The sequence below is a fragment of the Protopterus annectens genome, chromosome 8.part0 (genome assembly GCF_019279795.1).
Source record: "Protopterus annectens isolate FY-2018-M chromosome 8.part0, PAN1.0, whole genome shotgun sequence".
Classification (NCBI taxonomy): Eukaryota; Metazoa; Chordata; order Ceratodontiformes; family Protopteridae; genus Protopterus; species Protopterus annectens.
The window spans coordinates 1,366,692,298-1,366,836,476 of record NC_056741.1 but is presented as its reverse complement, the minus strand read 5'-3'; the positions used below and the strand labels follow the sequence as shown (position 1 = coordinate 1,366,836,476).

Sequence of the window (144,179 nt, the reverse complement as noted above, 5' to 3'; positions counted from 1 at the left end):
ATCTAAAGATATTAAATCTATTATATATAATAATTATAATACCTGTTTTCTTAATATACAAAATCTTTTAATACCTGGAATAATATGTTTTTACTATGGAGGAGAGACTTACAATTATTAAAATGATAATATTCCCCAAGATTTTATACTTAATACAATCAATAATACTTCCACCTACAAAAATAATTATCAAGAAACTGAACACACTAATGTTAAATTTCTTATGGGCACCTAATAGACCTAGGATTGCATTAAAGAAACATACTAATAGCTGGTCTCAAGGGGGTATTTCTTTTCCAGACTTTAATTTATATACTATCTCTTCTATTGTAAAAGTTATTACTTTATTAATAGATCAGTCATATGTCACAAAATGGAAAGATTATTGGGAGCTAATTAGTATACACTTCATGAAAATATCCTTAACACATAAAAATATGATTGCAAATAACTCCATGTTATGGTTACTAAAGGAATTTTGTACTTCACCTATTACACCTAAACATATGGTTTGTTACCCATTAAATATTATTATTAGTTTTCGTAACTTTATATTCATGCACCCTAAGTATAGGGAATGTAATTTTATTGTATTTCCTATAATGTATACTCAGGGTATGCTTTTGTCATCTACTTCTGAAGGAACTCATTTAGCTATAGATAATGATTTAAAGTACTGGTATCAGTTGATATCTGATAATAAAGTTAAAAATCTAGATTTCTTAAAACAAGAATTTGATCTAAGAGAAACTTGCTGGTTAGAGGTTCAGACCTTTAGACAACATCTCATTAATAAAATAGATTTAATGTCTATAACTGTTTAAGAATTTATTCCAACACTGATTGATTGCTTGATATTAAATTTACAACATAAAGTTTCTGATAAAGGTAAACTTTCATACATACATAAAGTTATCAGACAAGAAACTTTTTACAGTGTAGATTCATACTGGAATTATTTCACTTCTATTAATGGGGACCCACCAAATCAACAAGATAAACAATATATATTGGAATCTGCTTATAGAACTACGTCTTCCATTGTCTGGAGACTTTATACATGGAAATTTTTACATAGATCTTTTTATACACCTTTGATGATGAATAAAATAAATAATAAAGATAATCTATGTAAGAGATGTAATGTAGAAATTAATGCTGACTGGGCTCATATGTTTTATGACTGTATAAAATTGAAAGAATACTGGAAGTCAATTAATGAATTTTTGCAGGCTCTTTTTACAGATAATTTCATTATTTCTAAATCTCTTATATTATTCAACACACCTGTACCTCAAAGTGTTAAAAAGGTTAAGCTTCCCTTGTTATGGTCCATTCTAGCAGTGGCTAGGAAAATAATAACTAGAAATTGGATTTCAGATACACCTCCTTCGTTCAATAAAATTAAAAATGTTATGAATATAGTGTGCCATATGGAAATAAACACAATTAGGACTAGAACAAATAGAAAAACATCTTATTTTATTGTATGGGATAATTTACAAAATTTGTTAAAAAAATTTTAATTTCAATAGCATGGTATTTTAGTTTAATTAATTGATCTGATTGTAGTGGATATCTTTGTAAATACTTTAGTTGTTTTGTTGAATATTATAATAATACCTATTTTTAATTACTTGTATAAAATTGTTATGATATTTCTCTTATATGTTAAAACAATAAACCTGTTTTGAAAAAAAAAAGAGGTCATGCTCCTCTAAAAAACATATTGTATTGAAAGTTTAGCTTTTGTCATTTCTTCTGAACTTCATCAGACCTTATTAAAGTCAGCTAACAACTTCCTTGTATTTAAAATATGAAGGCCATGTGATAAAATCATTAAAGAGACACTATAATATACAAATATAAAACATATAATTTGAACATATAAAACTTGAATTACCCACCATACGTACATAAAGAAAATACTAAACCATGCTATTAGTAATTTATAAAAAATGTAATCATAATTTTGCTGCTGTTTTATATTTGCATATTGTAATGTCTCCTTAAACATTTCCCACCTAAGGCTATGTGAGCCCTCACTGTTTTCTTGGTTTCAAATTCGGGTTTATTTTACTGCTTATTGACTAAACTTTTTACAAAACCAAAATGTATACAATATAGCAACATTATTATGACAATTACAAATGGAAATTATGATATACATTTCTGTTAGGTAATTATCTCCAAGAAACAATGCTACAACAATAGTAGCTAAAATATTATATAAAACAATATTGGAACACTATAATGTTACAAAGCTATCACTGTCAAAATAAAAATAGTTTCATGACAGAAGCAGAGACAACAATGTTCATTTAGAACTAACACAAATTTTAAATGATAAGATAACAAAGCCATTAACTCAATTACACTCTGAGGGTTTCAAAAATGACCATTTTGTCCTTCTCCTCTTACAGTCTTACTGTTTTCTGTACAGATAAGAGGCAAGTTATTCTAATTCACTTACAAAGTTAACAGAGCAGGTTTTGCACAAATATGCATTTTTGAACATTTGAAAAGCAAAAACTATGGAATTCTAATAAATGGCATTACTGGATGATTATAACCTGTGTTTATATATCAGAAAATGAAAACACAAGTGAAGGTCCGGCAGTTAGTGCAGAGGATTAAGACTCTAGATCCAAACACAAGTACAAAAGGAATAAATTCGAACACAAATCCACACACTTCACCAGTAACTTATTTATTGTAAACGATCTGGTACCTCAGCCTTTCGCCTTCAATGGATCACAATAAATGTATGTTTTCACAAGCATATATATACACACATATTTAATATTAATTAGCACAAGCACCTGACAATTAATTAATCAATTAGTAACTAACCATAAATTTAAAGTGACATTTTATAAGACTCTAGACTCTTAGTGATCTGCTTCCTGTAGTCAGGGTTACAGGGTTTGATTCTTTCTACCCCCCTTTTGCCTACTGTGTATCTTTGATTAAGTTGCTTAACCAGACAGTGATCCTAAGTTGCCCTTTACCTTGTTCATAACACAGAAAAATAAAAAGATATGGATACATATGAACCCCGGGCCTCTACTGAAAATGGATATATATCCAGTTAGACCTAGCCTGGTCAACAAATGTAAAATAAATAAATAAATGTGCAATTTCTGAATAATAAGAGCAGAGTCAGACTATGGTCAAATGGGGTCGTAGATGGAGTAATGGAGCAGCTCCCCTCCCCCTTGAAGCCATATCGATATCCCATTACTTGGCTGTCTTTCCCCAGTTACCATAAAATATCACTGAAGCCTGCCAGTGTGCAAACCATTTTCTTCTTTAATTGTATTAAAAAATTTACAGTAAAAACACTGAAAGGCATTTGGTAAACAAAGTAAAGCACTCATATTTGAAACAGATAGAATGAACAACAGTAAACTTCTTTTCCAGTGAAACTCACATTTATTGAAAATGCATCTGGCAATACAACAGACGTGTAGGGATTCATAGTTAAATTGTACACAGTGAAGCACTAATTAGGGACTTTCTGAAGGGTGCGAGAATTCAAAATACAAAAGTGTAATTGATTTACTGACAGCTTGAACAGGCTACTGGAGACAAGTATCTCTTTTCAGAAACAGCCCAGGAGTACTGTCTGGTGAAATGACTTCAAGAAGTGCATTTAAACTCACTACTGTGAGAACCATACAGTGCATTCCATTGCACACCCCATGCCCACCCATCCTCTTAGCTCAAGAATCAGAGACAAAGACCCAACAATCAGGTACAAATTTTAAATCTTTCTCTTATATACATAGGAAGTTACACTAGCAAGCATTTTCTGTAGGACACAAAGTCTGAAACTCACACGCCTGGCTTTTATTCTCTGTAATCCATAACAATTTGCCAGAAAGCAAAAAAAAAATGTACAAGGAAAAGAACAAAATAATCTCAATTTCTTTACACAAGAATTCTGAACAAAGCCAAAAATAACTGTGGGTCCCAAAAGGGTGAAATTTTAAATATTATTTTTTTTATCTGTTTGTCACCCCCTACCCCACCCCCCACCCCCCCCACACACACACACACACTAACACCTGTTTCTGCAGTGGCAGCTTAAATTGTAGTAAAAGACATCAACATATACATCATGCTTAGTCATCTTTCTGATGCTTAAAATACTGACTGTTCCCAAATGGCTTGGAACCTTTCAGGCTACATGCACCCCACTTTCTCCTCTGTGTATTGCATAATGTAAGAAATGTGCTTGCAGAAAGAATTAACCATGCTTGCACTCAGCCAGGGGCGAGTCTGATTTAGTATTCAAGGGACTGGGGCACTCATGGAGGGTTCACACTCTTAGAGGTGGAGCATGTGCCTACACCCCTGCAAACAATGACAGTCCCAAGTTAATGAACAAAATTACTAGAGTTTAGGTATTAAGACTGCTTTAACAAGGTTCATCCTAGAAAAAGTTAAGTGGGAAGTAGTTAACATTACATAGGCAGCCCAACAATTTGCTAGTCTTTTTAAATGGGAATGTGGTGTGATCTTCAGATTTGATTTTAATTCTGTATCATAAAGTATTCCATGTATTTTACATAATTCACATTCTTAAGAACAGACCTTTATAGAGTTATGATTTGTTTCTTTCTTGGTGCAGAGAACTCCCATTCATTTACTTTTAGATGAACTCTACTAGAGACAAAAATTGGTTAACTGGATTTCAGGAACACTGAAGCTTGATTGTAATCTGGGTTATGCTTCTTTGATAAAAGTCAGTAAGACACAACCAGGCTGAATCTTCTGCCTAGTGCACTAGCTGTAAGCCCACACAGAGGCCATATTTATCTGACAAACAAGAACAACATTAAAGAAAGTGCTAACTTCTGGCCTTGAGATACTTCTGTAGCTTGGAGATATATAATTGCCCCCAAAATGGGAAGTTGGTTATAGAATCACTAACGGAGTCACCAGAAATGAAACCAGCTTTAATACTATAGAGTAGGAGCTGACAAGCTAGCCTAAAATGTATTCTTTCCTTGAAAACTAATTTTGCCTAATGAGTAACCAGATAATTTCCAACAAACTTTAGAGATTGATCAGGTCATGCAAAACAGCATTAAAATCATTGTCCCATTTTATGGCAGCATCACTTACCAATGTAATAATATATGTTGGTAGCTTTGAAACACAGAACTGATCATCTAGATGTTTCATATTGTTAAGGTTTTGCTACATTCACCTGTAACTTGACTGCAGCTGACTCATGATCCACTAATAAAGCTACTGAAAAGGGTCAAGACAGCAGAGGTAAGTGCATCTTTGATCATAATGGCAGAACTTCCAAATCCTTTTTGAATTGTGTCATCTCTGTATATGAAGTAGCCTGGCTATATACCTTCAGAGTCAGAAATGTGGCTTTTCAATCACATCTACTAAATACTAATTATATCCAACAGGTATAAATTACTTAATGTATGGATTTGTTCCAGCTTATTTTATACAATGATAACATTAAAATGACAGATTAAGCCCTTGGTGAAGCACTACTGAGGAAAATAAGGGACAGTCAAAATACTGTTAGGCTTATCAGGGCCAGGCTTATGGTAAATGTCACGCCTATGAAGCACCATTAGAAAGTGCATTTGACTAGCATTTATATATACAAGCAAGTCAAGAAATGGCTAAGAGATGGTATGATGTTCTCTGGAAGTAGTACTTCTGAGTGACTTAATGCAAATGATCCGTGGGCTCTAAGAGAGAGTTACGATTTTTGTAATATTAATCAGGAGATGATCTGTGGGCTCTAAGAGAGAGTTATGATGTTTGTAATATTAATCAGGAGATGATCCGTGAGCTCTAAGAGAGAGTTATGATGTTTGTAATATTAATCAGGAGATGATCCGTGGGCTCTAAGAGAGAGTTACGATGTTTGTAATATTAATCAGGAGATGATCCGTGGGCTCTAAGAGAGAGTTACGATGTTTGTAATATTAATCAGGAGATGATCCGTGGGCTTTAAGAGAGAGTTACGATGCTTGTAATATTAATTGGGAGATGATCCGTGGGCTCTAAGAGAGAGTTACGATGTTTGTAATATTAATCAGGAGATGATCCGTGGGCTCTAAGAGAGAGTTAAGATGTTTGTAATATTAATCAGGAGATGATCCCTGGGCTCTAAGAGAGTGTTATGATGTTTGTAATATTAATCAGGAGATGATCCGCGGGCTCTAAGAGAGAGTTATGATGTTTGTAATATTAATCAGGAGATGATACGTGGGCTCTAAGAGAGAGTTATGATGTTTGTAATATTAATCAGGAGATGATCCATGGGCTCTAAGAGAGAGTTACGATGTTTGTAATATTAATCAGGAGATGATCCGTGGGCTCTAAGAGAGAGTTACAATGTTTGTAATATTAATCAGGAGATGATCCGTGGGCTCTAAGAGAGAGTTACAATGTTTGTAATATTAATCAGGAGATGATCCGTGGGCTCTAAGAGAGAGTTATGATGTTTGTAATATTAATCAGGAGATGATCCGTGGGCTCTAAGAGAGAGTTACGATGTTTGTAATATTAATCAGGAGATGATCCGTGGGCTTTAAGAGAGAGTTACGATGTTTGTAATATTAATCGGGAGATGATCCGTGGGCTCTAAGAGAGAGTTACGATGTTTGTAATATTAATCAGGAGATGATCCGTGGGCTCTAAGAGAGAGTTAAGATGTTTGTAATATTAATCAGGAGATGATCCCTGGGCTCTAAGAGAGTTATGATGTTTGTAATATTAATCAGGAGATGATCCGTGGGCTCTAAGAGAGAGTTATGATGTTTGTAATATTAATCAGGAGATGATCCGTGGGCTCTAAGAGAGAGTTATGATGTTTGTAATATTAATCAGGAGATGATCCATGGGCTCTAAGAGAGAGTTACGATGTTTGTAATATTAATCAGGAGATGATACGTGGGCTCTAAGAGAGAGTTATGATGTTTGTAATATTAATCAAGAGATGATCAGTGGGCTCTAAGAGAGAGTTATGATGTTTGTAATATTAATCGGGAGATGATCCGTGGGCTTTAAGAGAGAGTTACGATGTTTGTAATATTAATCGGGAGATGATCCGTGGGCTCTAAGAGAGAGTTACGATGTTTGTAATATTAATCGGGAGATGATCCGTGGGCTCTAAGAGAGTTACGATGTTTGTAATATTAATCAGGAGATGATCCGTGGGCTCTAAGAGAGAGTTATGATGTTTGTAATATTAATCAGGAGATGATCCGTGGGCTCTAAGAGAGAGTTATGATGTTTGTAATATTAATCAGGAGATGATCCGTGGGCTCTAAGAGAGAGTTACGATGTTTGTAATATTAATCAGGAGATGATCCGTGGGCTCTAAGAGAGAGTTACGATGTTTGTAATATTAATCAGGAGATGATCCTTGGGCTCTAAGAGAGAGTTACGATGTTTGTAATATTAATCAGGAGATGATCCGTGGGCTCTAAGAGAGAGTTACGATGTTTGTAATATTAATCAGGAGATGATCCTTGGGCTCTAAGAGAGAGTTACGATGTTTGTAATATTAATCAGGAGATGATCCTTGGGCTCTAAGAGAGAGTTACGATGTTTGTAATATTAATCAGGAGATGATCCGTGGGCTCTAAGAGAGAGTTACGATGTTTGTAATATTAATCAAGAGATGATCCGTGGGCTCTAAGAGAGAGTTACGATGTTTGTAATATTAATCAGGAGATGATCCGTGGGCTCTAAGAGAGTTAAGATGTTTGTAATATTAATCAGGAGATGATCCGTGAGCTCTAAGAGAGAGTTATGATGTTTGTAATATTAATCAGGAGATGATCCGTGGGCTCTAAGAGAGTTATGATGTTTGTAATATTAATCAGGAGATGATCCTGGGCTCTAAGAGAGAGTTATGATGTTTGTAATATTAATCAGGAGATGATCCATGGGCTCTAAGAGAGAGTTACGATGTTTGTAATATTAATCAGGAGATGATCCATGGGCTCTAAGAGAGTTACGATGTTTGTAATATTAATCAGGAGATGATCCGTGGGCTCTAAGAGAGAGTTATGATGTTTGTAATATTAATCAAGAGATGATCAGTGGGCTCTAAGAGAGAGTTATGATGTTTGTAATATTAATCGGGAGATGATCCGTGGGCTCTAAGAGAGAGTTATGATGTTTGTAATATTAATCAGGAGATGATCCGTGGGCTCTAAGAGAGAGTTACGATGTTTGTAATATTAATCAGGAGATGATCCGTGGGCTCTAAGAGAGAGTTATGATGTTTGTAATATTAATCAGGAGATGATCCGTGGGCTCTAAGAGAGAGTTATGATGTTTGTAATATTAATCAGGAGATGATCCGTGGGCTCTAAGAGAGTTACGATGTTTGTAATATTAATCAGGAGATGATCCGTGGGCTCTAAGAGAGTTACGATGTTTGTAATATTAATCAGGAGATGATCCGTGGGCTCTAAGAGAGAGTTACGATGTTTGTAATATTAATCAGGAGATGATCCGTGGGCTCTAAGAGAGTTACGATGTTTGTAATATTAATCAGGAGATGATCCGTGGGCTCTAAGAGAGAGTTATGATGTTTGTAATATTAATCAGGAGATGATCCGTGGGCTCTAAGAGAGAGTTATGATGTTTGTAATATTAATCAGAGATGATCCGTGGGCTCTAAGAGAGAGTTATGATGTTTGTAATATTAATCAGGAGATGATCCGTGGGCTCTAAGAGAGAGTTATGATGTTTGTAATATTAATCAGGAGATGATCCGTGGGCTCTAAGAGAGAGTTATGATGTTTGTAATATTAATCAGGAGATGATCTGTGGGCTCTAAGAGAGAGTTACGATGTTTGTAATATTAATCAGGAGATGATCTGGGCTCTAAGAGAGTTATGATGTTTGTAATATTAATCAGGAGATGATCCGTGGGCTCTAAGAGAGAGTTACGATGTTTGTAATATTAATCAGGAGATGATCCGTGGGCTCTAAGAGAGAGTTACGATGTTTGTAATATTAATCAGGAGATGATCCGTGGGCTCTAAGAGAGAGTTACGATGTTTGTAATATTAATCAGGAGATGATCCGTGGGCTCTAAGAGAGAGTTACGATGTTTGTAATATTAATCAGGAGATGATCCGTGGGCTCTAAGAGAGAGTTATGATGTTTGTAATATTAATCAGGAGATGATCCGTGGGCTCTAAGAGAGAGTTACGATGTTTGTAATATTAATCAGGAGATGATCCGTGGGCTCTAAGAGAGAGTTATGATGTTTGTAATATTAATCAGGAGATGATCCTTGGGCTCTAAGAGAGAGTTACGATGTTTGTAATATTAATCAGGAGATGATCCGTGGGCTCTAAGAGAGAGTTACAATGTTTGTAATATTAATCAGGAGATGATCCGTGGGCTCTAAGAGAGAGTTACGATGTTTGTAATATTAATCAGGAGATGATCCGTGGGCTCTAAGAGAGAGTTACGATGTTTGTAATATTAATCAGGAGATGATCCGTGGGCTCTAAGAGAGAGTTACGATGTTTGTAATATTAATCAGGAGATGATCTGTGGGCTTTAAGAGAGAGTTACGATGCTTGTAATATTAATCGGGAGATGATCCGTGGGCTCTAAGAGAGAGTTACGATGTTTGTAATATTAATCAGGAGATGATCCGTGGGCTCTAAGAGAGAGTTAAGATGTTTGTAATATTAATCAGGAGATGATCCCTGGGCTCTAAGAGAGAGTTATGATGTTTGTAATATTAATCAGGAGATGATCCGCGGGCTCTAAGAGAGAGTTATGATGTTTGTAATATTAATCAGGAGATGATCCATGGGCTCTAAGAGAGTTATGATATTTGTAATATTAATCAGGAGATGATCCATGGGCTCTAAGAGAGAGTTACGATGTTTGTAATATTAATCAGGAGATGATACGTGGGCTCTAAGAGAGAGTTATGATGTTTGTAATATTAATCGGGAGATGATCCGTGGGCTCTAAGAGAGAGTTACGATGTTTGTAATATTAATCAGGAGATGTTCCGTAGGCTCTAAGAGAGAGTTATGATGTTTGTAATATTAATCAGGAGATGATCCGTGGGCTCTAAGAGAGTTACGATGTTTGTAATATTAATCAGGAGATGATCCGTAGGCTCTAAGAGAGAGTTATGATGTTTGTAATATTAATCAGGAGATGATCCGTGGGCTCTAAGAGAGAGTTACGATGTTTGTAATATTAATCAGGAGATGATCCGTGGGCTCTAAGAGAGAGTTATGATGTTTGTAATATTAATCAGGAGATTATCCATGGGATCTAAGAGAGAGTTACGATGTTTGTAATATTAATCAGGAGATGATCCATGGGCTCTAAGAGAGAGTTACGATGTTTGTAATATTAATCAGGAGATGATCCTTGGGCTCTAAGAGAGAGTTACGATGTTTGTAATATTAATCAGGAGATGATCCTTGGGCTCTAAGAGAGAGTTACGATGTTTGTAATATTAATCAGGAGATGATCCGTGGGCTCTAAGAGAGAGTTACGATGTTTGTAATATTAATCAAGAGATGATCCGTGGGCTCTAAGAGAGAGTTACGATGTTTGTAATATTAATCAGGAGATGATCCGTGGGCTCTAAGAGAGAGTTAAGATGTTTGTAATATTAATCAGGAGATGATCCCTGGGCTCTAAGAGAGAGTTATGATGTTTGTAATATTAATCAGGAGATGATCCGCGGGCTCTAAGAGAGAGTTATGATGTTTGTAATATTAATCAGGAGATGATACGTGGGCTCTAAGAGAGAGTTATGATGTTTGTAATATTAATCAGGAGATGATCCATGGGCTCTAAGAGAGAGTTACGATGTTTGTAATATTAATCAGGAGATGATCCATGGGCTCTAAGAGAGGGTTACGATGTTTGTAATATTAATCAGGAGATGATACGTGGGCTCTAAGAGAGAGTTATGATGTTTGTAATATTAATCAAGAGATGATCAGTGGGCTCTAAGAGAGAGTTATGATGTTTGTAATATTAATCGGGAGATGATCCGTGGGCTTTAAGAGAGAGTTACGATGTTTGTAATATTAATCGGGAGATGATCCGTGGGCTCTAAGAGAGAGTTACGATGTTTGTAATATTAATCAGGAGATGATCCGTGGGCTCTAAGAGAGAGTTACGATGTTTGTAATATTAATCAGGAGATGATCCGTAGGCTCTAAGAGAGAGTTATGATGTTTGTAATATTAATCAGGAGATGATCAGTGGGCTCTAAGAGAGAGTTACGATGTTTGTAATATTAATCAGGAGATGATCCGTGGGCTCTAAGAGAGAGTTACGATGTTTGTAATATTAATCAGGAGATGATCCTTGGGCTCTAAGAGAGAGTTACGATGTTTGTAATATTAATCAGGAGATGATCCGTGGGCTCTAAGAGAGAGTTACGATGTTTGTAATATTAATCAGGAGATGATCCTTGGGCTCTAAGAGAGAGTTACGATGTTTGTAATATTAATCAGGAGATGATCCTTGGGCTCTAAGAGAGAGTTACGATGTTTGTAATATTAATCAGGAGATGATCCGTGGGCTCTAAGAGAGAGTTACGATGTTTGTAATATTAATCAAGAGATGATCCGTGGGCTCTAAGAGAGAGTTACGATGTTTGTAATATTAATCAGGAGATGATCCGTGGGCTCTAAGAGAGAGTTATGATGTTTGTAATATTAATCAGGAGATGATCCGTGGGCTCTAAGAGAGAGTTATGATGTTTGTAATATTAATCAGGAGATGATCCGTGGGCTCTAATAAGAGAGTTATGATGTTTGTAATATTAATCAGGAGATGATCCGTGGGCTCTAAGAGAGAGTTATGATGTTTGTAATATTAATCAGGAGATGATCCGTGGGCTCTAATGAGAGAGTTATGATGTTTGTAATATTACTCAGGAGATGATCTGTGGGCTCTAAGAGAGAGTTACGATGTTTGTAATTTTAATCAGGAGATGATCCTTGGGCTCTAAGAGAGAGTTATGATGCTTGTAATATTAATCAGGAGATGATCCGTGGGCTTTAAGAGAGAGTTACGATGTTTGTAATATTAATCAGGAGATGATCCGTGGGCTTTAAGAGAGAGTTACGATGTTTGTAATATTAATCAGGAGATGATCCATGGGCTCTAAGAGAGAGTTATGATGTTTGTAATATTAATCAGGAGATTATCCATGGGATCTAAGAGAGAGTTATGATGTTTGTAATAGTAAAAAGGAGATTATCCATGGGCTCTAAGAGAGAGAGTTACGATGTTTATAATATTAATCAGGAGATGATCCATGGGCTCTAAGAGAGAGTTACGATGTTTGTAATATTAATCAGGAGATGATCCATGGGCTCTAAGAGAGAGTTACAATGTTTATAATATTAATCAGGAGACTCAGTACAGAGACAGAGGACTTGGACGTGTGATAAGGAACTTTAAATGAAATCCTTCCATTACTGTGATAAAATGATTCTATGCATACCAAAGCATCAGTGTCTAATAACTGGTTGAGGCTATTATGCTTAGTATATTTTATTGATATAGTCACATTTTGGGAGCATATCATTTCTAACAAGCGTCTTAACTCTAGGGATGCTCTTCACCTTAGCCATCATGGATCTGGTTCTGTTACCTGCAATTTACAGGAAACTGTTAAGACCTTTTAGACAATCCAAAGCAAATCATAAACCCAAACTTGGAAGTCCTAGATCTTATAGTTTTGAGTGCATATTTCTGTAATACCAGGAAGGGAAGAATTAAAAGCTCTTATTACCGTAAGTGATTATATGATTGCTGTGATTGCAGAAGTCTGGGATAGTGCATCTTTAGTCATGCAACAATACATAAAACACATTTGTTTACACGTAGGTCATCAAGGTGGTAAGCTGTCAGTCCCTTATGGTGATATTAAAAAGCAAACTTAAAAATTACAAACTAATAACTCAGAAATGGCTGAAGTGGAAATAGGCAGTGTACATGTTTTTTGTAAACTTTATTTAGTTGCATATTATTACAGTCCTTCAATTACTGTATACTAGAATTTTGAATTTTTATCCAGGTAAGTGATATTTTGGAAAAAAATGAAAAGACCAATGGTTAGACCACAGCTGAAGATAAAAATGGAATAATCCACGTCAGGAAATAAATCACTTGCAGCTTCACAGTGGTGCCCTTTATAAAACCAAAAGTTGTAACTGAGATGTAGTAGTCAAGGTAGGAAACGGTTCACTTGCAGTTTCAAACCACTTTATTAAACAAGAGTAAGCGCTTTCGCGATCTAAGTCAGCTGATCGCTTCTTCAGACTCATAAAAACAGTTAAAACATTGGTATTTAAAATATGGTTCAACCAATGAAAACACATATAGAACTATGACATAGACTATTTAAAATTGCATACATCAGTACATTAATTTGCCTTATATTCTGCATAAGATGAAATAAAATATACATATAACAGACACATTTTATGTAATAATCCATATTACTTAATGTTTTAGTGGTCTGGATTTTAAAAAAGGTTTCAAGGAAACAGCATTGTTCAATCCAGGAGACCTATCTGCCTGAAGTAGTAAAATCCATCTTTGTTCTTCTTCCTCTACCTTATTCCTTATATAACCTCCCCTCTTACTTTTATTTATTATTTCTAAAAGCATGAAATTAAAAATATGTTTCCTATCTTCTTCTTCCACATGTTTTGCTAAAGCACTTGTGTCTTTTTTATTTCTTATATCTCTAAGGTGTTCAAGGATACGTTCCTTTAGACACCTATTGGTTTTGCCTATATAAAAGGCATGACAGACAGTGCAGAAGCTGAAATAAACCAAATTTTGTGTTCTGCAGTCAGCATAAAAATCTATATCAATTATAAATCCTAGTGTAGGATGTTTATATGTAGATTTATTATATAAATAGTCGCATGCTGTACAATTTCTGCAAGGAAAAGTCCCCTGCCTAACAGATAGGATCATTCTTTCATTGTTTCTGGATTTATAACAGAGTTGCCTTTTTAAGGACCTCTTATTTCTAAAAGAAAAGCTGGGTCTATCTTCTAACAATTCTCTCAAGTCAGGATCCGACAATAAAACATTCCAATTCTTCTCAAAAATATTACAGAACCTTCTGATGTCACTTGAATAAGTTATAGGGAATCTAAATTTAAAATCATGGCCTTCCTTGCTTTTAACATCTTTTATAGTATTTGAGAAGAGCGGTTTACATCTCCCATCCCTATTTTCAATGATATATTTAGAGCTTTCATTTATGTCTTTCTTACTATAACCTCTGTTTAAGAAGTCTTTCTCTAATATAGTCATTGTCTTCACAAAGCCTTCATCTGTATTATGTAAGCAGCTTTTTCTCATATATTGTCCTTTCACTACATTTTTATGTACAAATGTTGGATGCATACTAGTCTTATGTAAGATACTATTTCTCCATGTAGATTTATCTATACATCCCTGTTGTAAGTTCATCTAACGCTGTCTTCTTAACCAAAACATCTAGGAACTCAATAGAGTCCCTGGAATGTTGACTAGTGAATCTTAAAAATTCAGTGGTGCTATGTAAGTACTCCACCATCTCTTGCAACTCTTCACTAGTACCATCCCATAACAGGAAGACATCATCTACAAAACATATATACCATACAATTTTGCCAGCATATTTATTGCTAGCACTTAATACATGATCTTTTTCCCATGCAGCCAATGCTAAGTTGGCGTAGCTGTTAGCCCAAGCTGTGCCCATTGCTACACCGACTTTCTGTAGATAAAACTTGTCATTGAATATAAAGACATTATTTTCTAGGACAATATCAAGCAACTCACATATCAAATTAATCTTAGTGCTTTGAAAAACTTGTTTCAAGGTCAGAATATCACGTATTTTCTCAATATCCCATTTATTCTGTATCACTGTGAACAGTGAAGTGACATCCATTGTCACAAACATATAATTTCTATTAATATTCCTGGTCTTATTATATAACAGTCACAGAAATGCCTTTGTATCCCTTAGTATAGTCTCACATGATTTCAGGACTATTTGTAAATTTTGTTCAATATAAATTGAGATGGCTTCTGTGGCCCATCCTTTACTGGATACAATAGGTCTCATAGGGGGCTGTGTGATGTCTTTGTGAATTTCCGGTAGACCATAAATAATGGGTATAGTTGGATGTTCTATCTGAAAGTAGTCAAACAATTCCTCTGATACATAATTAGTAATCAATAAGTCAAAAATATATACAGATATCCTGTCAATTATACCTTGTACTTGTCTCTCATTTAGTTCAACATAGGTTCCTGTATCATTCAAAAGTTCCATCATTTTCTTATAATAAAAAACCTTATCCATTACTACTACACTGCCCCCTTGTCAGTGGGTCTAATTTCAATGCTGTGAGAGTCCTTTAATTCTGACAGTGCTTCAGTTTCTGATTTACTCAAGTTATAAAATCTAGGTGGAAGATTTTTAGCATGCATCTCTCTAATTTCATGCTCACACACATTAGTGAAAGTTTCAACTGTGGGATGTATCTTGGGTACAAAGGCACTAGGTTGTTTAAACATATTATCAAATACTTTTCTTTTAAACATGGTTTTAAGTGTTAGGTTACGAGAAAATAACTTCAGCTCTTTTAATAAATCAGTTAATACTGTTTTCTGTGCTGGAATAAAGTTCAGGCCTCTATTTAACAACGAGGCTTGTGCATCAGCTAAAGAAAAGCTAGATATATTAATTACCAAGTTTTACCAAGTTTTTTGTTGGTTTTTGCTCCTGGTGTTCATATATGCAGGAGTAACTCATTCTCTCTGCTGTAATTTTTTAACAGGAGAATATCAGGTGTAGCTTATATTCAAAAGACAGAATTCAATGCTTTTATCCCACTGCTGCTGATAGTTTTTTTGTAAATTAATCAGGGTAGTAACTTACATATATGGTGGAATGGTTTATTTGAAGTGAAAATTGTTTTACACTCCTTTGCACGATCTACCAGCCATTGTCTAACACAATGTCTCTTCTTTATGGATGTTGTTATTTATGGTACACCTTACACAACCACAGTTTTGCACCACTGTATTTATGCGAATATTCAGGACCAATACATTATTTTTTTTCCTTATATTTTCCTATAGGGAGATGTGATTTGAATATTCTTTCAGCCACCTTTTCTCTCTCCTAATTAGCTATAGTAATTTTGGTAGTTTGAAAATAAAGCCATGATCCTTTCTTATTTATTCCCCAAGGAAAAGGTAAAATTAGATGTCCTTTCTTTATGATATTGTTTGTTTTGGCCAGTCTATCATTCTCAGCTTTATAGTAGCTGCTGGTTCATTTCCATTTTTCCTCTGCTACTGGTAACTGTGGAACCTCCTAAAAGCTCTCCAGTTCTTCTTGGTTGACAGTTCTTTCTGTCAGGGGTCTGCAACCTGTGCCACTGGAGCCGCATGTGACTCTTCCACCCCTCTGCAGTGGCTCCCTGTAGTTTTGGAAAATAATGGCCACTCTACAGCACAACACACACACACACACACACACACACTCACTGAGAGTGATCGAGTGATAGAGGTTAAATATTACTTTGATAAACTTAGAAACTTGCTAGAATAACATGATTTCTGTTACCATGCATTCCACACACACTGAGAGCAATCAAGCAATCCCCTAGCAGCAACAGCATCTCCTATAAAGTTTCCATACCTCTCCTACCTCTCAAAGTCCTACCACAAGAAATCTGGACAGAGCCACAAATAAAGGACAGAACAAAAATAAGGACAGACTTTAAATATTGTTCTTATAAACACACAGACAGTTACCTCTCAACTATGCAGATTTTCGGAGAATGTCCTGACGTTTGCCTCATATTTTTGATCTGTTTCTTATAAAATTGTGTTTTTTGGCCAATCATTAAGGGCTGAAGTCAGAAAAAATAGACAGACATTTGAGTTTCACACTTCATACCCTTTAGAACATTCATGCTAATGTAAAATCTGTTATTCTTTCAACTTTCTAAGTTTGTAAGAGCAGTATTTAAAAAAGTGTCCCTATATTTGGGCCTTTGTGCCCATTATTTATAGCTTTGTCCAGATTTCTTGTTCTAAAACTAAGACAAGAGATGTGACACACCAAACACACACACACGCACTGACAGCGACTTTGCAATCCCAATAAAGGAACAAAAATAGGGACAGATTTTAAATATTGCTCTTACAAACTTAGTTCTTTTATATTTAGTATAATAACTATATAAAACTTTATACACTGTGTTATCTTCATTTTATGGGTCAAGTAGATTTTGTGGCTCCCGATGAATTTTATTTGGTGAAATAGGAGCCAAAAATGACTCTTTTGATAGTGAAGGTTGCAGACTCCTGTGTTAGGTAAATATACTGTGCTGAGCATATCCTTGCCTGGTATATATTTTCACACCACTAGATCATGCATCTGTAGATTAGGCATACATTTTGTATAATTTTAGATGTGTGTTCGAACACTTTCTGAATATGTTTTGCAAGGGTCTATAATCATTCACATTCATCACTATTATTAACAGTCCTTTCTCAAGCTAAGCATATTTCTTTTGAGCATTTGTAAATGCTCTTACTTTATGGATAAGTAATCTATTATCCTTTATAATCACAGTACCATACCATACCATTGCAAATGGCATCCAGTTGCAACACAAATGCATTATGTATTTCATAATATGTCAGTGTAGGTGCTGTTAATAGATTCTTTATCATTAAAAGCTGCTGTCCTGTTAATGGCACCATTCCAGTGCTATGTGTTTTATCAGCTTCTTTGTAAGATACATAGTTATCTTAGATGCATCAGGTATAAGCTTTGCAAGATGCTACATCATTCCCAAGATGCCAATAAATACCCTTCTGCATTCCTTTTTTAAGATTTACACTATGGCTCTTTTTCTGAGTCTTGCTTAAATCCTGCTAACATTAAAATGTGACCCTTATGTTTCAGACTTGTCACTCTTGTTCTTCACTTGATCTTATTAATTTAAAATGATGCTGTCTTAGTTCAATAGGTGTTTCAGCATCTTATCTTGTTCATTTTGAGTATAGGCCGTACTAACAGATCATTAATGATGTTCACAGCACATTCTAAGGCTTTTATTATTTAGGCACCTGCTGTTTCACATTGTGGTGCAGATACCAAACAGTAACCTCAATAATCTACATCTTCCTGAAAACATAATAAATCTGCAGAACTTGGAATTTTCTTAGTCTTCTGTTATATACATGAATCCCTGCTTGCATCTAATACAGCAAACAGCTAAGCATTTAGCAAAGTTGAGATCACTTCTTTAACTGGAATCAATAGGTAATGCTATATTTTAATCACTTTATTCAGTTCTTCCAGATCAATACAAATGTAACTTTTGTCTTGCTTCACAACAGTGGTCATACTATTCATCCAATCTTTAGCTCTGTCTGTCTCTTTAACTTGCACATTCTGGTCATTTCAGTTCAGTTCAAATCTTGTTCAGTTCTGCTGTTGAAAGCTACTCACATTTTCTTTAGAGTATGCTTTACTGGAAAAGCATCTGGACATGTGTGAATATAATATCCTCCTGAAAAGCTACCTAAGCTCGTAAATAAATCAGCATCAATATGCAAGATGTTTTTGCTATGCCTCTGTGCATTAAGATGTCTCTGCATCTGTGCATCTGTTCTACAGATTGATATGAACAAAATACTGAATTTTTGTTTTCCTCAGCCATTATGCATCTCTGTTTATTGATCTTCTTTGTACTTAAAGGTTATTTCAAATGGTCTCCAACAAACTCTAATAAACAAGATATATTTCAAATGTGGCTGTTGTTGAACCATTGAGAAGCGTAGATCAAGAAAATGGTAACCTTTATGATACCTTCATGTGTTTTACTCTGCTAAAATTAAAATCTATGGATACACTAAGGTGAATTTTCAGGGTCTTAGAAAATGCCCCACTGAAGCAGACTTGTATTCTACAGTAGAAGATCTGTGGACTCGTGTAATTGTTAGGACACTTTTAAAACATTTGTATCAAATTTTTAGAGAATTTTATTAAATGTAAATTTAGTACAAAGTCTTAAAGGCTTCCATGGTAGAGTAAATCTATGTCATTGGTTAAACAGGAAGAGACATACGTACAGATTATATAAAGCATTTTGCACATCTGTTAAGAAACAGAGTATAAATAATATATATTGATGACTTAAAGAATATACAAATTACAGAAAATCAACATATGAGTTTTGTTATCCGCTCAGAATGACAATATGAAGAGATATTATAGATGCATTAATGTATTGACAAAAGGAACAAGTCTGTTTGGCCCTATAGTGTATAACACTCGAGGCAACTTGATTACACCCAAACCTGAGCCAGTCATTATTTTTCCAGTATAGTTTGCAAATCTACAATATCTAGAGAGTCTTTTAACTTTGTACATATGTCACTTATCCTACTTTTAGCCCTGATTTGGTTAATAAAATATTAAGAAGAGTTCATAAGCAAAATTCCATGGGTCCCAACAGCAGTCACAGTTTTCTGATTTGTTCTGTGAAGGATTGCTTGATTGAATGCATAGTTACTCTGTCTGATTCTTTCCTTGTGACATGGAGAAATATGATACACTATACCCTTTCGAGCATCTTGGCAATTTTGCTCACAGCGAAGAGCAAACTGAATTTCTGGATCCATACCTTTGAGTTTTCAGTTCAATTACCTTCCAGTAATAGAGTTCTTGGTATTGTAGACAGACCTTCAAAAGAATGAAATACTCTGCCTGTGAAAGATTAAATGTTGGCTTATTGAAAAATAAACACATTTTGAATTGCTTACTATATTTATGTCCACAGAAAGATAAATACTTGAAAACAAATACACTTGCAAACTTCCAACATTTTTTACACCATTAATATTTGGAGAAGCTGTCAGTATGCTTAGTGAAGACACAGATGACTGGCCTCCTGAAGTCTTTACAGTGATCAGAATAGGAATGACAAGTGTGCACAGTAGGATTTAACTTTACTTGCTGGTGGTATGTAGCAGGATATGCCACAAGACAAGGTAATACTGAAGCATATCTAGTATGCTGTAAGAGCGGCAGCTGATACGTACAAGGAGGGACAGCAGGAACATGCTTTAAATTTGTTATATATCAAGCTGCAAAATCAGGAGAAAGGAAAACAAGCTGCATAAATAGACAAGGACTACTCCACTGTGCAATGTAGACTATTGCCACCTGTTAGCAATAGAATAATGACATGGGGTTATCAAGTACACGTGGCATTGGTCAAGAAGAAGAAGAGGAACGATAACTGAATGCAGAGATTGAAATTTGAGTGTTATCAAAACCAAGCTCGGTCATTTGTTTAAGCCATGTTGGAAACAGTGAACTTAAAACTTGTCATGCTAACAACACAATTGATCTGAAAAGAAAGTACATCAATCAGGAGTGTTATATTTAAGAATAAAAAAACAAGTAGTAATGGAATTATGTAGAAGTGTTTAATAAATACTGATTCTGGCATCAGCACAAATAAATAAGGGTGAAAAATACTGTAATAGAACTAAACTACAGCCTACCAGTAATATAAATGTTCTGATGTGAAATTCTACATTACCTGCTCTGACACACCTCCTGCTAAATTAAAGGAAACAGATAAAGCAGTTTGGAGGTGGGCCAAATATCAACTTCAGATATACAGTCAAAGCAGAATATTAAAAGCAAACAAATAATTGTTTGAAAACTCTGCAAACATGTACCAGCTAGCAGGCATGATATAAGGATTCTTGGATCAAGAACACCAAATAAAAGATTTATTGTAATAACTGAAGGTTAAATGTTAGTACTGTGAATGATATGGGAAAGTGCCTAAAGGTCTACCACTAATGACACATCCAGGCACACCCTGTTTCTGACAATGCCAAATATGGAAAGAGAAAGAGAAATCAGTGTGTAACTAGAAACAAACTAGTAAACTGTGAATATTTTTTCTTCCCCTCTCTTTACCTGTCTGTTTATAGTAATGCCTGATTTGGGGCAGTGCTTTTGTAAAACAATGGTTATATGTGGACTTGCTATTGTCTGCTAAAGCTTCGACTATGGAAATTATAGCGCACAGAAGCCAGTTGCTTTTTATTTGTTTTCATCCTTTTTACAACATAAGATATTGAAATGTCATATGCTTGTCATGTGGATTATTTCCTGCATAATGTCATATATTATTATATTTCTAGTAAAAACTGGTAATTTTTGCAAATGATCACATAGTAAGGGTTGAAGGTTGAAAATTATCCATTAATTAATTGAACCACCATGACTAGGAAACAGATTTTTTTTATCATAAAGCACATCCCACCCATGATCCCTTGAAGCAGTACCTTTCCTAATTTTCTCTGCAGCAGCATCCCACCCACACTCCCCTGAAATGGCATTCCATCAACGTTTGCCTGAACTGGCATTTTGTCAACAACTCCCCCAAACACTCACAGTCCACTCAGGAACCCCATTCACAATCCCATGAAATGTCATCCTGCCCATGTTCTCCTGAAACAGCATCCCACTGACAATTCCATGAAGCAGGATTCCACCCACAGTCACACAGTCATCTGAAGTTGTATCCCACACACAATCTCCTGAAGCACTAGCCCACCTAGTTCTCTGAAACAGCACCCCCCCCCCACATTCCTATGAAGCAACATTCCACCCCCAATCCCCTTAAGCTGCATCCCACCTACATTCCTCTTAAAGGAAAACTCTGCCTTCTCCTACATTTTAACTCAGCTCAACTCCTAGGTTGCTTGTCTCTCTACAATATGGTTCCACTATTGTTAGGTATCAGCAACCTGCTTGTACTTTATAAAACTTTAATTTCCTTGCCTTGGAATCAAAGGAAGGGAAAAAACTTCTCACATAATATGCAGGGGAATTTGTCTACACCTGCATGACATACCACAGACACAGAGGAATCTGCAGTTTACCCTGTCAGGTACTGCTGACAATCTTATATGTGTAATTAGTCCTGCTGATGTCAGGAGTACAGCAGCTGCTGTAAACACAGAGAAGTGTGAAACTGTTGTCCACTGAGTTTATTGCGGGAGGAAGAGAACTTACACTGATTCACAGCTGCTTCCAATGTAGCCATGTCTTTCTTAGCAAAGCAGAACAATTAAATCAATCAATGGTTCAAAGGCAGTTGTCATGTCTTTTGACAAATTTACATAAGCAGCATCACAGTACTAAAATGCTAAACTTTAAACTTTAAATGTTTGTTGCTTATACTATTTTACATTTTATGATAACTTAAATTATTTTCAAAGATGTCTGTGACATTTAGAGAAAAGTCAGAAAATATTTTTATTGTAATTCTTGTAAAGTATCAACACACTTACTGAAGTGTTGGAGAGGGGACTGTCAATTCATCTTGGACTACAAAAAGATACTTTGAATGAAGGCCTGTAATTTAGTTACTTTTTTGGTTGCATGTGGATAACTCCTTAGTACACTGTAAAACAAGCTCTGAGACACACACAAATGAAGCCCATTCAAGAAATAAAAGAAGGTGTTCTGTCACAGAAGGTATATAAGATGACAGTGACTAACACTAATGCCATTATATGTCAATGGCATGGAAATACACCGCTACTTCCTTTATGGCTAACATGACTCATATAAAGCAGACAAATCAATTTTGGAAAAGAGAAAGGCTTGAAGAAAAACAAGATCACATTGATATGTGAAGCCCCATTGGCAGTCATTTTGCAAAACACATATTAAAATTCTATAATAGGCAGTCAGAGTAACAAAGTGAAAAAAATAGATTTTTTTAGTTCAAACATGGAGTTTTCCTTTAAGCACTATTCCACTCACATTCTCCTAAAACAGCACCCAACCCACAACCTTTGAAACAACATCCTATATCCCCTGAAACAGCTTCTCAAAGCATCTCATTCCCATTCTGAAGCAGTGTCCCCCCATCAACTGAAGTGGAATCATATCCACAATCTCCTGAAACAGCATCCCACCAACCCATGTTCATCTGTTGCAGCCAGCACTTTACTCACAATTTAATTAAACAGCATTTCAAATGCAATCACAGTCCTCAGAAGAAGCATGCCATCTTCACACTCCTCTGAATTGGCATCCCATGTTCATTTCTCTGAAGCAGAATCTCAGCCACATTTTCCTAAAGCAACATCAACTCATAATCCCCATAAGCAATATCCTACCCACAATCCCCCTGAAACAGCATTAAACTCACTTTCTGTTGAAGCAACATACTACCAACTGTTCCCTACAGCAGTATCCCACCCATATTATCCTGAAGAAATGACCATCCACAATCCCCTGAAATAGGTATCCTACTCAAAGTCCTCTTATTGGTAAGATTTCACATACATAGTGGACTCTTCCACTCCCTTTAACTTCCATAATATTTTTCTGTAGTACTTATTTAAAGCACTCCAGAAATTACCTGAATATGATTTCTCATGTTCACAGGGACTTCATCTCATGCATTTTTGTTTATATACATTATATACATTATACAGTTTTTCCCTTCTAATAGCAACTTTCTGAAATAATCACCTTTTATTATATAATGTTTTGGAAATTTTCTCCCTGGACCTCTCCTGAAAATGGGCGTCTACCCAGTCGGACTTTGCTGGTAATCAAATGTCAATAAATAAATACATAATAAAGGTATAACTGTATAACTACAACTTGTTTCAATTATTTCAGACAACCAGTATCCCAGCAGTAGCTGGAGAGATTTGCTCTCTGGATGCTTTTCCCACCCTGGTGCCCCCTTAAACCAAGCTTTGGGAGCAGCTCTTCTCTGAGACTAAGAAACAAAAAATAATTTCACATTATCTTTCATTCATTTAAGCAGTCATAGCTGCTGAAATTATTGAAAAATAATATGTAAGTAAGTACTACAACTGAATAATGTCACATTGACAATACACCCCCTAAGAGTTGATCCAGTTGTTCAGGATTTGGGAACTTATATGGATAGTGATCTAACTTTTTATCAGCATGTGCCTGTTTTCATGAATAATGGTATTTCATTTCAGCATTGCCTAATTGCACCCCTTAACAGCTTGCACCCAGAGCAGCTACCCCCTTTACCCTACCCTACTTCCAGATCTGACCACTATGATTTATCACAGCATAGATAAAGGTAAACTAGATAGTGTCTGGCTTGTAAACCTGACTTCCAGGCAGCAATCAATGTTGTCAGTCAGTGTATCCTTATTGAAAAACTCCATAAATAAGGCTGTAAAACTATGGCTTTCACATGATTCCACACTTAGATAAGAGTCCATCAGAGCTATTGTCAAACCACGTGCTTCCACTTCTCTACTCCATATCAGTGATCTCCAAAGCCCTCTGCTGTCTTATTTTATGTCTTTCTTTTTTATAGTTTTTGTAACAACTCTAACTTAAGTTTCAAGCTCTCATCCTCCACAGATCAGACCAGTCTGTTTCTCATGTATCCAAACAAATCTCTGCTGAATTTCTTACTGCCGGATAATGGCTTATAGCTAAGCAGCTTTAGACAGGCTTCAGTAGAACCAAATGTATGTTTGGGACTAGTGCTTATCCTCACAAACTGTCTCCAAAATGAATGATCATCTTCTACAGTTTCATTTTTATTGAGACAGTATTGACTTAAAATGCTTTATACTCAGGAGCGGCCTTAGGCCAACTGGTGCCCTAGGCAAAGGGGATCCACGGCGCCCCCCCCCACCACACTACTCTGTGCCCCCATCCTGGTCTACCTACACCAAATAAATACTGGAAAAGTGCCCCTGCTAGAACGACACCCTAGGCAGCCACCTAGTTGGCCTATGCCTAAGGCCGGCTATGTTTATACTCTGACTTAATCCCTGCCTTTCTTTCTCAAAACACACAGGTTCCCTAAATCCATGAAGTATTGGTGATCTCTTTAAATTACTGCTAATCCATCACTCACTTATGGAACTTTAATAAATGCAGCATTTGTTTCCTAGTCTCAGTATGCTTTGCCCTTTCTGTCCTCAATCTTTTCAAAATTCAGTTTGGTATCTACTTTTCTGAAGTAAAAGACAATACCAAAGGGCTCTAGATGACTAATTTTGCAGATGACTACAAGCTAGGAGTAATCATTGAATCCCCAAATGACTTAGTCATCCTGCAAGATTGTTTGCCTCAAATAAATAACTGATACCAAAATCATGGACTGAAACTTAATGCCAAAAAATGCATTTTGTATTCTTTGGGAAGAAATATACCCTAGGAAACTACCACATTGACAATAGGCCAATAAGAGTTGACCCAAGTTGTTCAGAATTTGGGAACTAATGTGGATAGTGTTCTAACTTTTGAACAACATGTGTCTATTGTAAGAAAGTCCTTCTATATTGCACAGCTTATGATCAAAGGGGTTGTGTCTAGATCTTAGAATGTCATTGTCCCCCTTTACTCAGCCCTAATTAGGTCAGTCATTGACTATAAATCCCCTATTAGCATGTATTTGTCCAGACGCATGCAACAAATGGAACACCCACTGTGATACCTTACTAAAAGGATACAAAACCTAAAGAACATGTTATACATTGACCAAAATAAAGCCCTGTCACTATACTCAGTATCCTACAGACTGCTTTTAGACATGACTCAGAAACCTGTGTCTGTCATTCAAGGCATCCGCTGACCCATTCTTGATGGATTTACTGCACATCAGCAAGCCAAATGGCATCAGAAATATTCAGTCTAGGGATCTAAACCTCTTCTGCAACATCAACAAAATGTTTTGGAGGGACAGGTATATCTCACAGAAGATACTACTGCTGTGTAACAGACTCCCCATACACATAAACAAAATTCATCTTTGTCCATTTTCAAGGGCAACCTAGATCTAGGGATAGGAGACAGAAATTTACCCCAAAACTGCCCCCTGTATTACTAATAGACAGAGGCAGCTCCTAAATGCTTTATTCCATGCATTGTGTGATGGCCTCTCTTTACCCTTGGCCAGTAATCAAGGAGCCTCCATTCTCAACACTGATACCAGTGACAGACGGTCACTAAAAACAGGAATGGGTTTACACACTATTTTCAAATGTAGCTCTCTGCATTAAACAAAATTTCCCCCAAGAGCACACAGGGAAGATGCTCCAATGTGACTGGAATCTCTGTCTCTCCAGTTCTCAGACAAGACTCACTTTGGAGCACAGTATCCCAGTTCCAAGTAGCTGACACACCTACACCAAGGTATTTGATTTTCACACAGACACACTCCTGGGAAAGGCTGGTACAGATTTACTAGCTGTACTCCTTCTGCCCAGACTATAAGGTAACCTTGCTGCCACCAGTCAACCCTGTCAGGCTCTTACAAGGGTATCCAATCATACTGAATAAAATCAATACTAACATAAATGGTATAGTGCAACCAATGCAGCCAGGCTTTTGAGAGGGGCCAAGGCATCACTAAATTAAGCACAAATACTCTCAAGATTTTAAATGTATTCTCTAAAACATCAGTCACAATGAAAGGTATAAAAATATTTAATAATAAATAATAAAATGAAAAACATGAGAATACTAAATATCTAAGAACAATAAACATCAGAGTTTCAATCACAAGAGAAAAAAGTAACACAGAAGGACAGATTCAAATGGATGCAGGAAAACACTGCTAAACTAATCTCACTGTATTTTCTGACTGTCTAAAGAATAACTGTTCCCTAGCTAACTTAATACAGCAAGGCAAGATTAGATGCTGATATGCTTACTTCCACGAGGCAAGGTGATGAGCTTCAAACAGACTGAACCAAACAACTACCAGCTGTGATAACTGTCATATATATTCTATATATCAATTTAAAAAACAAACAAACTGCTGTGTGAGTTCCATCCTCTCAGTGCTGGTTATAGAATGACATCACATTTGTTTGATCACCTGACTCTGGTACAGTAAACATTCAGACTTTTGCTCAGAACTGTTGCAGTATCTGAAAGCTACAGAACAATTTCAAAAACCTCTACTCTTCCCTTCCAGAATTCTTTGTTTAAACATAAACATTTAATCAGTTATTGATACTTTTATAACACAAGCATCTGTACAAGTCAGTGTAATAGTCAAATGACACAAAATTATTTACAAAACTCCAGCTAACTATACTGGCATATGTTAAACATGCACTGCCTAGTCTCTCTGGCATAGATGGCAACACCTTATATCGTCACATCTCTCCTCCCTTGAAAACTCAAGCTAGTTTTTCAAGTGACCCTGGAAAAATGTTGCTTGACAAAAATCTGGGAACACATTAACATATACCTTGTCTTGAGAGTCCATCTGCATTGGCATTGCTATAATCTGGACTGGCTAACACAGGGGGTCCTCCCAAAGCCCCTTTAAGCTTTTGGGATACCTGCTCACAGACTGGAATCCACACTACCTTATTTGGCCTGTTTTTCATTGTCAGGTCTGTGAGGGGAGCAGCTATTGTATTATAATTAGGAACAAACTTTGTATAGTACTCTGCTGTCCCCAAAAATTGATAACAGGGGCAGGCCGTACCTGAATAGCTTCCACTTTGGCAGGTTTTGGCCTAATCTTACCATTCCTCACTCTATGTCCCAGATAAGAGACCTTTGCCATACCCACCTGACACTTTCCAGTCTTAATGGTCAACCCTGCCTTTTGCAGTCTGCCCAGGCCCTCCCTGACATACTGAGGCTTCATTATGTTAACATAGTACAATTTGTGCCCCTGCCTCCTGCCTAGCAGGATTACCATGTAATTAACAATACTGACCTTCCTTACCACTTTGAAGTGTTCCTCCCAAGCTGCCTGAAGCATATTGTGTCTGACAGGAATTAGAACCATAACCTGCTGTCCCACAGCATATCTCGGGCTTGAGCATTCCTGTCATACCAGACCTTTTTCTGCTGTTCAGCTCCTGCCAGATCTTCTTGGGCCAAACCCATGAGCTCCCTAAGCCTTGTCCTGAGGTTTAGGACATATGCCACAACATACTCTTTGTGGAATTCACTCTCACCCTCCCACTCATCACAAATCACATCTAATGGCCTCCTCGTCCTATGGCCATACAGCAACTCAAAAGGTGAAAAAGCTGTGGATTCCTGGGTTACCTCTCTGTATGCAAACACCAGATGGGACAAATATTTGTTGCACTCTCTCTTAAACTGGTCTGCAAATGCTCATTGCATAGTAGTTGGAGTAGAGTTTAACCTCTCCACAAGACCATTAGTCTGGGGATGATAGGAGGTGGACTTTAGGTGGTTCACCCCACAAAGCTTCCACAGACAAGCCATCAGTCTGACATGAAATTGGCACCTCTGAGAGACAGTATTTCTCTTGGGAAACCTACCCTGCTGAAAATGTCTAACAAAGCATTTGCCACCTTCTCTGCCTCATTGGACAACACAGCCACCGCCACAGGTATGTAATAGCATAATCTACAACCATCAAGATATACTTCTTCCCTGTAGAACTTGGGGGTACTCAGAGGCCCCACAATATCCATAGCTACCCTCTGATATGGCTCCTCAATCATAGGCAAAGGTTTCATCGGAGCTTTGACCTTGTCCCCTGTCTTGCCTACCTTTTGGCACTGCTCACAGGTCCTACAGTACCCTGTTGCATCCCTTGCAATCCCAGGCCAATAAAAGTTCTGAATAATACATCTCTTGGTACATTTTATGCCCACATGACCTGCAAAATGAATGTCATGGGCTATGGCTAGAATTGCCAGATGGTAGGCTCTAGGCACTACCAACTGCTGTATTATCTCATCCTCTAGCCCTCCCTCAGGGGTCCACTCTTTATACAGTAGCCCTTTGTTCCAGAATATAGGGTCTCCTTTTCCTTGAGCATCAGGTGTCTCCTTAGCTACCTTCCTCAAGCTTTGTAGGGTAGGATCCGGAAGCTGAATCTGTCTCAACTCTATCTTTGTAACCATTCCCAGTTCCCCTTCCACAGGAAGCCTAGTTTCTTCAGACAGTGGTGCCTCACTGTCAGCTGGGGTACCACCACCACCACTCACATCTGTCCTTGCAATCACCCTGTCCACAGGAACACCTAAAAGCAGCTGTGTCTCACTTTTAGGCTCAGTACTACAGGGTAGCTCCCACCCCAAAATAGCCACATCACCAGCCCTAGATTCAGGTGTGGGGTCTGTCTGGGTCTTTCCCAGGCTACCAGACGTACATGCCTGTCCCAAGAATGACTGCATGTAACTGTATGCACACAAGGTATTGCATTATCAAAATCATTCCCTATCAAAACATCTGCAGGGATATCCTCAAACACAGCTACCTGCTTGCTTCCTTTTTCACTCTCCCAGTCAAGGTGATCCCTTGACAAAGGTATTTGGAATGGGATCCCTCCTAAAGCTCTGATTGGAGTGGACTGCCCAAGCAAGTACTGCTCCTCTTTAACCACTGCAGGCTTCACAATAGTTATGTCAGTGGCTGTGTCTCTCTTAGCAGTGGTCTGTCTTTAATCTACTAAGACAGGATACAAACTCTGGTGATAGCTTGGTACCCCTGTTGTCTATAGACAACTTACTACTGGCATGCTGTTATTCTCACTTGCTGGCTCCCTCACCTTTTGTTCTCCACCTTGCTTCAGTGGACATTTGTATGCTACATGGCCCTCTGGTTACATTTAAAGCATCTGACCCCTGATCCTGGCTGTGTACCCGAACTAGTGTCTCCCCCTGTTACTGGTATACTCTGTTGGGGTGATTTAGGCTTCTCACCATGGGTTCCCTTATATACTTGTGCAGCACTGGGTCTCCCTTTCTTGTGCAGTGATGCCATGCTTGCTAAGTAGAGATCCTCTTTTCCCTCCAGCTCATCTGCAGTGTTACACTCCCAGTCTGCCAATCAGATTCTCATGTCCTCAGGCAAAGTATTAAGGGCTTGTTCCCTCACCAAAAGTTCTTCCAGTCTTTCAAAAATGGTGATCTGACACCCACTCATCCACCTATGAAAATAAGTGTTTAACCCAGCAATATAAACATATACACTTTCATCTGCCTTCCGTCTATGCTCACAAAACTTTTTTCTTTAAGCTTCAGGTGTTAACTTATAACAGTTCAATAAACATTGTTTTACTCTATCATAGTTCAAATAATCAGTATCAGACAATTTAGAAACAGCAGGTACAGCTTTACCATGCAGTAAGGGGGTCAGAAACCATGCCCACAGCTCTTGTTTAACATTACACTGTTTTCATAATCTTTCAAATATATGAATAAAGCTATCAAAGTTATCCATCTCTGCAAATTGTGGAAGAAATTTACTGACCTTTATTCCTTCTGGGGTCTAGTTATTCCCTTCCCTTTTACCTCCATGACACTGGTGAACAGTCAACTTTTCCTTCTCATGTTGTCACTGCTTCTGTTTTTCTTCAGCCTGCAATCACAGCAGTCTCTCATTTTCTTCGATTGCCAAATCACGCAGTCTCTCTTCGGTCTCCAAACATCCAGCCTCCAGTTGAGGCTGCTTCTCCTTTTCTTCAGCCTTCAAAAGTTTGGCCTCCAGTCCATGTGATGCTGCTTCTTCTTTTCCTTCAGCCTCCAAACATCACAATCTCTCTTTGGTCTCCAGTTCAAGTCTCTTTAAACTCTAGATGGATTTTTAATTCCTCCGAGGAAAAGGTAAACTGTCCTGTTTATGAAGCCTGCACATCTCCATCACCAAACTGATTGTCTTCCTCGCCACCAGTCCACACTGCAGCTGTGATTAAAGCTGAAATAATTTCCTCTGTAGTCCAGTTAGCATGCAGCACTCCTTTGGCTTCACACACCTTGGCCAACTGGATCTTTGTCAGCTTACCATAATCCTCTACTGACATCTTTGCCTACTTTCCCTGACTAAACTAAACTAACAAAAATAAAACTGTTGTGAAAATGGAACTCTGAATGTTACCTTGTGGCTTTTGAGGGTACACACACCTTCAGTGACAACTGCTCACAGGCTACTGAAGTCCAATTAATATCTCACTGCTCTGACACCAATATTTTATGCCCTCTATTTATTCAGGGCCAGTAATCAAGGAGCCTCAATCCTCACCACTGACACTGGTGAGAGGCAGTCACTAAAAACAGACATGAGTTTACACAATATTTTCAAATGCAGCTTTCTGCATCAAACACAGTTTCCCCCAAGAGCACACAGGGAACATGTTCCACTGGAACTGAACTCTCTGTCTCTCCAGATCTCAAAAAAGACTCACTTTGGAGCATTGTGTCCCAGTTCAAAGTAGCTGACACACCCAAACTTAGGTATTTGATTTTCATATACGCACGCACACACACACACACACACACTCCTGGGAATGGCTTCTGCCCACACTATAAGGTAACCTCGCTGCCATCAGTCAGTCACTGTCAGACTCTCACAAGGGTATCCAATTATACTGAATAAAATCAATACTAACATCAATGGTAGAGTGTAACATAAGCAGCCAAGCTTTTCAGAGTGGTCAAGGCATCAATAAAATAAGCACAATTACTCTCAAGATTTTAAAAGTATTCTCTAAAAGACTAGCCACAATGAAAGGTATAAACATATTTAATAATAAACAATAAAACAGAAAACATGAGAATGCTAGATATCCAAGTACAATAAATATCAGAGTTTCATCAGGAGAAATAAAAATAACACAGTTGGACAGATTCAAACAGATGCAGAAAATTTGTTCCAAAAGTAATTTCACTGTATTTCCTGACTGTCTAAAGAATAACCGTTCCCTAGATAACTTAATTAATACAGCAAGGCAGGATTAGATGCTGAGATGCTTACTTCCACAAGGCAAGGTGATTAGCTTCTAACAGACTGAACTGAACAACAACTATCAAAAATGATAACTGTTATAGATTTTTTATATATATCAGGCTCCAAAAGAAAAAAATAAATAAATTGCTGTGTGAGTTCCATCCTCTCAGTGCTGGTTATAGAATGACATCACATTTGATCACCTGATTCTGGTACAGTACACACTCAGATCTTTGCTAAGAACTGTTGCAGTATCTGGAAGTTTTAGAACAATTTCAAAAACCTCTACTCTTCCTTTCCAAAATTCTTTGTTTAGCATAAACATCTAATCAGTTATAACACTGTTGATATATTTTTAACACAAGCATCTGTACAAGTCAGTATGATAGTCAAATGACACAAAATTATTTACAAAACTCCAGCTAACTATGCTGGCATATGCATATGTTACACATGCACTGCCCTATTATCTCTGGCATAGATGGCAGCACCTCACTTCGTCACACATGGGTCCCCTCAAATTACCTATGGTATGATCCCAGTATTCTCATTAGGGGTTATATATATTATCTATTATCAACCATGGAATGGGTAAGCCCAATCTAAGACCCAATGGAATAGGTTATTTTGAATACAAAAATGGATAGAGTTAAAATGGCCTGCAAGGGCAGCTAGTTTAGTACTTGCCCACAAACCTATGAAATCAGATGAGAATTACATTGGTTGTTAATAATATGTGTTGGTCTTTAGTCTGCAATTATTGCATGAAAATCATTACACAGCTCTGTCTAATGCTAAGTTCTGCTCATTACATAGATTACATTACACAAATGGTTTCACTGTAAACATCTCTTTCTTAACTTCTACACAATACTTTCTCTCTCTCTGTATCACCCAGCCTATTTGTAAAAATGCTCATTCAACAAAGGAACAATTTCTTTTCTTTTTATTTATAAAATATATCACCGTTGTACATATTCAAATATGCTGAGCTTTTGACTGAATATAGGGTGTGCTCATCTATAGGATCATGCCAGTGTTATGAATTCTAGACCACACAATGGCAGAACCTGAGTTAAGTTATTCTGTAGCAGCAAGCACTAATTGTTGAACAAAACAAAGTGTACCTGATATTAAATTACAGGGCTGATTCCTACTACTGACTGCCTCGGTCTGCTGTTGAAATTAAAAATACGGCTTTATTTGAGGATATATGTGAATATGCACTGTACTGGATTTGTTTGTTAATTCTAACATTACATAAATGAACATTTTTGAGTTATGTCTGAAAGCATTCTTTTCTTGCCCCACCCATTCATTCAATAAGCAAATAAAGTAAATGAATAAATAAAATTCATCACACCTACACCATTGTACTCTATCCTCTAAAGTAATCACCATTATCCCTGTCCCTCCAGTACTGTAATCACCATTGGTTCATACCATTTCTGTTCCACTCATGCAATTCTTCCTTTTCTCATTATCATAGCAGCTTTCAGTAACCATAGTAACAATGTGTCTGCTTCTGCATCACACTTGTGCTTCTACTGTAAGCCTTGCAACCTGCTTATAGTCCTATAAGTTCTGCTACTGCCTCCTATCCTCTGTGTCTTACCCACCACCACCCTTTTTTATTCCTCTGGCAATGAAATCCTTTCTGGATAACCCCCTCCCCCAAGCATTGGGATCCTCCCTGGGACAGCTCTCAGCTACTTTACCCACTTCTACCTTCCCACTTCACAATAAAATCTTTCCTGGCATTCATTTTACCTACCACCTCTGACACTGACAACTAGTCCTTCCTGGCACCCAACTTTTTTACCTCTCCTCTCCCCTGGTGACTAAATCCTTTATGGCATCTACCTTACCAACATCGCTCTTGCCTTCACAATGAAATCCTTCCTGGCATTCACTTTACCTACCTTACCCTTCCACTTGCAACTAGGCAATTACTGACACCCATTCCATTGTACCCATTCCCCCTTCCTTGCCAACAAAATCCTTCCTTACATTCATCTTACCCACCTCTCCTCTTTCCTGGCAAAAGAAAACTTTTTAGTGTAAGTCTTACCTACCTCACCCATCTACTGGTAATTAAATTATTCGTTATTTCTCTTATCTGCCTCTCACTTCAGTCCTTCCTGGCATTCAGTTCATCCTTCCTCAGGCAATGAAATATTTCCAGGCATACTGGTAGCTTTGTTTGTAGGTAACTCTATTTTACACTGGAATCCCACCTACTGCTTACTGTCTGAATAAAAGTAACTAGGAACCAGAAAGTGAAGTCAGATGCCAAAGATGAGCAGGCAATAATTGGTCTGGCATTGGTAGGATGAGGAAAAGGCTGAAGAGAATTGTGCCCTGACAGGGTTGATGAAAGAACAGCCTATCTATATTTAGTATTCTCTGTGTTTTGAATGCTGTTAACCTTAAAAAGCTTATGAAATATTCACATTAGGAAATCTGAAGTTAATTTTACTTCTCATTGTGAAGCTAAAGCAGCTTATTTCTCATACATGTACATTAACAGTTCAGATAATACAGAGCAAGTCTAAAGTACTTGGCTATAGAGCAACATAAAAGTCTCTGGACTCTCAGTTCCATTGGTTTATTTATATTCCTGGAGCCAGGGATCTTGCCATATTTAATAATCCCCATTGGGTATGTGCTGCAATGGGAAATACAATCTGGGTTCTACATCATTTTTTTTGAATAGGTATGTATAGGTTTCATTTTAATATTAGCCAAGTTAAAACAGGTTTTGAAGTTACAAATATTTGTAGTAAGTATAATAATAATCACTTTTTAAGTAATATGCACTGTTTTTTAAACATCCTCAGTGCTATAGGCACTGTTTTTAAGTAGCAGTGGTGCCTTCACCAACCTTAAGATGCAATAGTCACTACTTAAAACAAAATTATAATGTTGGTAAGAGTCAACATGAGAGAATGATATTTCAGAGACACTAGGGTCAGTTAGTAAGGATTTTGCCTAGCTATTTTCCGTGGGTGGAGTATCAGGCATGACCCACTGGGAGGTAGCACAGGGGCACATCCTACATGCTACAGAGTTTATATATCTCAGATGACCCGGGAATGAAGACTGTTATTGGAATGGGAAGTCTGGTCTGCCTTGCAGCTTGCTACCACTATGAACCTCACCAGGGAAAGTAGTACAGGAAATGGAGAGACAGATAGGTGGATGGATGAATGAATATTTGGGACAAACTGTACTAGTTTCATGTAGTGTACTTAGTGATTATTATTAGTTACACTGAATATTTTATAAACAGACTTTCTTAAAAAGTAAATGTGTAAAACAGATACTCTTCTTATTTGGTGCCTTCAGTACTTATTTCAGTAAACATCATGAGGAGGGTTTCAAGCAAGTTATTTATGAAAGTTACAGTCAGTGAGCAATTCAGAACTAGACCAAATAAAGTAATTTCAGAATCTTTTGTGATATCAGAACAAAACCTGACACATACTATCAAGAGTATAAACCACAGCCTGCCTTCAACTATTTCTTGGTATCTAGGAAAGCATCACAGGAGTATTGAGAAGACTGTAAGAAAAGGTGAAGTGACAGGAAGCAGTTACAGTTAAGTATGCCAGGTGGTGTTTACCGTAGGCTAAAGCCTTTCATTCCGTGAAAGATACATAATACTACCCTTTACAGTTCAGAAAAGGGATTTTTATTATAAATACATTTTCCCATAAATCCCTTGTGTAGAATTGTTGTTTCTTTGATTATAGCACGTTTTGTGCAAAAACAGTTATGGTAGATGCTGTGTCATTCTCATTAGTTAATTTCTTCTCCAGTGCTCTACAGTTTTTTTTACCTTGCAATCCACTTCTGAATTGCACCCCTCCAGATTAACAGGTATTAGGCGTTGCTCCTACTGCATATAGGACATTATAGCTACTGAACCTTGGGTGGGAATGTTTACCTTTTCATGAATGTATCGATTGCAATGACACAAGGGGCCCGCTCAATCCTGGGAAGTTTTATGGTCCAGCGTTTGAAGGACCATTATTTCCCCCTTTTGTAAAAGTAGCATTCTTAGCTCGTACCTCATGGAATGTAATTCATGGGCCAGCATTCAGTGCCCTTCACAGAATGTGATTCTTTGGCCAGCATTCAGTGTCCCTCATGCCATTTCCAAACCCATGATGCCATCACAAGCTAAGATACAAATTAATCGGCCAGAAAGGGTTCTATTGCCTTAATTATATAACAACACAGCTTGTTAAGGTGTAACCTCCCAAACAATGTCAGCTGACATCTGGAAATAAAAGATAAAAGTTCTGTATAAAACCATAGAGTTATGGCACTTTAATAGTAGTCATAAGCATAATTTGGAAATAAAGGTTCTCACAATAGCTTTCACTTTTATTTTCACATTTTATTTGCATACCACATGAAAAATAGGAATTATGTCTCTTTAACTTCAGTTCTGTTTGATATCATAGTTCACTTGGTGGCTTCAAGTAATATTGCAAGTTGCAAGCAGATTATAAGAGAAGTGATTGCAGATGGAAACACGCACCTGTCAGCTTACCCCCTCCCCCCAAAAAAAAACAGGGTACAGGAGAGGAAAGTAACTGTTTGTTCATCTGGGATATGTTTTTTTTAATGGAATGGAACAGGAGAGATCCCTGTTAAATGCATGCACCTGTGAAGAGGATATTTGGTAAATGCAAAGAGATTTGAAGAAGCAGGGTTCTGAGAATACTAAGTGGGATATCTTGGAGAGAACTGAGTACTACCAGCAAAGTGTAGCGTAACCTGAAGGGGTGGCATCTCAGAACTGGTTGCATTTAGCTGGGGAATAATGGGACCCCACCACCACCACCTCTATATTTTGGGTTGGGGTAGTCCTTGAAGTTCGACTACTTTTGGTGAACAAAAAGGATTCCATAAAAATACAATAAATCCTTTTTATGTCAGATTTAATTTTAGTCAGCAATATTAGACCATTTTGAAGGCTGCACGCCAGACTGGAAAGTGAGAGAGAGAGAGAGAGAGAGAGAGAGAGAGAGAGAGAGAGAGAGAGAGAGAGAGAGAGAGAGAGAGAGAGAGAGAGAGAGAGAGAGAGAGAGAGAGAGAGAGAGAGAATGGGAATTTACAGTAGAAGTGGAAGAATATGAAAATTAACAATGTAACACAGGGAAAAGAATAAACAGTGCAAACATGCACACTCTGTAACAGATGACAGTGACATGGGAAATAGATAGGATATGGCAGATGTCTAGATGGATGTGTCGTGTAAATGAAGTATGGAAGAAAACTCTTAAATAATAAAGGGCATGAAGAATAGAATGCATGCTGCCAGGCTGAGGGATAGTGGCAGGATATTGGTACCGGGCCACCTAGGGAAATAAAACTGCAAATATTGATGGGCTTCAGGTATTTATGGGCCTGACATAAGAAGGTACTTGCAAATAAGCAGAAATGAAGGAGGAGGGTCTCCAGATTACAAGTAGCTGCAGAGAAACACTGTATAACAAGACTGTGAGTCTAGAGACCCATTTATGTCAGTGAATTGTCTACGGATAACTGAAGCAATTGTGAGGGACACATTAGTCCAGGAAGAAGCACTTTCCTTATTCTTATCTTCTGAAGAGTTTAGGCAGCCCAGTAACTTTACTGTGCATGGTGGTGCTGTGGTAGCGTTGTCGCCTCACAGTAAGATGCTGTCCGGTTCGATTCTCAGTTAGAGTGTTTTCTGCGTGGAGACATGCGTGAATGGGTGTACTTTCATTGAAGGTTGTGCATCAGGGCTGGCAACTTGGCACATAAAAAATCAACTGCCAATCATTACCAGACCGGAGTTCCGCTGTGGCGACCCCTAACCGGGAAAAGCCGAAAGACACAACAACAAGTAACTTTACTGTGTACTCATATTCCTGTGTGATGAGTGATAAGGAAAACCCACACACTAGCTCAAGTGAAGGGAGCAGTAAGACTGCTCCTCTGTGAATATGAAGAACCATGGTGAGTTAAGAGAAAAAAGATGAAACTCTGCTCAGGGCCACCAACCTGTATTGGGTCTGTTCACACCAATACTCACCTTCACAATATCTGGACTAAACTGTCAGGTTTGGGGAAACCCAAAAGGTTCTCCACTGAGGGTAAACTGTGTAGTGCTGCACTGACAGCTGTTAGATCCTAGCAACTAGAGTCAGTCAACAACACAAGGTCAGTGAGGGGTCCGTCATATTTTCATATAATAGTAAAATCACTGGAATAAGGTGCACACACTAATCAATATGGCATTATAGATAAAATAACTACTATTTCTCACTACACATTTATGATTAGCAACACATATGCCTTGTCACTACGATGTATCCCTAATAAACAGGTTATAGCTCTGAAAGCTGATGCAATAAGGGATATGAACTTATAACATTTACAAAGGATGTGTATTTTATAGCTGAATTTTCAAGTATTTTGAAGGGAAGTACACTGTTCCCTGCCCACACAAACGCCCAATAAATGCCTGACTTCTCATTTTGCATATGTCCTTATAGCTTAATGTTATAGCCTGTCCCTCAGAGGTAGAAAGGCTTAGCATGTGTCTGAAAAGGTTATCATGATGCCAGGACATATGGTCAGCCAATCATTATTAATTCATCCACCCTGCAGAGGCTGGCCAGAATATGGTCCAGTATATAGTAACCAAAAACTACCTGAAAACTGTGTGGTCTCTGTGTCAGTTCTGGTCACCAGTTGTAGACAAACAGAGATGTCTGATGGCTTGTCTTGTGTAACCTAGTATCCTGTGAGTGCTGTTTGCACTAAGGCATTATTTCCCTTTATTCCACATTGAATGGTTAAGACAATGAACAGCTTACGTTGGCAATCTGTGTATTGTCAGAGCAGGGTAAGAGTGAACAAATCACATATTGCACCTAAAAAACTCAGAAATAACGTGAATATGAAATAAATAATTAAAGAATGTTAGGTGTCTGGCATAATTAATTCAAAATCAAAGGATAGAAAACTTAACAGGACTCACTGGGGCAGTACCTTAAAACTGGAATAAATTAAGTCCAGCCAAACTGGCCTTCAATAGTAGATTGTAGCAGACTGTCAAAGTAAATGGATAGACACCCAGCATGTTTCTTATAATGTTTATGGAGCCCACAGAAAGTCTGAGCCTTTTTGTTGGGCAGTGTATTATACATGGCCAGCAATGGTAATGTCGTAACAATGTCAGCGATGTGGAGCTGAAAGAAGCAGGCATGAGCGAAGATTTGGATAAAGGGAATCAACCATCACTCTGCATTTACTGCTTCCTAGTACTCTGAACCTTATAGCACTGACCCTGCTAGCAGCAAACCTATCCCATAGCTTTAGTAATACACTATTAGTTGCTAAGAATCAACATAACCTGGGTGTACATGTTTCCAACTGCATCACGTCTGTAGTTTAGGCACAGCAAATACATTAAACACACACACACATACACACACACACACACACACACACGCACACACACGCACACACGCACACACACACACACACACACACGCACACACACGCACACACGCACACACGCACACACACACCACAGTGCAGTGGTGCAGCAGTTTGCTTTGTCATCTCACAGCAAGAGGTTTTCCGGTTTGATTCTCAGCTGGGGTGGATTCTGTATGTTCTCCCTGTGTTCGTGTGGGTTTCCTGCCATGTTCAAAGACATACGTCTGGAAGTTTTCTCACTGGGCCTCCACTGAAAATGGGCTCTGTCTCAGTAGGATTTTCCTGTTAAATAAATAAATGTATTTTTGACAGAATTTCTGAAGTTACTGACTTCAAACTGTAATTAAGACACTACATGTACACTGCTATGTCTGACACTTTCTGATTGGTCATAGCTCTGAGGGTGACTACATATTCCCTCTCCTCCAGCTGACAGCCACACCATGACAGAGCATGTGACACCCACAGCCAACAATACTGGACTTTGGTACTTCATTCTTTTGTCACATTTACTGATCGCTCATGGGTTATAATCTGTCCTCAGAACTTGATCAGAAGTGGCCCTGCAGTGTGATGTCTTTTTACTCTGCCACTGAGTCCATGTTTGGCAATAGCAGAGTTTTGTTATGATTGAAACCAGAACCATATTGAGAAAATACTCATATAAGAAACTGTGAATGCAGAAAAGACAAAGTTTGTCAGTAGCCAAAAACAGTAGCTAGGGAGCCATATTTAAGAAAAAAAAAACTGCCTTTCTGGGAAACAACTACTTGCAATTAATCAAACTAGTTTTTCTCAAAGCAGAAAAAAAGTCATTAAATAAAAACAAGCACTTCACCTGTCCCTCACATTCAAAGGTGCTCTGCTGACTGTGAAGACTGAAGACTTGCTATTTGAGTTATCTGAGTTAGACCCCAATAAAGTGGTGTTTAGGGTTGCAGTTTTCTCCCCATGACAGACTGCTTAGTTAAAAAAAAAACAATTCCTGGAACAAATTAAGCTTGTTATGGCATCATGTGCTATAGTATTTTTTTTATTTCATTTTAAAGAAGAAAAATTATTGTGCTTAAAATGCAACAGGTGTGTAAATTCTACTACTCGACCCACTACCTAGCAGCAAAAGTGGAGTTTTTCATCAGTGCCACATCTTCTAAAGCGTTTGTACTATCCTTTTTTTACCAGGTCTGGAACTTTAAGGTCTGTGTAATATTATTATCACATGAATATTGGCAGTATAAGACACAGAAAGAAATGATCTAATCAGAATAAGCATAAAGGAATCAGTAAATGTAGTGAAACTATCTAAGGAGATAAACATCAGTGCCTGTAACTAACCAAAGGAAAATGTGTTTATGTGTATATAATATATGCTTATACAATTTATACATTCATATCTATCTGTATCTATATCTATATATATGTGTGTGTGTTTGTGTGTGTGTGTCTGTAAATATATATATATATATATCTATATATATAGATAGATATATATGCAGATCACTGTTGCAAAACACATTTCTATTTTAAGCCGGTACAGCCCAGAGACAATGATTTTCAGTTAATTTTACACATCACTGCTTCTAGTTCAACTGAGCTAGCAGGCCTGTATCTGAGTGGGTTTTCAAGAAAAGCAGTAACACAATGAAAGTGTTGCCTCAAGTCCTGCTGTTTGAACCCCTCCCCCACGCACACCTGCATTTGTTAATGACAAATCTGAGAATGAGAGTCATGGGCAAGGAAGGAAATCATCTAAATACTAATGCATAGAATATATTACTAGCATCTATAACAAAGTGTCTTCTTTGTTTTCCTAAATGTTTTCTATGAATAATTTGTGCAAATCAGGGCTTATCATTACCCAGTGCTGATCAGAGGGAGGATGGATTCAAACAGACTGCACCAGTACACCCTGGCTTGTTGGAGAAAAGCAAGTAGTGTGTTTCTAGGAAAAGACTGAGGCCTGTGGATACATGCTTGGTTATTCTGAAGTTAGAAAGCCAGAATAAACTTTTATGACTGGTAAGAGCAGGAACCACAAAGGGATGAACGCTCCTGTGACGCCATTAACAAAGTAGAGCAACAACAAGTTCCAAATCATGCACAGGAGCAAAAACAGCAGAAAAGCCAATGCAGTAGTAACACCAACAAATGTTCCAGTATTCCAAAATGACTTAAACTCAAGCACAAGGCCGAACGGATGATAATTATTTATTGCAAAAGTAAGCGCTTTCACCCTGAGGCTTCATCAGACTTTAAAACCATTAACAAATTTAAACCATTTAAATAGCAAGGAAACTCACATTATAGGGTGTTCACAGTCACATGCTTCAATGATTTCAATCAAACAATTAAAATAAAAACATATACATACTTTAAGCCTTCATTCATTTTATGGCAAAAGCACAACTATAGACATATAAAAACTAAACAAAAATATATAAAATATGTATTATATCTAAAATCATGAATGATGTTGAAACAAAACATATACTAAACTTATTGTATATGTTGCACCACCATTCTCAATTTAGGTTTAGGTAATCTTCTTTTCCGAAGAATGGGTTGTAAATAGACTTTATCATTCAACCCTGGTGGTCTATCCGCTCTGCAGCGGATAATCCAGCGTAGCTCACATTCTTCGGTATAATTGTCTATATCACCCCCTCTGGTGCTAGGTACAATAATCTGCATAACAAAGAATTTAAAATAATGTAGTGCACCTAATTACTTACAATGCTTAGCTAAAGCATTGTGTTCTGTACCAATTCTTATGTGGTACACATGTTCTCTAATGCGTTCCCGTAGTTGTCTATTAGTTTTTCCAGTAGAGAACGCTGTGCACAATGTGCACCTAGCAAGATAGACAACATTAGCACTTCGACAATTAGTCTGAGTGTTAAAATAAAATTCATGTCCAGAGACAGGTTGTCTAAAGACATTGTCAGTATCAATGTACTGACATTGTCTGCATGAGTTAATCGAACTAACAGGATAGTGACATAACCTTTGCTTCAGATTTTTCTTATTTTTATACAAAAACGTAGGTCTTGGACCCACTATATTACTAATATCTTCATTTAATAATAAGGTATCCCAATGTTTCCTAATACATTCTCTGATAACATCCACATCGCTAGTGAAGAACATTGGTATTTTCAGGCCACTCACTCTACTGGGCTGTTTGATGTAAGCATTACTCCCCCAGTCCGAAAAATATGGACATGCCCTTGTGGTCCTTAACTCATTCACCACTAAAACCGCCCTATCCACCTCTTCTTTACTGTAACATCTGTTTGTACACCTATTTCTCAGTTCTAATATCTCTTGTTCGTACCCTTCATCCAATGGATTCAATCTGGATGCTCTCATCATTTGTCCTTTTACTACATTAAAAAAGACGTATCTAGGATGCATACTGTGTCTGTGGAGTAAAGTGTTCCTGTGACACACCTTGCTGTGGACAGAAGTATTCAATAGTCCACTCTCAAGTCGTATAACATTAACATCTAAAAAGGGAATGTTAGATGTAGAGTAACATAGAGTGAAACTGAGAAAGTCAGTTAAGGTGTTCATAACAGACACAAAATTCAAAAGACTACTTTCATCACCTCTCCATATCAAAAAGAGGTCGTCTACAAACCGTCTATAGCAGGGGTGTCCAACCTTTTCAGTTGCAAGGGCCGCATTGAGTCAACAGAAATGGTCTGAGGGCAAATGGCAAGTGAGGACCAAAAACAACGCATCATAAACTAAAGAGCAAAAGACCCCATGTTTATGCGGACTAATACAAAGTCAGCCCACTGGCTGTATTGTAGGTGAATTTGAACAATAAATAAATTAATTAATGCATAATCTTTGCCCTAAAATTCAATATCTCATTCTAATTATTAAAAAAACAGTTAATATTGGATCTGCAGAATAATTTCTGGTAGTAATGAGCCAATAGTATGCCTCATTTTACTGCTTTAATTTAAGGTAGCTCCAGAAAACCTTCATCGGTGCATGTTTTATATAAAAACTCACGTACTGCATACACTTTGTGCAGGCTGCAACTTCATACTAACAGAAAATAATATTAAAATTGCTTTTCCCAAACCTCAGACATTTGAATAATTTGAAGAGATAACATTTTAAAAGCAAATCCAGAACTGTATTGCAAACACTGACCAACGCAATGGAAGACACAGCCGTTCTATCTGCATGCATTCAGTCTCTCAGCGGTGCCAGAGACGGTACCCCAGCTTGCATTCTGTATGCAGGCTACAGGAAGTGGAGGGCTCCTATTCTCCTATTTGTAATACCCCTTGCATGTCAGAAATTCCTTAAATCACTCATCTTCATTTCCTAAAGCAGCATTTCGGACCACCTATGTAACTACGAGGGCAATTTCTGCAGGTAATATTAATGCAGACATTCTCCCTGCAGTTCCTATTGCCCTATGGGCATGGCATCCAAGCCCTTTACAGTAAAACAACCTGCTACTGAAGAAATGCTTTTAAATAAAGCATATACATTTCACCAAAAAGGCAGAAGAGTGGGCTAAAATTTCATACATGCTGTTCTGCACAGAAAGAAGAATCAAAATACAGGAACAAAATATATAAAGTGGTTATGAAATTGGCAACATAGCACACATGGATGTTAAAACATCAGCAGAGTCAAGAAATGTAACTGAATTCACTGTCAGCAAGGATCCTGAACCAAATGTTGGTAGCTTCAAAACTTGACAGTTATGCAAGGCAACACTTCTGAAGAGTGCATTATGGTAATCCAACTACCACACTTCTAAGACACTTTTCCAATTAAATTAAAAAAAAATCTGAAAAATAAATAAAGCCCTCATTGTAACAACAACAAAAAGAAAGGTCCACTTTTTTTGTACTTTGCAATGTCTTGCCATCTTGTGACTACCGCTAAAACATATACCATTATAAAATTTTCACTCCTTGGTTTCATTGCTATTATCAAATGCACTGTAGTTAATCAAAGCGTTACGTGTATTGTACACCTACTGGTCAGTAATTACATATTAAACTCACAAAATTACTTACCTTACCTTTTGCTATGTTGTGTAGTGTAACTGTAGTCAGTGTGTACTCCAAAATAAAATAAATCCTCTCTCCACGATCTCGCTCCTTCCTTCAGCTTTACTAGAACTATAAAAAATGACCGAACAGTGTTTTCACGCATGCGCATACCAGCGGAGCGACGCTGGTATGAAAAAACGAAAGTTGGCGCATGCGCAGAACAGCAAAAGTACGCGGACGTGTAAACACACGGAAAAAAAGTTAAATTAAAATTAAATTTAAGGGTTGCGGGCTGCATGGAAGAGCTCTGAGGGCCGCGGGTTGGACACTCCTGGTCTATAGAAACAACATGCTGTTGGAAGGCTCTAAGTGGAAATAAAAGTTCCTTTTCCCAATCAGCCATCACTATATTGGCATAGCTATTGGCACAAGGAGTGCCCATAGCTATGCCATCTTTCTGAAGGTAGATTTAGTCATCAGACATAAACATGTTATTATGTAACACTGTCTCCAAAAATAATGCCAAAAGATCTATCATGGTATTATCCAAATTGGACTTGGTGTATAAATATCGTTGCACTCTAGCAACTCCTAGGTCATTGGGAATGACCGTAAACAAACTTGTGACATCCAATGTTACTAAAATATAAAAATCATCTTCACCTAAAGTTCTGGTGTAACTATAAAGGTCTAAAAGAAATTGTTTACTGTCTTTTAAAATCACAGGGTTGGCATCCACAACTGGCCTCAGGTGGTACTCTAAATAAATCGAAAATGGTTCAGTGAGCCATCCCTGGCCAGCAACAATAGGGCACAGGGGCTAATTAGAGATGGATGTGTGAACCTTTGGTAAAACTTGGATAACTGGTAGGAGCGGATTATTAACTCTTAGGTATTTAAACAATTCCCAAGTGATATTATGGCTTTTAACCAAATCATCCAAAATGTCATACACCCTAAACACTTTATTAGTTGTTTCTTGTATGTCAATTATAGAATAAAAAACTTCATCTTCTAACATCATCCTCATGCTTTCAAAATAATCATGACGGTCCATCAAAACAATAGGGCCCCCTTTATCAGCCGGTCTAACTATTATTGACCGGTCCTTGCTTAACTCTTGAAGTGCCTTTCTTTGCATGAAAGACAGATTTTGTTTCTTACTCCTGTTTCTAACATTATAATTCCTCCCATAATACTTATGTAGATCATTCTCCACTAATCTGGAGAAGGTGTCTAAAAGAGGATGTAACATGGGAGTAAAAGTGCTAGGTGTACGGAATGTAGCAGAAAACTCATTACCATTTTCATCAACCCCATTACTACCAAACACTAATTTCAATTGTACATTCCGCACATACGTCTTAATGTCCAAAACGACATCAGTTATATCACCACCACTAGTAGGTATAAAGGTTAATCCTTTATTAAGGACCTGTTCTTCATGTTTGCTTAATACTCTTCGAGAAAGATTCACAACTAGTGACCCTCCACTCTTTCCCACATCTTTTTCAGAGTAGGGCCGGAGTATTCTCCCTCTGACCCTTTCCGTTTCTGCCGCCCCCTGTTCACTGATCTCTGTCTCGAATCCCGATTGAAAAGATCTATCGGGAAAGGGCTCTGGGAGTCAACACCACCTATTGGTGTAAATGTTATCAAAGATTTATTACCAGCAGTTTTCCTCCTCACCACAGGCTCATCATTAGGGGCGGTGGGTTGGAGCATGACACTCCTCACCACAGGCTCATCATTAGGGGCGGTGGGTTGGAGCATGACACTCCTCACCACAGGCTCATCATTAGGGGCGGTGGGTTGGAGCATGACACTCCTCACCACAGGCTCATCATTAGGGGTGGTGGGTTGGAGCATGACACTCCTCACCATAGGCTCATCATTAGGGGCGGTGGGTTGGAGCATGACACTCCTCACCATAGGCTCATCATTAGGGGCGGTGGGTTGGAGCATGACACTCCTCACCATAGGCTCATCATTAGAGGTGGTGGGTTGGAGCATGACACTCCTCACCACAGGCTCATCATTAGGGGCAGTGGGTTGGAGCATGACACTCCTCACCACAGGCTCATCATTAGGGACAGTGGGTTGGAGCATGACACTCCTCACCACAGGCTCATCATTAGGGACAGTGGGTTGGAGCATGACACTCCTCACCACAGGCTCATCATTAGGGGCGGTGGGTTGGAGCATGACATTAGTGGGCCCTTGCTCTTGATCAATATCATTAGTCACATTAGCACTTTCTCTATGCATTAAAGAAGTGCCAGCATTACTACTACTACTGTCAACTCTCCAATTATTCTGATTACAATTAACACTTTGTTATTATTTTGATTTGGACACACTCTATCCATATCAACAACATTATTAGAAGTTCGCTCTAAACCTTTAGTCATTGCAACATTAGTACTCTGCCTTATGACTGATGAAACAGTTAAAGGAGTCATTAAAAGGAGGCAACATCCAGATAATTCATAGAAGAGAAGATAAAGAGGCAAAAAGGAATGCTTCAAATGTGTTAGAAAACAGACATAGAGGTTCATAGATTAGTACTAAGCTAACTACCCTTATGAGCCATTTTAACCTTAACCAATTATCCCTTGGGAGATTCAAATCCTGCACATTGTGTTTGTAAGGCAAACACCTTAACCATTAGGCCACGCTCCTAACCCCATTGGCAAGTAAGGCAGAAGTAACAGTGAGAAACCTGGATAATCAATAAGGAATTCAGATACACTGGTAAAGGAACACAGGCATGCCTAAGTTAGCTAGATAGGAGCACGGATTGATTGTTTTACTGACTTCTCTGAGGTCTCGTTTAAACTGAGTGATAATCTTAGTGGTATAATTATCTTTTAATGTTTTCTATGATAACTCATTCATTTTGCATTTTCTAGTTTCCTAGTTTTTCTCTTTTGCCTTTTTTTAGAGTTTTATTGCTTCTGGATTAGTTGAACTGTAGCTGCAGTTCAGTTTCCTAGTTTAGATACAGCATGAAATGGCTATGAGTTTCAACAGAATCAGAATTTTAACTTTTTGGTTGTATGATCATGGATTTATTATATTTATGTAATGGACTGAGTGGGTGCAGGGGAAGGGGTTTGCCTCACTTTGCAAAAAGTAAGCTGTTTTTTTATTTTTTATTGTTCTTGTAGAAACTGCATTTTACCATTGGGTTATGTAGTCCTTGTCATGTTGCTTCATTTTTCACAGGCTTTGACTCTGTAACACAAATCTAGCTAAAGAAATTATATAAGGAGTGTGGAGAGTGTGGAAGAATCGCAGAACAAGGCAGAGGAGCTTTAATAGTACTTTGTGTCTTCACAGTGAGAAAAGGGGAAAAGGTGTTATGTTGGGAGGATAGAAGAAGAAGAAAAAAATCTAGATAGGTAGGCCACAAAAAGCATGAGGCCTTAAGAGGAGATCCTGAATGGAACATATGCTTAGCACCCTACCGTGAAAGGAATGGCTGCTGACTGACTTGCGGTGTGAGTGCATGTTTTACTTTAACTTATGGGGGGGGGGGGGGGGCAGCTGTAACAGGAAACTGTTCCCTATCAGACTTCTCTTTGTTGTGGGAAAAAGTAATGAAGAAGAAGATGAAGATTGTTATTATCATTCAGAAGGGCACTGGATTGTAGCATTAGCAACCAGCAGATATCCTCCTTTTGAAGACCATAACAAAACATCTTGCTTCAACAATGTGCCTTGGAAAAAAGAGCTAGACACCTCTACTGGGCTTCATGTACACAGCTGCAGCCTGCTAGTTACTATTCTGTGCTAAGGAAGGCTACAGGAAGGCTACAGGAAGTTGGAAGATCAGTGGTTTTGAGTGTTATATGTGTGAAACAGAGACTCACTAGTGAAAATGACAGAGCTGATCATGGTCAGAATCAGTTACTAATACCTGTTGAGTGATGAGCAATGTTCCTGGGGCTTGTCCTGCAAATCCTCTCATACTAAAGAGCTGGTTGTGAGTGCACCCATTCACAGAAGACATAACAATAAATTCTGCAATGTGGTAGGGAGAAGGATTAGAGTTTCACCAAAGTCATCTGAACAAGCTGGCTGAATGGTCAACGTAAGGAAAGGATGGGGTTGCCACTAGGAACTGCAAAATACAATGCAAAATCTCCAAAGGAAATCAATCACACAAGGTATGGAAAGCTGGCTAATTTGAAAACCATTGGATATCTGAAGATTTCAGTCCCATCATCTAGTAAATGATAGTAGACAAGGCCAGTCACATTCTAGGAAACCACAATGGGTCAAATGGAATCTAGGGATAATCTCTAAACCTCAAGAAATCTAAACAAAGCCAAAAATATTGGATGAAAAGAGGCTCAAAGCTATGGACAGATTATTCTAAATATTGCTCTTAAAAACACAGAAAGTTGACGAAATAACAAGTTTTGTTTTATCATGCATTTTCTGAAGGATGTGAAGTCTAAAACACAAATGTTTGTCATTATTTAGTGACTTCAGTCCTCAATTACTGCACATTAGCACATCAGATTTACTGCAAATCAGAAAGTCCAATGGCATCAGAAATACTTGGTCTCGGGATCTAAACCTCTTCTGCAACATTAGCAGAATGGTTTGGAGTGACAGGTGTATCTTGCAGGGAATAACGCTGCTGTGGAACAGACTTCCCCTTCACGTAAAACAAAGTTTACTCCTGTCCATATTCAAGAGCAACGTGGATCTATGGATGGGAAGCAGAAAATTTACACCAGGACTCTCCCCTGCACTACTAATAGGCAGAGGCAGCACCTAAATAATTTATCTCATACATGGGTCCCCGCAAATTATTTATAATATAATCCAAGTTGTTCTCATTAGGGGTAATATATAATTATTGACCATATAAACCTATGATTCTAAGTGTTATGAGGAACATACCAAAAATATGAGGCACAAATCTGAACATTCTGTGAAAATCTGAACAGTGGACAGGCATGACCCTAGGGGCACAATGCTGGATCTAGTATGTATGGTCCTCTACCTGAGGCTACATCAAAAGTACTGCACCATCTTTAATGGCCATGTCTCAGAATAACAGCTCTGGAGAGGCAAAAGATAGGATTGCAAAGATGGTGAAATAAATTCAGAAGAAAAGAATCTAATGAAACGGAAATAATAAAAGGATGATCTGGATGTGTCAGATCTTGTAGATCAGTATGTGTGTATTTACCTTTATGAAGCTGTCCAAGGGCTTGCACAAGTGTATAAATACTGAGCACGTGCGAGCCTGACTGCCATTTTGTAGCTAGCTGTTGAGATGTAAGCATGTATGTATGTAAGGTCTGTCTGTTAACTAGTTTGTTCATATTTAATGATGCTGCTATCCATCCTGATGTGTTTCTATGCATTAAAGCATCTAAATGAAATCCCAAGCCTTCTTGTTATATTTGTTAGAGACGAACGAGTGATAGATCTGTTTATGAGAAAACAGGAACCAGGGACATGATCCTTACCTTCAAACTCATGAAGTATTTGTTGTGTAGCTTACTGTAGCACATGAATAAGGTAAAGGAGTGAGAAAGGAGCCAGCCTGAAAGAAAGCAAGATGAAAGTGGCTTTAGAAGTGAGCTCTGGAGGCACTCTTTCTTGCAAAGAGTGGAAGACTAATAAAACATATCCTTCATCCACATGTCATTTGTAAGAACAACTCTGTTTAAGAAAGGCTGGCATCCTGTTCAGCACAATTAATCAACAGATGAAGACGGGAAGGATAGCTTCTGGTAGGGTGGTGGAAGCAACTCTTGAGTCATCCAGACAGCCTCAATAAACTGTATGAAAGTGTATCCACATGTTAAACGTGTCAGTTACTGCACTATAGGTTTGGTTTTCAGTGGTCCCAGCAGTTGAGTTTATCATCTAAAGGTATGATGTGGTCATAAACACTTGTAGATAAAATAAACTGACTTGATGTTCTTCCATATCACCGTTACAGTATTCATAACTGAACTGATCTCCTGCCAAGAATAGCCCAATGTCCAGCTAGAATACCAAAGCCTTTAGTACTTGCAGGCACCGTATGTCATGCGTACGCTCCCAACACAAGGCATAGGGCATACAGGTGATGTATGGATGCACACGCTCAGAACGTCATTATTGCACATCGATTGAAATGCCTTTCTGCTGTGCTGTTACCAAGCAGTGTTTTATATAAGTGCCTGTTGGAGTTTCACCTTATCTTTCTTTTTTATTTAGTGCTGGTTGGGTTCATGTCATCCAGAAAGGGAAAATGTCAGTGTGGGAGGAGGATTCCCCATTCCCCATATAGGCCATCATGAGGGGAGTATCTTTTGTTTGGGTGCTTCTCATAACCATATGCAGTGTTCTGTCTACTAAACATTTGTCCCCGAGACCCTACATGGCCACCTCTTCTCATTTTCTATTTACCTTGAAAACCTAAGTCTTAAGCTTTTGGCTCCAGTTGCTATGGCAGAGTCCTCCCATCCTGAAGGACAACCATTGGCCAAGAAGAAGCCCCAAAAAAAACTTAGGTCTGATATGGGTGCTGTTCAACCTCCCCTGGACATCTACCTCGAGGTTAGTGAAAGCCCAGAGTATCATGCAGTGGTTGCTTCAGATTCCTCTGCTGCAACCTTGTCTGAAGCCAGCATGGATCTGACTTCTCACATGTCCTCAGAGGCTGTACAAACATCTGCTCCAGACACTGAGGGGAAACTTGGCTGATTATATCTGAGGGACTGAGGGGGATTCTGCAGATCTTAGTGAAGGAGGAGATCCCTCCTACACTTATTGAGTGTAGCTAAGAGTCTGATCATCCAAGGGTGTTTCATTTGGATGTCCCACAGAACAATAAACAGGAAACCAAGCATATTTCTGCAGTAGTTAAGGATCTCCAACATGAATGGCAGGATTTTACTTGGGTTGATTAATGCTTTAATGGCTTTAAAGCCTCCTCGGGGGTGTTTGTGCCTGCTTCTCTCTGGTCTTCAACTCCTCTTAAAAGACTCAGGGAACTGGACTCCTCAGATGAGGAGAAGGATTCAGGGGAAGAATACCAGGTTTAATCTTCTCAAATCCCTTCCCCTTGGACTGTAGTTCAGAGGAAAAGGATTCTATTAGTTCAGGTTCCCCTTTAGAGGAACTCTCCTTTGGGGACACTGTTACCCATATGATGGGAATCCTTAACTGGAATTACTCTCAAGTCCCTGATATCCAGAAAAGGTATTATGAGCTCCTCCAGATGGATTCTTCTAAGCCTTCTGCTGTTCCCCAGTTATAGCTGCCCTCCAGTATACCTTTTCAGCAGTTTCTGTGACCCCTGATTCTCGGTCCCCTGCTGCCAAGAAATCTGATGGATTTTACAAGGTGCCCCATGAATGTAAATTTACTTATACATGCCCTTCTGCTGATCTGTCGGTAGTGACTCTCTCTTCTGGCAAGCCATCCAAGCTGTTGCACTCTACCAAGCTGCTTTCTTTGGATAATTGTAGTAGGGCCACCTTTTGATAAGTATAGGAGGGTCACATTTGGATAAGCATAGTAAGGCCATTCACAGGCTAGGCAAAAAGGTTTATACTGGTGCCACTTTATCTTTTCAGACCATTAACTACCAGACTCATATGACCAGGCATGTTTTGGTCCTCTTTTCTCAGTTTTCCCAAGTGGTTTCTGACCTTTCTGACTCTGAGAGAAGGTTTCTGCCCTGTCCTTGTTTGTTTCTCCCTCCTAAGTTGCTTTACACTCTATTTAATGAAGTTATGATGCAGCTGATGCTTCCTTCAGGGCTGCCACATGTGTTCTGTTATGAAGTTTTACTCCTGCCTTTGTCATCAGGCTTGCCTGATGACATTGAGGCTGAACTATTAGATGTTCCTTTGGATAATACAAATCTTTTTGGTGCTGCTGCTGAACTTTTTAAGTCTCTTCAGAATAAGAGTAAAGCCTTGCAGGAGTTGAAACTTATTTTCATTTCTCCTAGCTCTAAGTTTCAGGGGAATTTCCCCTCCAAATCTGCTTTTTTTCACAGGCAGTCTCATCCTCCACCCAAAGGAATAAAGGGTTCTAGACGTGTGCCTCCTGCTAAGTCTACTCAAATCCCTACTTCCCAGAAACCTTCTTTTCAGAATAAGCCGGGTTCCATTTGACAGTTTGCCTCCCCTTTTCCTCAGACAGGTTCCCTTATACCGCCATCTTTTCCTGTCTCTTCCAAATTGGTTAAAGATCACAACAGACTTGTGGGCCCTGCCCATTATGCGCTAGGGATGTTTCATAGTTTGGAAATCCCTTCCTCCCTTTGGGACATCCCACAATCTCATTGTGAACAACTTCCTCTTTTCCCAGAAGTGCTCCATTCTCCTTTGATTTAGGGCACAACTCAAGCTGTGCCTCTTGCTCAGGTAGGGAGGGGGTTTTATTCCAGAGGGCACTTGGAGACCAATTCTGGACATTTCCCAGCTCAACACCTTTCTCAAAATTCCTTCCTTTTGGAGGTTGTCTCTTCAGACTTTATTTCCCCTTCTTCTACTGCAAGCCATTCTGGTCTATCTGGATCTCAAGGATGCCTACCTTCATATCTCCAACCATACCCTTTTTAGGAAATGTTTATGTTTCTCTGTTTTTTTCCTTGCATTTTCAGTTCTCTGATTTGCCCTTTGACCTCTTTACTGCCCCAAAGGAATTTACCAAATGCCTTTCTCCTAGAGTAATAAGGAAAGATCTGAACTCCTCTCTTCCTGCAAAAGGACATCATTACAACATTGTACTTGAAAGACTGTTCTTCTTTTGGCTGTCACTTTGATCAAGAGGATCTGAACTTCAGGCATTCATGGCTGTTTCTCCTTTCTTAGTTTTCCACAGAGACAGGTGTTTCTTCATACAAACCCTTCTTTTATGCCCAAGATAGTAATGAGTTGTCCCTTAATCCTTCCATTAATTTGCCTTCCTTTTTCTCTTTTGCACAGAATGCCAGTGAGAAGGTTCTTCACACCTTGGATTTGCATAGACAGCTCAGATACTTTTTGAATAAAACTAAAGTTATTTGCAAATCTGAACATTTCTTTTTATTTCCTTTCATCCTTTCATTCTAGGTCTTTGGGATTAGCTGTTTCTAAACAAACCATCTCTTCCTGGATTTCTTACGCCATTTATTTTGTTATTCTTTTCATGGTAAATATCTTTCCTCTGCAGTAAGGGCTCACTCTACCAGAGCTGTGACTTCCTCTGGTGCTTTTATCAAGGGATTGGGCACCAATCCCACCCTTGAGGCTGCTACTTGGTGTTCTGTTCATACCTACACTAAGCATTAGAAGTTGGATGTTATTTCCAAGGCTAGAGTTGGCTTTGCCAGGGCTACCCTGCATGGGTTTCTGGATGGCTCTTTGATGCCGTCCTCCTCCTAGGTTCCCTCTTGGCCTTTTATACTCTCCCTCCAGTTCTGAACACTTCAGCAGTGATATAAAAGGATGTAGTACAGCTGTGTAAAATTTTAGCATAACAGTAGATGTCCTACTCTTCACTGTTGCAGTATTCACTCCCTCCCTCCCTCCTGCCCCCTCTGCTCTAGCCTGTTTTTCTCACCCTTCAGCTCTTTTCCCTTTTCTCCTTCTGTATACAGATGTTCTTCCTTGTCTCTAGGAACATTCTGTTCCTCCTGGGGCTTTTTCAGTTCTGAGTGGATGAATCCATATGTCACATTTATACCCTACACCTTGCATGGGAAGTGTATTTGTGACGTACAGCACCTGTAAGTATTAAAGGCTTTGCTATACTGGCCAAACTTTGAGCTATCCTTGGCAGGAAATACCTTCAGTTATGACTACTGTAACCACGAAGAGAAGGACATCTACTGTTATGGCAAGGTTTTACATAACTGTAATTTCTTTATTTTATGGAGTATGGTAGGATAAAAGGGACAACTGCCCCAGGTGTATTCTGTTTTGGGGTGGGATCAGCAGTTGCCGATGGGGTCATGAATGTCAATACCTGTCTTCATTTAAATTAATCAATAATGGAAATTCTGCATGGATGGTAGGTGCAAAGGCTCAAAAGTCAAAGTAATCCACACAAAATTGCCAGCACCCACCGGAATGGATTCATAAAAACAATTGTGGACAATAGATGCTTTAAAGCAGGATGGCACAATATTCTTAACAAGAAGGAGAAAGCATGGATAGTGAGACTGGGTGAATTGTTTCCACCTGGTTTGAATGATTACTTGTGAATTTAATGTAATAATTATGGTAATTGGTTTGTGTTTTGCATATAATGTGGTTCACTGCAGTTAGTAATATATATTGAGAATGAATTCGAAAAACGGCAGCTCTCCACAATACACCGATAAACCAAAAAGGAGAGAATGGCTTGATGGCCGAAACCAGTCTGTTGACTGTGCTTTGACTTAATAAAATTTTTATGAATCCATTCCAGTGGGTGCTGGCGATTTTTTGTAGATTCATTTAAATTAATGCATTTATTGAGGAGTTGCCAGGCAACAAACTGCCCTGGGTGCCAGATCACCCTGTTATAGCTTTGCCATGCAGGAAACCAACTTTTGCAGCATTAAGTTGAAGTTAAGATCCTTCCCACTTTGGTTTCATAGTATAATAATATTGTAATTTTTTATAGGGAGTAATAATAACTTGAGATTTAGACAGTAATCCTAAGCTTGTTTCCATAGTATATATTTCCCCATGCATAAAACAATGTGCCAAAATCCATGCATGTTTAATTTGCTCATTGCTCTCTCGTGACCACATGTGTATGCTACGTGCGCATGACAAACTTAAGTTTACAGCCAGTTGCACACCACTTGATTGCTGCCATAAGCAGCAAATGCCACTGAGAATTTTTTTCATAGATATCCTCTTAATTTGGCACTCCCAATCAGCTTGTCAGGCATTAATATCTCATTTTCTTAATGCTTGCTAATATTTGTAGGCAAAGCAGTTCAAAATATATGGCTAAAACTAGTAAAAAGTAATAGGAAAAACACCAGGCACGGGATTCCCAAGCACTCCAAAAACCACAGCAGTCCACTCAGTGTATTAAAAAGAACAGTCTTTTATTCACATCCAAAACTCCATAAGATTTAGCGCTTTTGTCTGCTGCACCATGGACTTCATCAGAATCAATTAATAAATCTTATGGAGTTTTGGATGTGAACAGAAGACTGTTCATTTTAATACACTGAGCGGACTGCTATGGCTTTTGGAGTGCTTGGGAATCCTGTGCCTGGTGTTTTCCCTATTACTTTTTACTGTTTTTTGCTGGTTGTAAGGGACAACACTGACAGTTTTGGTTTATATGGCTAAAACTGCTGTACCAGTAGTTTTCTGGGAGTCTGCCAGGGATGAGCTTCAAGAACAAATAGATTATTTTGCTTTATTTAATTAATGTATTAACTGATGTGTTCTTTGTTAACCAGGTGGCTGGTTTTTATCAAATGTGACTAGTTCTATACACAGCTTAAAGAATGCTAAAAAACAATGTATTTAATATTAAAGAAAAATCAATGTATACAAAATTACTGTGCAGGTATTCCTCATATTTTACAGCCGATTCATCATAATTATTCATGCACAACACATCAGTAAGTGGTTTAGTTTTATAGGGCTTGTACCTCTGAGAGAAATGAGATGTTCAAGGAATTAAAACCTCTACTTCATGTAAATATCATTTAGTCATTCTCTGATTCCCATTTTATCATATTCAGGTCATGGGAAGCCGAAGTCTACCCTTATACTCGGTGAAAATAAGGCAGAGACCTAATTCTTGACAGGATGCCAGTCCACTACAGGATATTCGAAAGAAGAACATAGGTTATAGTTACAAGTACGAAGTAAGCTTTACAACATGCCTTTTATTTTAGGTACATAGCAGTTTAAAATGGTGCCAGTTAAGTGGTCTCACTGAAAACTGATCCTTGATTGTATCTGTGTTAGTCTAAGATGGAATTTCTCGTTTCTTTCTGTGGGATTTCCTTGCAGTCAAGCTTTCCATTACCATCTTAACGTTGCAGTGAACCATCTTCTTAAAAAACAAAATATTGACAGCACAGACATTTTTCTTGTCCTGTATGTCACTAGTAACTACAAGCTAGAGAGCACTGACTTCAGAAAATAGCAAAATGTATTATTATCTGTGCCCAAGATAAGGAAGTCTTGCTATTTAAGAAAAAGAAACAGCTAAAACCAGAGCAGATTTACACCATGGACACGTCCATACTCATTCCCCTTTTACTCTACAATTAGCAAGGATAATTAAATGTAAAGTAGATTCCCACGCAGCACACCAACTGTTTTGTTTTACACCCTCACCTCACCCTTACCCACGGCCAGCCAGGCAGTTAAGGTTCTACTGACACCTACTCCATAACTTCAGCCAGAAATCATGTCAATGCGCAGGTCAGCTTACGTGGGTGGCATTTAGAACTCTATCTCTGATTCCCATGATGCCTCTCAACCTCTCAGTGCAAGAAATCTGGAAAAAGCCAAAAATAATGAGGGGACAAATGCTCAAAAATGGTGGCAGATTTCAAGTGTTAATCTTATAAACTTAGATTTGCTACAATTACAGATTTTGCATTAATATGTATTTTCTGAATGATTTGCCAGAAAACCACAAATTTTATAAGGAACATACCAAAAATATGATGCAAGAATCTAGACATTCTGCAAAAATCTGGGTATTTAAGAAAACTTGTTACTGATGTAATCTGAATTATAGTACTTATTTACTTCTGCTGCATTGGAATTAGTTGATACTATTATTCAGTGCGGCATTATAATTGCTTCTGTGGTCACAGACTGTATATCATTACAAAAACTCAAGACTTTAATCAAGGAGCAAGTCAAAGAGCTACAGATCAATTCTAATGGCAAATGTGGGTTTGTGAGTATAGACACTAAATATAAAATGCACACGGATTACAAATAGTAGTTTAATTTTTTTTTCAAAATATTCCCCAAGGTTCCCATCCTTGTTTTTATTTTATGGCATCACTGTCTGCTTCCAGGGATAAAGAATATAACACTATTATAAATACAGAGGTACACTATCCACAGTATAATGACATGCTGCAAAAACTCAAATATAGGGGATGAAAATGTAAATATTTCAGGAAAGACTCAGAGAATATAAATGTGGAGTTGTGCATGAAGGAAACAGCAGCAGGGCTATGAAAATAAACTTTTATCTTTAGGAAACAAGAACTAAAAAAGAATACAGTAGCTGAGAATGCATCATCAGAAAATTAACCATAGGTCATTTGTTCAAGATTTTATTCCTCTGAACTGATGGCAAATATCTTATTCTGAGTCCACTATAATGGCTTTACTTTGTATACAGCATTTTATAATTGGACAGAATTAGGAAAGTTCTTTCAATGGATATGTATTTGTGTTCTAATTATTTTTTATTACAGAAGATACGTTTTTCATCTCCCACAGTTTGGCTATCAGCTGCTGTTAGGCCACTCCTTCTCTAACACTTTCACTGGGCTCTCCTTCCTCCTCCAGACATATGCACAGGGCCTGTGAAGAGATCAGGGCACCTAGGGCAGCATTATATTACTGCCAAGGAGTGCTTTTCTATGCCTAACTTCCCTTACTCTTGTATGCACTCATAATGTCTTGGGCCTGATATGCGCTAGGGTGTGCTAGCATATCATCTGATCTCTGTGATGACTTAGGCAATATCCCCACCACCCTAAGGACAACAACCTCCACATTTCCCTGCTAGGGATCAGGACTGAGGCTTATCCGAGTGCATGCCCTCTCCACAAGGATGAGAATGATTATCCGCTCTTGCCATTGCCTCAGATGCCCAAAGCTGGGTTACCTAGGCTTTAGTCAGGGATGCATTTCTCTGTGTTATGCCACTGGCTTCATTACAGAAGTGTCTGTTATAATATCTTCAATATATCTGATATACAGGTAAAAATTAGTCAGCGTATGTGATTTGTTAAGACAGAATAAATCCAAAATGGCTCTTGGTAAGTTATTTATTGCCATACTTCCTACTACACCACTGGTGAAAGGCTAGAAGTGTATCCAGTGTTTGACTGGGAGTCACTGGAAAAAGGAAATATTTAGCATTCCTAGGTAGGTTTGTTTTAGGAAAAGGGATAGGGAGACATTGTGACTGTAACACTTGACTGCCATGCATAATGTGTCACATGGAATGCGATGTCATGGCTCAGGTGCCACACCCATGTATATGGATACAGAGCACAGAAATTACATTTGTGCATATCCATATGCAGGAAATGTGTGAAGAATATGGCAGGCAATATTTAATGAAGTTCTTCCCAAATGAAGGCTTAATCCTTCCTGAAGAGGACAGTTGGATCATTCTAAAAATTTATAAAGCATGCTTTTCAACTGTCATGGAATATGAGGGAATGGTCATTCAGTCCTGGTTTTGTGACACATTGTCCTGGTTGAAAGTTGTTTTATCAGATGATAAGGATACATGTCTTACCCTCCCCTGCCTTTGTTTGACATACTTCATGCAAGCTTACCATCTAAAAAGTAGGAGCACATGGGCATCAGACACCAAAACTTTTACATGTATGAAAGAGTGATGAGACTGTATTGTACATGTGTGTGTGTGTGTGTGTGTGTGTGTGTGTGTGTGTGTGTGTGTGTGTGTGTGTGTGTGTGTGTGTGTGAGAGAGAGAGAGTGAGAGTGCATGTATGTTTGCAGATTTAGAAACAGGTCTATTCAAACTGTGTTGCTGCTGCAGTTTTGCCGTTTTGAGATAGCCTCATAACTCATAAGTAATATTATCTAGATAGTCTATTTGCCTGGAAACTCATTTGGCTTAAGGGTCATATTGTAAATGCACAGAGAGAAAATAGCATATATGACAGTCTTCTGACATGTTCAAGTCATTAGTAAAGTTAGGACTGTAAATGGAAAAAAAGCTGTGACAAGACACTTGCAAAGCTGTTAAAACACGATGCTTTACAGAGAAGGAAGTTACTTCTGCAAAGCAAATATATCTGAAAGTGATATGAATGCATAATTATCACTATGACTCAAGCAGTAAGTGCTTCTTTAAGTCGTACTTTGGTAGGGATTCTTATCTCTCCAAGTTTTCTGGTCTCCTTGGGTTATTTTAGAGAATTTTATTTACTAATATTTCCCCTGCTTCCTACTGACCATTAGACTCTGTCTTGGTCAGTGTAATGGAAGTATTTGTACCCAAACGCTGAACCAAAGCTGACAAACAGAGGGCCAGCACTGCGGCAGCCATCAGTTGTTATTTTTTTCTGCACCCATGTGTATTCTTTCACATTCAAGGATTTGGAGTGCAATTTGTCTTTTCCAATACATGCTACATTTCCATGTTACATGATCAATAGACTCTGTTTCTGCATTGTAGACTAGCACCTCCACATGATCTGAGGTCTCCAGCTCAGACTGAACTGTGGAGATTGTGCTCAGAAGGACATACCCCTGCCCATTCCCCCAAGGAGAGGCAAGGAGATGTAAGCCATATAATTCTTCTTGTCCTCCATGCAGCGCCAACAGGCACACAATGCTGGATCAGAGTCAGGACTTCAGCCTTCTGTGTTGTTACAGCTGCACTTCTATGGATTCTTGGTCAGGCATAAACCCTGAAGGCCATACATTGACCTCAGTTGTGCATTTCATAAAATTAGTGAGCCAACGGCAAAAAGAGAAGCAAAGTGTATGTTCACTTCACAGAACCACAAATCACACTAGCCTGCTCACTAGGTTCTAAATGACAGCCTGAGTATGTACTTTTCCTGTAATGCATGTAATCCAAATACTGAGGTTGTATGCAACTCTGTAAATAAAAAATAAAGCAGCAAAGCCTCTGCACCATCACCACCTTCTTACTTTATTCTTCTCACTCTGAGTTATCAGAAACAGGCACCATCATGCTTGTCTTGTGCTTTATCTGTGGTGCATTGACCTTAGACCACACAAAAGTGACTAATGAGTGAGTATTTGAACATTTATTCTGTAGAACTGTGACAAAGAAAACATCAGCAAATGACACACCAAGTCAGTGTACTCAAGGAACTCTGAATCTAGCTCAAATCTTCTCAGGTGCTCAGATAAGCTGTTTTAGATAATTCCCTGAAACGTGACTAGTCAGATAAAACCCACACAGAGGTAGGGAGAACAGGGATACCCTCCAAAAAAGATTGGGCCGGATTCATTAATGCCTACACTAAACATACACCATTCTGAGTGAATAGACAACACAAGCATAACTCCTACCTTCTTCCTCCTAATATTAGTTTTCTATTGATTTTCTTGCAACCTTAAATAGTGAGGGGAATTAATAAAGGTTACCACAATGTGTAGACTATGTCTAGACTTCATCTAATCTTGTGGTAGGGATGTTCTTGAATACATATCATGTACACTTAGTGCAGGCATTCATGAATCCGGCCTGATAACTGGAAGTAAATACTAAATGCTGAACCTTGCAACTGTAAAACAGAGATCTTAACCACTGAACTCCTAATGTTATAAAGTATCTTTTATTGGAAAATTATTTTACTACATAACTATTCTGTCTTTTTTTTGTAATCTCAGTTTAAGGTGCCTTTCAGAAAATGCAAGTAAAAATACATCTGAAACAGTATAACTAAAATATAAAGGGTGAACACTTTCCAGAAGTGTCCCTTATCCACACACAGTAGTGACTGCTAAGTAAAACAAATTAAAATAAAGTTAACATGCTTATTTTGCAGATTATCAGTACTTGCTGAGATATAAACGGAATATACAGTTTACACAAAATACATGAAGGAACATGTTTAAACATATTTTGACTCAACACATAAACATTTGTTTGGCACTAGGAAGTGTTAAAATGTTGGGCTGCTGATTTTGAGATTTGTGTTTGAATTGCTTTAGAACCAGTTTGCATAAAACAAGACCAATTTAATTTTGCTGCTTAATCTTCTCTGAAAAATGGATTTTTCCAGAACCCTGCTTGAATTTTATAGCCAGCAACAGAACCATAGCTAAGGTGGGGCAAACAGGGAAGCTGCCCCAAGCACAGTGTGTTAGGGGACACAATAGACAGATCCATTTTTTTTTCTAATTTTCTCTGTACACGTAAATGCACATGATATAGAGAGACATTCCAAAGGCATGCAGTAGATTGATTGGACGCTCTAAATTGGCCGTAGGTGAGAGTGTGTGTACGAGTGCGTGGTGCGAATGAATTACCGCAGCAGGGCTAGCCACCCAGCGGTATAAACCTTGGCTCAAGATGATTGTCACTGTGGAAGTGACACCCCGACCCCATGTTAAAAAATGGGAAAAGGGTTTGGATGGATGGATGGATGGATGGAATTAATAGAGCCAGAACTGCCAGATCATAGAAGTGAGTCTTTTTTTTTCTTTTCACTCTCATGTACTACATTGTTTCCTTCTTTTTTGGTCTCACTTAGAGCATGAGAGCATAGGTGCAGGGTGTTAGGTCTGGGCACTCATCCTTTGTACAGGAGGGGAGTCAGATCACAGAATGGACTTTTTTTGAAGAGCTGCTAAGGCATAGATAAGATAAGAATATGGCTGGGAATGCAACAGTTATGGGGAAGACCTTTTGGTATTATCTGCATATCTGATGTTGCTAACATTTCTTCTGGCAAGTTTGATTCCAGTATCTGATTCATCTACCCTAGCATTTCATGTAATATATTCAGCATATAAATGAAATAAGTAGGGTGATAATATACAGCCTTGTCACACTTCCTTCCAGTCTTGAGCCAATCAGTTTTTACACATTCAGTTCTTACTGTTGCTTTTTGTTCTGCGTACAGATTCTATAGATAATCTAATACCCCCGTGTCTCTAAGAACTTTTATTTATTTTTACTCATTTGACATTTGTTGACTGGGCAAGTCCGACTGTGTCAGGAACCCATTTTCAGTGGAGGCCTGGGGTGAAAAGCTCAACAAACTGAAAACATTTGACAATATATAAAGTAAAAACATTTGACAAAGCATAGGTAAAATGGTCATTTCATTTACATTTAGCTACATAGCTTACAAAGTTACAAGATAGCCCATTTGACATAAATGCAGTTAAGTTTAAATTTCAACAGTCATTAGGTAGCCGTGAAATACAGAGAGAAGTAGGTTTGTTCAGTTACATTATCTAATTTGAAATGTTGGTAGGCTAATTGTCACTCGTCTAGTCAGGATGCAATAGACAAGACTTTGTAGGTTCTGTTCAAGCAACTTTATTATGTACAAACACATCAGGACTGAAGCTTAATAACTTCAACTTAGATAAACGTATAAACAAACTAGCTATTACACTCATACATGCTCACTCTCTGGTTGCACTCTCAAAGTGGCACTGAAGCTAGCACTTGCTGACTATTTAGATGCACGTTCAAGTCCTTGAAACGCTTCTTAAAGATACAGCAGACATGGTCTATTCTACAACCTCCCTCTCTGAGAAATAAGTCATGCAATGTTGACGACATTAATTGACATGCAATCATTATAAATAATTCTTTATCATGCAATTATACAGAACTAAATACATATAGACAATTATGTCCAGGCTGCTGTGTATTTCACACTAGGTCTGGAAATACGACCAAATCGTGTGACATAGAAATTATTTATTTATTTATTTATTTACATTTGTTGACCGGGAGTGTCCGACTGGACGTAGGTCCATTTTCAGCGGAGGTCCGGGGAGAAAAGCTCCACAGTTAAAATATACAGACAGTAGTTACATTGGATTTACATAGCGATTAACAATTTGATTAACATACCAATTAATTACAAACATAGTTACAGATGAAGAACATAGTACATCAGTAGACAACTAGAATCTTTATCTGCGAAGTACATAACAGACATTAACAATTGTTACAATAAGAAGTTCCTGTTGTATAATAAGTAATAGGCTTATGAGCATCTGAGCTTGTTATAATCAAGGTAGTTAGTGGGGTGGAAAGAAAGGTAGTGGTTGGATGGAGTGGGTTATATTAGAGTGGGAGTTGCAAGGGCATAGCCATCATGTTTTTAGGTGCGCTTTTAGTAAAGTTTTTAAGTGGGTGCATGATGGTATGGAGGTAATTGTGGGTGGGAGGGAGTTCCATAATTTGGCAATGGCACAAGATAATAGTGCTTCACCAGCAGAGTTATTGGCTTTAGTGATCTGCAAGTGATTTTTGTTGCTGGATCTTAGTGGTCTGGTGGTGCGATTGGGTTGGAGTAGATTCTGGAGGGATGGGACATTTAGTGGATGGTTTACTAGTTTGTGGGAGAGTGAGAGTTGATACCATTGAAGGAGGTGAAGGAGTTAAAGCCAGCCCAGTTCAGCAAGTGAGAGACAGTGGTGACTACAGTAGGATGCCCCTGTGGAGAATTTGATGATTTTGTTGTAGCAGGTCTCTAGCTTGTTTAGATCTCATTGCCTTAGGTTGGTATATATTAGAGAGGCATAAAGTAGGGTGGAGATAAGGTGGGAATTTGCTACTGAAATATTTGCTCTTTTGGTGAGAAGTTGCTTATTTCTGTATAACGCTCCTAGTTTTTTGTGGACGTTTTTTATGGTCATGGATATGTGAATGTCAAATTTTAGTTTATTGTCTATTTCCAGTCCTAGCAATTTGGTGTGTTCTGTTGGGTGTATAGTGGTGTTGTCTTTTGCTGTGATGTTAAAGTGAGAGTTGTTTTGAGTATGTTTGGTGGGTTGGAAGATGGGTAGTTTAGTTTTGTTTGGGTTGAGTATTAATAGGGCATCGGATAACCAAGTTTCAACAGAGGAAAAGGCTTCCTGTGTGACTTTTTGCAGTTTGGGTAGGACTGGGCTGAGCAGATGATGGCTGAGTCATCTGTGTATTGTATGAGTGTGTCATGTTTGGTGGCAGAGGCTAGATTATTGGTGAAAATAGAGAAGAGTAGGGGTCCAAGGATGGATCCTTGGGAAACTCCTATAGAGACAGGTAGTTGGGGAGATGTCATTCTGCCATACAACGGATTGTTGGCGATCAGACAGGTAACTCTGAAACCAGTTGGTAACTGAGAGAAGGATAGGTTATTGAGGACAGAGATGAGTTGTTTGTGTGGGAACATGTAAAATGCTTTAGATAGGTCTAGGAAAGTAGCAGAGGAGAGATAGCCATTGTTTTTATGCTGAAGGATAGTGTTAGTAAAGGAGAGTAAGGCAGTGGTGGTGCTATGGTTTGGTCGGAAACCATGCTGCGTATTGGAAAGGAGGTTGTTAGTAAGGAGGTAGTCTGAGACCTGAGAGTGAATGCAGAGTGGAGAGAGAACAGCTATGGGGCGGTAATTGGTTAGTTCTGTGGAGGGGCCACCTTTGTGGAGTGGAATTATATGTGATACTTTCCATAGTGTGGGAACGTAACTTTCTGACAGAGATCAGTTAATCAAGATGGATACTGGGTAGGCCAAACCATCAGCTGCGATTTGCAGGTATTCACTTGGGAGGTTGTCTGCTGCTAATTTGGTGAGCTTAAGTTTAGTTAAGAGTTTTTTTATGTTGGAGGTAGGTACAGGAGAAAAAGAGAAGGTAGTGGGGAGATTACTAATTGAAGGTGTGGGTTGGAGGGGAGGGGGTTGTGTTGTTTAGATAGGGATAGTATGGTTTGTGTGAAGTGTGTGTTGAATGAGGTAGCAATATTTTCAGAGGAGTGAGGGATGTTAGGAGGAGGGGTACTGACTTTACCTGGGTGAAGGATGGAGTTTATGGAGGACCAGAATTGTTTGGGGCTGTGTTGGGAAGAGTCTAGGGCAAACTGCTAGTATTGCAATTTGTCCTGTTTTTATTAGCTTTTTGACTCTATTGTGTAGTTCTAGGAATGTCTTTCTAGTTGAGGGAGTTTTGGTTTTGCGCCAATGCTCCCAGGCTTTATCCCTGTTTTTCATTTCTGACTTAGTGGTTTTCTGTAGCCATGGGGGGGTTGTGCTTTGGTTCTGGAAAGTCTTATAGGGGCATGGTAATTAAGGATCCTCAGGAAGGCAGTATTAAAAAATTCAACTGCATCATCAAGACTGAGGTACTTTAGAGGATGCCAGTTACATTCTTTGAGGGATGAGATGAAAGTGAGTGGGTTAAAGTTTAGTTTTTTACGTATTTGACGGTAGATGACAGGTTTAGCTTGGTATAATTATTTTTTGAGTAGGAATGTTGGGGAGTGATCACTGAGGCTATCTGATAAGCAGCCTGTTATATATGACTGGGGGCTCTTACTGACTAGTATCCAATCCAGGGTAGTGTGCTTGCTGGAGTTTTTATTTATCCTGGTTGGCGACTGGACTAGTTGGGTGAAGCCATGAAGGTTTACATGATGGGTTGGATGGGTGCCAGAACAGGATTGCCAGTCAATATTGAAATCACCTAAAATTATAGTTTCTTGGGGGAGATGGTGGGTAGACCAGCTGAAGAGGTTTTCTAGTGGAGGGATGTTTTGGCCAGGTGGGAAGTAGCATCAAACTATGTTGATGGTTTTGTTTTGGTTTATTTTGAAGTTGGTATATATTATTTCTTCATTGCCTATTTGTGGAGCTGATGATTTTAAGATCTGGATGTTTAGATGCTGTTTAAATATTATAGCTACACCGCCTCCTTTCTTGTTTAGCCGGTCTACTCTTAGTATGCCGTAACCGATAGGGAGGATTTGCTCACTGGTAATGTGAGGTTTTAGCCAGGTTTCTGTCAGGATGACTATAGCTGGGGAGTACACGTCTATGGTGGCATGGAGTTCATGGACTTTGTTGGATATACTTCTAATATTTAGGCTTAGTAGAAGGAAGTCACTTGGCTTTCTATTGGCTGTGATATGGGAGAAGTTGTGGTTTCTAGTCTGGCTAATTTTGATATGCATGAGGTTATTAGTTTTCTCAGTTTTTGAATGCGTTTGTTTATTAGGGAAACTTTATGATTGTGCTCTGTGGGTAATAGGTATGGTGGGAGGGTTACTATGTTAAGTTGTAGGGATGCTTTATGTTTGAGTAATATAGTTGGTAGAATATGCGGGGGGTGCATAGGGATGGTTCTTGAGTTAGTGGGAGGGGAGCTGAGTGAGGGTGGACATGAGTGGTGGTGTGAGTAGTAGTACAGCGGTAGTGGTTGAGTGGGGGAATGATGGAGCTTTGGTAGGATGTAAGATATGCAAGGAGAGTGTATGCAGTGAGCATAGGTAAGGTATGCTTGTACATGTTAGGTGAGGAGGTGTGATAGTAGTGGGAAGATGGAGGAGGTAGTGTTGGGTTTAGCACCGTGGTTGGCTATTGGAAAGATGAGAGGGGTTTGTGAGTGTAATAAAGGTAGGACCAGGGAGCGAAGCGGGTAGAGACCCTGTTATTTGCTCTTATGAGGGGACTGGAAACAATCAGGTAACAAAGTAAACTGATAAATGAACATATAATAGTGAATATGGAGACTCAGGTATGTACCCTGTATTTCCAAAAACTATCAACCAGTTCAGGCAGTTTTAATAAGTTCTATGGCAGAGCCAAGCATGAGGTGCTCAAAGGGTGGTTGTAGTTTTAAAAATGGTGCCTGCCACAGGTAATATTTATTAACTTTAGGATTGGCTTAGGGTAATAAACAGGGAAGGGGGAGGGGGAGAACAAGGGTGTAAGCAGGCAGTTCTTTTGTACTGCTGCTAATGAGCCAAAGCAAAGACAGGTTTGTGTTTAAGAAACAATCAGAATTGACCAAGGACTGCTCTGAAACTGTAAGTAATTTTTAACTATTTCTCAGGTGGAAAAACAGGATAACCTTGTATCAGTAGGCTACTGTGGTCTCAGTTTAAATTAACAAACACACAGTATTTATCAGTTATGGATACTATTTGCTAACAGAAGGGAATTAGAGGGAAAATGGAAGATGAGTGTGTGTGTGTGTGTGTGGGGGGGGGGGGGGGACTGCTTACAAGCCAAAGCAGAGTGCTCTCCAGGAAAATAAATATTGGCTCAAACAGGTAGACAGTCACATACTCAAAGTTAACTTTAGTTGTTTGCAGACAGTTCAGACCCGGACTGTGCTTTTCTTATAAGAATGATAAAGGTGGTACCGCAGTTGAATACTTAACAGTGGTGTTAGGTTCAAAGTTAACTTTAGCTGTTGGTTAACTTTAGCTGTTGAATTAGAATCAGATTTAGCAGCTGGAACTATCTCTGCTGAATGTTCAACTTTGGAGACATCAGGAACATCATCAGGAATAGAAGTAGAAGTTAAGACACGTTCTGCAACAGGAACATTGTCTGGATTGCTTTGAGATCTAGATTCTGTATCACAGGAACAATGTTGCGATATTGATTCTGATAAAGGAAGAAGATGTCTGCGATTTCTCCTATACTCGACACCCTCAGATTCTACAAAGTAGGATCTCGGCTCAGTACATATGCCTGTTACTTGACCAATCCGGTCAAAACTTTTCACTGTTTGTATCCTCACTGTCTCTCCTTCTTTCAGTAGACAAAGAAATCTGCTCGATTTATCATAGCTGGACTTCTAGAAAGAACACTTTCTGAATAGGTGAGCTCTAATTATCCTGTTATTTTTACCTTTAGACCTCAACAAACTGATAGGCAATGTTGTTCTGGTTTGCCTAGATAGAAGTATTTGCGCAGGCGAGCCAAGTATATTGTCACAGGGTATGTTTCTGAGACTAAGTAAATTCAAAAAGACATTGGTATTTTCACGCTTTGACCTCTCAAGTAATTGCTTTGCACTCTGGACTGCATGTTCAGCTAGACCATTTGACCGTGGATATTCTGGACTGCTAGTAACATGTACAAAGTCCCATTATTTTGCAAATTTCTGAAACAACTGACTAGTAAATCGAGTACCGTTGTCAGAAATAACATTGTGTGGACTACCATGGACTGAGAAATGATGTTTCAACTTAGTAATAACAGCAGTGAATGTTAAGTTAGGTAGTACATCAATCTCAAACCAGTTTGAATAAGAGTCTACCAATACCAAGTAATGCTGATTGTTCCACTCGAATATATCTGTGGCTACTGTTGACCAAGGTAGTTCAGGAACTTGACTTAGCTGAAGTGGTTCTTTTTACAAATGCAGTTTAGTACTATTGCATATTGAACAAGAAGAAAGTACTTTATTAATGTTGTTTGCTAGAAAGGCCCAAATACTAGTCCTCTCTCCCTTCTTTTGGTAGATGCGGAACCTGGGTGACCGCAATGCAAGATCTCGATATATTTATGTTGTAAGGAAGCAGAAACAATTTTAAGACCTTTGAAAATAATGCCATCTTCCATCAACATCTCATCTCTGTAAGGACAATAAGTTTGCACTTCAGGTAATACACTACATTGCTTTGACACCCATCCAGCATTAATGTAGTAGTTGAGCTTTTGCAAAATTGGATCAGTCTTTGTATGATCTCTCAGCTCATTAAGTCTTGTGGTAGAAAAAGTACACACTTCCATGATGTCAAAGTCAAAATTTTCTGTATGAAGCTCTTCCGTTGTATTTCTAGGTGATCTGGATAAGGTATCAGCCAGATAAAGAAGTTTGCCTTTTATATAGACTATTTGAAGTTATACTTTTTCAATTTGAGCATCATTTTTTGCAATCTTGCTGGAGCTGAATGCATAGCCTTCTTTAAAATAGTAACTAGATGTTGGTGATCAGTTTCACTCTGAATAGTTCAACCATAGGCATAATCATGAAACTTTGAACATGCAAATACTATTGCCAAAAGTTCTTTGTCAGTTTGAGCATATTGCATTTCAGTTTGGGTATGTTTTTGTTGCATAGGCTACTGGTCTGCCTTCTTGAAGAATAACTGCATCAAGACCAAATTTTGAAGTATCACAGGAATGGGTTACCGGTTTATTAACATCATAGTATCTTAATGTAGGTGGGGTGGCAAGTTTCTGCTTAAGGTCTTTAAGGAGCAGAGGGCACTGATTCCTGACTGTTTCTGGTTTGAGAGTGAGTGTCTGTGCTTAATGTACCTGTTTGGCCTGGTTGCTATTTGAGACATCTACCAGAGAAAGACTACAAGCCTACAGATCCTTGCATCATCTGGGACAAGACTGTAGATCACCAAATAGGGTGTGGCCTGCTTCTCATCTTGGGATTAGTGCTAACATTTTGCTTCTGATGAGAGAAGAAGCAAATGAGCATTGTACCCCAACAGAGTGAAGCGTAGTGAGACCACCGTTAGTAGTAACTAGGCAGTAGCCATTCATGCGACTCCCCTCTTTTCATCATTCTTGACAAGCTAATTCTTTGTTTTCAGTAAGTACTGCTTGATTTGTTTATAACATCACAATATCTGCCTAGATACTTCATTCTTAAATTTTCTAGGTCTGTGTATGTTTCCTCTCAAGTGTTTGGCAGTGCTCTGTACAGACTCAGACACCTTGAGTGACATTTTTCCTGTAAAAGTACAATTGAAATTTCTCCAATACTTGTTGCACACATGACAACTAGTTTGCAGTGACAAGCACTGTCCACATAGTTGAAAACCAGATACTCCTGACAGTTACTGATATTCTCACTCCAACTGTCTAATCAATAAAAAATGGTCTGTTGCCATGGATATGAACTTTCCTACTGTTTCCGTTACCTGCTTGATGGATATTGGCGTCCTGAGGCAATGTAGAAATTGCCTCATGTTTACTGACAACCAGTTAATTCTCAAACAAACTGATATGGTATGTGAGAGATGTATTTACACAATGTCACAGGAGGCAAAGCTTTCACATAAAAGTACTCCTAATGTCAGTAAGGTTGTCAGTAGTACACATGCTGCACGCATCACGTAAAATTCAAAGTAGACATATAGACCCGCATATGCTGAGGCACTTACATGTAACCTTCCTAAACCACAAATACCTCTTAGATGAAGTACACATAACAAATACCCTCAGCAGCCCCAAACGCGCTCTTTCAAAACAACATCCACATCAACACATAGAGCTATATCTCATGGAGCCTTTACCTTTAAGCCCATAAAGCAAGTCACCACACAATCCAACATTCTAGTCATTGGAGACTCCATCGTGAGACACACTGATGTTCCTCTCACTAGGCTAAGGAGAAAGTTATAGTCAATTGCTTATCAGGGGCTAGGATCTGTCACATTACATGTGCATTCGGGTCACTGGACCACAATTACCAACATGACTCAGTCATAGTCCATGTGGGAGTAAATGACCTGAGACGTACCTCCCTAGACTATATGAAGAGAGACATCAAGGAGCTCTTCGACTATGTGTCTCAGGCTGGTATGAGTCTAGCATTGAGCAGCATTTTACCTTCTCCAAGGATGATGCCACAATACGAACAAACGATGATTGACTTTAATAACTGGCTTAGTTTCTGTTGTCATTCTAAGAGGGTGCAATATCAGCATGTAAGGAGATGATCAACAGACCACACTGCTTTGCTAGGGATGGTCTGCACCTCTCCCCTCTAGGCTTTCGAATATTAGCTAAAATATTGTCTTCCCCCATAGTGCCTTTTTTAGGCAATGCCAAACTGAAAGTACTTCTAACAAAGCAAATCAAAAACAAGAAAATCTAAAGGTGTTACTGCTCAATGCTAGGAGTCTAAACAAAAAACTCAACTCCCTAGAAGCTGTCTTTACCCTAGAGAATGCTGACATCTGTGCAGTCACTGAGACATGGTTTAAAGCCATGGAGAGCACACCAACAGTGCAAGGTTATAATGCCTTCCACACATTTAGACCAGCTACTTCACAGGCAGGGACTAAAGGTGGAGGTGTCTCTATTTACATCAAAAATAAATATACTTCAAGGGTCAACAGGACAATGAACTTGAGCTGTTCCATGTTCAAATCAACATAGGTAAAATCCAATACCACTTCCTTTGCAAGCTATAGGTCCCCCTCTATGACCCAGGAAATCCATACCATGTATTTAAACTTATTAGAAACACTAACCATCCAATCCAATACCATATTCATGGGTGACTTTAATTACCCGCTATTAACTAGGAGTCCTATATGACACCAAATATGCATGCACAGATTCCTGAATTTTTTTAAACATAAACTCCCTGGACCAGATAGTCAATACACCAGCCAGGGGTGCAACCATACTGGATCTAGTCCTCACTAATATTTGAGATTGCTGCACACCCCCTAATGTAATGCTTTCCCTGGTAAGGTCAGACCACAAAATGGTCTCCTTTGAAGTAAAAATAAAACCTGGACCCCAGATAAACCTGGAATATTCAGGAACTATTCTAAGGTTAACCTCCTGCTATTAAGTCAGAACCTGGCAAAATGTCAAGCCCCTAAAAACTCTGAGAACACTTCTGCCTATGCAGACCTGTTCAGAGAAACCCTGTACAAGCATGTTAATAGCTGCATAGAGGCAGCTGTATCCAACAGGAAGAAGTACAGAACTAACTCAAAAAACAAGCCACTCTGGTGGAATCACAAAATCAATCAACTGTATAACAGGAGGAAGAAAATCATGGCAATAATTAGGAGGTGCAGCACCCAGCAGGATAACACCACTCTTATCAAACTAAACAAACATCTCAGAGGACAAATAAAGTCTACCAAAGCCAAGTTTGAGGTAGGTTTGGCCTTCCAGGCCAAGGACAACCACAAAGCATTATTTAGATATGACTGCAACCTCAAAGGCAATACACAAATGTGTGCAGAGTTCATTGTAAATGGAGCCACCTATACTGAGCAAGAAGATATAGAAAACCTCCTGGTTGATAAATTCAGCTCCAAATTTACCCATCTCTCTCCTCAACCTTCTGTCAGGAAATATCATCACATATAACACCCCCTACTATCTTTAGGGAACAGGTCCTTAATGCTCTTTCTAAGACCAAGAACACTGCATCAATGGGCGCAGACAATATCCCAGGATGCCTTCTAAATAGCATGAAACATAACCTATCAGGACCTCTGGAATTAATGTTTAACTGTAGCTTCCAAACAGGCTTCATGCCTCATGAATGGATAAAGGCAACAATCATCCCTCTGCACAAAGGTGGGCCATCTACAGACCCTGGAAACTACAGACACATAAGTCTCACTAGTCTTATATGTAAACCCATGGAAAGAATTATCATGGAGATGATCACTAGAGATATAGTAAACCTCCAGACACTGGACCCAACTCAGTTTGGTTTCATCAAGGGCAGATCATGCCTACTCAACCTGGTGAACTTCTTTGAGAAGGTCACCAAAGCAATGGATGAGGACAAAATCGTTCACACTGCCTACCTTGACCTGGCCAAGGCATTTGACACAATACCCCATTCGGATGTTGTTGACAAACTCAAGAGGTTAGGTAAAAACCCATATGTCACCCAGTGGATAGCCAACTGACTCACAGACAGGACCCAGGAAGTTAGAATTAGGGAGTCCACCTCTACAAAGAGGCCAGTCACACCTGGAGTCCCTCAGGATCAGTCCTCTGACCACTCCTTTTTGACATTTACTTCTCAGAAGTCATGGCCAGTGTAAGTAGTCTCTGGCTGAATAAAATTTGCAGATGATTGCAAATTAGGAGTTGTCATTGAATCTCACAATGACACAAATGTTCTCCAAGAGGGTCTGACACAGACAAACAACTGGTGTCAAAGCCATGGACTAAAACTAAATGCCAAGAAATGCATAATAGTATCCTTTGGGAAGTCATCCATCCCTGATAGCTATCATACTGACAACACACCTCTTAGAGCTGACCCAGTAGTCAGGGACTTAGGGACACACATAGACAGTAATCTAGCCTTTAATAATCATATGTCTACAGTGGTAAGGAAATCATTCTATGTTGCACAACTTGTAAACAAAGGTATGGCATCTAAGTCCAAGGAAGTCACTGTTTGACTGTATTCAGTACTCATCAGACCTATCATAGGTTCATAGGTTCATAGGTAGATACTAGGCTATCGGCCCAAGGGCCTATGTAAGCCTAGCCAACAAGGTTCCCTGGCTTATACCACCCAAGAAAGTACAATACCCCCTTTAGTATATACCTAACCAGGCATATCTAACAATTGGAATGTCCACAGATGTTTCTCACTAAAAGAATACAGGGCATAAGTAATATGCCCTATGCACACCGCCTCAAGACCCTATCCCTGTATTCTGTCTCCTACAGGCTTTTGAGGGGAGATCTATGCCTGGCATACAGGGCATTGTCAGACCCCACTCTGATGGACCTCCTGCATATCTACAAAACAAATGGCACCAGAATTACCCATTCTAAAACTTAAACCTTGCCTATGATATAAATAGGATCTGCTGGAGAGATAGGTATGTATCCCAGAGATTACCCCGTCTATGGAACAAGCTCCCCATCCATGTGAAGCAGAGTTCCTCCCTAATCCAATTCAAGTGCAACTTGGACAATTGGATGGGAAACCAGAAATCCATCCCTGGTTTGGCACCTATGTCTCTAATGGACAGAGGTAACCTGTAAATAGTATATCTCCCAGGCCCATGCTTACACTTACCAAGAGTATGGGAACTTGTCAGAGATTTGGGATGCATAGCTAGTCTTAAAAAGGCTCTTGTGGTCATTAGTCTAGTAAACACCTATGAACCTATAAATGCTTTCTGGTACTGTTCCAACCAAGACCATGTAACATTTTTGCATGTCAGCTCACTCCAAAGTGCTGTCAACTCATTGAAGTCTGCTATAAACTTGCCTAAATAGTTGACCATACCAAGAAAATGCTGTAGAGCTTGAACATTATCTGGTGCTGGCATCACAAGAATGGTTGCTTGTTTGGATGGGACTAGTTGCAGGCCAGTACTGATAAATAAATGACCTGCATATGTAACTTCTGGTAGTCAGAATTTGCACTTCAGAGGATTGAGCTTTAAGTTCACTTCACATGCTCTGTCTGGAACTCTCTTTAGGTTTCTGTCATGTTCTGCTTCACCATTGCCTTCAACCAATAAATTGTCTACTATTAATGCACAAGGATAACCTGAAAAAATTTACTCCATTGCACTCTGAAATACTTCACTTGTAGAATTTATTCCAAATGGCATCCTTAAATCTATATCTGCCAAACAGGGTACTGAAAGTAGTCATTAATGAGGATTTGCGATCAAGCATCACTTGTCAAAAAGAACTTTTTGCATCTAAGACAGAAAAAACAGTGGCATTTAGTATTAGGGCTGCAACTTCTTCGACTGTACACATTGGATGATGTGGTCTCTTTAATGCTTTATTCAAATCTCTTGGGTCAATACATATTCTGATTTCGTCTGAGCCTTTTTTGTGGGCTGCTACCATGGATGACACCTATTCAGTTGGTTCTGTAACTGGGCAAATTCCACCTTGCTGTACCATTTTATCCAACTGAGCTTTAACTCTATCCTGTATAGCCATCGGAACTTTTCTTGCCAGTCTGACCACTGGACTGACCTCTGGGTCTAATTTCATAGAATACACAACTGGAAGTTTGCCCAACTTGTCATCGAACACATCAGCATACTCTGAGAAAATAGGTTCAGTAAAATTGGAACTAGGAGATGTGCTTATATGATGAACTTCTTTGGTAAAAGAAACCAGATTCATTCTCAAACTGTCTGTGAGACCCAGTAATGACTGCACAGGTCTTCAGACTACATAGACTAACAAGCTGTAACAGTTCTTGGCCAGATAAAATGAAAGTACTACTGAGCCTTTGGTTTGAATTTCTTCACTTCCATAAGCAACAAGTTTCGCACAACCAGCCACATTGATTTGTTCATTAGCTCTCACTTTAGCAAAAGTATCTGCTGACATAATATTACACTGTGAACCAGTGTCTCCTTTGAGCTCGGTGATTTACCACTGATCTGGACAGTACAAAACACTTTGTTTTTTGTCAACAAATTCACTGCATCAACCTTTTCACCTATTACTGATACACCATCTATGTAGAAAGTTGTTGTTGTTGTCTTTTGGCTTTTCCCAGTTAGGAAACTCCGGTCTGCTAATGACTGGCAGTAGATTTTGATGAACGCCGAGGTGCCAGCTCGACGTTCAAACTTCAACAAAGGCACGCCCATTTACACATGTCTTTCAAACGCCCACCCAACCGCAGGGAGGACATGCAGACTCCACACAGAAGGCACTCACCGCACTCCAGCCGAGAATTGAATGGGAGAACCTCTTGCTGTGAGACAACAATGCTACCACTGCACCAGCGCGGATGTCATCTACATAGAAAGTAGACTGCTGCAATTCTACTTGATCCGTTTGCTTTTTTGAGTGACCTTTCTTTATAACTGTGGGGTTTACTTGATTTGCAAAACTTTTGAAAATTATTCAATTTTTTATATTTGTGGCATTGCTGACCAAGTGCTAAGCATTTCTCTCTTTTAGACTCATGATTAGCACCACAATTGTGACAGTTAACAATAAAGCTGGATTTGGGTTTTGCTGAGTCACGCTTCTAGTACAGTGAGAATGCTCCTTTCTTAGAACTTGCTGTAAGACTATGGTTTCCCTGGTGAGTCAACAGGAGCAGTGGCTGCTATGTGCTTAGGCCTGCTTTTGCTTGCCACATGTTGCATGCTATCTACATTTGCTTTGGATCCTGCTGAAACCATACTCTTATCACTTGCAAGCATACTTGTGTGCCTTTCTGTAAATTCATGGATCTGACAAATCTCTATAGCTTTGCTCAACGTTAAATCACTGTCACAAAGCAAAATCATCACAGCAGCACTATTAATATCATACACAAGACTGTCCTTTATCAACTCATCTTTAAAGTCACCAAACCAACACATTTTTGCTTTATTCCTCAGCAGGTCAGTTATGTAATCTGCAAAAGTTTCCCATAGTTTCTGATCTCTTGTGTAAAACAAGTGAGTCTCTAATGTAATATTTGTCTGGAGGGTTACACATTTCCCTGAATTTGTGCTTCAAACACTTGGGATCTTCCCTTGATTCAGCCTGTACAACAATATGACAGTTTTCACCGTCTCCTTCATATACTGCCAGTGCATACACAAATTATTGCTCTCTTACAATGGCCTCTGACCCAGCTAGGTTTAGCAAAATGAATGCCCTAGTGCATGCATCTTTGTCAGAATAAATTGCTTGTATAAAAATATCCTACTCTTGCTCAGATATTCTCCAATTCTCTGCAATACACATACCAGTGAAGGGGTTTGTAAATATGCATGAACATACACACATATACATATGCCAGAAATTTATGCCAGTACTTGTAACTATGCCCAGTAGCACAACAAGCCTCTGAAAAACTGAACTTTGTGAAATAAGTCTCTTGGGCACTGTAATACTCTTGAAACCACTGTACTGTAAGAAATCTCCTCTTATCAGTGTAAGAAACATCTCGAAAAACTGTACTGTGTGAATGAACTGGGCAGAAGAAGCTCAGAGTAAGAAGCATTTCAAATAACTGCACTTTGTGAATAAACAGTACACAGCACACTAAAACTTCCCCAAATGGTGGTACTTTGCTAAATAACTCTTTACAGTGCAAGAAACACTCTGTAATGGCAGCACTTTGCGAATAGACACACCCAGCACAAGAAACTTTTCTAAATGGCTGTATTTCAACTGCACTTTACAAAATAGTTGCACTTTGCACACAAACTCTTCTGAATAAATGCACACTAATAAGCGCACGCTGTAAGCACTTTTACATACTTTGAGATGCTTTGAATAACTCTAGTTATGCTCTCAATACAATATGAAATAGTAATTATGCCAAAACATACTACTTTGCCAAAAAAGATGTATTCGCCCTGCTTTATTTACCCTTAATGTGCCATTTTGCCCTTATTATGTTAGTTTTGCTCATTTAATCTCTTTTCACACCCATTGTACTTTTCTTGTGCTTGCTTTACTCTAAACATTCCTGTTTTGCTTTAAACATACACATTTTGTAATTCTGAGGTATTGTCTGACCCTTTATATGTTCATAGGTTCATAGGTGTGTACTAGGCTAATGGCCCTGGAGCCTTTACAAGCCTAGCCCATAGGATTACCCTGGCATCATGCCACCCAGCCTTAGTTTCTAGTGCCTCTGTTGAGTAGAGCCACTGGAGTGATCCCTGGGGAGAATTTTCTATTTCCCATCCACTCATCAAGATTTCTCTTGAAGAGGGCCAGTGAGGCACTCCACTTGACATGTATGGGAAATCTATGCCATAGCATGGGCAGTCTCTGGGTTATGAACCTGTCCCTCCAGCTTGTTCTGTTGATTGTGGTAATTAAGGTGAGGACTCTGGAGTGTGTAGTGAGGAGGGATTGAAATTTCTTTAGATATAGCATTTCTAACAGAGCTAGGTTAGACATGGTTTTGTAAGTCAAGCAGAGATCGCCTCTAAGTAGGCAATATCAGACAGAGAATAGTTGGAATTGTTTGAGTCTGTCCATATAGGTCAAATGTTTAAGGCCTAGGATCCTCTTTGTGAGGTATTTTTGTGGCCTCTCCAGTTGTTGCAGGTGTCTAGTGAGGTAAATGCAAAATGGGGCATTGTACTCGATGACTGGCCTAATGAGGGAAGAGTAGAGGGAGACAATGACCTCTTTCTTCCTGGATGCAAAGCCCTTAGTAATGAGATGTGCCACATAGAAGGACTTTCTGACCACAGTGGCAATATGGTGGTCAAAAGAAAGGTTGCTGTCAAACTGTGTTCCCAGATGTCTTATAACGCCTTCTGTGTTCAGTGGACTACCATCTATGTGATAATTCATGGGAACTGGGTTTTTCCCAAAGGGGATGGCGACACATTTTTTGGCATTGAGCTTAAGGCCATGGTTCTGACACCAGTCATTGGTCTCACTTCTGTAGAATGTCAACATCACTTGGGGAGTTAATCATGGCTCCCATCTTGCAATTGTCTGCGAACTTTGTCAGCCAGAGTCCCTTTGTGTTGGCCTGGACTTCAGAGTAGTAGATAACAAACAGGAGAGGACCCAGGATCAAACCCTGTGCGACTCCTGTCATGACTGGTCGGCAGTCTGACTTGGATTCAGCTACTTTCACACTGTGGGTTCTATCTGTGAGCCAGTTTGCAACCCACCTAGTAATATATGGGTTGATGCCTAGCTTAGTGAGTTTTTCTATGATTCCTGACTGGGGAATGGTATCAAAGGCCTTGGCCAGATCTAGGTAGGCTGTATGAACCACCTTTCCTTCATCCATACCTCTTGTGACTGACTCAAAGAAGTGGATCAGGTTGAGCAGGCATGATCTACCCTTTACAAAACCGGACTGTGTGGGATCCAGCGTTTGAAGATTCCCTATATCCTTGTTTATTAGGTCCACAATGATAGGTTCCATAGCTTTGCATATCAGACTCATCAGGCTAATGGGGTGATAGTTCCCAGGGTCTGTAGTTGCTCCTCCTTTGTGGAGAGGGATGACTGTAGCAGTGCACCATTCGGTAGGGACAAAGCCTGAGGTGAGGCTGTGATTGAACCGGGCACACAGGTGCGGTGCAAGTTCACTCTGTAGTTCATGTAGAACACCGCCAAGGATATTATCAGGTCCCATAGAAGCTGTATTCTTGGCCTGTGACTGTGCTGTTTTAACCTGTGCAGCAGTAATACTGGATGCCTGGCAATCAGCTGGTTTTGTGATTTTGACTTTTGTGGGGGAGAGAGGGGTAAAGTTGGCACTGAATCTGTTAGCCAGTGTATTGGCAATATCTGTTGGCTCAGTATAGGAGGTACCATTGTGTAGTAGCTCCAAGCAAATCTGGGTATTGCCATGGAGATTCTTTACATAACTATAGAAGGCCTTGTGGTTGTCTTTACTATCTGCTGCAATTCTGTTTTCATACCTAGCTTCATTGGATTTGATGAGAGATCTCAACTTTTTGTTGAGGCTGATAAGGGAGTTTTTCTAGTCTTGGGACTTCACCTTATTCTGCATCAGTTTCCTCCTTCTGTTGTAAAGTTTGTTTATGGCAGGGGACCACCAGATTGGCTTCTTTTTTTTTGGAGGAGAGCATCTTGGTTCTATTGGGTATGGCAAGATCCATGCATTTGTGTACGTGTTTGTACAGGGCATTACTGTATGATTTGGCGGACATGCAAATGTTCTCCAATTACATGGGTGCCGTGAAGTTAGCCACCTCTGTTTTTAGGAGCCCAAACTTAGCTTTAGAGAAGTTTTTCATGGTAGTTACCTTTGCGGGGGGTGGGGTGGGAGGGATGTGGATTTCCAAGGTGATTAGTTTGTGGTCAGATCTAACCAGGGATGAGTTGTTTATTGGTATAGAGCAACGGTCGCCCATGTTAGTAATGATTATGTGCTTTTCTGACAATTGTTTTATCAAATATCTTAATTTTAAACATTTTGTTTAATCAATAAACCTTTAGTGCCTCTTGCTTGTTTAATAATGTGGTTTGTGCCCTTGTAATGCTTTGTTTTATCTTTTTCATAAAATAAACTGTTCGTGCAAGTTTTCTTTACCATTGGTTCTTTTCTGTCTCTTTTTCATGCTCATTTCTCTTACCTTCACTTTTACCTCTACACCTCATAGCTCTGAAAATCAATCTCTTGAATCTTGGTTCTGACACCATGTTGCTTGTCTAGTCAGGATACAATAGATAAGACTTTTTGGGTTCTGTTGAAGCAGCTTTATTATGTACAAACACATCTGGAATGAGGTGTAATAACTTTAACTTAGATAAACTTATAAACAAGCTAGCTATTACAACTGAAAACCACGTACACCAACGCACCAAACCAACGGAGCTCAGACCCTGTGAAATAAAAGAATATAACGATACACACCAACAAATACAGGGTCAAATGGCAGGAAGACTCCAAAATTCAAAGAATGTCCAAAGCATAAAATCCTTCGAAACAACTTTTAGTTCCACTCAATAAGGCACAGCAGAGAATACGAACCAGTTCTGATTTATTAAACAAACGTTAGCGCTTTCACCCAAAGGCTTCCTCAGACGTACAAACACATTGGATTACACAGTGATTTAAATAGTAGTTAGCCAAATCCTATTGGATAGCACCAAAACATAATTAAATACTTAAAAAACTCTATGCATGTGTTACGTGTAGTGCAACTTCTGAACAGAATATGTCCTAAAGCACTATGATATAATGAATATAATGAATATGTACTTTAAAATGCACAGTCTAAAACCAGTTGCATGAGAATGAATATGTGCACTAATCTGATATGTATGTATGTTTAAGAGAAAAGTGTGTGTATGAAAAAAATACACAATCTTGAAACTAATTGCATAAGAATAAATATGTGCACTAGTCTGATGTGTATGCATGTTTAATAAAAATGTGTGTATGTGAGGAAAAACACAAAGATCTTCTCTAATAAATCTTCTCAAAAAAATCTTTAAAACTGCTTTCAACATTGCATCAACAATCTATAGGATGTAATAATAAAAAAATATAAAAAAATATAAAAGAATAAAGTATAAATAAATGCGTAAAAGCATATAATGCATATAGGAAACACTATTTAAAACAGACTTAGCAAACATTTTATACATGTGGTTAAATAATAAATATCAACACTAAAAAGTAACAACACTAAAAAATACACCTAATATGGCATAACATACCAAACATTGTATTATTGTGTAGAGTGTGTATCATGTCATTTCTTGAGCCTAAAACATCTCCTTTTTCTCAAGATGGGTCTTATGTTTACTCTCTCATTGAGGCCTGGTGGTCTATCAGCCTTACAACTTATTATCCACCTCATCTCACATTCCAGGGTATAGAGGAGGTGATTTGATTAACTATACCCTGGAATGTGAGATGAGGTGGATAATAAGGTGTAAGGCTGATAGACCACCATTATATTCATTATATCATAGTGCTTTAGGACATATTCTGTTCAGAAGTTGCACTACACGTAACACATGCATAGAGTTTTTTAAGTATTTAATTATGTTTTGGTTCTATCCAATAGGATTTGGCTAACTACTATTTAAATCACTGTGTAATCCAATGTGTTTGTACGTCTGTGGAAGCCTTTGGTGAAAGCGCTAACGTTTGTTTAATAAATCAGAACTGGTTTGTATTCTCTGCTGTGCCTTATTGAGTGGAACTAAAAGTTGTTTCGAAGGATTTTATGCTTTGGACATTCTTTGAAAGCTAGCTATTACACTCATTTATGCTTGCCCTCTGGCTGCACTCTCAAAATGGCACTAAAGCTAGCACATGCTGACTACTTATATGCATGTTCAGTCCTTGAAATGCTTCTTAAAGATACACATGCTCTATTCTACACTAATGATATGCATTATAAAGAAAGTCTAGTTAACAAGGACATTTACAGGGGTGTTTAAGCAACTGCAGGTAGACCTTTGTAAAGTGAAATAAAATAATGTAAAGGTTGGCTTAGATGTATATTAGTAAGTCTAGGAGTTAATTAGAGAAGAGAAAGGGGGAGCTTAAAAGGGGGAGAGGAAGGAAGGGGGAGGAGGAGAGTACAGAAGAGGAAGGAGGAAAGTATTATTTTATTTATTTTACATTTGTTGACCGGGATATTCCGAATGGATACATGTCCATTTTCAGCAGAGGCCCGGGGAGAAAAGCTTGAAGGTAGAACATACAATAAAAATCACAAAATGATTCCAAGTTACAAACAGTTTACAGGCTCCAGTTGAGCAAGCAGGTAATATAATCATACATTTTTAAAACAGTGCTGCCACATTGACTAGGCAATGTAACATGAATACAGACTACAGAGGAGGATCTAGTCGGTTTTTGAACATGGACATAGCCCATGAGTTTTAAATTATAGCTTAAGGCTTTTTTATGAAATGAGTAAGAGAAGGTTCAAGAGTAAGATCAGCAGGAAGAGAGTTCCAAGTTTTGCCAACAGAGTTAGCAAAGAGTCCCCAGTAGAGTTGTTGATTTTGGGTGTTTGAGCCGGTAGTTTATTAGAAGAGGGAAGTGACCTCAGGTTGCTATAAGGGTTGATGATATTTTTAAGTGCAGGCGTATTATCAGGGTGGTTGAGAACTTTACGGGCAATTATGAGCTGGTTGTACTGAAGTAGGCCAGACCATTCTAGCCAACCCAGAAGATTTAGGTTGTGACAGTGGTGGGTCCTATAGGCCGTGCCTGTTGCAAATCCAGTAATATGGCTATAACAGCTGGAGAGTTTGCTAAGAGCGGATTTGTTCAAATTAGTGAGTAGAGGGGAGGCATAGAGAAGAGTGAAGAGCAGACGGGAACAAGCAAGTGCAAATGGAGTAAAGAAAGGTTTGATCTTACAGAGGGAGCCAAGTTTTTTGTTAATGCTTTTGATAGTTTGATTGACATGGATATCAAATTTGAGGGTGTTATCTATTGTGAAGCCTAAGAGTTTGGTTTGCACATCTGGGGAGATAATGGTACCATAATTAGACTGTATGGTAAAGAGTAGTGAGGAAAATTTACAAGTGGGGGAGAAAAGAAGCAACTTTGTTTTGTTACGGTTTAATATCAGCTGATGGTTAGAAAGCCAGTTTTCAACTATACTGAAAGTATTCTCGGTTAATGTCATTAGATCTGTCAGGGAGGTGGCTGAACAAATAGCATTTGGGATGACAGTGGGAAGGTCATTAGTAAAGAGAGAGAAAAGAAGGGTTCCTAGTATAGAGCTCTGGGGTACACCTAGGGTGACGGGTAGATGGGTTGATAGTTTGTCCTGCCATAGGACAGCTTGTTGTCTACCACACAGGTAAGATTGAAACCATTGAAGTGCATGGCTATTTAGTGAGAATGCTTTAAGGGTGTGCATGAGTATTTGGTGGTTGACCATATCAAAGGCCTTGGAGAGATCTAAAAAGAGGGCTGAGGAAAGCCTGTTATTATTTCAGTTATGGTTTATGGTGTTAGAGAAGGATAGGAGGACTGAGGTGGTACTGTGGTGTGGCTTAAAACCATGCTGAGAGTTAGCCAACAGCTTATTCTGGGTAAGATAATGCATCAGTTGTTTATGGACACACTTCTCCATAATTTATCCAATGGTGACAGAATAGCTATGGGTCTAATGTTTGACAGTTCGAAGGAGTTGCCTCCTTTATGGAGTGGTATTACATGAGATATTTTCCGAATGGAGGGGATGGCGGCTTCGGATAAGGTTCTGTTGATTACGATGGAGATGGGGTATTCTATGGCATCTGCTGCTTTTTGCAGATACTCTGGTGTAAGAAGATCAGCTGCTAGAGTAGCTGGTTTTAATTTCTTAATTAGAGATCTGATAAGTGATGTAGAAACAGGCTGAAAGATAAAGGAGATTGGGGTATTAGCTAAAGGAGAGTGGGGTATTAGCTAAAGGAGAGTGGGGTATTGGCTAAAGGAGAGTGGGATATTAGCTAAAGGAGAGTGGGATATTAGCTAAAGGAGAGTGGGGTATTGGCTAAAGGAGAGTGGGGTATTGGCTAAAGGAGAGTGGGGTATTAGCTAAAGGAGAGTGGGGTATTGGCTGTGGCAGAATTTGGGTTGGAGCAGCTGGGTGGCAGTTGGCTGGCTAGGGATTGGATAGTCTCTGGGGATTTATGGTTGGATTTGTGGTTGGAAGCTGATGGGGTAGGAGTGGACGACTGTCCTGGGTGAAGAAGTTTGTTTATTCCTAACCAAGACTTTTGAGGTTTGTTGTGATGTTTTTGTTGAAGATGGTGGTAGAATTTTTTTTTGTCTAGTGTAATAGATTTTTTTGTGTGATTCCTTAGCTGCCGATATCTGAGTTGATCTAGTGGGTCTTTTGTGGCATATGAGCTGCTTAAAACCATGTAGGTTATAATGGGTTGTAGGAGATTCTGAGGAACAGGTGTTCCAATCAATGTTAAAATCTCCAAGCACCATAGTTTCATAGTCATAGGAAGTGGAAGGTGGGATGGGGGGACTAGGTAGTTTGGAACAGAGTTTCTAGGCCTTTTTGGAGCAAGTGCAGATGCTTGTATCTTTGAGGTTTTTTTTAGCATAAGTTTAACATTTTTTGTAGTTTTATTGCTCTGATGTCTCCCAGTAAGGCATTCCAAAGCTTAGCTACTGTGTAAGGATATAGATACTGTCCAGTTTTTTTTTCTTTGGCCTATGTAGGGTTACTAGTTGTTTGTCATCAGATCAGAGCACCCTGGTGGGCAAGTAGGTTTGGAGGAGTGAGTTAAGTGATGGGCAAGTATTGGATTGATATATTATTTTGTGTGCCATATTAAGTTGTTGATGGTCTAGTAGGTGTGGTAGTTTCAGCCAGTTAGATTAAAACATACATTGACTTTTTCCAGTCCAATGGCCATTATTGTGTTTTCCACATTTGGTGGTACATTCCAGACAACACTATAATAGCTTAATTTTGCAGGAATTTTAACACTTCTGCTAGAATTCCATTACTTTGCACAGACTTGTTACCAGCAAGGCTTTCTATGGTCCATTTAACTTTATTCTGCAACATGTCAGGTTCTTAATCATAGAACATAGCATTATATGTGTTGATGATGTTAGTCTCCTTTTGATATAGTTCATCTGTCCTACTGACCTAGCCGACCTTAGGCATAAGGCTAACTAGGCAGCCACCTAAGGCACTGCTCTAGCAAGGGTGCTTTTCCACTAATCTGAATGTTGTAGGCATACCAGGATGGGAGCACCAAGTGTTGTTGGTGGGCCACTGTGGAGACCTTTTGCCTAGGGCACTAGTTGACCAAATACCAACCCACTTCTGATATAGTTCATCTGTATATTCATGCCACTTTCTCTTAATATCTTCTGAAAAATTATATGACGTCTTCTGTTGGTTTCTTGCTGTTACTTGCATTTACATGCAAGCATACCAAAGTATATTTAACTACTTATTGTGATGAACTAGTGTTATTACTGTATTGTACTAAGTGCAATAAATACACTGAGACACTGTTTCAGTTAATACGCTTTCTATTACATTTTCTTTTCAGATCTACAAGCATGCAACACAGATGGTGTCAGCTCTCTATGGCAAATTCCCAAAGCTTGTTTACTATTACACTCATATTTATTTCAAAATGTCTGATATTTTTTTCTCAGAATCTGATGTATAACAGTTCTTTCTTTGTATAACAGTTTTCCTTTGTTCCCTTGTCCTTTGTTCTTTGTAGTTTGATGATCCATGGAAACTCAGTCTTGCATTATCTGAAACGTGGTGTTCTAGCACTATCTAAAACTTGATGTTACAACTCTTTACTTCGTTGATGTCCTTCCAGCTGCCATCTGCACAGTTATTTTTACAGACTCTGTTTCTTAATAACATACTCCTTTACATGGATGCTAATATCTAAGCTATGCCAGCACACTTACTACTACTTATTTTTCAGCATTTTATACTGTTTCTAAATTAACCCTTTATATTTCATATCATTTTTGCAGCTTTTTATTCAAGCTAATAATCATGCTAACAACAGTTTAAATGGAGACAGAATATTATTTTCTTTCAATTCCCCATTATTTTATTATTTTGAGGAATGGACTAAACTTCAGTTAAAGAAAAGACTGCATTTGTTTCTTCAGCATTGCTATTTACAGTATTTACCATGATTTGCTGAGTTATTGCAACTCTTTGTAACCTGCAGCATATAAAAGAATTTTAAGCTGTCATTATTATTATTATTATTACCCCTAAAACTATAAACACAGGATGAATTAACTAATTTAGCAATTTGGTCCCAGATGATGACCATCCTCTGAATATGTCCCACCAGTTATGGCCAGTGTCAGCTTCTGTTTTTGTCTTTTACTATTAACACTGGGATATTTGAAACCACACTTACAAACTCTGGTGCCACTTTAACAAACATTTACACAATATTTTGTTCAATTTACAAATTTAGCTACATTAGTACTAAATTGTAATCTGTCTATTAAATATACTTGTAATGACTTACTAAATAGTAGTATTCCCTTGTGCTTGTAAATGTATAATCTGTGAGATATCTCGTTTTACTAGTTTTCATACCAAGCTCTTTTAAATCTGCATTTGGTATCTTTAAAACTTGGAAATGTAATATTGAAGTACAATGTTGTTTTTTGGTATTGTTGTCCTATCATGGTACAAGTGGATGGTAGTTTTACCATTTGATCTGTATGAAGTACTGGCCTGTTACCCAAAATGGTAAGTATTTTAACCCATGGTCCTTTTCCTTGTATTACTGTGTTGTTTATACAAATAAACAGAGTATTAGTAGAAATTATACCCCTTTCTTCCCCTGTTGAGTTTATTTTTTTTTTGTGTTATTGTCTACACACTGTGACATTTTGTATGATGTCTTTCTTTGTCAGAACTGTTACATTTTTGAGGTAATGTACAGCATCTAATAGAGATAGAGCTATTTACTGACATGTTTGTCAGCCTTTGATTGTTTCTTTACTTTTATGTATGCCTGACCTTGTTTAGCTAACCATGCTGTTATATTTGTGTTAAATGTTATTCTTCCAAAGGTACATGCTATATGCTTTTTACAACTGAAATTGTCTTGTGTGTCTCATTTTGTGTAGCATTTTTTTAACTAAGTTTTATTCGTGAAATATTGTAATTCCCTCTGTTTTGATGTTTAGAATGATGCAAATGAAATGCAGATGTTTGTGTTGAATGCTGCATGCCTTGTCTCGCAGCTGCATTTTTATCTGTAGTACTTGAAGCATGTTCCAGACACCGAAAATTCAGCTTGTCTCAAGCTGTACCAGAATATACGTATGCTAGCAAACAGAAATATATGTATTTAACTAACTATATTATTTCTACATATATTATAGCAACAGATGTGTATATGCATCTAACTAGCAAATAGATGTGCACATGCATTTATACATTTTTAAACATATTTATCACTCTATACATTCCCTCTGTTTTATTTTAATTTCAAAACTGTCTATATTAGTATGTACTTTTTAGTCAAGTTATATTGCTATTAACTAGAAACACACTGGGAAACAAAACCTTTAGCTGTCTTTTAATACAGCACGTTAACAGAGTTTTATATTGTCAACACAATGATGACAATCATTACTATTAGAACTGAATGAATCTGAATATGACTCTACAGTGATGTTCTATACAGCAATTTATTAACAATGCTTGAGAATTTTATTGCAAAGGCATTGCAGTCTTGTTTTTTGAAAAAAAAACATATGTCACAAATGTCAAGCTTTGACTTGTTACTCTATTTACATAAATAAACCATTTACTGTATACTGTACAGAATACACTTGCTTGTACAGATTGTTTTTGCATTTTCATATACATGGCTGTAATGTACATTCAGTCCAGGTTACAAACTTAGCATTAAACTGAAGCCTGCTAATTACATTACTTGAAACATTAACGTGTATTTTTTGGTATTACCACTTTGCACCTTTATTTGAGTTCCTTTTTCAGTACGATTTACACAATTAGTGTAAAATTGGAAGCATGCCCTTCCCCTTGTAGTGTACATCATTTTATTGCAGTATTGTTTGTTTGCATTATGCTGTGAAAATTGAATGTATGCTTGTCCTTTGGCTGTTACCTAAACTGTGACACTTTGGTCTTACACATTTGCTTTTTAATTTGATAATTTTGAAAAACAGAAAATATTTTTATAAAGCTTTTGCTGTTGCCTATACTGTCAAAGTTGTAATAGGAATCACTTTTACTCATTTTGAAAAGATGTTTACTGTTACTACTAACTATTCGTACCCTCCCTTTTTGTAAAGGGATGTAAACGTATCTACAAGCACTGCACCTATGAGGAAAAAAATACAGACAGTTAGAATAAAAAGAATAAATGATTAGCAAAGCAAGGCATCCCAGGGTCAGTTCAGTTTATTTCATTTTGTATCTGGTTTGGTTTACTGACTGAACAAGATTATAGATGAGGACAGGGTTTTTATACAATCTTGAAAGATACAGCCCTGCCTCTTTAGGCATACATTGTGTCCAAATCAGGTTATACATCTATTTAAAATTGCTTGTGAGCAGACTATTTTAAAAGTTACTACTATAACAGGTTTCTTCCTTTTTTTTTAGTGACAAGTACAGAGTCAGCATTCCTTTCTTCAGCTTGCTTTATCATCATATGTTCTTACTGCTTAATTGTCTATCACATTTCTAATGAGAAATGCTATTTATTATTGTTACAGTTGCTGTTCATATTTACATTATTACTGTTGTTGAATAATTCAGAACTAATGAACGTTTGCAACTCACAAAGTAGTATAATACAAAAGCTTAATAAAAACTTCATATAAAGTCCGCAGCTTTGCAGCATGTATATGCAAGGCACATCTGCTCCTGTCATTCATTCTATGGATAATGTGTGAAATATAACAATATACATTTCCTGATTCTTTGATATTAATGGCATATACGTACATTTTACAAATCATGTATTTTACATTATTTGCATTCTTTTCACATATAATTTAGGAATGTTTTGATCGAAATAGAAAAGTACTCATTAATACATGTTTTATACAACCTCTAATAGAAGAGCCATTCCTGCTGTTATAATACATCAGTGTGTGTCAATGTGTGACCCTTGTTTCAGGCTGCTGTGACCTTTCCACTCTATTTTTGCCTGTGTCAGTAGCTGAGCTAACAATTCTAAAAACCACTGCAAAGTCTTATAACTAGTTTGCATCTGTTGTCTGACATTTAATTATTAGAGGAATTATTTTCAGTATAAATATTTATTTATATTAATAATTATGCCTTGATAAAGAGAGGAATTATTCCTAAGCACTATCTTATATTGGCTGATGTCCTTTTAGCCAGGCATTCCATGCAGCTTTTGTATTCAGGTTTTCAGTCACTGGCATTCAAAATAAAAGATTGTTCACACATGCTGCTCAGAGAAGATTTCTGTAAGCTGGTGTCCCAAAATTGCTTGAGATCCCAATACTATAACAAGGAACTTGCATAATTTATTTTAACTGCATACCATAGGTCATGTACTGACTGTACTCATAGTATTTACTTGCAGACTTTTGTGCTTTTTGCTTAATGCTGTACGTGAATATTTAACAATAATGTTTTAGAAAAATGTAAGCTGTTTGGCATGGTAACCAGTCTTGTTTCCTTGACCTTATAAATTTCGGTACCAGTAACATTTTATGTTATGCAACATTCCTTGTAACTACCCATTCCAGCCTGGAAAGATTTGAGCTCACATTACTTACTTTTATTTTTCTGCGCATTCCATACAATTAACCCTTAACTCCTTTAGCACTTACTCGCACCTTCAGTCATTCGTTAATATACTTGCAACTTGATATTAGAATGCAGTTGTAATCAACATTAACTTGCTTAACTATGCATAATATTGCATTTGAATACTGTTTTTGTTGGAGTCTTTGCTATTTTTTATGCTATTATGTTGTTGTTTGTCTTTCAGCTTTTCCCGGTTAGGGGTCGCCACAGCAGAACTCCAATCTGCTAATGATTGGCAGTTGTTTTTTATTGTGTCGAGTTGCCAGCCCGATGCCCAACCTTCAACGAAGGCATGCCCATTCAACACATGTCTTTCGAATGCCCACTCAACTGCAGGGAGGACATGTAGACTCCACACAGAAGGCACTCCCAACCCAAGCCGAGAATCAAACAGGAGAGCCTCTTGCTGTGAGGCAACAATGCTACCGCTGCACCACCATGGAATATTGTAAGAAGCAAAAGAGATATTGACTTAACAAACACATGCTTAAAACAAATATATTTACATGATTTACATTTGCTGTTGTGTGCCTTTTGCTGCACTTTAGGTGAAAATAAAATACATGCATCTCAGTCTTGTGACGTCATGTCTTTACTGCGTTTAACTACTCTACTCTTATTTGATTTTTGCTTTGTATGCCCTAAAACTGTTTTGTTATTTGAAATGGTTTTAAAATTACTATGTAAGTCCCTTGCTTTAAATGAATGAAAGTTTGTGCTTTGTACTCTTAACCATTTTGTAAATGTAGAATAGTATGTCGTAAATTATTTGCTATCAGTGTAGTTAACTGCTATTGCTTTAACTCTTTACTAATCAGATTATATTTGTTAGTATTCTGTTCTGCTGACTTTAAAGCTCTTATGCACTTTTGAAAAAGTGTTTGCATATGTTGTCTGAACATTTTTAACTCACTCTGACTGTGTCTTAGAAGTCTATTAAATCTTTTTGTCAGTTCACCATGAACCTTGTCTCTGTTCTTATCTATTTTGTAATGTGCAGTGGTTTTATGCCACTTTTGTTTAGGAAAATGTACAGAATATTTTGTAAATAACTGACTTGACTGATATTGTAAATCTGAAATTAACATTTTACATGTGGTGCGATGGTGCAGCGGTAGCATTGTTGCCTCACAGCAAGAGGTTCTCCCATTCGATTCTCGGCTGGAGTGCGGGGAGTGCCTTCTGTGTGGAGTCTGCATGTCCTCCCTACAGTTGGGTGGGCCTTTGAAAGGCATGCGTAAATGGGCGGGCCTTCGTTGAAGGTTGGACGTCGAGCTGGCACCTCAGCGTTTGTGAAAATCTACTGCCAATTATTAGCGGACTGGAGTTCCACTGTGGAGACTCCTAACCATGAAAAGCCGAAAGACAACAACATGTGGTGACAGGACATAATGCATGTGGTTGTTTACCATTACTTTTATGACATTGCACACAGAAAGCAGTTTCATATAACTTGCACAATAAACGTTTACTGTCATACAAATGATGTTGCTGTTAAAGATACCAGTCAAACGTAATGCATTTATATAAAGCATTGACATGAACATTAACTAATAAAGTACTGCATGTGCTACAGTTCTGTTTATACCAATCTTTAAATCCTGACCATACATGTGCTAGACTATTATTACTGTCTACCTGAAAAGTAGTCTTATTTTATTTATGCTGTAGAATGAGAAACAAAAAAAGAATTACCAGTTTCTGTGTGGAAGGTAGCCAAATCTTCCGTCGAGAAAACGTAGAACGTCCCTCGTTGATTCTTCCAAAAGGTGGTCAAACACAGTTGACAAATTGAGCTGTGTGAATGTACAAACGTGGTGTTCCAGCACTATCTGAAACTTGATGTTACATCTCTTTACTTCGTTGATGTCCTTTCAGCTGCCATCTGCGCAGTTATTTTACAGACTTTGTTTTTCAATAACATACTTCTTACATGGATGCCAATATCTAAGCCATGCCAGCACACTTACTACTACTTATTTTTCAGCGTTTTATACTATTTCTGAATTAACCCTTTATATTTCATATCATTCTTGCAGCTTTTATTCAAGCTAATAATCATGCTAACAACAGTTTAAATGGAGACAGAATATTATTTTCCTTCATCTTCTACTTCTGCTAGGTTACTTCCATCTTTGTCTTTTGTCATGCCCATTTAACCTGGAATTTTCACTTAATTTTGCCAGTCTTCTTGAAGACATCTCTTGTCTTTCCCACTCTCTCATCTTCTTCCAGTTCTTTGCACTGCACATTTAAATATTCCTTATTTATTTCTTCACAATATTCTCTGAAACTCTAAGTTCAGTGTGATGCATTTTCCCTATTGCCGTTGCTTTTTGCTTGCCTTCTTTCCTTGGCCACTTCTAAAGCCTCCACAGACATCCACTTTGCCTTCTTAATTTTCTTTCTGTTTGGAATTTTTTTGTTACCACCTCCTGGACAATATCACAATCTTCAGACATTCTAGCCACCATGGCAGGAATAGTCTCAGGTCAGTTGGACCTATTTTACCTAAGAGGGTCCTGCTCCCTCAGGGAGGCTTGCGCTAGTCTATGGCACATCACTCCTTATGTAGCCCAGAGATTTACCTGAAAGACACTAGAACAGACTGAAAGGCATTTTACTTATGGTAGTCTTACTCCCATAGTTGTTAAACGTCTTGTTAGTGGAGCAGACTACAATTCCCATCATACACTGCAGTAGTCCAGGATTATTAGTAACTGCAGCTTAATACCTCTTACATGGCTAATAGTGTTAGTTGTTCATGCTTCCATAGAGGTTAGTTACTATTGCTGAGTGTTCAACAGAATTTTTAACCTAAAACTTGCCAGATTAACCATATAGTTTTGTTTACTGCTCCAGTTATTGTCTCAACAGATAATACAACCAGGTTTAATTTGAAGACTAATAAAGAGGTACTGTGTTTTATTTTGCATCTCTTGCTGGCATGGGGTCTATGGTTAATTAGTAATAAATAAAATCACAAGATATAATTGTGGAATGATATGCATAAAAAGGCAAAACAAAATGTACTATGATGGGCCGTAACTTCTGAGCTCTAGAACTTGTGAAAGAATATAACCAATTCAACAGTATGACAAAGAAATGCTTGGACCAGACATGGATAGGAACAAAATAGTCACAAAGAAGAGAAATATGAGGAGTATGTGTACTGAGTAGTGGGAGGCAGTGGGAGTTAGAAAAAATATTAACTTGCCTAAACGTGGGCGAAAAGTAACTGAAAGCAGTTAACTCATAAATGTACTGCAGTTTCAGAGTAGCATACAAAATCTGGAAGGCAAGCAGAAACTTAAAGCTAGAAGATGGTAGTACTGTACTAGGGAAGAGTTTTAGGCAGAAGTTTGTTATAGAAAACTCAAGAAACTGAGTAGGCCTTGCATATTCTGCTTACATCCATAGAGGTTTCCTTAAGGCATCCTAATTGCCTCTCAGCTGCCACACATGATGCTTAGTGAGCAGTCTAGATCATTCCTTCTAATAATCCTTAATGTTGTCCTAGTGACCTGGTATATGGTGGAAAAAGATTTGCATGCATTAGTTCATCTACCCAGTTTGACAATTAATTAATTAAAAATAAAATTTCTGAAGTAATTATAAATGGTCAGGTATATGAGCAATGCTGTTTCTAAAGAGAGTTCTGAGATTGTTTCTGTTCAGTATTATTTGTATTCTGAGGAAGTTCAACAAATTTTTTTATGATTTTATGGAAACGCATTGAGTGTACCAATGTATGAGAAATTACTGGGAAGGAAACACAACCAGTCAGAACAAGTACAGTAGATGATTAGAGGTCCTGAAGAAAGAAGGGGTAAAATGAGATGCAGATGTAGAATGGAGGTTAGAAATTTCTGTACACTCTTCTCGCCCCTCCATTCTTTTCCGAAACCATTAAACATAACCCCACTAACTCATCTATCCAGTACTTCCTGACATCCATGGACACTAGGCATGGGAGGCAAGAGCTGGGGACCTTGATGAGTCACAAGATTTTACCAGGTTTCATGTATAAAAGAAGCTTACATCTCAGTGCACAGTCTGCCTTGGTGTCATTTGCAGCACTTCCCAAAGATAACGGAGTGTGCAGAATACCTCATTTATGAAGATATTTTATTTATTTATATATTTATTTAAAGTAACCACAGCAGAGCACTTCTCCATCTAGACCATTTTTGGCTCAGCACAGCAGAAATGCAACCAAAGAACGACAAACTTTAATCAGTGTTAGTGCAACTGTGGTAATATAAGAGCAAGCATACAGAGAGGTAGCCATTATTTATTTTGCTTTTTTTACCGGGTTTGCCCGACTGGGTTTACTCAAAACATATTTTCAGTAGAGGCACAGGGAGAAAAGTCCCAACATACTGCAAACATTTTAAAAAATAAATATTCAGTAATACATACGGACAGATATTAAGTAATTTACATTAACAATTACACATACATTTGCTAATTAGATTACATTCTTATGAAAACAGAGCCAAATGAGAAAGTATAAAAGATACTTATGTGTTAGTACACGTTGAATATTGAAGAGTTTTATTAGTGGCTTTGTCGGATGGATAATATATCATGTGATCAATGCTTAGAAATTAAAAGAAATGTAGGTGATGGAAGGAATTAGGGCAGAAAATGTTAATATTGTAGTTAATAGGTGGGGCATGAAGCAGGTTAATAGACAATTCTACATATGACTATCATATGCTTTATATTTCAAATATAGAGGTGGGGTGACCAGTGTCACAAAACAATGTATGCAGCTGGTAGATGCTAGTAAAACTATTCAGTACTGGTGAAACCAGGTTATGAAGCATATGATTCTGAATGAAGAGAAATAGTTTGAAAATATGGCTTGCTGAAAATAACAGTAACATTTATCCTGGAGATGTACAGGAGCAGACCCATTGATGTGATAGGGGCAGTTTTAGTTAAATTACTTTCTGAATGGATTTCAGTGGTCATGGGATGTGGTTCCATAGTTTAGCTGCACTATTTGAATATAGAAAGTCACCTGCAGTATTAGATAATTTGGCCATTAGTGATTTTTCTCAAGGGTGTAACATTCTATTAGGTGAGTAGAGTTGTATGAAGCTGTTAAGGCCTGGGCAATCTTTTGTCTTACAGACAAGTATATGTATTGTAGTTTGCTGAGAAAGAGCTAGATTATGTGGTAGTTCTAACCAGTTTAATTGTCTGAGGGCCAGGTAGTGGTATGTTCCATTGTTATAGCTCATTGCACAACATTGCTCATGTTTGGACAGTTATGAGACAAGTTAGTGAAGATTGGGGCAGCGTAGAAGAGAGAAGACAGTAGGAAAGTACAGGATGCGTGTCTCCTGTGCATGTCAGTGAGGTAGGGTGTTACTCTTTATAATGTACCTAGTCTGATGAATTACTTTAACCATATATGATACATGGTGGTTAAGCTGCGGTGGTGCAGCGATATCATTGTTGCCTCACAGCAAGAGGTTCTCCCATTCGATTCTTGGCTGGAGTACCTTCTGTGTGGAGTCTGCATGTCCTCCCCGTGGTCAGGTGGCATTCAAAAGACATGCTTAGAATGGGCGTGCCTTCATTGAAGGTTGGGTGTCGAGCTGACACCTTGGCACCTGTAAAAAATCTACTGCCAATCATTAGCAGACCGGAGTTCCACTGTGGCAACCCCTAACCAGGAAAAGCCGAAAGAAAAACAACATGATACATGGTGGTTTAATTTCAACTGGTCATCTGTTATGCCAATCAGTAATTTGATGTGGTCTACATGTTCCATCATGGTGGTGATGGCACAGATAATAGTGAACAATGCTGTTTGGTAGAGATGTGTTTGTGGCGAAGAGCAGTAATTTAGTTTTTTGGATGGTTTAGAAGTATTTGTGAATTATTTGTCTTTGTTTCAACTGATAAGAATGGTAGTTGTGTACAGTCTTGGAGTTTATAAAGAGTTGGTAGAGTAGATTAGGGATGAGTCATCAGCACATTGAACTAGGGTAGCATTTTTTTTGTAGAAGTGTAGAGGTCATGGATGAATATATTTAAAAGTATGAAGGCTAGTATAGACTCTTGTAAGACACCAACACTTAATGTCAGGAAGGTAGAGAAACCATTTTTCTATTTCACTGTTTGTGCTCTGTTTGAGAGGTAGCTATGGAACCACTGCCGTAAAGAATTGGGGATCCCTAAGGATGAAAGTTTATGTAATCAGTCTGATTTTAGTATTGACCATCTAGTAACATCTCTTAGGCTGTGGACAGAGAGTATGACCAGTGAATTATCTTCGCATAATTTTACTAGTCTGTTTTATACTCCATGGTCAAACTTATGCATTCTTCCTTTTGTTCTTCTACTACCAAGTCAGCTATGATGAATGCATTATCTTTTTTGAAGTTATTTCCAGAAGGTCCTGCTAATCCTCGTAACATTAATTGACTTCCACTTTTTCAGATTATGTAATTGGAGCGTAAACTTGCATCTATGTAATCTTGAATGGACTACTATAGTAAGGGGCAAATGCAAGAGAAGGGGGGTTAATGTATGCATTCATGCCTGGCCTTCTCCATCTTGTATCATGCAGCATATTCATTTCTTGCCCTGTCCAAACATTTGTAACTGGGGTTTAGCTGTTGTGTCCCTCTCTGTCCTATATTTTCCATGAGGGTAGGGAAATTCCAGTATGTTAAGTAGCTGTAGTAAGTAGGGGGCTAAAAAACTGCTGAGAACAGGGTAAGATCTTTCCATATCAACCAAAGAAAAGAAGACTTCCATAAAAAATGACTCCACTAAAAATTCATAATACAAATGACACAGAATTTTGATATTTTGTTTTTTATTGTATCATTTCCTTCTCGTATTGTTTCCTTACACTTCTACTACTAAATAATCATGTTCCCTGTTTTGCACAATTCACTTCCACTCTCTTTTAACATGGTACATCTTCTTTTTTTGCTTTATAACTCTAGAAACTTCTGTTGCTTTCCACATTCTTGCCAAGCTCCCCTATTTTATCCCCTTCACCCATCTTCTTCTTTTTCAACTCGTCTCTAGTAACCCATATGTAAAAATTGCAGTTTCATGAAAGATTTTTTTTAACTGTCCTTCATTTAGGTGATCTTTTTCAAATACTTTGTTAATTTAACCTATACTCACTGTGAGTTTTCCAAATGTTTTGCCTGTTGTTCATTCTGCTTATATGCTCTAACACAAATAAATTTAAAAACATTGCTTTGACTTGTACATACGTTTCACATATATCTAATTGTTTAATGGAACTTGTTATTTGCATCTTGGGCCTCTGTTGAAAGGGACCAGGCCCAATCAGACATCCTAGTTACAAAGACTTAATTTAGGACAGCACAGAGTTAAATGGTTAGACATGCTGCCTCATAGCAATTGGTTGCCTAATTCAGTTTCTGGCCTGCATGCCTTCTGTTTGGAGTCAGCTTGTCCTCTCTGTGTCCATGTGGGGTTCTACCACGGCCTCTGGGTTCTTCCAAAACTATGCTGTTGGTGAACTGGTGATCCTCCAAGATACATGAGGTAAGTGTACAATATGTAATAAGCTTGTGCTCCACACAGAACCAATTTTTCTGCCTTATTATCAATGACTCTCAGGAGAGGTTACCACTCCTCTGTGACCCTGAATTAGCTTAAAGCAGTACCTAGAGAATGAATGAATAAATGTCAGTTTATTCTTGGGGTACAGGCAGAGTAATATCCAGTTACTTGCTTTATACCCCCCAAAATGATATTTTTTTAATTAGTAAAATAATGTGACTGCATAAATCTCTGTGAAAAAGCAGAATTGAGAATTATACAGTATTTTACATGTTTTAATGTTAATCGATTTGCAGGTTGAATGCTCATGATTAATACTGGAAGAATTAAAAGGTTGTGGGCTTTATTGCAACAGCAGGCAGTTAGATTTATGTATCATTTCTACCACTGCTTTGGAGTATGTGTGGGGAGGCCACTGATACATGCTGCCTTCTAATGAGGGGTTAAACAGATGTACTGTCTACTAGCTCTGGTGGTAATTCAGGTGGATATTAAAGATCATGAGGTACTTACTGATGAAGATAAGGAGTCAGTATCAAAATAAGATACATAATGAAATGTTCTTTATTACATACAAGAAGGACTAACCTTAACAATTATAGGACCCAATTTGGGCCACCTTTGTGCAAGCACCTGGCATCCTTGACTTAAGATTGTTTCAAAGTATTTAACACACATTTACTTATTACAAAAAACACTAAATAAAAAATAGTATTTTTGTAACACACTGTCACATTTGCTATTGTTGTAGAGGTCAGCACAACTCACCAACAGTACAATTCACCATTTATCCCTAAACAATGGTAAAAGCCAATCATGCCTAGATGGTGAGCATTCCAGTGAACCGAATAATGAAAAAACTTAATTCCCTAACTCTGTCCTATGACTGCAAGGAAAGTAACAGTCTTTACCATCAAATAATGCATTCCTCCATAACAACCAGCAGAAATCATGCCTGCCTTTCTCACATCTACCAGTTGTATAAGTTGCTCAAAGCTGTTCTTATCATTCTTATTTCTATGTTATTCAGCAGGACAGATGTTAGCAGGAACCTAACATCTGGAAATTGAATGCTTTAAGAAACAGCTGGCTCCTCAGCAGATAGCTGCACCTGTCTTAGGGTAGTAAGTGCACTGAACCTCTCAAACTGCATATCTCTGATGGGAACTTGTTGGGTGGGGGTTCTCATATGAAGCTGTGTCATTTTGCAATGCTCTTTGTAACAACAAAGAAGCAACGTTGTATTCTAGAAAGCAACATATGGCATTGTAGTAGTACTTTTCTGGTTGTGACCATCTGCTTTGAACTGTTCTGTGGTAATAGTTGCTACTATGAACACCTACTTCTCTAGCTGGACATTGAGTGACCATGACTGTCCTGCTTCTAGTGATATACATAGGGTTTTTACTACCGTTGTAATGTTAATAGCTCAGTAACGTATTCTAGGCTGTTACTGCATATTGACCAGACATTCATCACAATACCCCCAGTGGAAACTGAATACTAATACCAATACTCCCTGTGGAAACTGAATATAATAGAAACCATCAGACTGTGGAAATGAAGGAAGCAAGGTATCTGGTTCTTGTATATAAAGGGCCATATCTCAGTTGCCTGAGATTTCAATATGAAAGGTTCATGTAGTAATAATACTGCAAAAATGCACCTAAGACTGCCACCCTACCTAAAGTTCAGTGTAGCAGAATGTTAAATATGACCCCTTTCTTTTATATCATCAAGAATGTGGCACTTTTAACTAAAGATTGCTGAAAATGAAAAAAAAACACATTTTTACTGCTAAAGAATATAGAGCATGTTTACTTTTTTTGATGTAAAAATAACTTAGTGCACACATATTTTGGGCATTATTTTCATCCCAGGTCCAATAGCCCCTAATGTAAACTGGATATAATGTCAGATTACAGAGTTCGAACTAGGGTGGGGTGAAGGTGCAGCTGTTTCCCTTGGGCACAAGCTGTCAGGTGCGACAGTTGGTAGGTGTGGGAGTGTAGCAGCATTGATTTATGAAACCACTTTTTTTTCTTGCTCTTCAAGGTTGAGAACAGGGGTGCCATTGTAGGGACCTACAAAGGATACAAGAGAATAGGGGTGCCATTGTAGGGACCTACAAAGGATACAAGATGAGCTAGTTTCTTCTGAAAACCTGGATTTGATATCAGAAGTCACGTCACTTCCCCTAAGGCAGTCTCTAGTAAAAAAAAAATCAGACAATTCTAATGAGGCATTGCCTATAGTAAACATGTTTACTACAAGGATTTGAACTGCTAAAGTCTTTTTACAGCCTTCGCAGGCCAGTAATAACTGAATTTCCCACCCATACTGTCCACATTTATTTTAAAACAATTTTATACATCCATCCATCCTCAACCCATTTTCTCATTTTGCACATGGGGTCGGGATGTCACTTCCACAATCATTTCAAGCCAAGATTTACACCGCCAGGTGGCTATCTCTGCAGCAGCAGTTTATTCACACTACACATTCACGCACACACTGTCACCTATGGCTAATTTAGAATGCCAAGTCCACCTACTGTATGTCTTTGGAATGTGGGAGGAAACCGGAGTACCTGGAGGACACCCACGTGACTACAGGGAGGACATGCAGACTTGGCACAGAAGGCACCTCAGCTGACAATCAAACCAGTGAAGCTCTTGCTGTGAGGTGACAACACTAACCACTGCACCACCACAGCCACTTTATATATATATGTATGTGTGTATATGTATATATATATATATATATATATATATATATATATATATATATATATATATATATATACATATACACACATACATATTATAGTATCGAAGTTTTTAAACTTTGAATACTATAATATTGACACGTTTTTGTCGAAAACTGAAAATAGCGACAACATGGAACTTTGAAATCGTAGCTAAGGTAAGATTTCGGTTGTCTGTTCCATGGCTTTGCTATTTACTCTACTGTGGTGGGAAGGTTACAGACTGGGGTAAGGTAAGTATGCGAACGGAGGTTACGGATCAGGTTAAGGTAAGTGTGGGAATGGATCGGGGTAAGGTGAGTGTCCGATAGTTAGGGACATTAGGGTTAGGGAGCGGGTAAGGTGAGTGTGCGATAGTTAGGGACTTTAGGGTTAGGGAGCGGGTAAGGTGAGTGTGCGGTAGTTAGGGACTATAGGGTTAGGGTTTGGTTAAGGTGAGTGGAAGTAGTAGTAGTGTAGGGTTAGAATTATGGTTTTGTTAAGTGTATGTGTGTGTGGTTTATTTATTTTGGTGTGCTTGTGTTGTGTGTTTGTGTTGTGTGTTTGTGTTTCGGATCAGCAAATTTTTCCCCGGGGAAAAAATTTGTTGTTCTGAATGTTCGATATTTTGTGGTTTAGATATTTTAGGTACGCTGAAATAGCGTTCACTATTTAAATCGTACAATAGGGTAATATGAATGCTATATATCTGTGGAGGACATACTAAAAGGGACAATAATCCTAAATGAGCTAACATATGGGTTAGTGAGAAAATTTTAATTAATATGAATCTTGTAACTCCTTCCTTAGTACCTTAGGACAAATGAGCACTCTCCCTCTGCCAAAAACAGCAAACTGATTTTCCACATCCTTCTCATCAATGATGAAAATGATGAAAACATATAAATCAGGTGCTACCCTTTACAAACCTCCAGAAATACTGATGTTTTTTCTGTTTTTGTTTTATATAATATTTAACTGTTTTAGGCATTTTTCTTTACTTCAGTGGATTCCTGAATTGGAAGCATGCTTAATAGCTGGTGACCACTGCATAGTAATTTTGCTACCAATCTTTAAAACAACAAGGAGAAATTAATAGTAGGCACTAAACAGCCTATAATTGCAAAGTACCTTGCTAAGGAAACAGCTCCTATACTTTACAAAGAAAAAAAAAAAGCCCCAAACCAAGCATGTCCAAGGGTCAGCTTCCAGTGATTTCTCCTGTCCACCTGGTGAATCTGGGCATACTGGGGCAATGCAGCAATTGCCTCATGTACACAGACAACCCTCTCCTCCTACCACCTAACACTACAACCTGTGAGAGATGCACTTACATAGCCAAAATGGAAGCAAAGCTCTCTCCACCCAAGATTGTGCTAAACAGTCAAGAGGAGAAGGTTAACACCCACACTACATCTCAAGCAACACATAGCCCTTCTAAACCTGCACCACCAACACCCACATATAGCAACACTAAATCCACATATGCAGAGGCCCTTAACTGTAACCTGCCCAAGCAACAAAGACCTCTGAAGCTGAAACGCAAACAAACACCAATCACAACCAATGTGTCACATAGTTCACAACACCAGTGTGCCACCCAGCAACAGCCCCTAAGGCAAGACAATGTACCTAACACTTTAGTCATAGGTGACTCTATAGTCCGGCACACTGATGTCCCTCTCACCAGGTTGAATAAGGAGAAAATTACAGTCAGCTGCCTGTCGGGTACCAGGATCCGCCACATAATGCATGCACTCAAGTCACTCCACAACAAGTACAAATATGACTCTGTCATTGTCCATGTTGGAGTGAATGACTTGAGATGTACCTCCCTGGACTACATGAAAAGAGACATGGAAGAGCTCTTGGATCATGTGGCCCAGGCAGGTATGACCCTAGCCCTGAGTAGCATCCTGCCTTCGCCCAGAATGATACCACAATATAAGGATAAAATGATTGACTTCAACAATTGGCTAAGCTTATGGTGTCATGCAAAGGGGAGCCAGTATCTGTCTGCCTGGGATGACATGATTGACAGACCACGATGCTTTGCCAGAGATGGTCTGCACCTGTCACCCCTGGGATTCAGGTTACTGGCTAAGGCTCTTGCCACCCCTATAGTGCCTTTTTTAGGCAAACTTCAAAGGACAAAACCACCACCGTAACAGGTACAAGCATGCACAATCTGAAGGTAATGCTACTCAATGCTAGAAGTCTAAACCTCAAAATGCACTCTCTCGAGGCACTCCTAAAAATGGAGAACATCGATATCTGTGCAGTAACTGAGACCTGGTTCAAGGCTCCAGAGAGCACCCCTGCAATACCAGGCTACAACTCTCACCACACTTTTCAGCCACCAAACCAGGACCGAAACACTAAAGGTGGAGGAGTGTCAATATTCACCAAGGATATTCACACCACCAGGCTAGTTGGCCAACACAATGTGTCTGAAATTCTCCAAGTGCAACTAACACTAGGTAAGACTGCAATCCAAATTGTAGCTTGCTACAGATCCCCCACCATACCCCAAGATTCTCACTACACCTTTCTAAACATACTGGAAAATATTAAGATAGAACCAAACACCCTAATACTGGGTGATTTTAACTACCCTGCCATTAACTGGGAAAACTACTCATGTCCCAACACCTTTATGAACGGTTCTTGGAATTCATAAATTCCAATGCCCTGGATCAACTAATCCATAGTCCCACCAGAGGCTCCAATATCCTAGACCTGGTCATTACCAACATGGGAAATCAATGCTCCATACCTATGGTCACCCCCTCGTTAGTCAGGTTTGACCATAAGCTAATCACCCTTAACATCCACATCCCACCCCCACCCCCCAGTAAAGAAACCACCATAAAAAACTTCTCCAAAGCCACCTTCATGCTACTCAAGTCAGAAGTGACAAACTTCATAACACCCATGCAGACGGGAACTGAAAGTTCAACTGCTGAATCCTACACTAAGGCACTGTATGAGCACATCCACTCATGCATGAATCGTGCCATCCCAAATAGAACCAAAATGCTCTCATCCAAAAAAAGGAAGCCAATCTGGTGGTCCCCTACCATAAACAAACTTTACAACAAAAGGAAGAAACTTTTGCAGAAAAGAGGAAAATCCCAGGATGCAAAACTCCCTTACTAGCCTCAGTAAGAAACTGAGATGCCTCATAAAATCCTCCAAAGCTGGTTACGAAAATAAAATTGCCAAAGATTCCAAAGACAACCACAAAGCATTCTATAACTATGTCAAGAATCTAAATGGCAATGCTCAGATCTGCTCTGAGCTAAAACAGAATGGCATTAAATATACTGATCCAAAGGATATTGCCAATATCCTGGCAGATCGATTCAGTGCCAACTTCACCCCCCTCTCACCCCCTAAATGGCCCATCTCAATACCGGAAGATTGCCAAATTCCAGTAATAATGGCCACACAGGTACAAAACACACTCTCTAAAGCCAAGAGTACAGCATCCATGGGACCAGATGACATCCCGGGCTGTGTACTACATGAACTACAATATGGACTGGCACCTCACCTAAGTGTCATGCTTAATCATAGCCTCACCTCAGGTTCCGTGCCCACTGAGTGGCGCAGAGCTACAGTTATCCCAATCCGCAAGGGGGGGATCCACCTTGGATCCCGGAAACTACCGTCCCATCAGTCTGACAAGCCTTATCTGCAAGGCCATGGAGTGTATTATCATGGAACTTATAAACAAAGACATTGGCAACCTTCAAACACTGGACCCCACACAGTTTGGGTTTGTGAAGGGCCGATCTTGTCTCCTGAACCTGATTGACTTCTTTGAATCAGTCTCCAGAGCCATGGACAAGGGTAAGGTGGTCCACACAGCCTATCTATACCTTGCCAAGGCCTTTGATACCATCCCCCACTCTGGAATCATAGATAAACTTACTAAGTTGGGCATTAATCCCTATGTCACCTAATGGGTTGCTAAATGGCTTACTGATAGAACCCACACTGTAAAAGTAGCCGACTCCAAATCCAGCTCCAGACAAGTGACAAGTGGAGTACCTCAGGGTTCAGTCCTGGGGCCGCTCTTGTTTGGCATCTACTTCTCTGAAGTACAGGTCAACACTAAGGGACTCTGGCTAACAAAGTTTGCAGATGACTGCAAACTGGGAGCCATTATTGAATCCCCAAATGATGTGGATACTCTTCAAAAGGGCCTTACAGAAACAGATGCTTGGTGCCAGAGCCATGAGCTCAAGCTCAATGCCAAGAAATGTATTGTTATCCCCTTTGGGAAAAACATGTATCCATGAATTACCATATAGGTGGCAGTACACTAAACACAGAAAGTGTGATAAGAGACTTAGGGACACAGGTGGACATTGGTCTCACCTTCGATAACCACATCGCCACAGCAGTCAGGAAATCCTTCTGTGTGGCACACCTCATCATGAAGGGCTTTTCATCCAGAAAAAAGGAGGTCATTGTCCCACTGTACTCATCCCTCATTAGACCCATTATAGAATACAACGCCCCATTTGGTATGTACCACTCAAGACATCTGTAACAACTGGAAAGGCCTCAGAAATACCTCACTAAAAGAATCACAGGCCTAAAGCAGATGCCCTACGCTGACCGCCTTAAAAAACTCCAGCTATACTCTGTCGCATATCGTCTACTCAGAGGCGATCTCTGCTTAACATACAAGGCCATGTCAAACCCAGAGCTGTTGGACATGCTACACTTAAAGAAATCCCAATCCCTCAGAGCTACACGCTCCAGGGATCTAAACCTTGTCATCACAATAAACAAAACATGCTGGAAGGATAGGTTCCCGACCCAGAGACTCCCCAGACTCTGGAATAGATTGCCCATACATGTCAAGCAGAGTGCCTCTTTGGACCTCTTCAAGAGGAACCTTGACGATTGGATGGGAGAAAGGAAATTCACCCCAGGGATCACGTCAGTTGCCCTGCTAGACAGGGGTCCAGGAAAGTAAATAGTGTGGGAAGAAATAGCCAGGGAATTGTTATGGCTAGGCTTGTATAGGCCCTAGGGCTGATAGCCTAGTACCAACCTATGAACCTATGAACCTATGAACTTTGCTTATGATTATGCATTAGTTATTATCTTTTTATAGGTAATAAATATACCTTTATGAAGGCCCCCCCCCGTGGGTGTGAGTCCCCTTTGGGTCAAATGGATTCAGCTAGACTAAGGTTGGCCTTGCATAGCTGAAGAAAATTACAAGAATAAAATGACAGGGGAAAAATGTATAGGAAAATCGCAAATGCCTAAAACAAAGCATTGCTAACTTATTCATTAGAGCTTAGGAACTCCAGAAAAATATGTATGCAGCTCACATTCACTCTTTTTTTTTTCATGTCTACAAGATCCTTCCCATTGGTTCACCTCCTCTTCCTGTACCCAATTGGCTTATGTGTTGTATAATCAGAAGCTAGGCATCTCTGGACAAGGCAAGAGCTCTATTGTCTATTTATTCCTGCTTGAAGAGCCTAATTGGCCCATCCATTCCAATGCAGAGATGGTCAGGTGGCAGGGAGTGAGACAGTTTATTTGTGCTGCAGAGTGGCCTACCCATTGTCCTGTGGAGCTCTCCCCTCACTCATGGTGGTTGTCTGAGCTCCACTGTGTAATTCCTGACACAAGAAGCATGCTGCCTCATGCTGACTTCCCCAGCTCTTGCACTTGCACGTTGATAATGGATAGTCAAGAGGCCTGAAATTTGTGAGTGCAATGCCTAGTGTTCCTTCTATATGTTACCATGTAGAGAGCCAGAGACACCCCACTCACCCAGAGTGGGTGAAAAAGCAGTAGCCACTCACTCCTGTCCTAGTCTGGCTGTTTTAGCAACTGAGCTGCAAATCAAACTCACATCATCTGGGTTCATAGGTTCATAGGCTCATACTAGGCTATCTCCCCTAGGGCATTTATAAGCCTAGCCAGAATGTGTTTGGCTTTCGCCACCCATTTTAAATTTATTTTGCTATGCCCTTTTTCGAGGTTAGTATACTGTGCCTCTGTCTAACAGTGACACAGAAGTGATACCCGGGGTAAACCTATGATCTCCCATCCACTCATCAAGATTCCTCTTGAAGAGAGTCAGTGAGGGACTCTGCCTAACCTGGACTGGGATTTTATTCCAGAGTGAAGAGAGCCTCTGGGTTATGAATCTGTCCCTCCAGCATGTCCTATTTATTTCAGTGCTGAGGTTCAAGTCTCTCGAGTGCGTAGCTTGATGGGATTTGGATTTCCTGAGGTGCACCATGTCCATTAATTCCGAGTTGGACATGGCTTTATACGTAAGGCACAGATCGCCTCTGAACAGGCGGTATGCCACTGAGTAGAGTTGGAGTTTCTTTAACCGGGCAGCATATGGCATCTGTTTGAGCCCTTTGATCTTCTTGGTGAGGTACTTTTGGGGTCTTTCCAGTTGCTGCAGGTGTCTGGTAAGGTACATCCCAAAAGGGGCATTGTACTCAATTATAGGCCTGATGAGGGATGAGTAAAGAGACACGATGACCTCCCCTGATCTAGATGTGAATCCCTTCATGATTAGGTGGGCTATATAAAATGTTTTTCTAACCACTTTGGCCATGTGGTTGTCAAATGAGAGATTGCTATCAACTTGGGTCCCCAGGTCCCTAATTACTTCTTCTGTACTTAATGGATTACCACCTATGTGGTAATTTGTGGGCACTTTGTTTTTGCCAAAGGGGATGACTATACACTTTTTGGCATTTAGCTTGAGGCCATGGCTCTGGCACCAGTTGTCTGTTTCTATGAGGCCCTTTTGGAGGATGCTTGTGTCGGCTGAAGAGTCGATTATGGCGCCCAGTTTGCAGTCATCTGCGAACTTGGTCAGCCACAGTCCTTCCGTGTTGGCCTGTACCTCCGAGAAATGTATACCGAACAAGAGAGGTCCCAGGACTGAGCCTTGTGAGACACCACTTGTAACTGGTTTGGAGTCTGACATGGCTCCAGCAATTCTAACCATGTGGGTTCTGTCCTTGAGCCAGTTTGCAATCCATCTAGTGACATAGGGGTTTATATTTAAGCTGGTGAGCTTATCTATAATGCCCGAGTGGGGCATTGTATCAAAGGCTTTTGCGAGGTCCAGGTAGGCTGTGTGGACCACCTTCCCCTTGTCAATGGCCTTGGTGACTGTTTCAAAGAAATCACCCAGGTTTAAGAGGTAGGATCTGCCCTTAACAAAGCCGAACTGGGTAGGATCCAGTGTTTGTAGGTCCCCAATATCTTTATTTATGAGGTCCATGATGATCCTTTCCATAGCTTTTCAGATCAAGCTAGTCAGGCTTATGGGGCGATAGTTTCCAGGATCCGTTGAGGCACCACCTTTATGGAGAGGGACCACTGTTGCTGTACGCCACTCTTTGGGCACATATCCTGTAGTAAGGCTGAGATTGAACAGTAGTTTTATGTTTGGGTTTAGCTCTTCTTGGAGTTCATGTAGGATGCAGCCCGGGACACCGTCTGGTCCCATTGATGCTGTGTTTTTTGCTTTGGAGAGGGCGGTTCTTACCTGAGCATCTGAGATGTCAGGGGGGCAGCACTCTGCTGGGATAGATATTTGCCCTTTTGGTGGGGAGGGGGGGGGAGTTTGCGCTGAACCTGTCAGCTAGGATGTTGGCTATGTCTGTGGGTTCGTGTATTTTTGTCATTTTGGACTAATTCTGAGCATATCTGGGAATTACCACCCAGGTTCCTAACATAACTAAAGAAAGCCTTGTGATTATCCTTAGTGTCCTGTGCAATTTTTCTCTCGAAACTGGCCTTAGACAATTTTATGTGTGCCCGTAGTTTTTTGCTAATACTGATCAGTGATGCCTTCCCTTTTTGGGATTTTGCTCTATCATTTAGTAGCTTCCTCCTTCTATTGTATAGTTTGTTTATGGCTGGGGTCCACCAGACAGGACGTCTGCCTTTGGAGGATTGGGTCTTGGTTTTATTTGGGATCGCATGATCCATGCATTCCTGAAGGTGTTCATAGAATGTGTTTATAAAGGATTCTGCAGTCTGGGACGTATTTTCCACAGGCCCGGGGACTTTGAAGGATTCCACCTCAGTTTTGAGGAGTGTGAAATTTGCTTTAGAGAAGTTTTTCACTGTGGTTTTCTGGGCAGGGGGTGGGGTCGGGATGTAAAGATCCAGTGAGATTAGTTTATGGTCTGATCTTACCAGTGAGGGATACACTTCTGGTCTGGAGCATAGTTGGTGTTAGGATTTTATCCCTCTATGCCACAAGGCCAAGATTCTCATTTAATATTCCATTTTAAAACTGTATGACACAGTTAGACAATTAAATGAAACCAGTTGCAAGACAAATGAGCAAATAAAAATAAAATGATATATAGCAGATGAACAGCTAGCTTTCCATACAAACCAAAAACTAACAATACTATCCAGTGTTTGAGTACCCCATTGTTCTCACTTACCTCCATATATCACAGACAGTGCCATAACACATCCCCAAAAAATGAGTGAAAGAACTCTCAAAAAGTGAAATAACCATAGATTTCTACCAAATGCCAATTTGGCACATAATGTTCTTTCAGATTTATACTTTTGTTTAACAATTTATTTCATCCACAGCCCTGATGATCACATAATTAGGAAAAAATAAAAAAAATCCTCTAATTGAGACTTTGAAACACATCTACTGAAGGCAAGCCTTTAACAGAATGCATGTGTCCATGGCCAATAGGTATTCCTATTGATTGATATGTCAAAGTCGTAGCTGTAATAGGAAGACTATCTAAATATCTCAGGTGTTAAATTCCTTCCCTATTAGGTACTAAGCTTCTGCTGAACACACCCAGATTGCTTAGCTAACCCTATAAAATAAGTCATGTGCACCCATTTTTTCCCACTATGTTGAATACAAGAAAACAAAACTACTGAGCCGGCTTGCTGGGACTAAGGGGATGTATGTGTTTGCCATACCAGTGACTTGAGTTTTCTTTCAGTGGTGCAGAAGGCAGGCTTAAGGAATGAATAGCTTGAACAGTCTATGGTGAGATCTGTTATGTGTGTGTGTGGGGGGGGGGGGCAGGGGGGGTCGAATCGATCACTTTGCACCATTCATTGTTCACAGTAACTGTGGCAGTTACAAGTGTGTTGGGTGGGTGCACAAATATATGTACAAAAGTACGGCACATATGATATCATGTTGGTTTTCCAGGTTAGGGGTGTAATGGACAGGGATATGCAAAAAAAAAAAACATATTCCTGCAATATGTTACAGGCAAGCAACCAATCTGTACCACCTAGGATTCTCAGTGGACTTCAAAGTATTTAAATGGTGAAGGAATAAACCTAATATTAGCAGTAGCCTATGAAACCCTATGGACAGACATTGTCAGGCATGTTGGCTGCACCACAATCAATCAAGCTGGTGGGTATTAAAAAATGTAATAACCATCACACGTGAAAGCTATGTCAAGAAACTTCAGATGTGCATAAAGGACTGCCCAAGCTACCAGAATTTATCAGCAATGACAAAATCATACAACAAGGACTACTTTAGCTTTCAGTTCCAAAGACACTGCATAAATTGTTGCAAGTAAGTGTCAAAGACTATTCACCAGGTATAGAAATAATAAATACATTGTTTCCTTTCATTCATACCATCCACATATAATATCTGGAAAAATGTGCCTTAAATAGTTCTGTATCATTTTCACTAGTAGTGTGAAACATGTACTAAATTCAGCTAAGTCGTCTTATAAATATTAAAAATTGCTCTGTTAAAATAAATATTTGAAACTAATTGTAATAACTATGCTGACATAATTCTCAAAGTATGCAGTACATAATGAAACAAAAAAGCATGACTTCCTATATTGCAACTCCAAAATAATCTTCATTCCCATTTTTGCCATACTATATATATATATATGTATATATATATATATATATATATATATATATATATATATATATACACACACACACACACACACACACACACACATATATATACATACATATATATATATATATATATATATATATTTATTTATTTTATTTTTATTTGACATTTGTTGACCGGGCTAGTCCAACTGGATACATGTCCATTTTCAATGGAGGCCCGGGGAGAAAAGCTCCACATTCCAGATAAAGATCACAATAACATAAGTACATTACAAGATTGAACAAGTTTAAATAGTAAATACATTTTAGCTAAGAGAATACTAGTAAATACATTTTAGCTTAAGAGTAAATACATTTTAGCTTAAGAGTAAGGAAAAAGTATTCTAAGCTAACAAATCATGTTTGGATATACATACAACCAAAAACAGTAGGTAAGTAACATTGAGCACTATTTGAACTTTCAGTTGGTTATACAGACAAAGATGTTAATAGAAAAGGAAATAGCTAGTTTTGTGTGAGTGAGAAGAATAGGGTCAAGGAAGTTAGTCTGGGTTTGCACAGGGGCATAGCTAGTGTGATTTAAGGTACGGTTTGAGCTTGGATTTAAATAGGGTAGTAGAAGGTAGGGAGGTAAGATCAGTAGGGAGGGAGTTCCAGGTTTTACCCACCGTGTTAGAGAATAAAGAATCTCCTGCCAGGTTGTTGGTTTTACATATCTTTACCATTATTTTGTTTGAAGAGCACATGGTTTTCAGGTTATTGTAGGGGATGATTAGATTGGTTAGTATTGGAGTAGATGTAGGATGGAACAGTATCTTATAGGCAATAGTTAGCTGGTTTGATAGGATACGATTTGGCAATTCTAACCACCCTAGTTGATTAAGATTGTTACAATGATGGGTTCTATAGGTAGAACCAGTTGCAAATCTGGCAATATTATTGTAGGAGCTAGCCAGCTTGTTCAGATTGCTTTTGCATAGTTTGGTACAGATTGGGGAAGTATATAGCAGGGTTGAGATAAGGTGGGCCCGGACAATAGTGGTTCTTGCTAGTGGGGTAAGAAAGGGTTTGATCCTGTAAAGGGAGCCTAGTTTTTTGTTTACTGTTCTTATAGTGTTGTTAATATGTGGCTCAAAGGTGAGGTGGTTGTCAATTAGTACTCCAAGTAGTTTTCTAGTAGAGTCTGGAGATATGATTGTACCATTGCTAGATGTGATTGTGAAATGTAGTGGGGGGACTCTGCGGGTGGGAGTAAATAGTAAAATTTTTGTTTTTTTTGGGGTTCAGGATGAGACATCGTTGAAGGAGCCAATTCTCTACTATGTTAAATGTGTCTTGGGTAAGGGAATGCAGTTGTGAAAGTGTGAAGGCTGAGCATATTAGTGTAGAGTCATCTGCATATTGGATACAGGTTGTTTGAGGTAATACAGAGTGTAGGTCATTAGTAAAAACAGAAAAGAGGAGAGGACCCAATATGGAGCCTTGAGGGACTCCAAGGACAATTTGTAAGTGGGAAGACAAGTTGTTTTCCCATAGTACAGCCTGTTGCCTATTATTTAGATAGGATTGGAAACATTGAATAGCAAGTGGATCCAGTGAGAAGTTGCCAAGTATGTTTATGAGTAGCTGGTGGTTGACCATGTCAAAGGCTTTTGACAGATCAATGAAGAGGGCTGAGGAAAGAGTGTTACTATTACGGTTTTTATTAATGACATCTGTGAAGGAAAGAAGAGCAGAAGAGGTGCTGTGAAATGGTCGGATTCCATGTTGGCAGGTAACTAGTAGGTTGTTTGCTAGGAGGTGGTTTAATAGTTGCTTATGAATGCACTTCTCCATGATTTTAGCCAGAGGGGATACTATGGCTATGGGCCTATAGTTTGAAAAGTCTTTGGAATTACCACCTTTATGCAGGGGGATAACATGTGAGATTTTCCAAATAGTTGGAATAGTTCCTTCAGAAATAGTTCTGTTAATGAGGATGGATATGGGGTAGGCTATGGCGTTGGCTGCTTTTTGCAGGTATTCTCCAGGTAATAGATCAGCAGAGAGGGTGGTGGGTTTAATTCTTTTGATAAGGGTGCAGACAAAGGATGTAGGAACGGGTTGGAATTGAAATGTTGGGGGGCTATTAGGGCTAATATTAGAAGGAGATGCAGTGTTATTGGATAGCTGATTGGCCAAAGATTGAATGGTGTCTGTGAAGAAAGTGTTAAAAGAATTGGCAATATATATATATATATATATATATATATATATGTATAAATATATACATGTGTATCTATCTACACACACACACACACACACACACACACACACACACATATATATAAATATATACACACACACATTTATATATATATATATATATATATATATATATATATATATGTGTGTGTAACCGTTTCAAATGTCCCTGAAATATGGAGACTGAATGGCCAAAAGAACGGACTTACATATACTAAGTCCGTGATGCCATTTCTCAGAATATTACCTTTTCTCAGAGTATGGTGATCTTGGAGATAGAATTTATTAATTCAAGGGTGTGGGGTGCTTAGCCCCCCTCCCCACAAAAATAAGTTTTAAGGAGTAGAGCAATCTTGAGGTTTCACTGTTCTGTCTTTTCAGTCTTTTTTTGGCATGTATTTCATTAGTGACCTGTGTGTGTGTGTGTGTGTGTGTGTGTGTGTGTGTGTGTGTGTGTGTGTGTGTGTGTGTGTGTGTGTGTAGGTGGGTGTGGGTGTTTCTGTACTTGTATATATAAATAATTTCTTAGCATATATCACTACATCAAAACTGTTATTAATTTACAGTCATGACCCACACCAACTCTCCTCTCCTTCTCTACCTTCCTAATTGTTCTTTTGTTTTTCCTTTCGCTACCAAGGTATTACTACCCTGTAAAGAACACAAACAAACTCCGTCGAACCAGCTTGAAGCCTGCTTCTGCCCAGCTAAATGAACACTGCTGCACAGTACTTGTCCACTCGTGCATCAAGTATGTTATAGTCTATTTAATTGCACCTTAACTGGTTAACAAAGGGTTGCTTGCATACCACCAAGACATATTAACAACCTTCCCTGCTCATCTTTTTTTTCTGCTTACTCCATTGGTTTCATCCTTCCTTTTCAATCACATCCATTCTGCCTAATATACCTCTGTTTACTATTCAAATCCTATAATCATTTCTGTTTTACCCAGTCTTCTGCAAGCACCCCTTTACTTGTAAAATCCACTATCCAGTACCTCTATTAGGTATTTATACACAGCTCTGTATTTTCAATCTCCTATCTCTCACTTGCATCCCTCTCTCCATTACTCTGTTCTATTTGCCTGTGTGACAAGAAATCCAGGAAGTAAAATGCTTGCTATATTTTTGTCATTAATTACCTTTCTGATAGGTTTTTGCAAGAAACTTCCCTCTTGGCTCCAACCTCCTCCATTCGCTTTTCGCTTCACTTGGGCTCACTTCGTTTCCCTACCCTATCCCCATTTCCCACCCATCAACCACTATACCCACATTTATCTCTGCATAGCCTCTTCCATATCCTACAATAACCAGTGCAATCGCAGTTCTCTCTCGCATCTCAAACATCCAAATCACAGCCAACAATTAGCAGCCCAAGTAGTAACTAAACACACTAACCCATAAAGACCAATATACCAGTAGATTCTAAACCACCATCCTAGAACACATATTCCAAAATCTTTCTTCTGACTATTTCCTACAATACAATTACACAATAATAAATAGTACTTACCTACAAATTTTCCCTCCTCAAAAAATAAAAATTAACTATGTTACACTACCTCTCAAAACAACATCACTAACTTACTTACAACAAATCCCTTAATATGTTCTTCAAATCTAAAATGAGATCCTTGTACTCCACCATTGTATTTATCCTTATGATAACTGCTCACCTCATTTCCTATCATACAACTCTTCCCAATCCCAGCTAAAACAGTACCTATAACCATCCTGATATCACCCTCCATCTCCAATATTTCAAAAATTAACCAAGCCCCACCTACTATTCTGTATATCAAACCTTCACTACCCATTTCCATAAAATACGACAAAATTGTTACAAAAGTCTTAAAACTAATCAGTTATATAGGATCTCAACTCATTCTTAGTGGAGACATTCACCCCAACCATCAATGCCAGAACTATTCTAAATAAAATACAAGAACTACATGCCAACATAGCTCTTTATTCCACAGACATAACCTTAATAACAGAAACTTAGCTGAAACCAGACATCAGCAGTAATGAAATTCTTCCTGCAGGATATAACATCCTTAGGTCAGACAGGACAATCAAAATGAGTTGGTATAGCAATCCTATATAAAAATAACCACAATTTAGTCCCCATCAATCTAAATGTCTCTGACTTCAATAATTTAGAGATAATGTTTACAAAAATTAACAATAAATTCAAAGAAACACTTAAATATAATAGGTACTTATAGCCCTCCTGGCAACAACCTCACCACAATTGAACATATATTCCAATGGACAGCAAATTCCTTTCCACAAGAAACAATCACCATGGGTGATTTCAACTTAGACTGGTATACTTATGACTCTCAAAGTCCCACTAACCACATAAATCTTCTCGGCTTTACTCAAGTAATTCAAGCCCCAACTAGGATAGACAAAACATCCAAGAGACAGTCAGTCTTGGATTGGCTTCTTACCAACAGACCTAGTCTCTCCTTTCAGTCTGGTTGTCTTCCAAATACACTTAGTGACCATAATCCAACCCACCATCTCAGACATCATGTGAACTCATTTAAAATAAACACATACAAACAAATTCATAACAAAAGGAATTTGATTCCATGTCAATTCAATTCTCTACTTAAAAGATGTAATTGGTCACCTCTCAAATATCTCCCTCTAGACGAAGCTACAGACTAGTTTAATTCCACCTTCATTAACATACTGAATAAACTAGCACCTCCAAGAACAATAAGAGCAAAAACTAACTTTGCACCATGGTTAACTAAAGAAACAAGATCTCTACTAAAAACAAGAGACAGAGCCTGGGGACACTGGCACTCTAACAAAACCCAAGCTAATAAATAGACCTACCTCAAGCTAAGAAACAAAGCCAAAAGAATGATCAGACAAGATAAAAAATAATCACTATACTAACAGCCAAGCAAAACATCATAATAATCCTCAAAAATTCTGGTCTGCAATAAAAAGAATATTACAACCTGGCCAAGCTATTGCACCCTCCCCAACAAACAAAAACACTACAGATAGTATAGAATTGCAATTCAATAAATATTTCACAGAGTCTATCTTAGCCCTTTCAAATAACAACTATACCCCACCCCTAGCTCACTCAGCTCCCAACCTGGAAAGTAAAGCCTTTTCCTTCCAGCCTATCCCCACAGATATTATAAAAAAAAACTCTGAAAAAACCCAAAACTACAACCCTTGCAGCTGATCAACTACCTGGAGAATATCTGCTGAGGCCACCTCTTATCCCATATCCATCCTCATTAACAAATCCATCTCAGGACAAAAAGTGCAACAATTTAGAAAATATCACACATCATCCCATTGCATAAAGGGGGAATATCAACTGAAATGTCCAACTACTGTCCCACTGCAATCGTATCACCCTTGTCCAAAATAATAGAAAGATGCATTCACTCCCAGTTACTAAACTTCTGTATCTCTTAACCAACAGTCTCCTGTCTAACACTCAGCATGGATTCCGACAAAACTTAGTATTACTACTACCCCAATGTCCTTCACTAACACCATTAATCAACATAGAAATGACAGCACATTTGTATCCTCTATCTTTCTTGACTTACCCAAAGCTTTCAACGCTGTCTCTCATAGTAATCTTATCACAGCTCTGTCTGAGCAAAACTTAGCCAGTCCTCACTTGTTCCAGGATTACCTGACTGGATGTCAGCAGGCAGTAAAATGGCAGCACAATCTCTCTCCACTTCTACCAGTCACTCTTGGAGTACCACAGGGCTCTATCCTGGGTCCGCTACTCTTCACCCTTTTTACTAACAATCTCCATACCTTTACTCTGCATGCATCCATTGTCCAGTACTCAGATGACTCTACTGTAATACGTGCTGTCTCCACACTACAACTTCAAATAAATACCTAGCAGTCATTCTCTTCTATTGAATCTTGCCTAACTACAGCTCAGCTCATTCTTAACCCCAATAAAACTAAGCTCATGCTTTTTTCCCACAAGAATGCTTGACCCACCCCATCCTTCGAAATCTCATCAGAAAATAATACAATTATTACTCCAGTATCCAACACTAAACTTCTTGGTGTGATCATTGATAGTCACTTGAGATTAGATAAGCACATAGACCAGTCAGTAAAGAAAGGCCACAAAAAACTCAGACTACTATATCGAAATAAACAATTTCTAACAAGTGACACAAAAGCCACCATTGCTAGAACTCACCTTGTCTCTACCCTACTGTATGCATCCCGCATTCTCACCAATCTAAGGATATCAGAAATAACTAAACTTGACACCTGCTACAATAAAATTGCAAAGTTTGCCACTGAATCTACATGTAAGTCTCAACCTTGCTTAGCATTAAGACAACTCAATTGGTTAGAACTGCCTAACCTCCTAACCTACAACTAACTGACAACAGCGTATCAATTATTCTACTATCCGGAAACAAAAAACAGCCTTCACAATATTCTCCAACCCTTCTCAAATAATCGAGTCCTTCATTGCACAAACAAATCTCTATTAAAGATCTCCTTGGCTAACAATACTGCAGGAGAATCCCTCTACTCTAACTATATAGCTAAACTCTGGAACTCTCTACCCTTCAGTATAAAAACCACAATGAGCAGTATCAAATTCAAAAATGTCCTTAAAACCCATCTATCTAATACATGGATATGCTCTTGTAATAACCATGGTTAAAAGTGACTATCTTTAAATACTACCCTCCCTACAAAACTGCTGTTCACGTTTTGAACCCTATTGTTTTGAACTGCTCTTCAACATTAGTTTGAACAATAGCAAAATTTACTGTAAACTGAATGATGTATAAACTTCTGCAAACTGTAAAACTGCTCTGCTGTCTCAATGTAACCTTCTGCTCTACAACATGGTCTGCGTCATAGTGCAAAAACATCCAATTCTTTGTAAATGTACTTGTAGTGTCTCTATTTACTATAGCTGCTTCCCTAATCTCTAAACATACTCATGTAGAGCTCTAGCAATATTTACTGTTAGGAAATGATGTATAAACCTCTGCAAACAGTAAACATGCTGTACTGTCTCAGTGTAATAATCTGCTCTACTATATGCTCTACATCATAGTGCAGAACCATCCATTTTTGCATGTATACATGCACTGTCTCTATAATGTAGTTTTGTATAATTTAAATATGTATTCACGTGGAGCTTTTCTCCCCGGGCCTCTGCTGAAAAAGGACAGCCTGTCCAGTCGGACTTTTCCAGTAAACAAATGTAAAATAAATAAATAAATAAAGCTGACAAGAGTTACCTGATACTGGAATGCTTCAGGTGATATGCTGATTCTATTGCACCAGTCATCTGTAATGTTAAGAACGATTTGAGAGGAGGTTATGTCAGCGAGGTGAAGGACAATGCTCTCAGATTTGTAGCCATTTACATATTGGTTGAGCAATTTGTCGAGCAATCAGTCAGCTTTGATGTTTGATAAAAAGCGATAAACAAAGCATAACCACAGGACAAAGCCTTTAGGACTTCACCAGTAACACGTGATGCTGAGGATAGGAGTTTTCCTATTCTAACTCATATCTAGGATACTACCATTTTGTCAGTTGTGAACCTAAGTTATTACAGTTTCATTTACTTTTAGATCTCTGAGTTTATGCTTCCGTCATGGTGTGTAGTGCCAAATGTTTTAGATAAAATGAGGTAAGCTACATGGGCAGAAAAATCTTCCTCCATGGCAGTGTTCACACTTCTAAAGGAATGTACAAAGTTAAGCATACATTTACAAGGTCAAGCATACAGTTTATTCTTTCTCTTTTGGTGGTGGGCTGATCCATAAGAGCATTTTGTTTGAGCCACAACCCATTTATACATCAGGATACAGATATCTGTACAATTAGTTGAGCACACACTATTATATAAGTACAATAATGTGTTATCGTTCATAGAAAATATTGCAGTATTAGTATGCGTAGTACTTATAATGTAGTGCAAAATAAGATATTCATACTGTGCATTATTGTCAAGGTATACTCAGCACTGACAAAGATTATTGTTAACTTTGGTATTTGACAACACACTCTGGCTCTTGGTTAAGGTTAACTTTGGTATTTGACAACACACTCTGGGACTTGGTTACGTTTTACACTTGAGCTGTTGCATTTCTGTGTAATTATCTTGTCACATGTAACAAACATATGATACAGTTTAGACATAACATCCTCATTTAGTTTATGTATAGTTTGTAATGTTACTTGGAATCATATGCATTGAGTAAATTGAACATTTTGTTTTGTATGCATGGATGTAAGTCCGCCCAAGTATTCAGAACACTATGTCTGGACAATTCCCATCACTTTCTCCTATCAGCTTGGTTGACATGGGCATAGTGAGACAGTGTAGCAACTGCCTCATGTTCACTGACAGCCCCCTTCTCCCAACACATAATTATTCCACCTGCGAGAAATGCATGTAGATCAGAAATCTGGAGTCCATGCTCTCTCGCGCCACAGTCAGTTCTCCTGGCAAAGAGGAGAATGCCAGCACAAACACCATACCACTCACATCACATAGCCAAGCACAAAACACACACCTATGCAGAGGCCCTCAATACAAACTTACATAAACAGCAGAGACCTCCAAAACACACTCACAAACATTCCACACACAACACCAAACGCATCACACACACAGCAGACACAACAGTATCTGACAAACATAGCCCATAAGGCAAAACAATAAACCAGCACAGCCCACAAGACATAGCAATAAACCAAACATACTAGTCATTGGGGACTCAGTTGTGAGACACACCAATGCCCCCCTCACCAGGCTCGACAAGGAGAAGGCCATAGTCAGTTGTCTGTCAGGTGCCAGAATCTGCCACATGACGCACACACTTAAGTCTCTCCACAACAAGTACAAGTCTGTCATTGTTCATGTTGGTGTTAATGATATGAGACATACCTCCCTGGACTATATGAAAAGAGACATGATTGAGCTCTCAGAGTATGTGTCCCAGGCAGGTATGACCCTAGTCCTAAGCAGCATACTACCTTCACCAAGGATGATACCACAATACCAACAAAAATAATTGACTTCAACAATTGGTTTAGTTTCTGGTGCCATTCCAAGGGGATCCCGATACTGTCTGCCTGAGATGACATGGTCGACAGGCCTCTATGCTTTCCCAGAGATGGCCTCCACCTGTCACAACTGGGTGTCTGGATCCTGGCCAAGGTTCTTGCCTCCTCCATTGTGCCTTTTTTAGGCAATGTCTCAAAAACAAACCTTCCAATATAAAAGACCTGTCAAAAAGCAAATTGAAGGTCATGATGCTTAACGCTACGAGCCTTAAGCTGAAAAGGCACTCACTGGAGGCTCTCCTCGCACTGGAAGATGCTGACATCTGTACGGTCACAGAAACTTGGTTCAGGGCTATGGAGAGCACCCCTGCCTTACCAGGCTATACCTCATTCCACACATTCTGACCCCAAAATGAGGTTGGGAAGACTAAGGGTGGTGGAGTCTCTATCTTCGTTAAGGACAGGCACACCCCCAGACTAGTTTGCCAGCATGATGCACTGGAACTACTCCAGGTGCAACTGACAGTTGGCAAGATACCCATCCAAGTTACAGCCAACTATAAACCCCCCCCCTGTATGACTCAGGACATGCACTCATCTTACCTGGATCTACTTGACTCCATCAAGGTACCCCCTAACACCCTGATCCTTGGTGACTTCAACTACCCCACCATAGACTGGGTGAACTATTCCTGCACTAATGCACTCACTCAATGATTCCTTGATTTCATCAGTTCTAAAACATTAGACCAGTTCATCTCATCCCCCAGAAGGGGAGATGACATTCTGGACTTGGTTCTCACCAACATGGGCAACCGTTGCACCACTCCCATAGTATGTCCTTCCCTGGTGAGATCAGATCATTGGACTGTCTCATTCGAAGTTTCTATCCCACCCAACCCCCCCCCCCCCCAAGCCATAATAAAAAAAAATTCTCAAAAGCTGACTGCAACCTCCTCAGGGAGGGTATCTGTAGCTTTACATAACTTTCTCCCTCAGAGGATGCAGACAACTATGCTGAACAGTATGCCAATGCAGTATACAAGCACCTGTACAACTGCATGGACCCAAGGAAACATTAACCTGTCTGGTGGACATCCTCTATCAACAGGCTTTACAACAAAAGGAAGAAACTGTTGTCCAGGAGTAAAAAGGAACAAATTCCAAATTGGAAAAACTCCCTCCTTAGTCTCAACAAGGAAATTAGATCACTAGTGAAAACCTCCAAAGCCAAATTTGAATCAAAACTAGCCTTCAAAACAAAGGCTAACCACAAAGTCTTCTTCAGTTATGTCAGGAACCTCCATGGAAAAGCCCAGGTTTGTTAAGAATTAGTACTTAACAGTATCACTTATACTGATCCTTTTGACTTAGCCAACCTGCTAGCAGATAGGTTCAGTGCAAACTTCACCCCCCTGTCCCCCCCAAAGGCCTTTTCAATATCCCCAACACTTGTCCCGCATCTCACATCTCCATAGATCAAGTGTTAAAGGCCCTATCCAAGGCAAAGTACACAGCTTCCATGGGACCTGATAGTATCCCAGGTTGTATTCTGCACCATCTCCAGCAAGAACTGGCTTCACCATTAAGCACCCTATTCAACCACAGCCTAAGTACAGGCTTCATTCCAGAAGAGTGGAGAACTGCCATTGTCATCTGCTTGCACAAAGGTAGTGCCACTACTGACCCTGGAAAGTATCACCCATTAGCTTGACAAGTCTGATCTCTAAAGCCATGGAGCCTATTATTATGGATCTCATAAACAAGGACATAGGCAGTCTCCAAGCACTTGACCCCACACAGTTCAGATTCGTCAAGAGCAAATCTTGCCTGTTGAACCTGGTTGATTTCTTTGAGACTATCACCAAGGCCCTGGATGAGGGAAAGTCAGTACATACAGCTTATCTTGGCTTGGCCAAGGCTTTTGACACAATCCCCAACTTGGGCATCATCGAAAAGCTAACACAACTTGGCATAAATCCGTATCTCATCAGCTGGGTGGCCAACTGGCTCACTGACAGGACCCTCAAAGTCAAAATAGGTGCCTCCACCTCCAACAGCAGACCTGACACTAGTGGAGTTCCCCAGGTATCTGTCCTGGGACCCTTCCTGTTTGGCATCTACTTCTCAGAAGTCCAGGCAAAGACAAAGGGCCTGTGGCTGACCAAGTTTGCAGATGACTGTAAGTTGGTGCTGTCATTGACTCTCCAAATGATGTTAACATATTGCAAGAGGGTCTCACAGCAGCTAATGACTGGTGCCAAAGTCATAGCCTCAAGCTAAATGCAAATAAATGTATCATCATACCATTCAGCGAAAACACAACCCCTAATGATCACCATTTTAACGGCAACCCCCTAAGCACACAACCTGTGGTTAGAGACCTGGGGAGTCAGGTTGATAACCTCACATTCAACCATCATGTAGTGGCAGTGATTGGAAAAGCCTTTTACTTGGTTCATCTCATAAGTAAAGAGATTGCATCCAGAAAAAAAGGAGGTTATTACCTCTCTATACTCCTCCCTCATTAGACCAATACTTGAGTATAATGCCCCGTTGGGTATGTACTTCTCCAAACATTTGCACCAACTGAAAAGGCCACTGAAATACCTCACAAAGAGAATCCATGGCCTACAACACCTGTCCTATGTGGACAGGCTCAAATCACCATCACTCTACTCGGTATCATACAGATTGCTCAGGGGTTATCTGTGTCTCACCTACAAGGCAATCTCAGACCCTGCCCTACTGGAGATTCTCCATATCTGTAAGTTTAACTCCTCACTCATTACCCACTCAAAAGGCCTGAATCTAATATGTGACATCAAAAGAACCTGCTGGAGAGACAGGTTTGTCTCCCAGAGGCTGCCCTGTCTCTGGAAAAGACTTCCCATACATGTCAAACAGAGCACCTCACTGACCTTCTTCAAGCTCAACCTTGATGAGTGGATGGGAAACCACAAATTTGTCCCAGGGATTCACCTGTGTCCCTCAATGACAGGAGTGACAGGTACTGACTGAGGTTTCCTTTTGGGGATAAACTCTTGGCTAGGTTTGTAAGGGCACCAGGCCCAATAGCCTAGTAACCTCCTATGATCCTATAAATGTAATGTTTTTGGATTGACAAGTAAATAGCATTGATTTCTGCAAAAAGATGGTGTCAGCAGTGGTACTCGTACTTAAAACTTGTCTTAACGTAATCATAAGTCCAAATCTAAAGTTTTGACTGTATGAGTGAAACAGAATAGAATGATGTTTGTGCATGTAGGGTAAATACATAATTCCAGTTCAATGAAAGAAAATAAGATCTCATCTAATGAACCATGAAAATGATTTTTCAAAACATCATCTTATAAAATGCCGGAAGAATAACACTTTCAGAAAAACTGTGAAATGACAGCTGCATAGGTCACAAGATGTGGTGTTGTAGATAGCTAAATGAAGCAGACAGAACTACAGTCCGACCTTACATCTCAAATGTTGCTCCCAGCACTGGTATCCAGTTGCACAGATGCACAATTATCCTTCTCTCCTCCATTTTTGTCTTCCCTCAAGTAATTACTCATTGTTATTTTCAGCTCTTCACCCATGCAGCGGTAGCATTGTTGCCTCACAGCAAGAGGTTCTCATGTTCAATTCTTGGCTGGAGTGTGGGGAGTGCCTTCTGTGTGGAGTCTGCATGTCCTCCCTGTGGTTGGGTGGGCATTTGAAAGACATGCGTAAATATGTGTGCCTTCGTTAAAGGCTGGACATCAAGCTGGCACCTCGGCGTTCGTGAAAATCTACTGCCAATCATTAGCGGACCAGAGTTCCGCTGTGGTGACTCCCTAACCAGGAAAAAGCCGAAAGACAAACAACAACAACAGCCCATATTCATGAGGGCTAGGTCGAGTATCTTTGCACCCCTAGTGGGCATATGGACTAGCTGGAATGTTTGGGCCTGTGAGTTTGGGGTTGTGCAGGATTCACATTTTATAATGGTATAGTTGAAGTTCCACATGAATATGCGTGAATATGATATTAGGTTGACTGGAGAGTTACTCTAGTACATTTAATTACCTCACTGCTTATACAATACAAGCCAGCTCACTAATCCTGGGTAGAGAGAAGCAGCTACGCTCACTGGTTTGGCTGCTTGGTTGGGAGGTTGTATATACTAATACATTTATTGGTACCCTTACCACAGAAACTATTACAACTGCAGAAATGGCCATATTGCTTACAACAAAATCCTACTGCACTCCCCAGCAAATGATGTAGGGCCAGAGCAATGAACTGCACTGTTACAGCCATATTGCAGCTCTTACAAAAAAAAAAAAATGTACAGACCATAACCTGCTACTGCAACATATTATCTCTTATGCCTCATCACACTGATTGCCTTTTGTTTACAGTACAAGGGTACTGTAGCTGTTAGATTGTCTTTTATTTTCAGTACAAGGGTAGTGTAGCTGTCAGACTTCTCTTACAAGGCAGTCTTTGACAAGCTCAGTGCCATATTATGGCTGCCAGTCCCACACATATTGATTTGCACAGGTGCTGGCATTCAGCACAAATGGCATCATTTGTGTTGAACGCCAGCCTTTGAACCATGCCTTTTTTAGGCAAGGTCAAAGGACAAAACCACCACCGTAACAGATACAAGTATGCAAAATCTGAAGGTAATGCTACTCAATGCTAGAAGTATAATTGTAATTATTGCAAATACCTACAAACTGGGGCCACATTCCATATAAGAGGTGTTAAATATTATATTAACCATAGATATAATTGTTTGTCTGAAGGAGTAGTGTATTTAGCAGCAGGTCAAACATGTCACGCTTTTTATTTTGGCAAGACCGAACGTCATTTCAAGCAACGTATTTATGAACATTTATATGCTATTTCGAAGAAAAATATTGCTAATGCTCTTGCCAAACACATAATTGATAATAGTAATCACAACTTTTTATTTATGATAGTTCAGAAAATTACCAAAGATCCTAGAGGAGGACCTTGGAATTTGTTATTAGAGGAACAAGAGCTGCTTTGGCAGCTAAAAACTAATGCCTTTGTTCCCCCAGGTCTCAATGAGTCCTGTTCCATAAAATGTCTTCTGAAACTTAAAGCTCTTTTAAGATAAATTTAGAGCTGTTCACAATTGTACAATAAGTATTATTTATTCATTTATATATATATTTTTGTGGCCATTATATGAATTGTGTAGCATTTATATGTTTGAGTATTTATTAATAATGTAAAGTAAATATATATTCTATATACAATGTAGGATTTTTTGTAGGTGTTGTTTTGGTTATTGGAACATTTGTTCTTTTAATACGAGGTTTCTATTTGTTTAGTTGAATAATTGATTTATGAATTTAATTATCTATTTAATTGAATGATTGACACTCTCAAGTATATATGCTGGATGTGCTTGGTTTGTCAAATGGTCTGAAGAAGTGCGAGGATTACCCGCATGAAAGCGCTAACCATTTTAATAAAATGTTTTACGTCTTCATCTTGCCTGCAGTTGGTACCGGTTATTTTGTTTTCAATGCTAGAAGCCTAAACCTCAAAATGCACTCTCTCGAGGCACTCCTAAAAATGGAGAACATCGATATCTGTGCAGTAACTGAGACCTGGTTCAAGGCTCCAGAGAGCACTCATGCAATGCCAGGCTACAACTCTTACCACACTTTTCAGCCACAAAACCAAGATCGAAACACTAAAGGTGGAGGACTGTCCAAATTCACCAAGGATATTCATACCTCCAGGCTAGCTGCCCAACACAATGCATTTGAAATTCTCCAGGTGCAACTAACACTAGGTAAGACTGCAATCCAAATTGTAGCTTGCTACAGATCCCCCACCATGCCCCAAGATTCTCACTACACCTTTCTAAACATACTGGAAAATATTAAGATACAACCAAACACCCTAATACTGGGTGATTTCAACTACCCTGCCATTAAGTGGGAAAACTACTTGGGTACCAACTCCTTTTCCCAATGGTTCTTGGAATTAATAAATTCCAATGCCCTGGATCAACTAATCCATTGTCCTTAGACCTGGTCATTACCAACATGGGAGATAGATGCTCCACACCAGTGGTCACCCCCTCATTGGTCAGGTCTGACCATAAGCAAATCACCCTTGACATCCACATTCCACCCCCACCCCCACCCCCACCCCCAGTAAGGAAATCTCCTTAAAAAAACTTCTCCAAAGCCAACTTCATGCTACTGAAGTCAGAAGTGACAAACTGCACGACACCCATGCAGACAGGATCTGAAAGTTCGACTGCAGAATCCTACACTAAGGCACTGTATGAGCACATCCACTCGTGCATGAATCGTGCCATCCCAAATAGAACCAAGATGCTCTCCTCCAAAAAAAGGAAGCCAATCTGGTGGTCCTCTGCTATAAACAAACTATACAACAGAAGGAAGAAACTGTTGCAGAAAAGAGGAAAATCCCAGGATGCAAAAAACTCCCTCACCAGCCTCAGTAAGAAGCTGAGATCCCTCTTAAAATCCTCAAAAGCTAGTTACGAAAATAAAATTGCCAAAGATTCCAAAGACAACCACAAGGCATTCTATAGTTATGTCAAGAATCTAAATAGCAATGCTCAGATCTGCTCTGAGCTACAACAGAATGGCATTAAATATACTGATCCCAAGGATATTGCCAGTATCGTGGCAGATCAATTTAGTGCCAACTTCACCCCCCTCTCACCCCCTAAAGGGCCCATCTAAATACCAATAGGTTGCCAAATTCTAGTAATCACGGCTACACAGGTAGAAACCGCACTCTCCAAAGCTAAGAATACAGCATCCATGGGACCAGATGACATCCCAGGCTGTGTACTACATGAACTACAAAATGAACTGGCACCTCACCTAAGTGTCATGTTTAATCATAGCCTCACCTCAGGTTTCATGCCCACTGAGTGGCGCACAGCTACAGTTATCCCACTCCACAAGGGGGGATCCACCTTGGATCCTGGGAACTACCGTCCCATCAGTCTGACAAGCTTGATCTGCAAGGGCATGGAACACATTATCATGGAACTTATAAACAAAGACATTGGCAACCTTCAAACACTGGACCCCACCCAGTTTGGGTTTGTGAAGGGCCAATCTTGTCTCCTGAACCTGATTGACTTATTTGAATCAGTCTCCAGAGCTGTGGACAAGGGTAAGGCGGTCCACACAGCCTAGCTGGACTTCGCCAAGGCCTTCGACACCATCCCCCACTCTGGAATCATAGATAAACTTACTAAGCTGGGCATAAATCCCTACGTCACTCAATGGGTTGCCAACTGGCTTACTGACAGAACTCAGACTGTAAAAGTATCCAACTCCAAATCCAGCTCCAGACAAGTGACAAATAGAGTACCTCAAGGTTCAGTCCTTGGATCAGTCTTGTTTGGCATCTACTTCTCTGAAGTACAGGCCAACACTAAGGGACTCTGGCTAACAAAGTTCGCAGATGACTGCAAACTTGGAGCCATTGTTGAATCCCCAAATGATGTGGATATTCTACAAAAGGACCTTACAGAAACAGATGCCTGGTGCCAGAGCCATGGGTTCAAGCTTAATGCCAAGAAATGTATAGTTATCCCCTCTGGAAAAAAAACATGTACCCATGAATTTCCACATAGGTGGCAGTACACTAAACATCAAAAGTGTAATGAGAGACTTAAGGACACAGATGGACAGTGGTCTCACCTTTGATAACCACATTGCCACAACAATCAGGAAATCCTTCTATGTGGCACACCTCATCACTAAGGGCTTTTCATCCAGAAAAAGGAGGTCATTGTCCCACTGTACTCATCCCTCATTAGACCCATTATAGAGTAGAATGCCCCATTTGGTATGTACCTCACAAGACATCTGCAACAGCTGGAAAGGCCACAGAAATACCTCACTAAAAGAATCACAGGTCTAAAGCAGATGACATATGCTGACCGTCTAAAAAAACTCCAGCTATACTCTGTGGCATATCGTCTACTCAGAGGCGATCTCTGCTTAACATATAAGGCCATGTCAAACCCTGAGCTGTTGGACATGCTCCACTTAAAGAAATCCCAATCCCTCAGAGCCACATGCTCCAGAGATCTAAACCTTGTCATCACAATGAACAAAACATGCTGGAGGGATAGGTTCCTGACCCAGAGACTCACCATACTCTGGAATAGACTGCCCATACATGTCAAGCAGAGCGCCTCCTTGGCCCTCTTCAAAAGGAACCTTGATAATTGGATGGGAGATAGGAAATTCACCCCGGGGATCATGTCAGTCACCCTGCTAGACAGGGGTCCAGGGAAGTAAATATTTTGGAAAGAAATATCCAGGGAAGTGTTATGGCTAGGCTTGTATAGGCCCTAGGGCAGATAGCCTAGTATCAACCTATGAACCTATGAACAAAGCATCCATGCTACATCACAGCAGGCAGATCACTATCCTAGTGGGACTAACCTGGTAAACAAAAACTAAATAAATAAAATATCTCATTCTCCCTCTGTCCTTTCCACCTATCTGCTGCTATCAAAGAATTACTGAAGGTTTACCCATTTTACAAACTAATGTAAATATTGTACCATTACACTCTGTTTACCAGAATGTACATATACAGTCTAAACTGAACTACTTGTGTTATTGCTTACGTCTGCCATTTCTGCTTTTGAAATGTTTTGAATTTCATCCAGGCTCATCCTGAACTTGGTCAGTGCTGATTAGTGCACTATTCGCTACACACACACACACACACACACACACACACACACACACACACACACACACACACACACACACACACACACACACACACACACACACACACACACACACACACACACACATACACACACACTTGCAGACAGATAGATTGCATACAAAATACTAAACAATGTACCATACAAGCAACAACATACATTTACCTCCGTACTACATTATTACAGTGAAATATAATCTGCAAAATAAAATGTACAAAACATTAAAAACACTTAAATTAGATGAATAACAAAAACCTGTAACAGGCAGTAGTTTATGCAAATGCTGCAGAAGTGGTTCAGGCCATCACCCAACCAACAAGTAAATGGTTATAGTAAATGATTAACACACTCAGTGTTACACTACTGAGGCACGCAATGGGTCATGAAGGTGCTAATGTAGGTATAAACAAATAGCAGAAGGCATATGCATACATTTACAAAATTAACAAAGGCACAGCAGAAATCAAAGGCCTAGCCAGTTAGCATCATTGATGAGGAATGCAGTTAAGCCATTCTTCACCATCATGGGATTAGAATAGCATCTTTTTTAGTTTATTTCTCTGCTTTATAAAAAGAGCTTATAGACTTAGTTGTTCTGCTTAATTGCATATGATGCTGGCTCAATATGCACTGTATACAAAAAGTCTAAGGAATAAATAATGCTTCTGGCCCACTGACCAACATGCTACCAGTCATCACACTGAAGTGCCCAACAGTATCAATACGGATATGTGCAACCCAGATCATAACTAGAAACACTGCTAGAGAAGTATGAAAAACCTTCAGTAACATTTTTTGATTAAAAAAAAGAAAGAAAGACAGCATAACCTCGAGAGCAACACAAAAATCTTACTTGACTAAAAGCCAGATAGGTGAATGTGAAATGTGCCTTAGACAAAGGGACCCATGACACCTAACCCCATGATTCCCACTGCTCCACTCCCATACACATCTCACAGTGCTTCCACCTCTGGTTCCAGGGTTCCATGACCCCTAACCCCATGCTTCCCACTGCTCTTCTACCATACACATCCCCCAGTGCCTCCACCCCTGGTTCTAGGGTTTCATGACCCCTAACCCCATGCTTCCTACTGCTCCTCTCCCATACACATCCCACAGTGCTTCCACCCCTGGTTCTAGGGTTCCATGACCCCTAACCCCATAATTCCCACTGCTTCTCTCCCATACACATCCCCCAGTGCCTCTACCCCTGGTTCTTCATCACAGCTTTCCTAAATAATCAAGATTATTACTTTTTTAAACCTTTTCTGACATTTTTGTGTTATTCTTCAGATGCAGGGATATGAACCTGGATTTCTTTATAATAAACAACTTTACTTTCATTGTAGTAAGTGACATGGGAGCTTTAAGAAATACCAATGCTGGTATCTTGGAATTAAAATGTGGATGGAATAAATATGTTTACATAAACACAATAAATAGTAATATGTGGGGTGGATTTATCTCTGAAAACTTTGAACACTTCAAAACCCAGCTTCATTCCTACCTCTCCCATACTTGGAAGTGCAATTGCACTCTACCTACCTAACTTACTTAATACTTGATCACGTTTATCACATTCAAAGTCCCATTTTTTCCTTACTTACCAGGGATCTAGCCCTTGATAACTACTTTCAGATCACTATCTGACATTTCTAACCTATGAACAAATTCTACTCTCCACTACTGTTCTCAACCTACAAACTAGTAAATATGTATTATATATTGTATGTTGTTGTTGTTGGTCTTTTGGCTTTTCCCGGTAAGGGGTCGCCACAGCGGAACTCCAGTCCGCTAATGATTGGCAGTAGATTTTTACGAAACGCCGAGGTGCCAGCTCGATGCCCAACCTTCAACAAAGGCACACCCATTTACGCACGCATGCCTTTTGAACGCTGCCCAACCGCGGGAAGGACATGCAGACTCCACACAGAAGGCACTCCCAAGCCAAGCCGAGAATCGAACGGGAGAACCTCTTGCTGTGAGGTAACAATGCTACCGCCGTACCACCATGGCTTAGCATGTATTATATATTGTATCAAAAAGGTGCAGTAACAACTTGTAAGTATTAAATAGCAAACTAAGAACAGTTAAATTGCAACATATATACAATATATGTATTATATATTGTATATATGTTGCAATTTAACTGTTCTTAGTTTGCTATTTAATACTTACAAGTTGCTACTGCACCTTTTTGCTACTGTGTATTGTATTTTGTTAACTTTGAATTATCTAGCTTTTCTCTGTACTATGTAGTCTGAATTATGTAGTTTATACTTTGTACTATGGAGCTTTTCTCCCCGGGCCTCCACTAAAAACGGGCTCTTTGAGCCCAGTGGACCTCCCCGGTCTTCAAACTGGAAATAAATGAATAAATAAAGATGAATGAAAATCTGAAACAGAACAGTGAAGGGGGGCACTGCATACTGAGTTACAATGTGGTAAAAATAAATCAGAGAAGATGCATTAACAATGATTTACTGGTTTAAGAATATTACTGCAGGTAACATGGATAAATCCTCCAGCTGCAAGAGACAAATTACAGGAAGCAAATACAGACAACAGTATAATATAGCTAGAGGTAAATGGCCCAAGACATTACATCTGAAATGTCCCTTACTTTGCCGAATGCTCACAATTTTTTAATCTTACTTTTGACCTATCCCTCATAACTTCTCAAGTAATCAATGGTGATAATAATGTGATACTTCACACTTATTACTGTTGTTTAGAAAAAGCACGTTGATTCAAAATGTCTTATTTTAAGTGCATCACAGTGCTATATCAAAACAAAATGTTTTTACAGCATTTATGGCACAATTACTTGATTTTTGCATTCTCTGGAATCCCTGAAAAATGAAGTTGAAAGGTTTGCCAAAAAATTGTGTTAACAGTTTTTAGGTAGTAAGGATTAAAATTTGGGGAAAGAAAGAGGCTATATGGTGCAGCAAAAATAAGTGTCCCACTATAAATAGGTGGACAGTACAAGGCAACAGTACATGAAATTTGTCTCTTGCTGTGAGCTATCAGTCATGGCAGCGAACAGCTCAAATTACCTTTGCCACTTCAACAGATACAAATGGGAGGTGTTTAGGAGGAGGGGAGGGGTGATGTGTTTAAGGACTACAACTCAGACATAACAAAAGAATGAAAACTGGGCACTTTAAAAAGAAAAAGCAGTAGGGTTGCCACCTTTTGAAATGCTCAAAGTGGGACATTTTTCGTAAAAATGTGAGATTTTGCAGGACAAAACATACCCAAGACCAGTGCAAAGGACAGAAGTTCACCTTTCTGCCAAAATAAAAGCTTATTTTTGTAGCATTTGAGTGTTTATGCTATTTCATATAATATTTGTGTGTTTCGGACACAAAATAACTGTTTTATGCAGCTATTAAAGAAAACCTAAGAAATACATTTTGTCTTAAATCTCAGGACATTTGCCATTTTTTAGTTTTTTTCGCAGGACACAACTGCCCAAAATGGGACTGTCCCTCGCAAAGAGGGACAGGTGTTAACCCTAGCAGTAACAGGCACTGACAATACCGTTGAGTGTGATTATTCTGTTCTGCTTTTCTTTTAAGTAGTCATTGAAAAGCAATAAATAGTAATTTGACCTGACTAAGAGAAACCATGGTATATGTGAAAACCCATGTACAGTCAATGCATTAACAGGAGCTTAGAGGCTGTGATATAATATTTTAAAGCCAAACACTGCACTGTGGGATACCTAGAGGTTGATTAAAACATCAAGATGCTGTACACAATGTGGACAGACTGTAGAATTACAGTAAAAAAAAATATATATATATATATAGAGAGAGAGAGAGAGAGAGAGAGAGAGAGAGTCCAAAGGTGATGTTAAAATGTAGGAAACATCAAGACACTATGAAATAAAAAAAATTCAGTCTGTGGTTGTGGTTCTCTTTTAAAAGAAAAAACAGATCTGAGAAACATTTCATTGGAATTTGCAAAAAAAGGGGAAAAATGCTTCTCTTTAAAAGAAATAATTTACAGAAGTACAAAAAGTTTAGAAATGCTGAAAAATGAAAAAAAAAAAGAAAATAAGTTATGACACATTATAGCTTAAGTAGTCCATGAATAATCACATATCTTCACCACCTGTTGTAGAATGCTTCATTTTCACAGGTGTAGTTGCTTCTTTGTGTGTATCTTTTTGTTGAAGCCTGTGTACAGAGACACTTTCACTATTATTAGTTTTCTATATCATTATCTGAAAAGTCATCTTCAATGATATATTTTAAGAAAGACCTGTTTTACCATGCTGTATCTGCATGATACACAGATGTCTGTTTCTTTGAAGTTGCTTAATTAGCAGCCGGTCGTGTCAGGAAGCCATTTCCTCTGGTACTTCACGTATCAGCGTATAACGTCATCTGTTGTTTCTGGTCATACTCTTAATTTTCAGTTGTCTCTGCCCTCGCAATGTGTCTCTAAAATATTCTTTGAAAAGAGGGTAAATCTGGTGCTTGAACTGGTTGCTAAACATGAGACTGATTTATCTCTACCTGACAGATTTAGTTCAGTTTGAAAGCTCTTGTCAGCATATGGATCACCTAAGGTTGTTTTGTTATTTTCTTATTTTGTTATCATTTTCTGATCTTACACAGTTCTTTCACATTATCAAGACCGTGTTGTTTTCTATTTTTGCTCCTTTTCAGTTAAACTCAATATTCTGGAAATGGCATAATCTGCCTACCTAAAACTTGTTAAAATGTTATCCTTGCTGTTATTGCCAACTGCCTTAATGTTGGGCATTAGCTGCAGGGCCAGTCTATTTATGAACAGTGGTAGTTTGGATTTCTGGTTGAGGGGCTGTTCTGTAGTGCTTTCTGATTTATAAGTAAAACTTAAGTAATTTACAAACATATGACAATACGTGTACAAGCCCACACATTTACTAAAGAGTCTTTTTGCATTTTGGAGCACCTGTTCTCAGCTTTAGTAAGAGATCTGCTATCAAAAGCTTTCACTTTTGCTTGTTACCTCTGTTTTAGATTCAGTACTCCTACATCTAGTATTATGTCACCGTCAGAATTAATGTATTCAGTCACCATATCTAAACTCAGACTCTTGGTCAGTGAAACTTGACACTTCTGACAACTCTCTATTTATTCAGATGTGCAGTCTTTCCTAGTTAATTCCATCAAAGGGACAGTCAAAGACTTCAATAAAGTTAATAAAGTGTGGACAGTGATTTGCTCTACATAGTAAACTGATGCCTTGGGCAATGTCTGAAGGTGCTAAATGATGCAGTACTTCTGAGATGGTTGGGGTCTGGACGTATACTTTTTTTGTGAGAATATGAAAGCATGGAACTATACCTACTCATGTCAAAATCATGCCCATCTGTGGTCAGTGTTAGACAACATTCTTTCAGCCATTTGATACATACTGTAAGGCTTCGTCATGCTCTTCTCTACCTTTGCCAAAAAAGTTATATAATCAGTGATGTTTTTAGCAACAAATACACCCTGGATTCCCTATTAGATGATGCGCTGAAAAACAGATGAAGCAGAATTAACACATATGTGAGTCTTCTGTATCGTCTATCACCAACTAAGCCTTTAAACAGGGTGGAGCTCAAGCTAATGGTAGCCTAATTTGACTTCTAGTTTACTGAATAGGATTGTTTAATTCAGGCCAGTGATTTGTTTCTACTATTAATGTGCACTGCATTTACCGTAAAGTAGCCTGATTTGTAGTTGTTGTATACACATGTATACTCATCTCGCTTGGACTGCTTGATTTTGGTCATGTCACTAATGGGAAAGCCACAGTGCCAGTCCTCTTACTTTTCATCTTTTTAACCTTTTATCATGTGGAGCAGAATTCTACATGCGGCCGTGCAATGGGTATAATGGAATGGTCTACACAAAGTCTGAACAGATTATTTTTCCATTTGCCATTGCTTCAACCAGCTCAGAGATATTTGCCCATCCATGCTTCTAACTCTGTTTGTCCATCATGCTGTTTCTTTATTTCTACCAGCTTTGATGCTTTTGCTGTGAAGTGACTCACTAATGATGAACCATTTCCTAATGGCGTATAAAAATGAACATAGTCTACCTCTTCTTCAGTTTTACTGAATTCTTAAACATTTCTAATGGAAGTGGATCTTTCAGTTGTAAGCTAATATTTGTGATACATCTCAGTTCTTAAATATTTCTAATGGAAGTGGATCTTTCAGTTCTAAGCTAATATTTTGAAACATCTCAGTATTGACGGTTATCTTAGTTTCTTGATACTGTCATAATTCACTATTTTAACAAAAGCACTCGGACTAAAACGCCAAACTATTTATTATATAACAAACAACAACAAAGCTTTCTGATACATTCCTTTCTCAATACTCAGTGAGGAAGGATTGTATCCAAAATCGTTGTTGTTGTTTGTTATATAATAAACAGTTTGGCGTTTTAGTGCAAGTGCTTTAGTTAATATATTTTACGTTTCCACATTTGGGTTAATATTATTCTGCTGCATATACTTTGGGCATTATAGTTCACTATTTTGCCTGATGCCCCAAAATCAGCCATTGCTTTAAATGTTTGATCCTATAATACCTTTACTTCTGCTTTTATAACCTCTGATATGTCAGTCTCTATGTGAGCATAAGCAAAGGCAGCAATTCACCTGTGTTGTGTTATGCATTAGATTAATTTTCTTTAAAATGCTCCACCTTTTTTACATCTGTCATTATTAACTCTCTAATTGTGTTTTGTTGCATTGCTCTCCCTTCTTATAAACCACTCTTTCTCTGAGGTTACTTTTGTATTTACATTTGTATATCTTTGTAAAGTGGTCCTGCTTTTTAGAAAACATATATGTCCTACCTCTTGCTGGGTAGCTTTCTTTCTGTGGATAATTTCCTGCACAGTTCTTGAAAGTGGATAAAATAATCTCAGAGAACATTCTTAGGAATTATACTGTGCAGCTATCAAAAGCCAGCTATAGTCCACAAATAATGCACCAGAGTTTTGGATAAGGATTTACAGATCTTTATTTCAAGATGAATGAGGGATAGTATGTGGCATTCACACCTATGGTGAAACTTTGTGCCTCCTGCACAGTTTTTTGGAAACATTCCTTGTTAGATTACGTTTGTTTCCATTATATTAGCATGAAGGCAGAATGAGGCAATACATCTATACAGACTGCCATTGACGTGTCTTTAGCACTGTACATCCTCAATATCCCTATCTTTTCTTTCACCCTTTGTACTCCTGTTCTATATCCTCCTGAAGGCCTCTGTGAATTCCATTCCTGCCATCCATTCCAGTAGTCCATTCCATGGGTCTTCAGCTCTGTGTGAAACTATACTGTTGGAGATCCAGGGAGTAGTCTTTACAGTCTAACACCTGTGCCCTCCACCTCATCTATCCTTCCCTTAAGATGTTTCCTTTATTTCTTTATGACATGATCTTCTTTTAAACACCTTTATTGAATTATCACTTGTAACACAGGCAAAGTTACATATATGTATATATATATATATATATATATATATATATATATATATATATATATATATATATAAAAGTAATCAAATCATATTAACAAGTTCACATTTACAAACATCATATACCACATATATTGGTATATATCATATAATCAAAGCAACATGACATGCATTGTTCATTTCCTGCCTTCTCTTACTCCTTGATCCTCCTCCAAAATAATGTTTCTGCATGTATTGTTGCCACAATTTCCATTTTTTTCTACGTAGTCTACTCCTACCCTTTTCTAAGAATCCTACTTTCTGATCTATTATCTCTGTTACTTTAGTCATTACTTCAAGTGTAGTTGGTTTAGATTTTTTATTTCCATTTTCTATTAATTGCTTTTCTGGCAGCCACCATAATTAAATTTAACAAGGCCTTACTAAGTGTAGACAATTCAGATCCTGTATTCCAGCTCAAAAAATATTTTCCTTAGTTACATTTATTTGCTTGCCCAGTATTCCTGACAGGGTACTCCTTAGGGAACTTTTAAAGTCTGCCAACTCATTATTCTCCGAGACCATATGTTCCCATATATCTCTTTTTTCCCCCCATTACACCTTCAACATTTGCCATCTACCTGAGGAAAAATTCTTTGGAGTCTGCTCAGGGTATACAAGCATCATACAAATACTTCTGGGCAAAAATCCTAAGTCTTCTAGATTTTGTTGCATATTTGGGAGACATGCATATCTCTCAGTTTTGTTTCTTTGTTAATTGCATGTCTAATCTTTCTTTGCAATCATTTATGACCACTAATGATGGATTCCTACAGTTATCATGCAGTATTTTATATGCCCTACTAATTATTTATTTTTAACAGCAGCTACTGTTCTATATTCAGCTAAAACTCAACCAGTGCAGGTATTTCATTTAGGACTCCCTTATCCCTTTCTATTTCTCTATACTCCAAGATCAATCCCGGATAAGGAAGGCAGACACTAGCCTGCAATCCAAATGTCTTGTTGGCCTCTTCCCATTCTACTACCTTTCCCTATTTAATTATTTGTTCCCAATATGTAGGTTCCTTTGTTAACTTCCTCCAGTAAATTTCAGCCCCCTCTTGCCTATTCCCTTTGCCTCTAATTGCAGCCATCCATATCGGCAGAATCTTCGTTCTTCATTCCCACATTGGCTTAGTTTTTCATTTACTTTCTGCTACTTTATTTAATATTCTGTATGACTTTTGTTATTCTCCTTAAGGATCTGTACCAAAAAAAATCCCATTCTTTCTTTCTTTCTTGAATTGCTCCCCTGCTTCATCATCATTCCTTTCCACTTTGAATTGCAGCTTTCTGCTTGTGTTATTCATAAGAACCTTAACTGTGTAGCTCTATAATTTCCCTTCAGATCTGGTAATCCTACATGTCCTTGTTCTTTTGGGAGGATCAACTTATCCCACTTGACTCTTGCCCTCTTACCCTCCCAATCAAAAATCCTAATTACTATCCACAACTTCTCCTCTGGTTGATAAAAATATGCCTGACCTGTGTATAAATCGAAAGGGACTAAACACATTTTTACTGCTTACATCTTGTTATCCATATTCATAGGCAAATCTTCCACTTTCTTGTTTTTTTTTGTATTATCTGTGACTAGTCTCTTCCCACATATCCTCTGCTGCCATAACAGAATCCTTTTTAATCCATAATCCTAAATACTTCATTTTATCTTGTCCCTATAAATATGAGTATTGCTGAACCAATTCATGTGTGGTTACATAGTTTATAGCTATAGCCTTTGCTTTATCTTCATTAATTTTATATCCAGAAAAAACCCGAAGCTGTCTCAGAATGTTCCATAACACTGAGATGTCCTTTTCTGGTTCCTTCAGATAAAAAGTATCAACTGCAGATAAAGCTAACTTTTCACGAAGACCCTACTAATCATAGCCTTGAATTTCCGAGTCCTTTATTTTCTTTGCCAAGGGTTCTAAATATAATGCAAATAACAAAGGGGAAAGAGGACACCCCTGCCTGGTTCCTCTGTTCAGACACAGCTTATCAGAGAGGAACCCTCCTATTATGATTTCTGCCTCCAGTCCCTCTTATATCCTTCTAATTAACCATATTATTGTATCAGAAAATACAAATCTTCCTTTGCTCTACTCATAACATCCCAGTTTACTCTGTCAAATGCTTTCTCAGCATCAAAACCTACCAACAACAATGATATTTTCTTATATTCTGCTTCCCTCTGGATTATCATTGTTCTGTTAATGTTGTCAAATTTTTGCCTCCCCTCCACAAAACCACATTGATGATCATGGGGTAATAACGGTTAATTTTTTTGCTAGATAATTCTGCCAAACTGAAATCTAAACCAATGCACAGAAGATTAATAATGGATTATATGGAAGAAAAATTGTTCACTACGTTAAACTAATTGGAGTGATGCGTTCAGTGAAAATAATGAGAAGGAATGTGGAAAGTTCGGAAAGAGAAACTGAATTCAAAAAATCAAAAAAAGAAATAAAATTCAGGATCTAGGCACACACACTGCCAGGAGGATATATTTCCATAAGAACAAGATACTTCATTAAGATGAGAGGCAAAATCTATAAGAAATGGAAAAGAGGTCAAATTACAACTTTAAAAACAGAAATATACAAGCTGGGCAAACAAATTAAGCATAGTGAGAGACAAGATCAAGAAAAAAATTAAGAAAATGTATATAAAGATATTTAGCATAATAGGAAACCATTTTGTAGATACATAAGATGTGGAAGGATTAAAGACATACAAATTGATAAGCTGTGTGTAGATTTTAAAATTCTCAGACACAAGAGATTATAGATGTATTTACAAATTTTATGCAAAACAGTTTGGCTCCACAAAGTGAGTGATAAGTTGTCGTAGTGACATCCAGGTAACTGCAGAAACTGGAATCAAATTAGATTATATTAAAAAAGAACTATGCAAACTATATCCAAACAAAGCACAGGCAGGAGACTGAATTAGTGACAATGACATGAGAACACTTCAGCAAGAACTTCAAGTACCATTATATCTATTATCTGCTAGGTTGTATAAATATGGGAAGATTCCTCAAGGTTGGAGACATTCACTTATTAAACCTGTCTTTAAGAAAAAGGGAGTAGGACAAACTCAGACTCATATAGACCATTAAGCCTACTTTCATGTTATGGAAAAATAATTGAGAAGGTAATATTGGTTAAGTTATTGTCAGAACTGTATAGGTTGGGAGTGAAACCATATATCAGCATACAGATGTTGAAAATAGATCTATCACCACCTGTAACATGATGTTCTATAACAGCTATTAATGAAAAATTGTGCTGTGATATAATTTATATAGATTTAACTTCAGCATTTGACAGGTTCATGCAGAAAACACTGATCAATAAATTAGAACAACTAGGTATTGATGTACTCTTGATAAGATGGATAGCCGCATGGCTCACAAATAGGACATTTGAGCTGTAAATAACCAGTCTGTTCAAGTCTTGATCCCAGGACCCTGCATACCATAGCAACTGCAATTTACCACTAAGCCATCTGAGCTACTAAACAAGAGCTTCCACTGAGATTTGAACTCAGATCACTGGATTCAAAGTCCACAGTGCTAACCATTACACCATGGAAGCAGCTTAAACATAATCAGTCCTGCCTAGTCTTTAACCCACAACCCTGTACACTAGAGTCAGAGAACATACCACTACACCATCTGAGCTGTAGTACAACTGGATAGGTGAAATTCAAGGTTGCAGAGTGTCCCTCAGGACACTGTCCTAGACCCATACTTGTTTAGAATGTATCTTTCAGATCTATCTTTTTCATCTAATGTGTTCTACAGTCTTTGTGCAGATGACTTGAAACTGGGTAAACTGATTCCATGTGTTACAGACAGGCCATGTCTGCAAAATAACTTGACTAAACTGACCATTTGGGCACAGGACAATAATGATAAATTCATCAAAAACTAATCATATGAGATTTGGGAGACATAAATCGAAAGGTGAATATTTAATATACCACACAGTGGTTGAAACTGTAGATTCGGTTAAGGATCTGTATATATGGGTAGATCCAGCTCCTTTGAGTTTTTCTAATCATATTAACCAATTGGTTAATGATAGGTATAGAACTGTAGGTTGTAAAAAAAGATTTATAAAGTTTAAGAATTCAGAAAGGATGGACATCATTGTTTGTTAGTTACATCAGTCCCAAACTTGAGTATGGAACAGCAATATGGAAACCTTAGAAGAAAACAAACATGAGTAAACTGGAAAGAGTGCTGTGGAAATATACCAAGGGTATCCATGGATGTGAAAATTTAAGTTATTATGAAAGACTGAAATATCTGAACTTGTACAGTGTCTCATACAGATAATTAACAGAAGACCTTATAGAGGTATATAGGGCATTTAGAGACAGCTACCTCTGGGAATGTTTGGGGTTATAAAAAGGTAGTAGAGAATCATCAGACAAACTATTCAGAAGATTCTGTAGGAATGATAAGTGTACCAATTGGTTTTCTGAGAGAGCAGCTGATGCATGAAATGGACTACCAAATTACATTAAAGCAAACACTAGTTTAGATATCTTTATGAACTGCCTGGACACTTATTATGGGAACAACTGTTTTGGTATATTGGTGGGCTAGAAGGGCATTAATGCCTGTGCTTGAAATATGTGTCTGTATGTATGAAAGTGTGTATATATATATATATATATATATATATATATATATATATATATATATATATAATTTTGGCATCACTTTTGCCATTCTTTTATGCATTATAGACATAAACACTTTATAATCTTGGTTTAAAATTGAAATAGGCCTATATGAAGCTGGATAAGATGGGTATTTACCATCTTGATGTATTAACAGCCACCACAGATTTATTTCAGGATGTTGGTGCCTCTCCTACCGTTAAAATGATGTTAAACAAAACCTTCCTGCTCTTTATCCCTTTCTTCCCCCAGCTTCCAAACCTCCTCAAGAATACCATCTATTCCTGGAGACTTTCCTGCAGATTGGTTATAAATCATTTTTATTTCATCTCATCCTATCTTAACTGTTAGTTATCGAGCCTCATCTACCTTTAGCCTTGACATATTTAAGTTTTCCATAAATATCTCCATTTGTGCTTTTTTCTTGATTTCCCAACTTCTCTGCTTTATACATATTTTCATAAATTTCCAAAATATCTGTAATACGTCTACAGGATCTCTGGATATTTTTTTTGTTATAGGCTCATTAAGTTTGGCAACAGCCCTTTCTACTTTCTGTTCCCCAAGCCACTATGCCAAAAGTTTTTATGCTTTGAAGTTATTATCAGAAAATAAATGATTAACAGCAATCTTTTTAAACTCATGCATATTATCCAGGTGCTCCCTTATTTTCTCTTTAGTACTTTGTAATTGCCTATTCTTGGTCTGTGAGATTCTTCTTATTTTGTAATACTTTAACCTTTGTCAGCTCCCCTAAATAATTGTTATTACTTCTTAACCAGATTTCTTTTTCTTTTATTTATACCCTATTTTAAACTTCACTTTCCTTTTATCCCACTCAATCTCTATAACTTCTGGACTACTTTCTATCTTACCTTATAACTCTTGAATAGTTTCCACTACCCATTCCTTATATTCATCTTTATTTAACAGACAGGTGGGAAAGCTCCAGTGTCTCATATTTACTTCATTACCATGCATTTTTATCTTAGTAATCATTTGTGCATGATCTGAAATATTTATTGGATGTTTGTCAAAGTTATCAATTAACTGCAAATGTTCCTGTGAAATATAATTTCTGTCAAGTCTAGCCCAGTTATTGTACCTTGGGGGATAATATGTAAATTCTCTCTGAGGTCCTACTACTGAATTCACACCTTTTGTGCCAAACATTTTCATAAATTCCTTCAAAAATCTACCTGCTTTAGTTATATTTTCCCTTCTAGGTCCTCCAGATGCATCCTCATTGTTGCAAATCAAATTCCAGTTCCCTCTGCTGCAAGCTGATTATTTCTCACAATTGTTTTAAGGTCTGTAACAGCAGTTTTAGGTAGAATATAAATTCATGCCAATGTAATCCTTATCTCTTGCCAGTGCCCCTGTACTAACACAAACCTGCTATTATTATATTATTTTCCCTGTACTACTACTACTGGAACTCCTCTAGCAATTAACATAAGTACTCCCCTTTCCCTTTGTACCTGATATTCTACACAATACCCATGCTGAAATCCTTTCTTTATCAAATCCACATGATTAGTTGTTTCCAAACATGCCTCATGTAATATTGCTATTTGCACTCTGCATTTCTTATTATAATAAAGTATCCTTTCCTTTTTGTCTATACCCATGAGACCATTTGCATTCCAAGATAATATGGAAAGTGGTGATATTATAAGGTATCATTATTCCCACCTATTATAAATGTCAGCTTTTTAAATGTCTATTTCCAGCTTTTATGATACACACACCCATTAATTTTTGGCAGGTTACTCCTTTATACAGTTTTTCTTCTTAGCATCAGCATTGGAACCTATGTCACATTTTACAAAACTTTTTGTTTTAATAAAAATCCTCAAACAAAACACACACACACATACACATTTGTGCCACATAGACAGCTGCTAACACTGGCCCTAATTAACCTGAAATTGAGGTTATCCATGCTAACATGCATGCATGTTATTGCCTATGCCTCTGCTTACAGTAATTGGTGCTGTTCTTTTTTTTATCCCCCGCCATGTGAAAGCAACTTGCATGCTTTTAGAAATCATTAACATTTAGCCTTGAAGAAACAAGTGTCCTGTCTTTTATTGCCTTATTATCAGCTTGTCTCCATGGTAATGTAAAAAAAAAAGAAAACTGTATTCCTCTGCTACAGCCTGAAAGACAAGCTGAAACATTTTTTGCTAAAGGAAAACTTTGTATTATATTCAGTGTTCTCACATTTACTTGTTTTCACTTAAACATTGTTATTAGATTAAGCTAAGGGTCTTAATTCAGACATTCACCTATGCAAAAGTAAGATAAAATATATCAGCACTACATATATTATGATCTGTGTACTTTTACACCCCACCCCACCTCAACAACCCAATATTACAGTCTATTAACTTAAACATTCTTTTGTCTAGCTTTTCTTCTCTTTTTGCACTATAATGCCTGCATTCTTAATACAAAAAGGAAGAGGAAAAAAGGGTATCTGTTTACCTTAGTAACTTTATCACATACAAGAATAGCTAAAAGCATTTTACTATAAAATATGCAGTTTATATTTTGAAAAGTGTCATAGAAATACTGTTAAGAACAGAAATTTTGCTTGCAGTTACGTTTTCCTTCTTTCACTCTCCTCAGAGACTGTTCAAACATTAATGTCATGATGTGAGTCAAATGCTTTTCAATTCCTCACAAGTTTAACAAAATCAACAAAAGTTCACTCTTTCCACTTATTCTTATACAGACATATTTCACAAATGTGATCAATGTTTTGCAGTTTCACATTTATTCACTAATTTCCATATTTCTGGTCTTCCTCCTTTTCACCTCCATCTCCCAATTCCAGATTCCAGTTCAATTCCAAGGTGCCAACTCCTGTGCTTTTCTTTGACTCTCAAGCATTTTCCTTTGGAACAGTAGAAAATGTTTCACTGGCAAAGTCTCTCAGTGTGCTTTATTATCAGAAGAATGAGAATCAGAGTCCACTTCTGCTTGATGGCTCACTTTTTTGGACAAACTTTTATATTTCCTCCTTAGCCTGTTCTGCATCAAAAATGGCTTTGATCCTCCAGGAAAAAAATATTCTGAAGGCAGCTGGATACAGCAGTTTGAATTTCACACCTGCCTCACAACATTTCATGATTACTAGAATAAATTAGTTTCTAGTCTGCCTGGTGTGCAGTCAATAATCATTTCCCACACTCTACTGTCTCCAATTTTTAGTACATTGCCCTTTTGATACAGTTTTGTCATGATAAACTCTTTCTGCTGATAGGTTTGCATTTTTTCTAATAAAGGTCTTGGCTGCTTTCACATGATCAGATTTGGAGCATACACACGGTATGTCCTTTCAATTAACAGTTCCTACTGTGGAATACCAGTTCAGTTGTCTATTTGTGTCTTCATAAAATTAATACAGTCTGTTCCTTCTGTTTTCTCTGGTTCAGCAGAAAGTCTCAGGTTTTCCCTATGTGCTCTGTCCTCTAATTCTACCATTTTTGGACACATCTCTTCTTGAACAGTTTCATACTCAGCCAGTCTTTTCTCATTTTGAATTCTGATTTTTGCAATTGTAACCAGCTCGTCTGAATATCTGTTTATTTTTTTTAGTCTTTTGTTATTTGAGTTGATATACTTCTTCAGTTTTTCATTTTTAATCAGCTCTGAACACATTTGACTTATCTTTCCTCTAGATTACTAGGAGCCATTTATTGCACCAAATCTGGAGGTTGAACTGCTTTTTGATGAACAGATGCAAGATTCTTCCCAGTCAGTGTTTTCTCTTCACCTTTTTCTAGTTGCTTTTCTTTCATGCTCCCTTAGTGTCTTCTTTGCTGGCATCACAGCACTGTACTTACTATTCAGTAACTGAATTTTACTCAGGTTGACAATATAAGTAAAGCTGTGGATTAGTGTGCAGCCATACTGGAAGTCCTCTAACACCCAGCAATGAGAATCAAAAGCCAAATGTATGCAGTGTTCCTCAAATTCACAGCAGTCACTGGGTGTCTGCAGTCAGATGACCTTGTCGTCTTATGGTAGGAATATAATGGCTGTTGTAATGATTCTCCTGACAATAACCAGCACAGTATCCCATTGATAACTGTGAGTCTGGCAGGGCAAGCTGTTATTTAAATACAGAATAGTGATGTGTTTCCTACAAATGAATAGGG

General features: G+C 38.6%; 1 non-coding gene across 1 annotated transcript; it reads right to left on the bottom strand.

Moving 5' to 3' along the window:
* Nucleotides 1-138,842: 138,842 nt before the first annotated feature.
* TRNAQ-UUG lies at nt 138,843-138,914 on the bottom strand. Its single transcript has one exon. It is a non-coding gene; the product is annotated as a tRNA-Gln (tRNA).
* Between the last annotated feature and the right edge of the window lie 5,265 nt (nt 138,915-144,179).